Source organism: Sylvia atricapilla, chromosome 9 (genome assembly GCF_009819655.1).
Source record: "Sylvia atricapilla isolate bSylAtr1 chromosome 9, bSylAtr1.pri, whole genome shotgun sequence".
In the NCBI taxonomy this organism is placed as follows: Eukaryota; Metazoa; Chordata; class Aves; order Passeriformes; family Sylviidae; genus Sylvia; species Sylvia atricapilla.
This window is the reverse complement of record NC_089148.1, coordinates 23965655-24107677: the sequence shown is the minus strand read 5'-3', so window position 1 is coordinate 24107677 and position 142023 is coordinate 23965655. Positions and strand designations below refer to the sequence as shown.

Genomic DNA, 142023 nt, shown 5'->3' with positions numbered 1-142023 from the left:
GGCAGTGGGATCCATTCCCTGTGTCCTGTCCCTCCATGTCCTTGTCCAAAACCGGGGACAGTCTCCTGTTTGCAGTGAACGAGGAGCTGAGGAGGGGTGACACATTGATGGGGGCCGTTCCCCAGGGAGGAGCAGGACAACCTGCCCAGAGTGGCTTCAGATGTCATCTCCTGCCACCCTTGTCTGTCCCTTCGGTGCTGATTTCCTTTGTCTCTCCATTGCTGGCTGAACACGTGCCCATGTTCCATTACTGTAATTCTGGAAATCTGTAAAGGCTGTGAACCAAAATCTCTGCAAATATTTGCGTTAATGTTTAATGAATTTGCTTCAGCTGTGTTTACCCTGCTTTGTATTCCCATCCTCCAACACTCAGGCATGAAAGCCTGGCAAATATGACTCAAGGCTAAAGCAGTGTTCAAAACAAGGATTTCCTCCCCAGTTTCACGCCCAGCAGTGTCCCAGCAGTGTCCCAGCAGTGTGCCAGCACTGCTGGTCCCTCCAGTCAAATTAAAAATTCACTGTTCAGGCTTCAGAGGAGTGACCAAGGTCAAAGCCAGGCTAGATGGGACTTGGGGCAAGCTGGTCCAGTAAAAGGCGTCGCTGCCCATGGCAAGGTGTGGAATGAGATGAGATTTAAGATTGAGGATTAGGATTAGCCCAGCATACCGCAGTGAACCGGGGCAGGAGCACCATGACATCTCTCAGGTCACGTCTCCCTGAGGGGCTGCGGGAGTAATTGATGTTTGCAGAGCACTTTGCAGAAGGTAAATTCCTTTGCAGTGTTGGCACCTTCTGCTGGATGAGAGCAGGAGACGCCCTCGGGCCGGGCTCCTCTGATCGTCTGTTCTCCTCATTAAGGGTCACAGCATCTTCCCAACACGGGCAACCCACAAGGGCACTTAATTATATAGATGACATAGTTTGTGTCACAACTAATCAGAGTCGGTGCTACAGAAGGATCTCTTGTGAAGTGAGAGGTTAACGCGTCGTTGGTGTGAATGACAATGTGTGCAGCCATGGAGAGAAAAATCATCAGGAGTGGGTGTTGGACCCTCTCCAGAAATCTGGTTTTCAAGGAGAGAATTAAGCTGAACCAGTGATACTCTCAACTGCAGAAACACAAAAATACGCGTGTTTTTTGTGGATTTGAAGTACAGAACAAAATAAATCCATTGAATTTCAGTTTATTCACAAGTGGTTAAAATCCGTGCCACATCACGATTTTTCCAGCAAGAGGCAATTGGAGTCCTGTTCTTCTGTTGGAGAGCAGTGGGGGCACCTTGCATATTCCTTTTAGTCACACTGACTGGCACCTCACCCCACCGTAATCTGTGTTAAATTAAGATCAATAGGACTTTTTATATGCCTTAAGCTGGGTTCATGCATGAAGGTCATCCATGAATCAGGTTCTAACAGTGCAATAAAGGTCCCAAACTCCCATAAATGTTAAACCATAACCACCTGACCTAAAGCTGCTTTTGAAGGCAAGCAATCCCCATTCTCTATAATAAACATGGTGAAACTAAATAGAAAGGCCCTCCACAACGGGGAGTTTATTCCCATTTACTGTGCAGCTGGATCCAGATAAAATGCTCGTTGGATAATGTAGCCCAGAGGAACACCTGCCCAGCATTCTGCCAGCCTTCACCTGCCCCTGCTCCCATTTCTTTGTACTCTATGGGATACTAAAAAGTTTGATTCATGCTTTCCTACAGTATTCATAGGTATTTTTCTTTAATAGAGGAACTAAAACGTGAGTGGGTTGTGTGTCTTAAGACAGATTCATTGCCAAGTTAACATTAGATGTTATTTTAAAAACTCATAAAACTGACAAGTGGTGTGGCTGGATAAGTCACAATAAAGACATTTTGTTTGCTCTGAATGCCAGGCAGAACTGATGGTTATGATTTCAGACTTACAACAGCAAAGGGGTTGGGATGTCTCATCGTTTGTGCAAAGAGAGGAGAGCAGCAGTTGGTGCTGAGGCCCAGCAGAGGTGGCAGAGGGAAGGAGCTCAGCTCAGCTCTGGGGCTGTCACTGACTGATCCTTGGGAACGGGGGGAGGGAAAAACAGCGAAAGATAAAACTCTCTTCAGACAGCTTGCTGATGGTGAATGAAGACAAAAAATACAATTAGGAGCACAAAGGTACGTGGGAAAGCTCTCTGCTGCCAGCCTCCAAGCGTGTCAGTGCTTTATTTAACCCAAAAAAAGGAAGCAGTGGCAACATTAAAAAGTCGTGTTCTCTGTGACTGCATTCACCTGGGCTGGCCAGGTGAAATGCCATCATTTCCAGGAACTGTCTTTTTTCTCCAGCTGCATCTCCAGAGCAGATGATTTGCCTTTTGGCAGTTTGTGAAGCACAGGGAGAGAAGAACCCTTGTTGTTTTGTGAAAGCAGAGGGGTGAAGAAGCAATGACACAGCAGTCATCCAGGCTCCAGCAAGAAACACTCATTGCAAAATATTTATATTTCTTTTCAAACGAGGACCACACACAACTGGTGCCTTGTGATGGACATGATGACAGGTTTTGGTGCTCTTGGGGACAGGTCCAGAGCCTGTGGGGCAGAACACAATTTCATCAGACATTTTCCTTTGTGTGAAGAAGCCCCTGAGAGCACAGCTTGGTCAATGCTGGGCTTGTGTCACGGGCTCTCCTGCCTGTTTGGGGAACAGAAAGGACTTATGTCTGAGTTAGCAGCCCCAGTCAAACCTGTTCCCAAACAGGATTCCACACGCTCAGAGGCTCCTGGCTAAATGTGGCCTCTCAACTCGCATTTGTCCTGTTCCCATACAAGGAGGAAGTTTTTCAAAATACACATTAAATTTGTCCCTCTGTAGATGTAAAACCAGGAATTATAATAAATCCATGGCTCAGCCTGCTTCTGCAGCACAACCTTTACAAAGTGAATGTAAAGGGCTGTGCTCACAGAGCCTGGTGTGGGCTGAGCTGGGAGCTCAGCCCTCTGACCCTGCTGGCATCAGCAGCTCAGTGACAGGAGCTGTCACAGCCCCAGCCAGGGGACACCACCCTGGCCCCTCCCCAAGCCCCTTTGGAGAAGAGAGCTCCGTGTCCCAGGACAGCAGGGTCCTGCAGGACCCGGTGCCACACACCAGGCTCCTGAGTGACTCTGCCTTCCAGCAAAACACATCCAGCCCTCCTCATAATGTTATCTCCAATGTAATTGTGCACAACCACCTTGCTAACCTCATACTTCTCAGATTAATTCTAGCAGCATCAGCATATTGGCAATTCACTTAACTAATTATTGGATGTGTTTGTTTTCTTTGAAAATATCCCCAGTAATAATTGTTGGCTCTCTTATTATAAAAGATGCCAGAATCTATTTCAATTATTATTAATTTTAGAGTACAAATGACATTTTTAATATCCTCCTGGCTGCTTATTACCACAGGAAATTGCCACGAGAGTCCAGTATCATCCTTTCTGAAACTGATATTCAGATTCTTCTCATTTGTCCCCTGGACTCATCAAGTACTCCCAGAGCAGCAATCACACCTGACCAGTGAAATCATCCTGTCCCATTTTACTGGGCTGCAAGGCAAGGACAAGAGCAAGACTTTTCCATAGGATGAAATTTCTGACCAAGAGTAAAAAGTATTAGAAATAATCTTTAAGGTCCTTTCACTGATTCTTTGCACAGGTTTGCTGTGCCAAGAGCATGAGGCTCATCCATCCCCCATGTCCATCAGGAGGGTCACAGCTGCTCTACAGAGTCCCCAGGGATGGGGTTTTTTTTCCATTAATGCTGAGCTGAATAAATAAATACTGAAAGGGAAAAGGAACTTGGGCCCTACTGTCACAGAGGCCTTTCATAAAGCTGCTGGGAGAAACCCCCATTGCCCCACTGGCCTCTCCTAGCAAACACAAGGCTGGGTAAGGAGAGTAGAAAGTGCCCCCCCCCGAATCCCATTAAAAATTGGGTCTAACAGGTGTTGGTACAGCCAGGGCATCATCTCAGAACAGCAACTAAAATCAGAATCCGCAACGAAATTAAGAATCAATACGCAAAAATAATACACTAGAGAAATGCATTGAAAAGATCCATTTTCAAATGCACTTTTGGTACCTGGGCAGTGCACAGGAGGCCGTCTGTTCTCACTTGGACTGGAACTCTGTCTGTGAACTGGAGTGAAAAGAGTGGAGCTCGATGCCTGTGATGTGCTGGTCATCCCAAATTTCTCACCTCACTGCCCAAATTGCTTTCTAAGGACCCAACCCAGAGGCTGTGGAAATAAACAGGAGTTTTCTGTGCTGTGCAGTGACTTTGGATGGAGCCTGGCCTCTTGCAGGGCCAGTCGCTGAAAGACATCAGTGCATAGGAATTGAGTCATGATTTTATAAACGGGCTATTTTATGAATAATGTTCTCAGGCTGAGCCCCTAAAGCGCAGAAGAGATTGGTTTTATGCAGTTCTAATCATAAAGCCCAGTGTCTCTAATCAGAGAAATGCATTCTCCTTGCCCCACACTGGGAAGGTCAGGTCTCCAGCTCATCCCCTCCCTGCAGCACAGGCTCATTCCAGCCCCACTCCTGATTTATTGCTCCTGCAGTGCCCAGGTTACACTCACCGTGGGCTGTCCACAGGCTGGGACACAGACCTGGGAGGAGGAAGGCTCAGGGCCCATGTGTCTGCTCCACATCCAGCCCTTCTGCAAGGGTGAGGGATGTTCCCATCCCTCTGCAGCACACGGAGCACAGGTGACCCTGCACACACAGCAGTGCTCCGGCTCTCCATGCAAATAACAGATGTTTTATCCATTTTCCACCAATTTTTCCTTAGCCTGATTCTCAAACACAGCCCTGCTTGCAGAGTCCATGGCCAGCTGCTGCACTTCAAAAAGAGTCAAACCACTGTGAGCTGAGCTCAGTAATTAAACATGAGATGGCATTAAAAAGAGAGACTTTAAGCGAAGCTGGCCCAGATTCAGTATCAGAATATGGATTTAAAGCCCAAGAGCAAATCCTGTGTCATCCATGGCCTTGAAGCCATTGAGATACATCTCAGAGCTGCTGCCAAGGTGAGCAGCTTTCCACCCGAACTTTGTCACACCCTTATCTTGGGGGATCTGCTCTGAACTCAGAGACGTTTGTGGCTGTACCTGGCTGCAGCTGCACGTGTTCCTGCAGCTCTGGCAGTGCCAGGCTGGGGCACTCTGAAGGAGCTGCATCAATGCTCACAAACAGCTCCTCTGCCTCCCAAGGGAGTCACATGCATCTGGCAGTCGAGATCAGCTGTGCAGATAAAAAGCTACCAGGGCTCTGTCCCTGGGATGGATTGGCAGCCTTCTATCATGTAATCAGCTTTACAGACCTCAGTCTGATCTGCTCTCCCTTCTCTCCCTGCTTTCCTACTGAACCAAGCTCACGCAGCACTTGCTGGCAGTAACAAGGACCTGTCTGAATCCCTAAGTTATGCACACATGAAATCAAAGACACTGCTCTCAGGTGAATTGGCTTTAATGATGCTCTTCGTTGACATCACCAAGAATGAGACTGCGCCTGCCTGAGCAGCACTGCAGCTGCTGCCAGCAGGGGAAGAAGTAAGGCTGCAGCCAGGGATGTGCTCTTACTGGCCACACCAAGGGCAGGGGAAAGAGCAGAAGGAACATTGCTGTGTTCCATTCCCTCCTTTCTTCAAACTCTTTCATTTCCTTATTTGTCCCGTCTTCTTCCCCCAGGGACCATTCATGGGTGTCTGTTTGCTGCCTTCTCCATTCCTGTCACTATTCCCATCCACGTGGCAGAGAAGTTGAATTGCACATCTTTTCCTAGCTCTGGGGCTCACAGCAGGGGCTTTTTCACACAGTGTGGCTTCCAGAAAAATGTGGCACTTGCTTGGCATCCCTGGGTCACATCCCTGCCTGCAGTGGCCTCGGCAAACCTGGGCACCGTCAGTCCACAACACAAACTGCTCTTCCCCTCTGTGCCATCCTCCTGCAGAACACCCCCGTGCTCTCCCACCTTTCACGTCTCAATTACAGCTCCAATGGAGCAATCCTTAAGGCTGGAAATGACCTCCGAGACCATCAGGGCCAACCAAAACATTTCCTGGTGGGAGAGTGGCTGTGACTGCCTTTGGCTCACCTTGTCACTGCTTCAGAGCTGAGCTCATTTCTGCTCCTCTCCCAGAGAGCAGGGAGGAGGCAAACACAGTGGACAAGTCCTGCTGTACTTATTCTGTCCATAACCGCTCCAGTTTGGTCCCCACGGATCCTCTTGTTCCCTGTCATCTCCTCAGACCGCTCCAGGCCCCGCAGCCACAGGTGGAAGGCAGTGGTGCTGCCTGTGCCCTGCCCCAGAGGGTGGCAGGCAGTGACCACCAGCACCCTGACCCTCCACCACAGCCCTGCTCCAGGCTGCTCCCAGAGCACACTGCTGGGAAAGCTCCAGAGAAGCACATTCCTTCGTGTCCCCCCTGAAACCGCAGCTCCGGGGTAAATGGCTCCTGTCCTGGCAGGATCTGCTCCCCTCCCCTGGCACAGCCTCCTCTGCTGAGACAGTGCTGCGGTGGGAAGTAACAGGAATACCACGGCTCAGTCATCTCAGCCCCCGGCGCCCTGCCAGTGTCCTGTGAGAGCAGCCCGTGCTCTGGGCTGGGCAGGGGCAGCACAGAGCCCAGACCTGCCCCAGGCCTCTCACTGAGGGTTGCTTTTCAGACTGACACATAACACCAGCTGAAGGAACCTGGCATGAAAACTGTTCGTGATGAAAGATGTTTCTATCTCAAAAAACTTCCATAGCCTTGAAAAGTGTGAGAGTTAATTTGCAACCATGTCTGTGCAAGAGGTGACAAAACAGTTAAGTGAGGAAATAATAAAGATATTACCATCCTCTCTCAAGGATCTTCTGTCTCTAATTTAATAGTTTCAAGCTTTTTAAAGCGTTTGCCAGCACAGTTTTCTCACTTTAGCTGGGCACAGCTTGTGACCTCCATCTGAGTCGTGTCAAATCACAAGGCTGGTGAGTGTGTGAATACAAACCTGTTCTCTTTGTCTCAGCCTTGGGGGCCCCGTTTGCTGGAGCAGCCTTGGCACAGGGGCCAGTGGGGCAGGGCAGGGCACGGAGGGACCCCGCAGCTGCCCAGACCTGGCACTTCAGGTCCCACTGGGCTGCAGTGGTGACCCTGCAAAGCCTGGCCTGGCCCAGGGGTGACCCCACACCTGCAGGGCTCCCCAAACACCCACAGCCCCGTGCCCCCCATGCCAGCCCCACCAGGGTCCCCACACCTTGGGGTTTGGCTCAGGATTTGGCAATGATCCCGGTGTCTAGGAACAGCCCAGGCAAGATACAGCCCAGGGGGTTTATCCGTGGCACAGGGGAAAGATGTCCTGATGTAAAAAGGAAAAGGGGGGATCAAGAAGGCAAGAGGAGAAGTTTCACTCATGAAAAACCCAAGGAAATTACAAGAGCATCAATAAATCTCACATTATTCCTATTCAAATAGGACCCAGACCCCCACTGCTGGCTGATTCCACTGTCTGGGATCAGAGACACAGACAAGGAGACAGAAAAGGGCTGTTTTACATCTCCACCTTTATTAGACAAGGAAAATAGCTTCAGATGTAGGTGTTCTTCCACGGGACTGCTGTGCTGATCCAGGACATTCTCTTCATGTCCTTCTGCCCTGACTCAGAAGTTTGAGTAATTCCAGTATTTTACCTTCCTGCAGGACCCTGCTGAGGGTGGCTCTGCACTTCTCACACCTGAGAAGAGCCCTACATGTGTCAAAGGAATGCGTTTGGAGGGAGTTTTCCCTACGAAGGCCGAAGAAGAGAGGACTTTGGAAATAAGCACTTTAGATTCTCATTCCTTAGATCGCCTCGTGCCAGCAGCATCCTGTTTCCAGGGCTGTCAATGAACTGATAGCAAAACTAAACTAAACTAAACTAAACTAAACTAAACTAAACTAAACTCCCGAGCCAAACCTCAGCCCGCCCCACAGGAACCAGAGTGGGCTCTGGTGAATTTGGGGAGCAGGATTCCAGCCCCCTTCACGTTCACATTGTCTCCAATTCTCCACTGTCCCGGCAGAGAGATTGGAACAGCCCAAATTGGTGCCAAGCCCTTAATTGTCCCTTTCCCCGAGAATGAGTGTTTGTGTGCATGAGTCAGAGCTGCTGCCACTCACTACCCCCTCCTCGTGCTGCTAACTGTGAATAAACAGCAACACTTTGATAAAGTTTGCAAAAGCATAATTAGTCCTACAGGCAGAATATTTTCCCATTTCAAATGCTGCTTCCCCAGCTGTACTTTGCAGATTTATGATTTCAAAAGCAGCTGATCGCAGCCTCTACTGCAGCTCAAGATATGAGAGGTTTGGGCTTAATGACATTCAAAACCTTATTAAAATACAAGCAGAGAGAGATGCAGTACATGATCCTCCATTTTCTTTGTTATGTGCGTCTGTCACAATCTAAAGATGTGAGGGGGAAAAAAATCTAATACAAACACAGACTTTATCAGGAATTCTGCTGGGATTCCATAGCATGTAATCCTTTTTTCATGCAGTGCTTTATTTCTGTAATGAGCTAAAACACACTCAAGTGAGCAAGTTCCTCTTTAATACTGCTGAGAAAAGAGAGGGAGAGGAGAGGAGAGGAGAGGAGAGGAGAGGAGAGGAGAGGAGAGGAGAGGAGAGGAGAGGAGAGGAGAGGAGAGGAGAGGAGAGGAGAGGAGAGGAGAGGAGAGGAGAGGAGAGGAGAGGAGAGGAGAGGAGAGGAGAGGAGAGGAGAGGAGAGGAGAGGAGAGGAGAGGAGAGGAGAGGAGAGGAGAGGAGAGGAGAGGAGAGGAGAGGAGAGGAGAGGAGAGGAGAGGAGAGGAGAGGAGAGGAGAGAGAGGAGAGGAGAGGAGAGGAGAGGAGAGGAGAGGAGAGGAGAGGAGAGGAGAGGAGAGGAGAGGAGAGGAGAGGAGAGGAGAGGAGAGGAGAGGAGAGGAGAGGAGAGGAGAGGAGAGGAGAGGAGAGGAGAGGAGAGGAGAGGAGAGGAGACCAGTGCTGACACAGTTCAGTGACACAAGGGTGGAAACTCCCAAGAGCTGGAGCTTTTGTGGCTGTGAGGTCCCGTGATGTCAGTTATAATCAACCCCCTCTTGCAGAAACAGACTACCTCAGTGGGCTCGTTTTCAAACAAATCCAATATTTTGCTGCTTCGCTTGACTTTTAGTTTTATTTCCCAACTGACTTGCCAGTAACAACTCTCCTTGTAGTCAGATTCCTGGGCTTCAGGAGCAGGGCTGCCTCTGCTCAGCCTCTGCTGAAACAGTGAGCAAGTTTTTATTTATTTTACTCCCTTAAAATGTCAAGATTTAATACAGCTTAGCTCAGCTGCTGCAGTGCAAGAGTTCCTGAACTGTTTGCCAAAGGCAGACCTTCTGACAGCCCTGGCCTAAATCCACACACACACACAGAGACTAGATCTTCCCCAGCTAGAGGAAATTTTCCAGCTCCAGTGTGGCTTCTCAGGGGTGATGGTCACTCCTTGGGGTCCAGATGAGCTTCTTCCAGAGCTGGAAGCAGCTTTTTCCCAAGGATGGTGGGATGGAGCTGACACTGGACTAGTTCATAATGTGTACCACTGGAAGAGCCTTCATTTGAATTTTACATCACGTTTACAGTTTCTTTTCTCAGTTGCATGTGAAGAGACATTTATACGAACATTCAGCAGCTTCTTTTAGCAGAGTTGCTGCAGTCTGGGCTATAGTAATTCCCTGTGTCTCATGCCGGGAATTCTCTGCCTGTTCCAGCTCCAGGCGGTGCCTTTGGCTGTGCCCGGGCTGTTTTCACAGGGATGGTGAGCCCTGCGGATGGTGAGCACTGCCCCGGCTCAGCCCGGCTCAGCCCGGCCCGGCGGGTTCTTCCCAGAGCAAACACTGCCCTGTGCTGTCCCGTGTCCCGAGCAGGTTCAGCTCCTGTGGCAGCCGAGGGAAAGAGCAGTTTCCTTTGGACACCGCACCCGTGTCTGCATGTGAACCCTTGTCCCAGGCGCAGGGCAGCACAGAGCTGGGACCGACGGACAGACACGGACGGACAGACGGACAGGGAAAGCTCGTGGTCAGGAAAGTGCTGACGAGCAGAGAGGACGAGACAGAGGAGTGTTCAAACCAAGAGAAGTCTGCAGAAAGCAGAAACCTGGACAGATGTTACACTAAACCCACGCTCCTCTCTCCTCCAGTTCGCAGCCACCTTTTGGCAAAAATTAAATAAAATAACGCGATAAAAATATAACAGACTTGGAATGTGACGGTGCCACACTACCTAATGCCTTTACTTTCTTTCTTTCTTTCTTTTTCCTCCCCTTTTTCTTTTTTCCCGTGACCTCTGCGACGGCCGGGAAGTCTCGGAGCGCCTCTAAGAGCCCCTTGGTATGGAAATTCCTTCCTGGGAGCAGCGAGAGATAAAGAACTTTCCTCCAGACAGAACAAAGGAATGCGCCTTCTCCGGGGCTATCGGAAAGCGATTTGGGGGCGATCAGGCGCAATCTCCTCTGACACGTTTGTTAAACTAACGGGAGGCTCTGCTGCTGCTTTCTGTAGATCGAACACTTCCGAAAGTAAAACGACCGTAAAATAACCAAACATTTAAAAAAGGAAAATGACTGAACATTGTAAAATGCAAAAACAAGCGAGAGCAATAAACCCAAAGACTTCGGGCAGCAGAAGTAACCCAACACGTGCAGGGAGAGGAGGTCTGCAGCTGCCCCTCACACACCGCGCCGGGATTGAGCACCGCAGAGGAGCTGGACGTTCACTTTGATGAAAATGACTTTGTAAATGGCAGCTTATTGAGATATTTATTGGCGGTAATTATTCAAATGAAGGAATGAAGCCGATAAATTTGGTTCTTCAGGAAATTAGCGCTGATTTGCAGCATGAATAAACACAGCAGCCTGTCTCCTGCGCTCAGCGAGGGCACAGCAATAACCGTGCCCAGGAGGGGCCGGGGCCTCACGGGCCGCTCCCGGGAGCGATCCCACCTCAGCGAGAGCAGAACACCGCGTGGGGAGCGTCCGAGCCCTGCGGGCACCCGGGAGCTCAGAGGAAATGACAGTGTATTAGAGATCTGGGAATTCTAGAGAAGGGAACAATGATGGGTCTCTCCTCTGTTCCGCTGCCCAGGGCTGTAATTCCTCCCCAAAGGCAGGAGGCTCCGCGGGGCCCCGTGACCCAGCACGGGCTGTTTGCCCCGAGCGGGGCCGGGGCTGACCCTCAGAACCCAGCCCCAGCCTGGCGCTGGCCCCGTGCCCCTGGGCACCTCCTGGGACAGGGCAGCATCACCAACACATCCTCACAGCAGCCTCCTCCAGCCACAGCACCGCCCTGCGGAAAGGCAAAGTTCACGGTGCTCCTCCTCCAGCCCATGGCCTCTCATCTCCGTGTTTAAGGCCATCTTCCAATTCTGCACACAAGGGAAACGCAACGTCTAAAAGGACAGGGTTGAAGAGAAGCAGATGCAGAAGGGAAGGTCCCGAATCTGTTAATTAAATATCAATATGGTCTAAAATGCAAATATTCTCTTTAGACGTGAACAGATACCAGAGTTTCCAGGCAGAAGAACGTGTGTTATAAGAGTGAATCTATGTTGTAGGAGTAGAAGAGGTTTCAGGTACCTTACCTGATAATAAAATTAAAGGCTTCCAGCCTGAACAGCCCAGGCCCAGGCATGGAGCAAAGCACTGCCTGGTGTCACTGACTAATGGGAGCAGTAACTCCTCGCTGTAGATTCTCATCTGGAAATTTATTCCTCAGTAAATGGTAAGTAAAGATTTTGACTTTGGACTCATCAGTCTGTGATGATCAGCAGCCTTAATCGTGAAGATAAATTTCTGAGCATGTCAAAACATTTATGGGAAAGAACTGAAGAATTAAAAAGCACACAGTGATTCCTTAGGCGCTCAGGCTGAAGTCCAAGCCACTATCCCTACTGTAAGATTTAGTTTCATTTCAGTTTCAATTATAAGATTTTATTCTTGCTATTAATTTACACTGTCATCTGAAATCTAAAGATTTGACTTAGTAAGATTCAATTATGGTGGGAACTAAAAACTCCTCCAGCATTTTCTGTGTTCAGTAATGTTTTTAGAATTAAACAGTGGGCATATTAGCAAATATTATACAAAGATGTAGCAATGTGTCTTTGTATTAAAAAATTAATGATCTTGATTTAGATGAACTTCCACTTGCGTTGCTGACTATTTTGTCTCATCTTCAAATCCCTTTTTGGTTGCTGAAATGGATCTACTCCTGCTGAGCGGTCAGGTTTGTGCTCACCTTGCTGCTGCTGTCTCCTCCCTCACAAGTGGTTTGTAACTACAGCCTCAGCCCTGGGGACATCCCAGTCACTCACAGGAGTCTGAATTATGTGCTCCCGTCCCTTGGAAGCTCAGAAATGAGAGCAGAGACCAGAGACCAGAGACCAGAGACCAGAGCTGTTTCCAAGGGCAGACGTAAAGGAGCTGTAACTCCAGACTCAGCTTCCTGCAGGACCCTGGAACTGAGGTGGGCATTTCCCTGAGCAGCACCAAACCATTCCCCAGGCAGCACCAGGGATCACCTCTGGCTGTCACCTTACTGAGGTAAACCCGTGCCAGGGAGAGAGGGCTGAGCACCGGGATGGAGAGTCTTTGTGGGCGTGGAGGCACCAACCTGGGCACACCCAGACTGGGCTGGAGCCTGCCCCCACCCAGAGCCCTGCAGGGGACCCTCACCCACAGCAGCAGGCTGGGAACAGGGAATGGGCTGGAGATCCACTCTGGGATACTGCTGTGTCAAGGGAATGGGCTGGAATGGAATGAGGATCCACTCTGGGATGCTGGCTGCACCCACCCCACTCAGCAGCTGGACCCTGCAAGCCCAGGGAGCATCTTCACCTTGAGAGCAGAAATTCCTGCCCATGCTGGAGAAGGGAGCATGAGCTGACAGCTCCCATTCCCATCCTTGGATGGGTGCCCAGGGCAGGGCCCAGCCATGGAGCACCAGGAATGGGCTGTGGAGCAAGGCCAGGCAGGGCTGGCCCAGCAGCACACGCTGCCTCCAGCCTGGGTTATAACAAAGTTGTCAGCTCTGTGTTTAAGCCCCTGAAGATGTGATCCTGACAACAGCACAAATAAATTGGGTGCCTGATACACAAACACTCCTGAAAATTTTGTATTTACATGGCAACCAGCTTATTATATTTACATGAACATCTGCTGCAGGTTCCCTAAAATCTTTAAAACAGATGGACATGAAGAAAGAGCTGGTAATTAACAAAGCTATATGTTGATTAAATCAGCATGTGGTTAATTTTAATGATTACTGATCTTTATTGGGGTCCATAAGACTTCTCAGAATCCAATCCTCTCTAGTGTGGATTAGGGGCAGAGCTGCAGGCATTGGGTGTGCTGCAGTGCTGGGCTGCACCGAGGGCTCTGTGTGACACCTCTGGGGGGTCTGGGCCTGACCCTGCTCCCAGCAAAACTGACCAGAGCAGGAAAGGGTGGGCTCCCAGCCAGGGTGGGCTGCTGGGAGCGTCCTGTGTGCCTTGGACATAAACCTTTACAGTGTCAGTTCCTTCCCAAGCAGAGCACCCTGTAAATACCATCTGGGATCCAAAGATTCGGCACATCCATGGAAGGCAGGATGGTCACCAGAGCTCCCACCTCACCACGATGAGACACCACTGAGGGAATGTCGCTGCTGGGGTGACCCCTGAGGGCTGAAACCACGGCATGGCCACTGCTGAGAACAGCCCTGGACTGATCCAGACAGGTACGGAACTGAGCTTGTCCTTTCTGCAAGCATTTTAAAAACAAACAACTTTTAATCCTTCAGAACAAGCCTGTGCACCCCAGCACTGCCTTTCACTGCAGCACACCCAGTGATTTGTGTGCAAAGCTCGCTCCTGCAAAAGTCTGGGAACACAACAGGATTTCACAGAACATTAAATCCTATAGTTTTATCAAAGAGGAAACTCACAAAACCAGCCTAATCTCTTAGCAAGTAGACAACTCTGATTAAAAGGAAAAGGACTTGAAAAAACCTCTAAAATGCTAAACTGAGCCATCACAGATAAGAAATTCTGCCATATGCTACCACATCACTTTGCTGGCAGTCGGCAGTCACAGGGATCAACAAAACATTGTCAGGAATTATTTCAGTTAGCAGGATGATACTGCAGAGATTAGATTAATTAAACCAGTAAATCCCGTGCACGGATCAAAAGCACCCAAGACAGAGAAGGAAAGTGGGTGGGAGCCAGGAAGTGCTGCCGGGAACATCTGCAAAGGTCCCAGCAAGACTGGCAAGGCTCAAGGGCTGAAACGAGGAAATAAATCAAGGGAAGAGACAAAGTCCCAGGTAACTCCAACCTCGGGTCTGATTCCGGCAATAAAGCCCCAGCCTGGAGCAGGACTCCCACCACTCACCTGGGTCCAGCCCATCCCTCTGCACAGCCCCAGAACTGACCCCCAGAGCACCCACAGGCACCCACTGGCGCCCACTGACCCCCAGAGCACCCACAGCATCCATCCTGCACCCACAGCACCCACAGACACCCGTGCTGGGGGAAGGGGTCAGCAGCACAGGGAACCCCTGTCCCACACCTTCCTCCCTGGTAAGGAGTCACCCAAGCTCCCAATCCTTTACAGTATACTTTAAAATGTGTTTTAACACATACTTTGTACAAATTCACTTCAAAATTCAAGGGAGGATGTGCATTGCAGCTCACATTGCACTGTAGCCTCCTGGCACTCGAAAGGAAGGGACACCACATTGGTGACAATCACCAGTGACACCACATTAATGACAATTGCAAGTGACACCTCTTTGGGAAATTAGCAAACCAGCAAGGAAGACAAATGATACAAGTATCATCAGAGGAAATACTCTGTGGACACAGACACCCAAAAAAACCTCCAGAATAAACCTGTAGAACTCATTGCCGGTGGATATTGCTGAGCAAATATTTAACAGGATTGAGAAAAACATGGATATGCAGATTGGTGCCAAGGTTAAACACTTATTTCAGCTGGGGTTTATGGAAGAGGATATAAACCCGTCTGCAATAGCACAGAAACACACTAAGAGCTTTTCCTGTGGATAAAGGTCTCCATGATGATCCATTTCTGTGTATTCCTGTGTCTTCTGAAGCATCTGAGCCTGGCAAATTATAGAAGGAAGAATAACAAAAGGGATGGATTGTCAGTCTGATCTCCTGTATCACTCTCTAAACTTCTGAGTAATAAGATGAGACTTAACAGGGGGAAATGAAACCCATGAAGCAAGGGGGAAAGCACACACTGGACAGGAAATGGAAATGCAGAAAAGCAGTAAAGCTGGAGACCTTGGGGCTGTGCTGGACACTAAATTAGAAATGAAAATGCAATAGAATTTGGCAGTCCAAAAGGTCAATGCAATTTGGAACTCTATGTGCCAGGACTCCCATCACCGAGCGGAGATAGAGCCTATTACCCAGTTTCAGATTTGAGCAGCTTGAATAAGTTTCAAATAAATACCCAAACATTTGGATGCCTAACCAAATCAAGCCTCAAAATCCTTCTGGATTTTGACTTTGATTTCTAACATCTTTATGTTTGGCCTCTTTTCTGGGAATTCAATCTGCTGTTAAAGCAAATCTTTCAAGATAAGCATCTGCAGTTGCCAAGAGACTGTTGTGTTAAGCCGGAGGATGATTTAGCATCTCACAAACTGGGATTTTGGAATTAGAAAAAATTGCTCTGCTCTTAGCAGCAGATACATTTCAATGCCTAAGGAACAGCCGTGGCTTCCCAGAACTTTTGATTTAGTTATTCCCCTCAAACCACTGCTCCTTTCCTTAAACAACACTTTTTTCTGAGGCCCATTACCCAACTGCTGGGAAAGACACACCAATAAACAGAGAAAAGTCTAAACAGACACAAAATAGTCCTTCCGTTTCCAAACACCTTGCAGCGACCTCCCCATCCCCAGAGCTCCATTCGCTCCCACTTCTGGCTCCAGAGCAGGGTGACAGCTCTGCCGGAGAAGTTTCCTGCACAGTTCTTCCTGGGAGGCTCAAGGACCTGACAGGCTGCGTGGGGACTCAGTTTCAGAGCCATCAGCTGACTCTAGGAATAAGCCTTACTGTAAAAATGCCACGTGCATTTAAATATTATGGTGTGGTGAATAGTAAGAATTATTTTGTCTTTGAATATGTACTTGCCATAGTCTCTTTATAACTAAAATTGCATCTTTCAACTGCTCATTGTTGCTTGATGTAACTAAAGCTTCCCTGTCAAGGAAGTTAAAATCGCTTCAGCCCCAACATTCACTCACAATTTTCTTTGAAGAAGGAGGAAATTTATTCAGTTTGACCTTATGATAGAACAGAGCAGGTTTATCCAAACTGGCTGCCAAGCTCGACATGTTTACTTTGGGTGCTCTGAAGTAGCATTAGAAATATTTATTGTAAGTACCAAAAGCTTGGGAAGCTTTGGAACGACTGTTGTTGAGATAAATGCAGGGCTAAAGGCTGGGCATCTTTTGGAGCAGGAGGAGCCCAGGAGGAAGGGACTTCCCACCATCTCCCTGGCACGCTGCAGGATCACATTTTTCCAGGCACTTCACTTCCCTGCTCAGCAGCTGACAGTCACTTAGGAGACGTGATCATCTCTAAAAAGCCCATTCTCTAACACAAGGGGGAAACATTAGAGGTAAAACGCACTGAACACATCGTTCAGAACATCCGAGTCAGGCGGGGACAGCGAAAGGAATCTGCACTTGGAGACAGAGGCTGGCTGAGCCCGGGCAGGGCTGGGGCTGGGGCTGGCAGACCAGCACCGCCTGGACAGAACCTCTCCTGGCTTTTCCCAGCGGCAGGAACCCTGTGGGGATGCTTTTCCCATGCCCCAGCTCTGGAGGAGTGAGGATCAGGTTCCCAAGAACCTCGGAGCCTCCTTGCTGATGCCACAGCTGCGGTGTTTGCTTCCTTTCCCCGTGTTCAAACAAACCCACGGTTGTTTCCCACTGCTCAGCCCCTTTGAATTTCCTGACTGTTCCTTTTGGCCCACGCTGCAGGTTACCGGGGCTGGTTCAGCCAGCCTGGCTCCAGAGGGCTCCAAGTGCTGGCCCAGCTGCAGCTCCTTCCCCTGCTGCTGCTGGGGAGTCAAGGGGCTTCAGGGCACCAAGTTTTCTCAGTTGCTTTCCATGCCAGAGTTCCTTTGCTATCAACTAAATATCAACTACGCTTTTTGACAGCAGCTCCTGCTCTTGACTTCTATTCCCTGGCACTTCATCTTCCAGCCATGCCAATCACATCCTCCTGATCACATTCTAGAGATTCCTGAGATACATGCACATATCATTTTCTCTCCAACAGCTCTGATGGCTTTGCCAGTTAATTAAAATAGAACTTCAAAGGGTTTTTGTAATGGATTATAATATCTTTGGTTTCATGACATCTGTTAAAATTTACAACTAAGGATGTCATTTTTGGTGAAAAACATGTTCTTTTACACCCAGCCCATTTATTTGTGTATTTATTTAGTGACAGAGCATCTCATTTATAAGAAACATGCAAAAGCAATCATTAATCATACTTTTGTCACAAAGCAGCTCCCCAGCAGTTCACTGAAAGCCCACAGACAAGCTGCTGGGGTGTGGGTGTTTGAGAGCAGGCGAGGAGCCTTGCCAAGAGAGCTGATGGAGGCACCTCTCTGTTTCAATGTCTAGCAGGGAGGACACAAAGAGGAAAACAAAGAACCAGCAGAGTAGAGACTGGAGTTATCTGGGAAGGATGCAGCTCCATGGATGGGAAAGAAAAGTAAATCAAAGGCAGGCAGTGAGACCAGGACTCTCAGTGTATCTGAACCTTTCAGGACAAACTCACCAGTGTTTTTCTACCACTGCACAGCTCACAGCCTGTGCACAGCAGCACATCTGTGCATTCCTCCTCAAGACAGAAACCGGTGATCCAGGCACAGCCAGCTCTGTCTGAGTGACCCTGTGCTTGAGGCCATGGTTGTTTTAGTACCCAGATATTGCCCGTCCCCTCCTGCCCCCCAGTGCCCCTGCCTGCTCCATGTGTGTGCCCAGGGTACAGCTGTGCAATCTGCACAAGATTCATTTCAGTGCACAGAGATGCCAGACCCCTCTCTGTGAGTATCAGTGCCTCAAGGAACAATCTCACTTCTTCTGGTTTGTGCAGAGCTCTCAGTTCCACCCACAGCCCCGGGCCCCTGCAGGGCAGGGCCAGGCCAGGCACAGGTGGGCACACGTGGCACTGGGGGCTGGCTCTGCCAGCAACAACCTGCTGGGCACTGCTGACCAACCCCCTTCCATGGCAATTTACTGCTGGTTTACTGCACTTCTATGTTTGAGGTTGTGCTCTGCACACCAATCCCACTCTCCTGTGACCAACCCCACTCCCACAGCAACAGGAACTGGTCCAGTTCTGTGTTTGGGGTTGTTCTCTGCACACCAATCCCATTCTCTGTGGGTGCTGTTCCTCTGTGCCCACCTCTGCAGAGTGTGTCTGCCTCTCACCTGGGCTGGGGACAAATTCTCTCTGGTGTCACCATGCCATGGCCAGCCCCTGCAAGAGACAGGCATGGAGGTCATTACACATCCAAGTGATTCACAGATTAATGTCTTCCCTGAGCATTAAAGAATGCACTCAGTGCCCAGCAGGAACCAGAGGGTTTGCAGCTCAACTGATGAAACTCATCCTCAAAAATCAATGGAAGATGAAAAGCCCAGTGTCCATGAGCAGAAGGCTGAGATGCAGCAAGTCATCTTCACAGGAACAGGAGTATGAGCCCATAATGTGCCATCCTGTATCTGCAGGCTGCTGTGCATGAAGTGTTAACCAACTGCTTTGTGTCTGCACTGTGCTGCAAACTAGAAATTGTCCCCATCAGTCCTTGATTTAAATATAAAAGAGCACAACTATATCCCAATCCTACATTATTTTGATTTGTTTCTTAATGCTGCCTCTGCAATTTAGAGACTCCAGACTCCAAAACATAAATCCCAGCTGCCTTGCAGAGCCGTGCAGAGGGCTGGGTGTCCAAGCAGCAGGACACAGACTGGGTGGCAGATCCTGCTTCTAAGGCTTGTGACCAACAGCAGCAACTCTTTCCAACACCATTGGGACTGTGAGTGAGCACCCCAGAGTGATGAGGAGCAGTCCAAACCTCAGTGGTGGATGGCTATCCCAGCCTTTTTCTCCAGGAAGGGACTTCTTGGCCAGTGCAGGAGACAATGCAGGGAAGGTTGAAGAAAATGTTGTTTCTGGTGGGTTTTGTGGCAAACACTGCAGCAGGATTGCCAAAGGAGCTGTGTCAAAGGACAGCAGCAGAGTCACCTGAGGGCCGTGGGCTGCAGTGAATCATCACTGGAGCACGGCAGACCTTGACCAAGGCTGGCTGAGGCTGGGTGGAGGAAGAAGAGCTCCAGCCACCTTCCTGCCCCGGGTCTAACCCTGCTTTCAGCCACGGAACACAGGTCACACCGTGGGCAGCTGCAATTGCCACTGTTTCCCACAAAAAGCCGAAAATACCCGCTGTGTTACAAGTGAACCTCCAAAAGGCAGTAAAGATTCATGCCAGTGCTGTAAATATGTCCCAAACCTCCCATTTAAATGAGCTGGTTTCAACCTCTCACACTTTGGCTTCTGAACTTTTGTGCTTTTTAATTATGTATCCATGAGAAAACAGCAAAGGCCATCCTAAAAAAAAAAAAAAAGTTTAAAACAGAAAATAGGTTGGATCTCTGCAATTCTGAAGTACAAATATAGACAGTGCCAGATTGCCTGGGCTACCTACACCACCTCCATGCATCACAAAGCTCAGATGGCCTCAAACTAGCCAGATCTAGTGGAAACAGTTATAAAAGCATAACTCCACTTTAGCTACTTTTCACTGAAGTGGCAGGGATATTCACAGCCTCAAAGCCTTTGAGCTAATTGTAGATAAGGGCTCTGTGAGTGAGGACAGGGAGTGATTTGATCAGGAACTTCCCCTGACTATCTCTCCATGCTCCTGCACACAATGCTGCAGACACCAGATATGCCCAGGAGCACGGAGCTGCAGCAGTGCCCTGGAACCTCTCCTATGAAGTGAATTGCAGCATCTTTTGAAGTAAATAAAAGCAGGAATAAAGAGAGCTCCTACAGAAGCAGGGTGGGGGTGCTGGGGTTCCTGAATTAGTTCAGTGGGGTGTTTCTTTATGTGACATCAGCCCAAAGCCAACATCTGGAAACCTGCTGGGAACAAACAGTGCTGAGCGTGGCACAGGGTCACGGTCATAGCCCAGCACGGGCACAGTCACTGGGTCACAGTGACCTCAAAGAGGCCAGTGCTGTCACAGGGGTGTGTGGGGACCCCAGCTCTGCACTGACTCCATCACCATCAGTACAGGGGAGAGCATAGAGCCCAAACTCTGTGCAATTCTCACAGAACTCGCTCGTGTTTGAACTGCCAGGTGGCCCTTGGGGGCATGGTTTAGGGGTGGTTGTGGGGGTGGTGGGGTTTGGTTGGATTAGGTGCCCTCCAAGGTCTTTCCCAACTCTGGAATTCTGTGATTTCACATGACCCAGCATGTACAAAGGCCAGAGAAACAACCGTGGTCACGCTTCACTCTCATCTACATCGTATTCTTCATCCAATACATAACCTCAGACATCCTGTGACCCTCACTCGTTACCAGAGGAGGGATTTAAGTGGTGCTCCAGCTTTTGGGAAGTTATTTGTTACTTCCTCCTTCATGTGCAGTGCACAGAGCCGAGCCCTCCCACAGGAGCTGCTCACAGCTTTCCCAAAGCACCTCTGCAGCACCAAACCAGCTCCTGCAGCAATGAGAATCTCCTGGATGGGGCAGAGACCTTTCTCAGGCATTGCTCCAGGCTGCTGAAATCACCACAGCCTCTGCTGCTCACCCAGCTGCAGGTTACTTTACTTTAAAATTTGCCCCTAAACTTCCAACCTGAAGAAAAATTGCTGCAAATTAAGGGCTTTCATTCAATCATCTTGTAGAATTTGCTTCTCTCACACCTGCCCAGGGCGGTTCATGCGTCCATCAACGCAGAAATGGGTCACTGAGGTGAGAGTCCTCGGTGCACATTCAGTCATTAAGCGCAGTAGCAGATGCAGTGACCCACAAATGTCACACACGAGGTTTGGGGACACTCTCCCCCTGCCCGGTGCCTCTGCAGGCCGGGAGCCGCTTGTGCCACGATGTTCTGCAGCATCAGATCAGCCTTTCTTCTGTCCAGGGCAAAATGTACCCGAACCAAAGGGCATCCGAAGCGGCAATGTCAGATATGACAAGGCAGGCAGCAGCCAGAGCTAACAGCTGAGGACTTCCTGACTTTTTAAGCTGTTCAATTGAACATTTAAAAGGTTTAGTCTCCTCTCAGGTCTCGAAAGCACCCCGGGGCAGGCTTAAGTAACTGCGCCATTAGGCAGCGAGCTGCAAATTGCCTATTAAGTCTGACTGAAACTGTAAAATTGCTTTTCACAATGCAAATTAATGTAAATAAGAACAATTGGTTACACATATCACAGACTATCAGATTGACGACAGATGATGCATACTGGTTTTTCCCCCTGAATTAGCATTGCTTTAAAGTTAAATTTAGTGCGTGTTGAAGAGGTCTGGATGCTCCTATGACAAATTCCACCCGTGCATTACAAATGCACATCGGGATGTATATCCTCCATTACATGAAATATAAACCTCCTCTTAGGCCGGGCAGTGATACTTGCTTTCAAGCCTAATAGAAACACCACGAGGCAAAGCCATTTGCTCAGCAGCACAGTCAGTCACATCTTAACCCCGCTCTGAAGAGCGAGACCATGAATTTGTTATGAAGCCTTTAGGACGGAGGGAGCCAATCTGTGCGTTTCAGAACCATCCAGAGATGATCAAAGCCCCATCTGGAGCCCTTGGGCCCCAGTCAGTCACTGGTGGGAGCAGCTGTGTGCCACAGCTCTCACCATCATCATCATCATCATCGCTGGAAGCGCTGCCTGGGCACTGCATTTTCAGATTTATTTCCCAGAGATGCAACAGAATGTATATCAGAGAGGTAAAGCAGAACGTGAATCAGAAAGATAAATCAGAAAGGTGGATCAGAAAGGTAAATCAGAAAGGTGGATCAGAAAGGTAAATCAGGAAGGTAAATCAGAATGTGAATCAGAAAGGTAAATCAGAAAGGTAAATGGCTCATTCCAGGCTAAATGGAGGCACCACCACAGGCACAACCAGCTCACCTGCTTGAGAAGAGCAAGAGATATTTTCAGTCTCAGCAGCCACTTCTGCACCACAAATTCATCCTTCAGAGAGGCTCCTGACAGCAAGGGGCATCAGCACTGCAGCAGGCAGAGCACTTCCCTTCTCTGGTGGGGGGTGTTCTTATCAGAGGTTTTGCTTATCATTAGTAACATATGTTATCTGAAAATTTACATTCCCATTAGCTACAGAAATAACTGTTGCCAGTTTATTACAGATTCTTGCATAAATCAGATATCCTGATAGCTGCCCGAGGATCCCAGCTCCGCTTGGGGAGGGATGGAGAGCAGGGAATGAGGCACTCACAGCACTCTGTGACCGTGCCTGCCTGCCCTGGAGAGCGGGACAGGGAACCTCGTGGGGAATGACGAGTCTCCTCAGCTCCACACCAGCAGCCGTGGGCTCTCAGGGTGCAAACAGCAGGTGTCAGGAGACCTGAGGGGAGCCAAGGCTGGAACCTCAGCCCAGGTCTCACACGGCCACGGGCCATGAACACCTCAGTGCAGCCAGCTGTGTTTTCAGGCTGTGCCCGTCTCCTTCCTGCCTCCTGTGCTGCTGTGCTCCCAGCAGCATTTTCTTCCCTGTTTCTAGTATTTTAATTGCTGTTTTAAAGAACAGTATTTGGAAAGAGAGTCTGGTACAAGGTGCACAGGTCAAATAAATTCCATGTTTGCTTATCTTCCAGAGGGAAAAAATAATTAGCCACAAGCTGAAGGTGTTTTCTTTCAGCCTCAGGGACCTTTCAGCAGCAGTCAGCTTGCTGCATCTCCCTCTCATTACCATATAGCCAGATATAGATTAATTAGGCAAAAAGAACTTATACCAAATTTGAAAACATTGACCTATATTTTAGGTTGTCTGTCCTGGTGTCCTCAGGGCTCTGTTCAGGTCTTGCTGTGCTTGGCTGTGCTGAATGCATTAGAATCTTTTTGCATCACGTGGCTCACTCTCTGGACATAACATTCAAAGGTCTTAATCCCTGGGTCAGTCAACCCACTTCTCACAGGGTCACTATGTTCTTCCCAATGAAAAATCAATGGCCCAGAAAGTAACAAATGCCTGAATCTGTAGGATTTCTGTAGCCCCAGGTCTCGACTGTGAACTCCTTCAGTCAGGCAATAATTCCAGGGAAGATGTTGCTGTGCTCTGCACCTGAATGTTTCTTTGATAACAGCGCTCAGCACCTGCACTGGAAACCTGCATTACTCAACAACAAGGTATAAAATGAGCCCTGGAAACCACCAAATCTGAATGTTAAAGGGCTGCTCCCCAGGCATCGTGGCATTCCTGTAAATCATTAGTGCAGGACTTCACAACACTGTTACTGCAGACACCGGTATTTATTTATTGGGGTTTGAGATGCTGGAAACAGCATCCCCGTGCACATAAAATCCCAGTGATTTATTTCAATGCATTTTGTAAGCAAATTCTTGACAGATGGAGGAGGCACCAGAAGGGTGACACAAGGGAGTCAGCAGGTGGACAGAGAAGCCAAGAACGGACTGGCACTGATCAGATTATCCACTCCAAATACCTCGAGACAAGCACAATCTGCCCACACAACAGACTGGGGCTGACCAGATAAACAGCAGAAATGTGAGGAGCTGCAGCCCTGCCCGGGTCCACACGCAGCAGACCCGGCTCCTTCCCGGGTCTAGGGCTGCACAAGGCCCCGTGGCTGCCGTTCCCAGGTGCCCAGGATGGGACACCAGGGCTGTGACCCCAGGCTGGTGTGGCCCCCCTGTCCTGGGCACTGCCCTGCCCTTCCCATCCCTTCCCTTCCCTTCCCTTCCCTTCCCTTCCCTTCCCTTCCCTTCCCTTCCCTTCCCTTCCCTTCCCTTCCCTTCCCTTCCCTTCCCTTCCCTTCCCTGCCCAGCCCTGCCCAGCCCTGCCCAGCCCTGCCCAGTCCAGGGGCACAGCCCTCCCCTACCCTGGGCACAGCTTTGCCCGGGGGGCACAGCCCTGCCCCAGCTCTCTGCACCAGTCTGTGCCCACACACGCCTGCTGGGAGGGCTCCCCATCGCTCAGGTGTCCTCACGAAGGCCCCTGCCAGAGCAAAGCCAAACAAAATAATCAGCTGCCACTCACTTGTTACAATAATCCCTGTCATTCTGCTCGAATGGGAAAATGGAGGGTTTGGAAGAATTATAAAGCTAATGACCAGGTGTGCCCGTGTCTGCTCCTGCTCTCTGATGTCACCTGTCCCGTTCAGCCTTGTGCTGACTCCTCCAGCCCCCCACGCCCATGGGCAGCTCCCACCTACCCCGTGCCAGTCCAGGGTTTGTCGGGCCATCATCCCACCAGCATCAGGTGAAGGTGCCCTCCCTCTGGTGTGAGGGGCTGGCCAGGACTCAGGTCTGATCCCTGGAGAGCTGAAGGGTTTGAAAGGTTTGTGACCTGCAGCCTTCCCTTAGAACCACCAGCTGTGGCATGTTCAGATCAGGTTATTCCAAGTACAGCCATGATCACTGTCAGGTCTCCTTCACCATTTTTACTGCCTTATCATCCCATGGCCCTGCTGAAAAAAATAGCTTTCACCTTCCCAGTAACACTGTCTTTAAAACTGAGGGAACCTGTGGCTCCAGACAAGCAGAGCCCTCACTCACACTCCTGATGTACAACCCTTGTCGTGGATGCTGGACTTAGGGAAGAACTCAGCATACAGAAGGCAGAGCAATGCCCTGACTGAGAGACAGAGAGAAAAAAACCTCCCGGTGTTAGCTGTTCAAAATAAAGAGACTCAAAACCTGCAGAAGAAATCAATCCTCTCGTCCTCTGTAACCATCGTAGGTGTTGATGTAACAATTACAAATAGAATCCCATTAAAAACCTGTGGCATGTGTGTCAGTGGTGCCTTTTAACGAGCTCAGCCTGAGGGACAGCCCCTGAGTGCTGTTCCACTCGTTACCTCACGTCCTCACAGATGTCTCCTGACAGGTCCTTCCACAGTTGAACAGATTGTTTATAATGTTCAAGAAGAACAAGAGCTTCGACTGGTGAAACCAAAATCCTAACCAGAACTATGGGTTTGTTCTCATCTGTTATCCTTGAAAATAATGATTTACACAAAACACATTCCCAGAGATTATTATATCCACATTGCACATCTGTAAAAACGCAAGGAGTTTTGCTTACCAACAGAGAGGTAAGAGCTTCACAGATTAAAATGCAACTGAAGCAAGGTTTGGGAACTGCCCACTAAGATCTCAGGGCCAGGTCTCTCAGCCTGACCTGCTGCAGGCTGAGCACCTCCTCTCATTAGGGCTAAACCACTGCTCACATCAATCCTCACGGGCATGGTCTGGACAATGCACTTTGCCCTCCTGTTTTGCAGATTTATTGCCTGCCTGTGGCTCCTTCTCCCACACCTTCTTTTCTCTCTTTGCTTTATTTTTCTCTATTTAGCAGAAAAATTGGCCTCGTCTGCCTAAAATGCAATTTTCAGCCACAAGTTGTTTATTACTTTCAGTGTGACTGTGGCAACATTTTCTGAGTGACAATAGAAATAAATAAATAACGCTTTTCGTGGTGCTGTAAAGACTGATTTTTGCCCTTGGCTGAGCTCTCTACATTCGTTTATTGACTTAATTCTCAGTGATGAAAGCACACATTGGGTCCAGGACATGGCATTAAGACGTGTAAGCTGAGCAGAGCCAAACAGGCACAAAATATTGCTGGTCAAGATTTCCAGAAATGATTGGCTGTTTTGTGCAGCCAGCTTGCAACTTTTTCAGCATGTAATTTCTCAGTATGTTTGTTTGCGTGTTTCTTTTTAAATGGTGGCCCTCAAAACAATTTTTAATTTACAAAAATAAAATTGGCTGCCCTCAGTGCAAGCAGCATTCCCATGAAATAGGAAACTTGAAGTGTTTGTGTTTAACATAAACCAAAGGACAGTCCCAGACATGGCAGAGCTGAGGGACACAAAGGGTCCTTCAGCACCCAGGCCTCGGTGAAAGAGCCCTGGGTGTCCCCAGCACTGCCACCAGTGCTGCTGTGCCAGTCCCAGTGGCAGGAGGGTGCACGAGGAGCCAGATGTGCAGGGACATGTGAAGGATCCCAGTAAGTCAGGGAACACTTGACTCCTGAGATACCTGGGAAAATACACACAGCTCCTACCTGAGAACCAAGGAAGGAGCTGCAAATGTCATTTGTTGTCACCACTGAGGGAAGAATTTGCCAGTCTGGCTTTTCACAGGTGATGGAGTAGGTCACTGGGAGTCTGAAGGGACATGTCCCAGGGACTGTGCCATCAGGGGGTCCCAAAATCCACCCTGGAGATGCAGGGGAAAGCTCTGCCCAAGGACAGAGTGAGCTCTTGCCTCTGATTAAACCAGTTTCACTCCTCAGCAGCTGGTGCCAGGTAATGCAGCAGGAACCCAGCGTTTCCCCTCACTGATTTCTGAGCACACATTCGGTGTCACTGAGTGTTTGGCTGGAGCAGCCCTGCCCAGACAAATCTCTCCGTGTCCAGGTGACACACAGGTGGAGCAGTGCCCTCAGCCTGGTGTCAGGAACACAGCAGAGAACAGCCTGCAGCTGGTGTGGGCTGTGGGGCAGCCAGAGGGCACTTGGGGAAACTCCAGCAGCTCTGCAGGGTCAGCTGCCAGGAGAGAGCTCTTCCTGCCACTGAGCACACAGGAGAGCAGGGAACGCTTGTGGGGGCTGGAATGTGCACCTTTGGGATGAGCACCTTTGGGATGAGAGCCTGTCACCTGCTCCAGCCTTGGAGATGTGTCTGCTGGCAGTGCAGCCAGAGATGCCATTCATTGATTAGAGTTGAACCTGTTAATGGGCACCCCAAGGCACCATATCCTAACAAAAAAGTTTCCCAAAAAAACCCAAAAAAGCCCTGTACACACACAGCTGCAATGTGTTTTAGCTTTTACACAATAACTAAATCCCAGCTCCCAGGATTCAGGATTCAGTATTCTGTATCAGCAATAATGACTAAAACTATTGAAAGTCATTAAAGAACTTGCTAATCAGTCTCTTAATTGAGGCTATCTGTTTTGCTTTACACAGAGACAAATTAAGCAGGTTAAAGCAGCTCCCAGCAAACATCTGTTGAAGCAATTCAAAATTAATGACAAATAAAACAGAGTTCCTCTTGTGGTTGATTTTTCTCCCAACTGTACCCATAAACACGCTGTCATGACTTGTCAATTCAAAACAATTCTGCAGCACATTCCCATCCCCTCACAACATCTGGGAATCACAAAATCGTTTAGGTTGGAAAAGCCCTACCAGACCATCCCCCAGCACTGTCAAGGCCACCACTAACCCACACACACACGGCTTTTAATGCCTCCTGGACGGGGACTCAGGCCTGCCCTGGGCTGGACAGCATTTCCATGCAGGAATTTCCCCCAAATCCACCCTGAGCCTCCCCTGGCCCAACCTGAGGCCATTCCCTCTGCTCCTGTCCCTGTTCCCTGGGAGCAGATCCCAAATCCCCCCGGCTGTCCCCTCCTGGCAGGGAGCTGTGCAGAGCCACAAGGTCCCCCCTCGGGTCAGGGCTGGGGAGAGACCTCAGGGTGTGGAACCCTAAAGCACAGCAGCTGGGGAGCTGTGTCCCAGTGCCACCAGTGCCACTAGGGCCACCAATGCCACCAGGGCCACCAGTGCCGTGCTCCTTCTCCCCAGGGGATCCTTCCCTCTCCAGCCCAGTGCTGCACAGGTGTGCCATGCTGCACAGGTGAGTCATGCTACACAGGTGTGCCATACTGCACAGATGTGTCATGCTGCACAGGTGTGCCATGCTGCACAGCTGTACATTGCTGCACAGGTGAGTCATGCTGCACAGGTGTGCCATACTGCACAGGTGTGCATTGCTGCAGGAGGCTCGGCAGCCCCATGCACAGGCAGCAGCACTCAGGCAGCACTCAGTTGCGAGCTGGAGAGCAGCAGCCAAAGATTTTTCCGAAGGAAAGGCAGTAAAATGGCAGTGCCAGGCCCAGCACAAGCCCAGGGAGCCGCGGGCGCTGCTCAGACACTAACTGGCCCTGGGGAGTGGCTGCAGCTCGCCGTGTGGGCACACCATGGGCCGCTTGGGGCAAAGCTCGGTCAGCGCGGCGGGGCCCGGCCCTCAGCTGCCCCGGGCCCACTCGGCTCCCTGCAGCCCCCTGCCCCTCAGGCAGCTCCGCACGTAGTGGCCCAGAGCCTCCTTGGCACTGACAGACGGCTTGTCACGGAGCTGGGTTTGTCCCCGAGGAGCTGCAGAGAGCTCTGCCCGCGGAGCCGGCTCGTGACAAACAGCCCGCAGTGTCCATTTGCTCGCTCGCTGATTGCTTTGCTCATGGACACCTTCGCTGCCCGTACCTGCCCTGCCGTGGTACGACACGAGTCCCTCAGGCCCCGGGCGGCAGCTCCCCTGACAGCGGGCACCGGGCACCAGGATCTGAGGGAGCAGCTCCTCTGACAGCGGGCACCAGGCCCCAGGATCTGAGGGAGCAGCTCCTCTGACAGCGGGCACCGGGCACCAGGATCTGAGGGAGCAGCTCCTCTGACAGCGGGCACCGGGCACCAGGATCTGAGGCCTCGTGCTCCTCTGACAGCGGGCACCGGGCACCAGGATCTGAGGCCTCGTGCTCCTCTGACAGCGGGCACCGGGCACCAGGATCTGAGGCCTCGTGCTCCTCTGACAGCGGGCACCGGGCACCAGGATCTGAGGCCTCGTGCTCCTCTGACAGCGGGCACCGGGCACCAGGATCTGAGGCAGCAGCTCCCCTGACAGCGGGCACCAGGATCTGAGGGAGCAGCTCCTCTGACAGCGGGCACCGGGCACCAGGATCTGAGGGAGCAGCTCCTCTGACAGCGGGCACCGGGCACCAGGATCTGAGGGAGCAGCTCCCCTGACAGCGGGCACCGGGCAGGCCCCAGGGTCTGAGGCAGCAGCTCCTCTGTCCGGCAGATGTTCCCCAGCCCAGCAGGGTCTCCCCCAGCCGGCCCTGGCCGTGGCAGCTCCCCTTCCCCAGCAGCAGTGCCATTCTCCCAGCTCCAGGCGGCTGTGGCTGGGGCCGTGGCTGAGCCTCCGGCCAGGGATGGGGGATTCCGCCGGGAATTCACTCCTCTTGACAAGCCCAGCTTCTGAGGGTGTTTGGGTAAAACCCCTGTCTGTAACTGCCCATAACTCCTCAGATGGATTTTCAATCTACATCGATGCCCAGCTTAAACAGAAGTTGATGAAAACATTTATATTAGTAAGAGTGAACATATTTCCAGAAAGAGCAAGACTTGGGAAAATCCCAGTGAGCACGTGGTCGCAGCTCCAGGAGCCCGTCACCTTTTACATTGTGTATGTCAGTGACAAAACTGTCTGCTGTCCTCATCACACTGGTACAAACCCCCAGATAAAACTCCACAGATGATGAGGGAAGAGATGCATTGGAAGCCGACTGGTTTCAGTGACCACCGGCCAGTGGGGCTGGAAGGTCACTGAGGTCAGCAGGCTGCCAGCCCAGAGCCCATCCAGAGCAGTGGGGTGTGAGCAGCCAGAGCTCCCCTCGGCCACACGAGGTGTCCACACTGTGCACAGGCTGCTAAACTGTGACTCTTGTGCTTGGTAATTGCTGAAACGAGGTCATTCAAATCCCCTGAATTCAAATTAAGGAACTCTGGCGTTTACATTTTAACAACAGTTTTCCCCCTCCCTTGCATGTTTTACATGTGCAGATGGTTCTGACACATGCTGCCCAACGCTTTTTTGTGGATGTAGGGTTTGGGGTTGTTTTTCTTTGCCTTTGCAAACCAGAAAGCTGCTCTAGGAAACCTAATGCTTGAATTGTCTGTTCTCCAGCTTCATGGAGCTGGTGCCAAGTTCCCAAGCAAGAGCCATCAGGAAGCTTTCAACCGCAACGCTCAAGGCAGAGCTTTTACATGTGAAGTGGAACAGAAATGCCGGTGCTGCCCCAGCCCGGCAGCGAGGGGCGAGGCTGTGGCACAGCTGGCAGCAGTGGCACCACCTCACTGCTCAGCAGGGCTGTGGGCAGGGGCAGCAGTGGGAAGCCTGAGCTGCAGCAGAACAGCAGCAAGGTGAGGAGAGCTGTCCTGGGGAGCACTCTCAGAGCCCCTCTGACTGCACAGCCGTGCCTGAAGCAGCAGCAGGGCCACTGGGGACAGCAGCAGGGCCACTGGGGACAGCAGCTGGCCCAGCCCCACCCCAGGGCTGCTGCTCAGACTGGGGGTTTCCCGTCAGAGACCTGAAATGGAAGGAGCTGCTGCTACCGCCTCCAAACCAGAAAGCACTGCCTTCAGTTACTGTCTCACCTCAACAAACAGCAGTCCACAAGAGGGGGGTTCCCCAAAGTAGCCTCAGCCCTTCGCAGCCACATCAGGAAAGTCCCCAGCAGACTCCTACAGGCTCACCCTGGTGCTCAAACCACGAGCTGAGCTCACCCTGCTTTTCCTGGGAGGAGAGAGGGTGACCCCGGGAAACAGGAGTTTATCCCAGTTCTCCCACTGCGCTGGAGGTGGCTCAGAACCTGTCACTGGTGTCTGCGTGATGCTGGGGTGACAGTGACCAAGGGCACAGGCGATCGAGGTGTGGCTTCCTGCAGGGACAGGCTGAGCAAACGCTGGATTCTGCTGCAAAGTGCTCTGAGCACCCAAAGCTCGGGCTGAAAACAGCCCAGGAGGGTGTTCTGGGGGCACCACTCACAGACAGGAGCCCAGGCAAGAGGGAGGGAAACACTTTTTCCTTCTCTTTTCTTCTACCACCAGCAGAGTGCCAGACTGAATTCATGCTGTGGTTGTGTCCTCTCCTCCTCCTCTCCCAGGTGCCAGCAGATGATTTCCTGCATCAAACACGTCTCAGGCACATCCCAGCCTGGCTGCACAGCTGAGACACCCCATTTCTTACAGCAGGAACCTGCTTGGGCATGGCAAATGGGGCTAAATAGGAAGACAAAAACACTTAAATGGTAGAAATTCCCTGGCTGGACTCTCTGCTGGATCTTATTACAGCCTCCATATCTGGAGAGTTCAGTATTATCATATTTTATAGAATATTGGATAAAGGTGACAACAGGAGAAACAGTGAGGAAAATTACAATAACCTCAGGGAAAAAAAAAAAAAAAAAAAAAAAAAAAAAAAAAAAAAAAAAAAAAAAAAAAAGATTACTGATCATAAAATTGAGACAGTTACAGATTTAAAATGAAAGTTTGGTCTATTCTCATGTTCTCCACTCTCACAGATCCCAAACAGAGTCTCTATTTGATTATCTGGAATATTTGATTGTTAGGTTTTCCAGAAGAAAAGATGAAAAGTCTTAGCTTCAAGTTTATCCACAACAAATTCTTTTACCTTCCCAGTGCAAGTGCTCAAAATGGAAACAGCCTGGCTGGGCAGGTCCCAGCACCACACAGCAATCACTCTGCCTCCCACAGAATGGTGAGAGGGCTTTTGCTCCTTGAGCCACCATGATGTGTCTGTAACCACGACTTCTGAGGGCTAAAAAAAGTTAATTAGAGCTTCTGAAACAATGAGACGTCCATTTTTTCAAATATGATTCATCCTGCGTCTGCACAAGGCTCCTGAGGGTCATTTTCATAGTAAATTAATCTCTGTAATATCAGGCTGGAGTTATCAGCAGTGACACCATGGCCACGGTGGTGGCAGCAGCAGTGGCCGTGCTCAGAGGCGTGGGGGTGACGGTCCTGAGTCTGACAACACAAAAAATGAGCTGAAAATCAAAATGGCTCCAATGGCACCAAGGACAACAGAGGCTTTGTCAGCCCCTGGACACGTCTCTGGACACAAGCTCTGTTCCCTCATCCTTCCATCTGGAAGGAAAGGGAATAACATCCCTGGGATGTCCTGCAGCGCTCCAGAGGAGACGAGGACAAAATCCCTGACCCCTGCTGCTCCAGCTGTGGAGACAGGAGCTGCAGTGATGCTGCTGGAACCTTCCATGGGGAGAGAGATGGGGGGTGCCTGACTGGCCAGCCCTGGACACACAGTGACCACCTGCCCTGGGCACACAGTGACCAGCTCCCTGCCCTGGGCACACAGTGACCACCTGCCCTGGGCACACAGTGACCACCTGCCCTGCCCTGGACACACAGTGACCACCTGCCCTGGGCACACAGTGACCACCTGCCCTGGGCACACAGTCACCACCTGCCCTGCCCTGGACACACAGTGACCACCTGCCCTGGGCACACAGTGACCACCTGCCCTGCCCTGGACACACAGTGACCAGCTCTCTGCTCTTCCTTCACTCAGCCGCCGAGGAGACAGCCCCTGGTGCTCCTGAGTTAACACCATTCCTTTGGCTTGCCTTCCAGCACCGAGCATTGCAGCTGGAGGCCCTGAGCTGTGCTCAAAAGGGAGGTTTGAGCAGTCACAACGTGCACTGGGAGCTGGGTAAATAAAACATAGCAAGTAGCTGTTCTAATGCCTCAACAGCCCTTGCCTCAGAGACCACCAGCTCCTTTATGGAGCTCTGAGCCATTCCCTGAACACACCTTGGAAGGAAATTCGTCTGCTGCGTTCTTGCAAGTAAGTCAGATAATAGTTCATATTTTTCTTGGCAAGATGAACTTCATAACTGGGTCCTAGCAAATACACTCTGGGATTTATACCCTCATTTCATATGCCATCGAAATTCTACAATATTTGACCAAATTTTTCGTTTTTGGCAAGCACTCTTGCCAGGAAGTTCATTAGCCAAGATTTGCAAAACTAGAGGAAAAAAATCAATGTTAGCACAGGCAGAGCAAATTAATTTGCTGATTAATGCCGAGATTGCTGGTATTTTCTTTAGCCCAAATTGCCACTGGTAATACACAGGATGTGGCAACTGCTGACAGCTTAAAAACCAGATTAAACCCTTGAGGCTAAATGAGCTGTGCTTTTGGTGTGCAGGGGTTGCAGGTGAAGCAGCACAGAAGGAAGCAGAATGGCCAGTCCTCCTTCCAGCCAGTATCCAGGGCCAGGCTGGACGGGGCTCAGAGCAACTCAGTGCAATGGGAGGTGTTCCTGCCCACGGCAGGGGGTGAAATGAGCTGAGATTTAATGTCCCTTCCTGTCCAAACCAGTGAGGGATTCTATCATTCATGAACCAGAGACATCCAGGCAGTTGTGCCAACAGCCCTCCGAGGGTGACCACGCACTCAGGGCCACCTCAAGCATTCACCATTCGGGAGGCAGACACCCACCAGAGCCCAAGAGCAGCCCCACCACCCTCCTCCTGTAATTACAAAACAAACTATGCAACAAAATAAATGAGGTTGGTAATTTGTTATCGTTCTGCTGCTGCAGCAGCACGCTGAGGGTTGTAAATTAGGTGCTGTATTAAAAATGACAGAATGTCTGTGAGTTCTGCACAGAGAGGGGGATTTTACTGAGGTGTTTCTGCATCTCAGCATTTGCAAACAGCAGTAGCATAAAGGGAAACAGCACCACAGAAACACTGAGAGGCCACGATGCTGCTTAATAATGCACGAGAACAGAAATCAGAGAGGGAGTGACTGTGTGGGTGCAGTGTGTGTTGGAGCAAGGTCCTGACAGTGGCAGCAAGGCAGGAAGATGAAGTGAGGTGCCAGGCAGTGGGCAGACAGCAGAGGATGGTGGGCACTGGGCATCCTGAGAAAGCCACATCCCCACAGGGATCCCTCCTGAGCTCCACTGCTGCCCCTGCAGGAGCAAGTTTGAGCCATCCTCAAACGGGTGCATCACCTCTCTGAATGGCCTCTGTCACCCTGTGGGGTGACAAGGAGCCCATAAACAGCCAGATTTAGCCAGAGCCATCACCTGAGCAGGGCCCTGGGGAGCAGAGCACCCAGTGGGTGCCAAGGGCAGAAGAAGCACAGCAAAAGGGAGCACAGGGACAAAATGCTGGCAGGTCAGGATGATGCTGGGACTGCAGAGCAGTGCAGCCCGAGCAATCCAATGAGCCTGGCAAGCAATTGTCTGAAACACACAGAGCAGCAGCTCAGACACTGCTTGTTAATGAAGCTTTGCATTTCTAAAGGGCTTCACTGGGTGACCACACACTCTGAGGCAGGATTCCCTCCCTCGCTCGCTCTGCTCTGCCGAGCACACGGCCCTGTGTGTGTGACTGAGCTCCTCATTTGGCACACACCCTGGGCAATGGCAGTGTGTGTGCTGAGAGGACAACCTGCCGATTGCTCAGTCTCCATGTGCATTATCGTGGCATGTGGAGCACTCACACATCCGCAGCCCACGGAAAACCCTCTTTGCTTTAGACTCACACATTCTGCAAAGCAAAGGAATTACTATAGAGAGGGCTTCCCCCCCATTTGTTAGCAGGTTCAATTACTGGGTCACTTAACCTGTTTTGATGTTCATCTCCTTCTTGCTCCACATGAAAGCTTTATTGCCAGCACTACAGTCACATAAATACAAGCTAAAGCCCGAGACTGCTGAAGAGTTTTGGTTTCAGGGAGGAGCACAGCAAGAGTTACTGAGTGGGAGGGAAGCCAGCCTGCACCATGCTGTGGGTGGATTCATCCCCAGTGCCATTGCAGGGGACAAATTAACTCCTGGGTTTAATAAAAGGGGAAAGTTTTGGGTTAGCTCTCCTGATGTCAGCAGGACACAGCGAGGCTTAGCGTGGCCCCTGTCCCCTGGCATGCACAGACAGCTTGGTAAGAGAGTCTCTCTTTGTATTTGCCTCTATCAGTCACACATATCCAAAGTGTTCGGTAGAAAATGTGGCCACAACTGATTTCTTTCCAGGAACCCAAGAGAAGCTTTCAGGCACTCTGTGCTGTTTCCTCAGCAGGAAGCAAGGCTGCATTGAAGGCACCCAGTGCCCCATTGAAGGCGCCCAGTGCCCCATTGAAGGCGCCCAGTGCCCCAGCCCTGCAGCCACAGCACGGCTGACAAACCCCTGTGGGTACCAGAGTCACCAGGCAGCCCCTGCCCGCCCTGCTGGGGCCCACAGGCTTTGTGGTCAGGTGCAGAAATTACACACATCAGACCTCAGCCGCTCTCTGACCACACTGTTATGGAAAGGCCGCTACAGCTTGGTCATATACAAAAAAATGTGTGTGAAAACTTCAGGAAACTCATCAAAGTCGCACCAGAATTTCAATCTGACTCTGTGACTTTCATGCTGTTCCTTGATTCTCTTTTAAACTTCATTCTTCCAAAGATTTAAACAGGTGTTTAATAAAGTGCCCTCAAGGGAAGCAGTGAGGAGGGAACTGAGAGGCAGAACTAATTTTGGCCACGTGAAGCACAGCTGGCACACACGGCATGGCTCAGGTGTGTCATGTCACCACGGGTGCAGGAGCCCTGCCAGGGCACAGCAGCATGAGCCCCAGCCCTAGGGACAGGCCTGGGACATCCCTGGGACAGCTCCCAGGGATGCTCTGGGCAAGGATGTGCTCCAGGGGCTGCCTCAGCTGAAACGCAGCCCTCACAAAATACATGAAAACTTTTTCCTGAATGTGAAAGGGACATCTATTTAATGAGACACAGAGATGCCATCATGATTTAGTAGAAAAATTCATATAAAATCAAAATTTTCAGTAGACTTACTCAATCACACTCTGTGTTTACACATGTAGAAGAGAAAGATCTACGTATTTGTTCAACACTTCACTTTTCAAAGAGTAATATAGTAAGTGAATTGATAAGTAGTGAAAGCATTAACTGTCATATAAAGATTATTACTCTGGTGCTTGATCACACAATTAAATTTAATGTTTGTTTCTCTGTCTCTGTGTAAGATGATGAGATTTCCCTTGTGAATATCTAAGCAGTGACTGATAACATGAGGACAACTGCTCTGGGTGGCCAATGCAATTCATTAGTAACCGTGCATGTCATTAAAACTAAATTTTGCAATTACCTTAAGTGACCTCAAACGCTAAGCAAGAAGGTAATGTTTAGGTGTGATTTCAATAAACACTCACAGAACTATCCCCAAACCAGGTTACCCATTAAGGAAAAAAAAAAAAATCAGAACTAATTTGAATAATACTGCTGTGTAAAGCTGCATTCACTTTTTGTTGTGTGTTCTGTGATGGACTGCAATAAAGGTGTGATTACATCCAGAGATGAATTTATAGTTCTCATATCTGGATAACACAGCCAGCAACGCATTAATAACAACTGAGGATCAATCAAAACCAGAAATGCTTTCTGGAAAAGGGGTAATTGAGAAACAGAAAACGAGACACCTACAGCAAATGGTTCTTGAGAGAGAGACATTATTTCTGAAATATGTTGACTATTATCTAATTAAATAGAGGAAAACATCCCTGTGGCTGGAGTCCCAGCACCCAGCCTGGCAGTGACTGTGCAGCAGTGCTCATCAGGCAGAGGAGCCGTGGTGTGTTGGAGCAGCATGTGTGTGTTCCGGGGGACCTCAGGGACTCAGGGACATCCACCCCTGGGAGTGTCCCAGCCGAGCTCAGGGACATCCACCCCTGGGAGTGTCCCAGCCGAGCTCAGGGACTCAGGGACATGCACCGCGGGAGGCACCGGGCACCTCTCAGAGGGGCACGGCTGTCAGCTGTATCACCAACCAGGCCATTTAGCACAGATCGTTTCTCACTCACCTTGGAATGTGTGGAGCACATCACCCGCTGTGTCTCGGGTTACTTGTCCACCCTCAGCGCTGTCTCAGGTGACTGGATGAAGCCATCAGTCCCCAGTGATGACAGCAATGACCACCCTGTCCCCTGTTTCACAGGCTGTGTTCCACCACAAAAGCTCTGTGACAGCCTGACTGCAGCCCAGGCTAATGAGGAATGAGGCAGGCCGTAACCGTAGGAAGAAGCTGATCCAATCCAAGTCAGGTCAGCTGTAATTGTGCTGTGTGAATGACCAGCCTTGTCCTCCCAGCAAAGTCGGGTTCTGTGGTGCTGTCCCACACACCTGGCTCTCAGGGCTGCTGCCACATCCCACAGACACCTGGTGTGACACTATTCCTATCTGCTTTTCCAGCCCAAGCTCTTCCTTTCACCACTGCATCCTCGTGCACCCAGGCCTCGGAGCAGCAAACCACCACTGCAGAGACAGCTCAGCACTGCCACGCTCATCCAATCCATGGAATGATTCCTTGATCACCTGAATTGTTGGTGATCCAAACTCATTTCAGGTCCCCAGGAGATTCAGTTCATCAAGGTGGTGCAATATGTGATCTACAAGATGTGACTGGTGCTGTTAAATTGACTACAAGATAATTAGATGCTAATGTCACCATTGTGTCAAGACGACAAGAATGTCACCCCCTACCACATCCATGTAATTTCTGAGTGACTGCAATGTCACCTTGGAGGTAACATGCTGAACAGGCACCATGGTCACAGCAGGGGTGGAACTGTCTCACCCACCACAGCACAAAGCCTGCACCAAGGGTGAGCACATAAATTCTGGCATCAAACATGTCAATTAACATCCCCCTAAAGAATGAGGACACAACCTGAGGTATTCTTCTACACTGCCTCTTTAATGCCAAATGCACAGAGAAATACAGAATCACTGGTTTGGGTTGAAAGGAGCCTTGAAGTTCATCCAGTTTCACCCCCTGCCATGGCAGGGACACTTCCCACCGTTCCCAGGCTGCTCCAAGCCCCAGTGTCCAACCTGGCCTTGGGCACTGCCAGGGATCCAGGGGCAGCCACAGCTTTTCTTGGCAGCTTGTGCTTTCTGAGCTCTCTCCTGGGCCAGACACCTGGATTTTTTGCAGGGTGGGTTTGGGTGAGAGCTGCCTCTGGGGAGCCCCATCTCCTCACACCTGCGGGTCTCCCCACCCGCTGCAGCCACAGGACCCCAACACCAGCCCCTGCCCAGTGGGGAGAGCCCAGACAGCAAGAAACACCTGGTGTGACCAGGAGAGGCTGCTCACAAGGAATTCCACTCTGTCAGCAAGGACTTCACATGGACAATTCCATCTCTGACTCCTCAGTGAAGCAGCTGCAGTAAAAGGCTGCAACAAAAGATCTCAATGGCCTTTGCAGCATCTGGACCAAGACCAGCTCCCATCCCATGTGATCTAATGAGAGGGTAAATGAGAGTTCAGCACCCACCATGCGTCCACACCTTCTGCTTTTGTGAGGTCCAATATGCAGAAACTGTTCTCTTCTCTGGCACAAACCTGAAGTCATTTTAATCTCCGCTGGATCTTATCAGCCGCGATGTACCCATCAGCTCTTTGACACAGAAATCAAAGAAAACACTCGAAATAAAAGTAGACAGACATAATATGAGAGAGGAAAGGGTTATCTGTACAATATTATGGACTTTAAATGCACAAATATATTCCAGAATCCTTTTCTTTTCTTTATTTTTAATAATTTTTTTTACAGACAAATGTCCTGTTCAGAATAAAGATCATCAGGAGGAGCCCCACGTCCTACAGCAAATCCATTTATACCTCCCCTGACCTTGAATTTAGCTGGGGAGTCATTATTTGCCTTGGTGTTTTAATGATACTCTGAAAAGTTTGTCAATTAAGGACATGTAGAAGGGATATGGACACTGAGAAGTGCACACAATCTCTGTCTAACAGATCCATTTTCCTGTGGTTTGTGAGATCTGGGCACGTGCATCACCCCCACCTCCCCTCTAACACCTCCAGCCCCTGTCCAACACCTCCAGCCCCTGTCCAACACCTCCAGCTCCCCTCCAACACCTCCAGCTCCCCTCCAACACCTCCAGCTCCTACCCAACACCTCCAGCTCCCCTCCAGCACCTCCAGCCCCTGTCCAACACCTCCAGCCCCTGTCCAACACCCCCAGCTCCCCTCCAACACCCCCAGCTCCCCTCCAACACCTCCAGCCCCTATCCAACACCCCCAGCCCCTGTCCAACACCCCCAGCTCCCCTCCAACACCCCCAGCTCCCCTCCAACACCTCCAGCTCCCCTCCAACACCCCTGGCTCCCAGGGACGTGGTCTGTGCCCACAAACACCATTTATCCATGCATGTGTCCAGTTAGGTACATAATTACCACTTTATATTCCCTCTCAGCTGGAGCTTTTGAGTGCTGGGCATGTTCAGAGGCTTGACACTAAAACATGCAGAGCAGTGCATTAAGGCATCAAAAAGGGTAACATAAAAGTCATTGCCATGGCTACATGACAACTTATTTTGCAGTATAATATGTTCTATGAAATATGTATGATCCTATTCAATATATATCATTTGTTTTCAGCATTTCATTTCTGATAATAGCCTTTTAATTATAATCATGATCTTTTAATGATTGTAATAATTAGACTCTTATAAATCAACAAGTTTTATGTTAAATATGCTGAAATCCTTTAAAAATATTTATTTTTCTCTGCACTTTAGAAAGTGCTTTGCTCTTTTGCAGTATCTGGAATCTCTTTAGAGCCGCATTAAAAAGTCTTCCGGGAGCCTCACTTCCTTCCCTGGCTGCCAAAGGCTCCTCATGTCTTCTTCTTCCTTTAAGGATGTGATAAAGACAAAAAAAAAAAAAAATATCAAGGACACATTTTTTTGCATCTAAGATGTAATTGATAATATTCTTCATCTTTTTACCAACCAGAAACCATTACAGGACTAAATCCTGGTGATGAACTTGTAAACCAGGGTCTCAGAACAGCAACACAACACTGAAAGTGTTCCACACCCAACAGCTGCAGGCACCACTGGCTCCTGGATGTCCATACAACCAACAATTGCTCTTTGCAGATTTTGCTTTTCTCCTTTCAGAGCAAATATCAGGCAGCTCTGTAGTCTATAAATTCCCCATTCTTCAAAACTCCACATCTTTCAGTCTTTCTTGGTAAAAAATATTGAGAGCTGTCAGTAAGGTCATGCATCCAGAAGGGAAACTCATGGTTCATTCCAACTTGCAGTGCCCCAGATCACACAGGGAGTTTAATTACACATCTAACAGTTACTTGCCCATTTTGACACAGCTTTGTTAGACTTTTACTAAAGACAGGGATGGAAAAAGAGAAAATTATTTGTAATTCTCTCTACTTTTTTTGACTTCTAAAGGGAAAGCTAAATGCTGTGGAAATGTTCCCACATGTCTGCCCACTGACACAGACCTGACCCATCTCCTCTGTTGGTCACACAAGAGTCAAGATTAATTGTTTTTCAAATAAATGGGAAATACAGCAAGAAGTTTGAAATGCACAGCACTTTGCCTTGTGCCTGCCCTCCTGCCCTGCACACCCTCATCAGCAAGAGGACCAGGAGACAGAAGGACAATTCAGCCTGGCCCAAAGCCAGCACATGTGGTCAATATATGTTCTAACATTTTCAATTATGAAAAACTCAGTTCAAGCAATAATTACAGCCGATCTCCTCCATACAGTAGTAATGGAAGGAGAACGTTGTCACAACTGCCCATGGCAACAACTTGAACAAAAATGGGTTAGAGAGGAAAAAACATAATTAGGGTGAGACACACATGCCTGACTCTGAAAGGAAGAAAGACAGTTTGTGCCTAATGCATTGAACTTCTGGAGAAATTTCTGCAGAAGGGTTCAGTGAGCCCCAGGCTTACCTGTCCCACACAGGGCACAGCACACAGGCTCCAGTGGAGTTGTCTCCTTGGTCGACCAGGAGCACTGGCCACTCCCAAAAGAAGAAGAAAACCTCTCTTCTTTCCCTGATTCCTTCCCTGCCTTTGAAAAAAAAATTCCCAAAAGACATCTGTGCAACCAATAGACAATAATGTATTTATAACAAATAAGTGCAACGGAAACAAAAGCAATGTACTAAAGGGAAAAAAAGTGCAGTATTGAAAAGAGAAAGTGCTGGGAATGAACAGAAAATAAGAATATTGATACTGCTGCCAGGAGCAGTACAAAATAATCATTCCTGTCTTCCTGCATCAGCATCATTGTTCAGGGAGCACACCTGGAGAATGCAAAGCCAGTTTTTGCTACAAGCCCTCATTTCCACACAAGTACAAAGCTACAGGGTCAGACCTCAGTGGGTGCCAGGAGCCAGCCCTGCTCAGGGACCCCCAGTGGGGCCAAGGGGACTCCTGGGGCTGAGCCACTGCCCAGCTGAACCCAGCACGAGGCCACCACCCGCACCATGGCACCCAAGGGGAGAGCCTCAGGTGGCTTACAGAGCAAAGAACAAACACTTACAAACAAAAAACCACCACCAAAGCCCCCCCAAAACCCCTAAACATTTCTCAGATACATTTGCTATCAGGGAACTTGGATCAAATCCTATTAATCCTACTAAAAGTATCATCACGTTTAGAGTAAAGCCTGGGATACAGGACCTCGTGTCCCTGTAGGAACAAACCACCCCACACCCCTGTCTCCCTCTTTCATGTCTAGGCCCCAAAAACACCCACTACAGTCAGAAACAGAGACTTCCTCCCCCTCACTGAACACTCCACTGCAGTCTTTCTACTGAACTCCTCCACTCTGCTTCTCACCACACATTTCTCAAAGAATGATTTACACTAGGAGTAATAGTTATTATCAAAAATAGAAACTTGTGCACAAGATTGTAAGGATAATACACTTGGCTTCTGCAAGCATTTCCTCCACACTTTTTGAAGATTTTACTGCGGTTGGGGTTGGGCTGGTTTTTACAAGAAGACTGAATGTATGGTGCCATCTCCTGGACAGTATAACCTAGACCAGAAGTTAAGCGTTTTTCTGAAAAAACTCGGAGAGGCAGGAGACGGATTTTACTTCCCTACAGTTCACAGAATCACAGAGGCTCGGGTTGGGAAAGACCTTAAAGCTCATCCACCCCATTCTACTGCCATGGCAGGGACACCTCCCACTGTCCCAGGGACACCTCCCACTGTCCCAGGCTGCTCCAAGCCCAGTGTCCAGCCTGGCCTTGGGCACTGCCAGGCATCCAGGGGCAGCCACAGCTGCTCTGGGCACCCTGTGCCAGGGCCTGCCCACCCTGCCAGGGAACAATTTGTCCCTAAACTCCAATCTAAATCTCTCCTCTTTAGTTTAAAACCATTCCCCCTTGTCCTATCACTGTCTGCCATGTAAAAAGTCTCTGTCCCCCTTGTCCTCAGTTCCTTCAGGCCCTGCCAGGGGCTCGGAGCTCTCCCTGGAGCTTCTCCTCTCCAGGTGATCACCCCCAGCTCTCCGCTCCAGAGGGGCTCCAGATGTTGGGGCATCTCCACGGCCTCCCCTGGACTCTCCAGCAGCTCCACTTTCTGTGCTGGGGGTCCCCAAGCTGGGCACAGAGCTGCAGCAGCCCTGCAGTGCCGGGAAGGGGCCAGCCTGCCCAGGCCAGCAGCCAACCCATGATATGACAGCACAGCTCAGCTTCAGACTCTTTATATATAGCGAGAGCGAGACTTCTTTTCTGGGCTATTAAAATTTATTTCTAGCAGGTCTCAATGTCTGTTTAATTCAAACATACTGCCCCTTGGGACTCATTAGCAGTTTAACAAACTGTCCGGGTACAAATACACAGCAGATAAAAAGACAGATTCTTAAAATATTGTGTGTGTGTGTCTGCAAAAATAATCCGGGTGAATGATGAAGGGTGTCAGGGAAGTGCTCAACCACATCAAACATTGAAAACATTCCTGAGATGGGCTGTTTAAATATTAAATAAATACCCTTAACTTCTACAAATGTCAAACAGGAGAAATGATGGAATGCTATTTTTCCTAATCTGTTTCCCACTGTAATTATGGACTCTATACTCCAGCTAAAAAGATCATTTATCTTCTGCTAAACATTTCAATTGCTTTGTCTCCAATAAATTGCAGATATTACCTTTGACAGGTAACTAAGCCTAGTATAGACACAGCTGATGTGCCTAGAAAATACTTAACGTTTTTCTTACTTATGACTTTAATAAAATGTTTATAAAATATTTCATCTTTATTTTTGTGAAAGCTTTTTTACCAAATTATGTATACCTAAAAAAAAGTTCTTCTACCCAGAAAGACTAATTTTAGGGAGGGAAAGGTTATTCACAGGCAAATGTTCTGAATTGCATCCTCTTTTTTTATAATACCACCAGTGTAACAATACATATGCTCATATACAGTAGTATACAAATAACAATAGGTGTGTTTTTCCATGAGCTGACCTGGCCACCGGCATACAGTGGGGACATTTCCACTGTGACACGGATACACAGATAATTTATGCAAAAATAAACCCAAACCGTAAGTAACTGCATGTGTGAGAACAGGGAACCTAATCAAGTAGAGACAGCACTAATGAGCATTGGCAGGCAGGAGCAGGAGCTGTGCCAGGCCTGGGGATGGAGGGGAGGACTCAGCCATGGGAACAGAGCAGGGCCACGCTCTGCAGATCCCACAGCGCCCACAGGATCAGAGAGGCTGGAACCTCTATACCTCCAGGATCATCGAGCCCGACTGATCCCCACCTTGTCCCCAGCCCAGAGCCCTCAGTGTCACCTCCAGCCCTGCCCTGGACACCTCCAGGGATGGGGACCCCAAACCTCCCTGGGCACTGCCAAGGCCTGAGCCCCCTTTCCATGGAGAAATTCCTCCTGCATGGCACAACCCAGCAGCACACTTGGTTATTTTTGCCACCTGAACCATGTTAGGCATTTCCTCCCATTTTATGCAGCATTTAAAATGTAGTTCTAATAAAAAGGACCTGTAAGAGCACAGATTTACAGCACCTACCAACACATTTAATTCACCTTGAAATAGCAGGTATTTACTGTTCTGGGTGGGATTATAGGAAATCTGAGCTAAATCAGAGACTTTAGTAGCTCAGTTTTTGTTGCTATCTAAGCCAGGCAAAGCTGAGCAGCAGCTCTGGTGTTACAGGTCCATCACTGCTGGGAACAAGTAGTTTCTCATTGTGCCTCTGCAAGAGCTTAGATTACAAAAATGACATCAAATCTCAGCACCTCCATAAATATTCAGAGCCTGAGCATTTTCCGTCTGAGGTGTTGGAAGGACTTGGGCTCTTCCACTAGCAGCATAGGTCACTGCTGCTCACACCACAGGGTGGGAAACCTCTTCCTGACCCAGTTTGATGGGATTTGATGGAATAAGTGTGCTCAGAAAAAAATGCCTGTTTTGTTTACGTTATTTGAGAGTAATGCAGTTTTATTACTGCATGACTCTAGTACAGCAGCGGGTGAAGGGACACCTGTTTAGTGATAAATTCAGCTTGGATTGTGTCCTGTGTAATCACAACACAAGCGAGGTGCCAGCGCTGTGGGGGCTGTGTTGCATGTGCACTGCGAAACCTGGAGCAGGGGACATCCTGGGGATGCTAGGGACATCCTGGGGATGTCAGCTCCTCAAAACCACAAAGATACTGCACAGCCCCACAAACATGGGGGCCCTGGAGAATCCGGGCTCTGAGCAGGAAAAAAAGACCCCCAGGAAAGCCAGGACTGCGGGGCAGCATTGCTGTTAGCAATGAAATGTCAGCACAGAAGAGCAGAGGTGTAGTTCCGATTGAAGAGACCATCGTCCTTACCGGAGTGAGTGCAGAGCACAAGGAAGGATCAAACGGGTCTTTGTGGTGTGCATTGCTCTGATCAGGACTGTTATCTCCTGCATCACAGCCTCACACTGAGAAAGAACAGTGAAGTTTATTTATTTTTTTTTCTACAATTTTCTCTGTCAGTGGTTTACAATAATGAAAAACTATGGATTTATCGTACATTTTTTTTTAATTTCGGTTTTTTTTTTTTCCTCAGTAGCTCCTGTTGTGCTTTTACGGCTACTTTTTATTGTAAGATTTGTGTATAATGAGATCTTATCACGGCAAAGCCTTCTTTCATCCCCCTCTGATTGCATTCGGTATCTGTAATCTCAGCAAAGCCTGAATACAAACGGAACCCGCAGATCAAAACCCACAATATCCGCAGGCAAGGTACCGCAGAGGGAAAAACCTTAAGCTGGAAAAGCCTTGAGCTGAGCGGCTCCCGTCGCTTTCAGAGAGAAGAGGCGCTGCCGCAGGTCCCGCCGCCCGGCTCCCGGGCCGCTGCAGCGCTCGGTGCGCCCCCGCGGGGCGGGAGCGGGTGGGCGACGGCAACGGGCCGCTGCAGGAGGGCTTCGGACCCTGCTCCTCGCTGGATTACAACCCGGCCACCTCTCTCCACCCCACTGGGTGCACCGAGGTGTCCCCGAGCCGCGTCCTCACGGAACCCAGCAGAACCGCCCGGAACCCGGCAGAACCTCCCGGAACCCGGCAGAACCTCCCGGAACCCGGCAGAGCCGCCCGGAACCCGGCAGAGCCGCTCGGAACCCGGCAGAAGCTCCCGGAGCCCGGCAGGGCCGCCCGGAGCCCGGCAGGACCGCTCGGAGCCCGGCAGAGCCGCTCGGAGCCCGGCAGAGCCGCTCGGAGCCCGGCAGGACCGCTCGGAGCCCGGCAGAGCCGCTCCCGCCCCGCCGGCAGTTCCGGGCCCGGCGCTGGGCCGGCCATGGGGAAGCGCAGCGCGGCGCGGCGGCAGGACACGGCCCGGCGACTGCAGCGATTCGCGGCGCTGCGAGGTGCGGCGGGGCCGGGCCGGGCCTGCGGGGGCCGAGCGGGGCCGTGTCCGTGGGGACTGAGCGGGGCCGGGGCCGTGTCCGTGGGGACTGAGCGGGGCCGTGTCCGTGAGGGGCCGAGCGGGGCCGTGTCCGTGAGGGGCTGAGCGGGGCCGTGTCCGTGGGGACTGAACGGGGCCGTGTCCGTGAGGGGATGAGCGGGGCCGTGTCCGTGAGGGGCTGAGCGGGGCCGTGTCCGTGGGGGCTGAGCGGGGCCGTGTCCGTGGGGACTGAGCGGGGCCGTGTCCGTGGGGGCCCAGCAGGGCCAAACCATGTCCGTGGGGGCTGAGCGGGGCCGTGCCCGGCAGGCCCGGCAGTCCATGTGGTCTGAGCAGGGCCGCTCCCCGCAGGCACGGCCGCCCGGCCCGGAGAGCTGTGGGACGCGGTGGTGCTGACGGCGGCGGACGCGGCGCAGGCGGGCGCGTTCCGGGAGCAGCTGGAGGAGAAGCTGCGGCGGGGGCGGCTGCCCGGGGCCGTGCGGTACCTGGTGTGCGCCGACCCGCCGGGCCCCAGGATCGGTGCGTGCGGCGGGGCCGGGCTCGGGGCGGGACAGCGGGCGGCGGGAGCGCTCGGGGGGCCCGGGGAGCAGCGGTACCGCTCCTGAGAGCGGGTCCTGCGGCTATGGGAGATAGCACTGACTCCTGTGGTGTGTATTCGTGCTTACCTTGAGCTGGTTATTTAAACAGTTCGGTTGTGTTTTAGTACACTACCCGGCAGTGATGTAAAACGGACCTCGCTGCTCATAATACCGTCTTGTAATTCTTAACACCTGTAGGTTTTGATGTACAAAGTAAGAAATCTTAATATTATCTGCAGTGTAGAGTAATGTAGAGGCTAATTCTCAGGAATCTGGCAGTTTTGAGCTGTAGGAGCGCATAAAAGATCCCAAACAATTTCCTCAGTTTCCAAATCTTCCTTATTTCCAGATTGTAAATATCAGAAGTACTTCTGAACACTGCCTTGAATCCATCAGTAGGCTTTTGTGTGACTTGTTTCTTGCAGGAGCTGGTCTTTGTTGGCTGAATTATGGCCTATTTAATTGATTAAATGCTTCAAATGATGGACTGTGCAGAGGTGACTGGGAGGGGAAATCACAGAGTTTTCCTTAGAGCAGACAGTCTGCTCAGGACGCCATCCCCTCAGAGAGCGCAGATTTCCAGAGGGACTGTGTATGATCTTATCAACCATGATACAGTAGAAACACTGTCCCATCTCTGTGGCTGGGCACCAGTACACCTCACCTGGCAGAACAGGTGTTACCTGAGCTCTTCTCACAGGTACTAAAATCTTTTTTCTTTAGGAAATGGTGGATCAACTCTTCATGCTCTTCGGTGCTTGGAAGAGCAGTATGGTGATCAGTGGACTTCCTTCACTGTGCTGCTGATCCATTCTGGTAAATTCCGTTTTATATGTTTTGCTCTAAAATAATACCTTTTCTTTTTTTTTTTCTTCCTTAAAAGAACAAAATGGCAGAGGAGGCAGAGTTCCAAAATACAGTTCCTTGAGAAAAGTAACCTGTGTGTCTGAGGGCTGAAGTTGCTCAGTCAGTGAGAAAGATGTGATTCACACATGTGATTTAAGTTTCTGCCTTGAAACATCCGTTTAAGGAACACAACCCTCCCTTGGGGGACCTTGGGCTCCTCATACCTCTGGGTAGGCTGAATACTTGCCTTCTTATCCACTGAGTCGGGCCACTTCCAGATGTGGAAGAACATCAGTTCTGCAGAGAAAGAAACTAAGTGATAACAAGTGTTGTGACCAAACCTCTGCCTTTTTGACTCTTCCCTGACTTAAAATTCCCATGAGAAATGTGAGGGTTCTCCTCCAAGCAAAAAGCAGGTATTGTTTGCTTTTGTCACTTCAGCGACAGATAGCTCTGGAAGAGAAAGTTAACAAAATCAATCACAGTTTTAATATCAGCTGTATAAGGCAGGCTGGGTTTTGGACATGAGGTCAGATCTGCTTTGGGTATCTGTAAAATAGCTGCCTAGTTTAGTTTTCTGCTCACTTACAGTGTCTCTGTGTAACTCAGAGTCTTTTTCCAGGTGGTTACAGCCAGCGTTTGCCAAATGCGAGTGCCCTGGGCAAGATCTTCACCGCGCTGCCCTTGGGGGATCCCGTGCTCCAGATGCTGGAGCTGAAACTGGCCATGTACATCGACTTCCCGCGCCACATGAAGCCAGGGGTGCTTGTCACGTGCTCAGATGACATCGAGCTGTACAGCACTGGGCTCACAGAACCCATCACCTTTGATAAACCCGGGTTCACCGCCTTGGCTCACCCCTCGGATGTGGCTGTGGGGACCACGCACGGGGTGTTTGTGTTAGATCCATCCAGCTTTTCTGGGAAAGGAGGGCTGGAGTATGGGTCATGCTATCGTTTCCTGCACAAGCCTGACGTGGAGACCATGCAGCAGAGTGGTGCAGTGTGTGTGAGGGAGCGTTGCCCTCAGCTCAGCTGCCCTGGGAGCCACGGAGACTCGGGCACGGCCTCAGAGTGTGTGTACACAGACAGCGTGTTCTACATTGACCACAGCACTGCCAAGCAGCTGCTGGGCTTCTATAAGCAGATGGGCACTCTTAGCTGTGAAATAGATGCCTATGGTGACTTTCTCCAGGCCCTGGGCCCTGGAGCTACTCCAGATTACACCAGAAACACAAGTAATGTCTCCAGGGAGGGCTCAGGGTTGGTGGGAGTGCGGCAGCAGCTGTACTCCCTCCTGCAAGGCACCCCTCTAAATGTCATAGTCCTCAACAACTCCCAGTTCTACCACATCGGGACTACTCAGGAGTATCTGTTTCATTTTACTGCTGAGAGCAAACTGAGATTTGAGCTTGCCTTGCAGCCTGTGGCTTTCAGCATCTTCCCTGGCACAGCCAAGGCCTTGGGTCAGTCGAGCATCATCCAGAGCATCCTCGAGCCCGGGTGTGTGATAGGGCCTGGCTCTGTCATTGAGTACTCCAGAATTGGGCCCGAGGTCTCTGTAGGGAAAGGCAGCATTGTTAGTGGGTGCTGTATCAATTTCAGTGTAGACATCCCCTCCAACTGCTTCCTGAGTTCAGTAAGCGTGAGAGTTGCTGGTGGAGTGGAGTATGTCACCATGGTGTTCGGGGTGGGTGATGACTTGAAAAGGAGCGTGAAATCGCTGTCGGATTTACACTCCCTCCAGTTTTTTGGAGCCAGCTTACCAGAATGCCTTGACCTCTGGAGAATTGAGGCTTCAGACCAGCTCTTCTCCAATGAGGACACACTTTTGGGGCTGTGGACCGCACGGATTTTCCCTGTTTGTTCTACCCTGAGTGAATCAGTCAGGATGTCACTGAACATGCTGAATTCTGTGCAGCACAAGTCAGCTTTCAAACTGAGTGGCATTCAGCTTCTGTCTGTTGAAGAAATGCTCACGCACAAAGATGTGGAGGACATGCTGAAGTTTAGGAAGCAAATTTACGATGAAATCTGCCTACAAAGACAAAAAGAGAAGTCTGATTTTAGAATGAACAGTACTTGAACAGATCTCCTGTTTTCATTTGTGGATGATTGATTACTTCAACCAGGTTGTAAGAATCCTAAGGGAAAAGTACACAGATCTCTTCTCTGATCTCATTGAAGCAGAAATAAAGAAATTGCCTAACATTAATAAAGCAGCAAATGCAGATAAACTGTTCTTTTGATTAAAGTAGGGAAATATTTCAGATCTGAAAACACTAATTGGTGACTTTTTGTGGGTTGTGTGTTATGTCTTGTAGTTTTTGTCGATAAGGATATGATACAGAAAAGAAATTGTCTATTTGGCTGAAAACTGCTTTAAAAGCTTTTAAAGGATAGAATATTAGCTCCAGCAACGTGGAATAATACAACAACTTTTATTTCTCTCTTTTCATGCTGCCATTTTGCAATACATTTTCAGCTAGAGGTAAAATTATTAAAAGTGCTTTTAATTCAAAACATCTTGTCTTAGGCATTAGTAAATCATTCCCTTCTGTTTTGTAAATTTTTTATCTTTTCCTTATTTTCATCAGAAGGAAAAATTGACATGAGCGAATATTCTTCTCCTTGTGACTTGTAGTACTGGAGTCAACACCTGCCACAGGACATCTGGTTGACTTTTTTTACTGGTAGTTGTTGGGAGCTGACTGTGTGATGGAGAAGCTGCCAGCTCTTTGTTACCCACAGATTGACTGATGTGTGCCATGCAAAAAGCAGAATTTTGTGTTTCTGTGGACTCTTTGGGTCCTTGTCATGGTGGTTCATCTTCCTGTGGGGCAGAGCAGACACCAGAGAGGTTCACTGTGAGTGGCCCCACAGTACTTATCTTCAGAGAAACTCTCCTCCCCTTCTCCCCCTTCTGCAAATAAAGTTAATAAAGTCCTCCTGTTTCTAGTTTAGATGCCCAAGCTCCAGATAGATGAATCTTCTATTTTTGAGAGGGTGCTGTGCAGTCTATCAGAGTGATTTGTCTGTAAACATGATGCATCTTTTTCTCTTGAATGTCTCTGCGGGTTTTCATGTTTTATTTAATGTTTCATGATGACAGTGTTTATCTCCCTGCTGACTGAATTCCCAAATGGCACCTTTTTTATACCACCTACGATGCAGCAGAATAGCATCCCCTGAGCATTACCCACCCTTCTTTAAGCTGCACTAGGTTTCTTCTTCATTAATAAACCTTCCAAGAAGAAACACAAAGAAGCTAAACACGAAGATTGGGAATCGCTGGAGTTGACTTCAAAGGAATAAGAATTTCTGAGCAAACAGAAGGTCTAAAAGTCAGTATGAAATATTAGTTAAACAATGGAAGCAGCAGGTTTGGAACACTCAAGTCCAAGGTAAACACTTTAAGTCACAAAGTGAAAGTAGTCAATACAGCATGGAGTATTGTTTATATATCATCCTGTTTGCATGATTCATTCATTTACTGTTACACCAAAGATGTTAGGAGAAACGTGTTTGACAGAGACTTTGGATCTTGAGTTGGAGACCAAACTTTGCTTGGCACAGATTTTCCTGAGGGTTGCTGTGCTGCCAGGCGAGTTCTCCGAGTGTTTGGTAACAGTCAAATGCATCCTTTTAACATGGTCATCCACTTTAACTGTTGCAATTGCATTTGTGCAGAATCCCCTGGGCACCAGGTATTGATTTCATTGGTGAAAGCAAACTGGATAAAAATAGGAAGTGGATTTGTTTCTGGCACGTAAGTATTGGGAAAAGAGAATGAGGAAAAGCAGTGATGGAACAACTTGTGGAAAAGATGATGGTAGGTTGGGCCAGCAGCAGCTGCTGTGGTTTAGGGAGCAGTGTGAATTCCAGGACAGAAAACAAGGAATGTCATCCTGGTGGTAGCCATGGACTAGCGCAGGTAGACCCCAGGTCAGGTTTTGAGGCAAAGGTTTTAATGAAGAAAAATCTGTTGTAATGGAATAAGCATAGATTTACCAGATAAGAAACATTGCACTGCTTTAAATCTGTGTGACACCCAGTGCTTTCCTCTCACTCTGGACATTTTGAGAAGGCAGATTTTGGTCAGTTTTAGCCCTGGGTAACATCAGCAGGTTTAATGGATTTACTCTACAGGTATGGGAATATCTGGTGGTGTACCATTCTTCATTTTCAAATGCAATCAAGTTGAATGTGAAACATCATGAAGAACATTACAATATATATTTTTAGAGAGCTATATTAATTCTTTTCCCATATGGAGGGATTTAAAAGCCACATGGATGTGACACTTGGAGACAGAGGTTGGTGGTGGCCTTGGCAGTGCTGGGGGAATGGTTGGACTCAATGGTGTAGGAGGGCTTTTTCAATCCAAATGCTTTTTTGATCCTACAGTTCTCTGTACTGCAGCTATTTATGAAGTGTGTACATTTTTAGCCATAACAAATTGCAGTCCTTACAGCGAGGGTCATGTTACAGTGTGAGTATATCTTATTAAAATGAAAAAGCCTGCAGACCAGACCCCTCCTGACCATAATAATCCAAGGCTGATCATTCCGTGTATGTATTTTATCCATGTTGCATTTACAGCTCCAGGTAATCTTTGTATTCCACGGTCTGCTGTTAGTGTAGATGACCACAGTATTCTACTGCAGCCAGCTGGGATAAGTGTGTCCCAAGGAAACTGAGAAACCTGTGCAAGGCCAGCCAGTAAAACTTCACAGCAAAGTCAGTAATGGGGGGGTTGCTGGTTTCCAGTACCAGGTTCTTAAAACAAGACCATCACAGCATCCTGGCCATGATTTTCCTGCATGGTGAAGGATGCAGTCATGAGAGTGCCAGGCACACAGGACCTCTGCAGATGGGAATCATGTGCTGAAACCCAGAGTTTGATTTTGGTTGATCTTCACAGGGTTTACCAGATGGGTTCAATGTTCATACACCCTCTAGATAATTGCCTGGCTCCATCTATCCTGAAACGCAATTTGGGCTGGTACAATCTCAAACAAACTCAAGATGAGCTTTTAATGATTTTTTTCATGTCATCTTTCTTTATTTAATTAGTTTTGCTGTGTAGTACAATAATAAGGCTCATAATGAACATGATTACAGTGATTTCCCTGAATGCCATGAGCACGCGCTGTGATCAGCAGAGGTTTAGCCCTGCTGTCTGTGTTACACTGAAACCTGAGAGGGCTTTATTTCAGTGACCTTCGGAGCAGGAAACTGAAATCTGAGAAATCGGGCACTTAACAAAGAGCTCAAGGGAGGGCAGCTGAAATAAAAATGAGCAGCTGAGGGGATTCAGTTCCAGGAGTGGGGAGCTGACAAGAGGAAGTAAGCTCCAAGGCTCAGTCGGATCTGCAGAGCAATGTTTGTGCCTTGTCAGGCTGCTCCTGCTCCAGCTCGGAGCTTCCAGCCTCTCCTCCTTCCCAAACCTCTGATGCGAGGGCTTCAGTTTTTGCTCTCTGCACTTGGGCCCCCGTGCAAACGCCTCTCTAATGTTGTGAGAGCAAAAATAACAGCGCAGTGCTTCTGCTGCTGTTCATGTGCTGCACTGGGGAGCCACTGCAAACACCTGCTCCTTACCAGGGGCACAGGGTTCCTCTGCCGCCTTCTTGAAAACACATAATTTGTTTTAGTGCCCTTTCCATTTCCTGGGGTATGTCTGAATGTCACCAGAACGGCAAACGCTTATGGGAGCATCTTAAAGCTCCTTAAAGTAAATTATAGATGTGGATATATACTAATTGCAGATGTGTTCTGCTTAATTTGGAATAAAGATAATTTAAAAAGACTTGCTTTTGTAAACTCTCCCTGGGAAGGACATTTAAAACCTCAGCTCTCCCAGTTGTTCAGCGACTGGATGTGGGAATCAGCTGCCAGGCTGGTGCCTTTCTGCAGATCACTGGTGGAATATCACAGGGTACATTGTCACCTCAGTTCATACTCTTTGGAAGTAGACCCTTGGATTGATGTGTAAATTCGCACAAGGAAAGGGACAGGCTGTAGCACCAGGAGCTGTCAAGGCACCCAGGTTGTTACAGTGGGATGCAGCACAGGCAGATTTTAGAGACGTGTGTTTTATTAACATCTGCTTGCCTGAAATCCTGCACTGAGATGAGAGCTCACACACTGAACAGCTGCCAAGGTCAACCACCACACTTTAAATACATAAATGTATAAACACATAAGTGTAAGTATTTATGTGTGTATATTTGCATTTCACTTTGAATTAATATTACACTTCCTAAGTGCCGTACGCAGGTGCTCCCAGTGTCACCCTCTGTCAGGGGGCTGGGAGCTGCAATCGTCCCCGGGGCTCTGAGCTGGGACCCCCTGCACCCTGGGGATCCTCACACAACACCTGGGATCCAGCTGCTGAAATTCCCCTTTCTCGACAAAATCGGGAACAAGCTGCCAAATTACCAGTTCCCACGAGTTGTAAGTGTTCAACAGATCGAGGCAAGTGTTGGTGTGGAATGAACAGGAGATTTTTGGGCAGGCTGAGTGGGTGTTCCTGTGACTTTAGCCCAGGGGACAGCACAAGCTGTTTCTCTCCACGCTATTGTTGCATGACATTCCTCTTGGCACAGGGTTTATTTTTAGCCAGAGACTATCACAAGTATTTTTCAGCAGGACTGTCACTGCCCCTGAACAGGGAATCATATTACTGCAAGAACTTTGCTGAAACAAAGAAGATATATTGGACAAATGGGAAATTATAAATCTAGACCAACCCAGACTTGCACGGGTAACTAATGTCACTTTTTTACAGGCAATGTGCCATCCATCCATCGGCAAGGAGCAAATGGTATTTCAGGAGATAACTCATTCCTGCTTTACTCTTGAGTCCAAGGCTCAGGTATTGTTCTTGACTTAGCCCAGATACAGGCTGTGAAAGGAGACAAAAAAGCCAGAAAAGCTACTGAACTGAATTTATTTGGGCAATCGTATAAGATCATAATGACTTTTATACTATGTTGATTTAACTCATACTTCATGAGAAGAACCTTTAAATCTCCAACCTTTTTCTGCTGCATGTCTGTTGAGGAAAAAGAGCTAACAAATGTAACCTGAGCTTTAGGTTTTCTCTTGAATACTATTTAATATTAAAATATTTCTGGTAAGGGTTCATACATACCCACTGTCTCTGAAATTCTTGTGTATTTTTCTGCATTGGCTGCAGCAGGAACAATTTCATAGCTGTAATATTTTAAACTTTAATAGACATATATATGAAATTGTACAATTGATGTTTAAAAATCAAGTGTTTCGGCTACTGGGACATGATGATTTTTGTGCTTTGCAGTGTTTTATCAATTAAGAGTTTTTATTGTAGATGAATGGAAGAAGAAAGTCAGTGAATCCTATGCCACAGTCACGGAGCGCTTGGAGGACGACCTGCAAATCAAGGAAAAGGAGCTGGCCGAGTTAAAGCATGTTTTCAGGTAAAATATTCTGTGGATCTGTTCATCGATTTCTTTCAAATTATTATTTGCTGTAAAACAGTATTTTCAGTTTCAGGTGTTTTATATGGACAGAGTTTCTCATGTAGGAATGTATGTTCCTCATGTCTATTTTTGGGAATATGTCATCACAGTGCTGGGCAGAACCCCACAGCAGAGCACCAAAATTAGTGGCTGCTGATTATTAATGCCAATATTTTACAACACACACCTATATACTTCTGTAAAATAATTACTTCTAGTACAGTGTCTGATTTTGGTGTGCACTTTTCAGTTTTGCTGATGTGTTTCTGCAGCCAGAAACATTGCTGAAGTTTACCAGTGTAAGCAGACACAAAAGTAATGGATTCAAGGTCAGAATTGTCCTGGTTTTCTCAGGACAGCACATGCTCACATGGAGGCTCACCCAACTGGGGACACACCGACGTGTTCATTCCCTGCAGAGCTCCAGTGCAGCCAACTCCCAGCTCACAGACTGGAAATGAGCTGAGAAAAGTATTGATTTTTTTTTTTTTTTTATTGTAACCTTGTTAAATATCTTTAATGGTTGCTCCTCCCTCAGGGTGGGTTTACAGTTACACAAATCCGTGTTCTGCAAAATCAGGGTCATGGGTGGGCTGGTACTGAATGGAAAATCCCAAACTTCTGTGGGCAGGCCAAAATCGAGATTCTCCAAAGAAATATTAACTGTAGGTGTATTCAGTTTCCAATAAATGTAATTACTTAGAGTGTTTGATGGATCAGTCACAAATCATTCTGTGCTGGAGGAAACTCGCCAGGCTCCATGACAAAAAGATGTCCAAATATTGTGTCATTTAACAACCTGTAAGCAAGCACAGTGATCACTGTCCCCAAGATCTCATTTGGGGAGTATACACTCACTTTTTGACAGGCTTTTCCTGGTTATTATTTTCATTTAGCAAGACGGCCCCTGCTCTATGCATGTTCTACTCACCATTTTCAGATCAATACACACATTTTAAAAATACTTCTTAGTTATTATTGCATTAATACGGAAGCTGAGTTTGTATGGATTGTTTATATTTTTAAAGAGTTTTTCCTCTTCTCCTAGTTTAGATAAATTTAGAAAGTATATATTGTGATTGCATAGCAGGAATTCTCAGAAAACAATAAATCTGGACCGCTGAACTTTATAGCAGTAAAGTAATTCTAGATTTACAGACTGTAAACTGGAAATCAATTCAGCCTCATGTCTCAAAAAAATTACATTGAGATTTCTCTTTTAAATGTTTCCCACGTGCAAGAAGCTCTGCTGAAAGATGAAGGAAGTAACCATCTGTAAAATGCCTTTTTCAGCTCCGACGAAGCCTTCTGCAAAGTGAACCTGAATTACCGCACGGAGAGCGGGCTGTCGCTGCTGCACCTGTGCTGCGTGTGTGGGGGTAGGTGTGGGGACAGGGGCACCCCTGGGACAGCCACTGACCTGTTCTGGCTGCCAGCAGGACTGGACCTGCAGGGAACCCCTGGGACAGGGGACAGTCAGTGACATGTTGTGGCTGCCAGCAGGACTGGACCTGCAGGGAACCCCTGGGACAGGGGAGAGTCAGTGACATGTTGTGGGTGCCAGCAGGACAGTACCTGCAGGGAACCCCTGGGACAGTCACTGACCTGTTGTGGCTGCCAGCAGGACTCTGCTTCCAGGGAATTTCTCGGCTGGAGGAGCACTGCCAGCCCCACTCTAACCTGCACTGCCAGAGGGATGAAGCGAGTTACACAGAACCTCACAAGAGCTGATTCCTCAGTCTGAGAGAGTTCTGCTTGGTGATGCAGCATGATTTACTTCAGGTTTTCAGCTCATCCAGAGTTGCTGCTGTGTGCAGCTGTTAATCCAAATTCACCACAGGGCATTTCTGGCTCCACATTTCTGGATTCTGTCCATGGCTCAGGCTCCAGGACAGGGACCTTGTTGTAGCATCACTTTGCTATACTCACACCACCACCTTTTCTACTGTAATGAAAATATCTGTATTTTATTTCACATTGATTAAAAGAAGAATAACTGAAATGCTTTAGTGACAAACATCAGCTGATGGGGCTTTTCCAGACAGCAGATCAGAATACACAAGGGAAGAGGGCAACATGTGTTCTGGGATGCTCATAAAAACATACTAATGGAGGGATTTTCCACTTGGATCCACACAGCTGCTCTGTTATCCACACCAAGTCATTAGTTCATGCACTTGCTTTGCTCTCATTTTACCATTTTCAGCAGAAATTGGCTGAGAGAGGCAAAGAGACTTTTACCCTGAGGTTTCAGCTCTGCAAAGCACTCACTAATGGCATGCAGAAATGATTTTATCAACCGTAGTTAGATGTTCACCATGAGGAACAATCTGATCCTGCACACTGAAAAATGAGTGGATCTTACTTGTCATTTTTGAGTGCAAGATCCTATCCAAAGGTGACATCAATACATGGGAACATCAGAGCAGTTGGGATTGCTGAGAGGAAGTTTAAGAAAACACATTCTAATTACTAGTCCTATGAACACTTGGAGGAGGGCAAAGAGCTACTAGATCTGACATTGTCCTTGGTTACTGTCCAAGCATTCAGAAGGCAGATGAATATATTGAATTTATGTCTTTATTCCTTGTGCATCAAAAAGGACAGAGCAAAGCTATTTGCCTGGACCACATAAATGGGCCCACATCAGCACTCCTCAAAATGAGCATCCTTGTAAGGATGTCCTGTGTGGGGAGAGCAGTGCTCTGGTTCTGGCATGGCAAAGGAGATCAGTGACTGAGGAACCAGAGGTTCCAGAAGCACCTTCTGGTTCGTGGAGCTCTCTGCAGCATGGTCTGGACGTTAAAGGAGGAGTTTGCTTCTCTAGAGGCTCAGCTACCCTCACCAAATCCTCATTAAAGTGTGAACAATGAGCTGGTACATGGCCAGACCCACAACTAATCTGGCCAACGAGATATTCCCATCAACCTCATTTCCACATTTCAAAAGATATATTTTATTACTTCCCTCAGGTCACCAGTTGAGATATCTATCTCTCTGCTTTCGAACTCACACAGGAGCTTCTTACCTCATCTGCATGTTTTTTCCTGACTTTTTTCCTTTACCTTTACCTCTAAAGGCAACAAATCACACATCAGAACTCTCATGCTGAAAGGGCTGCGCCCATCCAGACTAACGAGAAATGGATTTACAGCTCTGCACTTGGCAGCTTACAAGGTAAATTATTTTAAGTAGAATTGATGACAGGAAATCAGAAGTGAGCAACTGATTTGTCTGAACTGTCTAGATGAGCTCTGTAGTCATTATTTTGGGTGCAAATATAAATTTCACATTTGTGGTGCATAGGAAAAGAGCCCATGCAGAGGAATCACAGCACGTGCCTGTGTAGTGTCATCCATGGGGTAGACTATTGCTTTGGAATTACCCATGGAGACATCCAGTTTCCAGCTCAAGACAAAAGAGTTGTTCGGTGCCACCGTAAAATCAGGACACAGACTTTTTTACCATCCAGGGTTCAGTAGAGCAGAAGAGAAGCAGGTCTGGTGCCGGGGACAGTTTCCGCAGCCTCTGGTGGCACTGTGAGCCCCAGGGCCAGTCCCTCTCTGTCGCAGCCCAGGGCCCGAGATGGGGCTGCTCCCCACAGCCGTGGGGCCGTGTCTCAGCACTGAGGGGGTCCAATCCGTGTTCTCAGGACAACGTGGAGCTGCTGACAGCGCTGCTGCATGGCGGGGCTGACATCCAGCAGGTCGGGTACGGGGCACTGACAGCGCTGCACGTCGCCACCATCGCCGGCCACCACCAGGTCGGTCTGTCTGTCTGTCTGTCTGTCTGCCTGTCTGTCTGTCCTTGGCTGAAACAGGGGAGGGCTCATAGTGGTAGGTCATTCTGGTTTACGTTGATGTATTTCAAAACAAAATTCGGAACTGGTTAAGTACAGCTGGATTTTAGTATTTTTTCCTGCATTTTGGGGAAATCGTATCTGTGCATGTATTTTTACACTGAACAAATATGCACAAAGGACACAGATCAAAGGTTGGATTTGATAGGTCTTGGAGGTCTTTTCCAACCTTGATGATTCTTGGATTCTGATAGATCTGTGCAGAACGATGGTGGAGCTGTTACCCTGAGCCCTGACTCTGGGATGGTCTCATTCACACGTATTTAATGTCTCTTCTGTGGACAGTACAAAGTGGCCTTCTCTGAGCACTCTGGGTTTTCAAGTAATATCTAAAACATCTTTTGCTGTAAATGCCAAAGGCAGACCTGCCCTTGCTCCCATGCCCTGAGCTGCTGCTGAGGTTATGGGCAAGTTATGGTGCTCACAACCCAACAAGGATGGGTCTATTGACTAGTAAGAAATAAACTGTTGGTAGTATTGAAAGGTTCCTTATTTTTTCTTGGGAATGATGAGCTCTGTTTCAGAAGCATCTCCATAAATGGAGTGGGACTCCACATAACTCATTTGGTTCATCTGCTGCTCTGGGAGCCAAGGATTTATAGTCCAAGCTCTTGCCTTCCTTCTTTACATAGCTGTGAAATTTTCAGTCAGCTTCGAAGTTCCTCTGCCAGATAAAGTAGCTTGTTTTGCCCAGAATTTCATTAATATTTATGGAAACATGGAATAATTTTTTCAACCCCCCCTTATAGGGATGAGCCTTTATTCCTTGCCCTTTTCCAAAACACAAAGTCTTTATGTCTGTCTCATGGGGTTTTTTGTTGGCTCCTAACTTTTAGAGTGGCTTAATTAATTGTCTTTGAAGTGAACATTGTTGACTCAAGTGTTCAAAAAACTTCTGAAAAACCTTTCGTAAGGGAATTTTAAGAAAAATTGCGAAGTTAAACTATTGTGCAAGTTGTCTAAAGTATTGCTTTGAGATAACATTTGGTTGTACAAGGAGAAGGGAAGCATTAGCCCCAGTTGCTCTGCAGGCTGTGATCCCCTCTGGGATGCTGCTGGCTGCCTCTGACCAGCCCACCCAGCTGCTTTCTCTGCAGCCTGGGAATGTCCCCTGGGTTACAAGCTTCACCTTCACTGTCTGTCTCCTGAGGATAAAAATCTCTCTGTTTTTCATCTTAGTTTCTGAAGTATTTCTATCCTTGCTTGTCCCTCCAGCAAAGCCTCCTACTTGTGATGCCTCTGACAGCTTTCAGTGCTTTCTAAGACTCCTTTTTTCTTTCCTAGAAAGATATCTTGTCTGAGAGACTATCAAGCCTGTCTCTGTACCCCTCTCATCATTTACACTTGAGTGGAGTTTGCTTAGTACAGCACACAAAATTCTATTTATCAGGAGATCACAAAGCAGCAAGCACAGCTGCCATTGCTACAGCCTGCAAAATGTGTCAAAATCCATCCAGTTTTATGTTCATCAGGGACAGATCCAGATCACTCAACACAGTTTTTTCATCATGAAGATCCACCTTGAAAGCCTCTAGATGAATCTAAACTTTGAGTTCCAGCTCCCAAGGAGTTTAAGGAGAATTGGAGTTATGGTCACGTCCCTGAATGTGTTACTGCCTCACAGTTCATGGCTAAATTAAAATCAGGCTGATCCAAAGACATTTCAGTCACATTGGTGTAAAAGCTACAGGCCCAAACATCTCTTTTCAGAGACAACAGCCACAGCTTCAGTTTTATCATGGTAGTGTGCTGAAAAATGTCTTAGACAAATCATTTGAAAGCCACCAAACCATTAAATCCCTGGCTGGCTCTGTGTTCCCACCTCTGGCCCACCAAGATATTGAAAATTGCCCAGACATGGGAAACACAGTGGAGGGAATCAGTTGTGTTAACTAAATAATAGAGTGTGGTTTTTATTTTTGTCTGAGCATGTTCCCACCCATGCAGTGAGTGCCTGATGCTGAGCTGTCCTTTGGCTGATAGCAGAGCCAACAGCTTCTCCAGAGATCTCTTCTCTCAGAGATCTTTCTGAAGATTTTTATTATGTAGTGAAATGCTTTTTTTGCGATTGGCAGTGAAAGGATCCACAGCAAAAGGATGCCAAGCCACGTGACATTTAGCAAGGGAAATTGTGGCTGTACATTAGGGGGTGAGGGCATCACAGTGAGAGTGACACAGCACTGAGAGCATTCCAGGAGGGTGCAGAACCTCCACCCATGGCAACAATCAGACTTGGCCCCACAGTGCTGCCTCCAGGAGAAATCATAGCTGATGTCACAGAAAAATGGTTAAAACTAATGGGAAATGGGCACATTCACATATATCAGGGCACAGACTTGATACAGAAAACATCTTCAGGCCATCCTATGAAAAAAGAATAATTGAAATTGTGTAAAGAACCAATCCCTGTGAGCTGATGTTGCTTGGAAGAGTTTGTGTTCTCTGAGCCCTGGAGAGTTGCATAACTGAACTGAGTGTCCTTGCTCTGCACATTTGCCATGATTTGGGATCTCAGCTGAGAGCAGGTGACAGACAGAGAGCATCACCCCAGCTGGCATGGGCTGGCATCCTCCAGGGCTCTCCGTGGGCAGGCACTGGGCAGGAGCTGCCACTGCCCCATCCTGCTCAGCCCTGCACTCCCACCCCTGCCCTGTGCTGCCTCAGGGTCCAGTGTCACCAGGTGGACACGGGAAGAGGGACACTCACACCATCCAGTTGTGAGAACGAGAAAGAAAGAAGTTTATTTTTGGGATCTCAACTTATACAGTCTCTGGAGTTTGATCAGGGATTGGGGGATGAGGTTAACACCTCTCTGACCCCACTGGCCAACCTAGAAGTCCATCAATTTTCTCCTTCCCCCTGGAAAGGAATGCCTGACTTACAAAACATCACTCTTCATTTATATTATAATGCCTGAGAAAGCTCCAGTAGGAAATGTAAACATCAGAAGGCTGAAAAATCAAGGCAATAGTCAAATATTCTTCACCATCACAGCATTGAAAAGTCTGCACCCACCAGACTGATGTGCAGAGCTCCTGAAGGAGCCCCTAGCCCAGGCCCTTCGTGTGCCCAAAGACTCCCTGGAACTTCAGCAGGACGAGCAGCCCTCAGTGTAGAATCCAAAGTGGTTTCATTCATTCTGGCAGCTGTGCAGCAAGGCAGTTCTTGGGAGTTTGCAGCTTTCCAGAAACACACGGTGCTCCTGAAGGACCAAAAAAAAAGTAGAAGTTTGAAAGAAAACACTTAGGGTTATTTATTGAAGCCAAAGAGCTCTTATCTTCTGAAATACAAAGAAATCTTTCCTTGTTTGAGGATTTACCTTCGCACATTTGAATTTAAAAGGATCTTTCATTTTGTGTGGCTTTTTCACTTCTAAAAACTCCGATATGTTTACAGTTCTTTGTTCATAATGGCTAAAAGAAAATTAAAGGTTGTTCTGAGAATATGCAGACAGCCGTTTCTGCGCCTCATACTTCATAAATTAGGGTTTTTTTAGTGGCATACTGGTTTTCAGGCTCGTTTATAAAGCATCAGTGACATTCAGTGTTCAGTTCAAGTACTGTAAGTTAATCACTTTCACATGCTGTACACAGCTCTGCACCTTTACAACTCCTTTGTTTGGGGCCGTTTGCCTCTTTTTGAACTGGAGGCGTGAGGTTTTTTACCTGTTTCACCAGCTGAGCAGATATAATATATGTCTGGTGCTCTGAAGTGGCATGTCCCGCTGTTCTCCTGGCAGGCTGTGGATATCCTGCTGCAGCACGGGGCCTATGTGAACGTGCAGGACGCCGTATTCTTCACCCCGCTGCACATCGCTGCCTACTGCGGCCACGAGCAGGTAACTGGGACTTCCACACCGCTCCTTGGGGCACCTGGGTGCTCCTCAGATGTGCTGCTGGGCCGTTCAGATGGGGCAGTGTCACAGCTGTGTGACAGGCTGTCCTGGTGCTCCAGCCAAACTGGTGTGAGTAAGATTATCAAAGCTCTCAGGGATCTGTCAAGGTCACTGAGAAAACAACAGGATCAAAAATAAGAACAGAGAGCCTGAGAAAATGTCTGCAAAAAATGTAAACTCTGGATAGGGGAAGCACAAGGTGAGGATGGACACTGACCAGCTGGATGTCCTGGAGGATGGGCCTGCCTCAGGAACCCAAAGAAGCTCAGCCAACCCAGAGGTGTAAGCCAGGTGGACAGCAGACATAGAATCGGTATCTGCCATGTAATGTGAACAATAAACAGCTTCTGTTGGAATCATATTGGTTCTGTTATTCAGTGGCCCATTTCCCCCCTGTGTTCAGACAAACGGGGCTGGTGTCCCTTCACCAGAGAGAATGTTTATCAGAATGAATGTGCGCTTGCTTTTGAGAATTTTAATACTTTTATGGGCATGTAACTTAAGAATTAGTTTTCTATTGAATCCCTTCTCCCTGTTTTAACTTTACAGAGGTGCACACATATAGTGTTACCCAATGCAATACTGTATCTGGTTTTCTCGAAGTTTTATTTTCATGTGGTATTTTAATTAACCTCAATTAAATATTTAGGTAACCCACCTCTTACTGAAGTTTGGAGCCGATGTGAACGCCAGTGGAGAAGTTGGGGACAGACCTCTCCATCTGGCTGCTGCCAAAGGCTTTCTCAACATCACAAAGCTTTTGATGGAAGAGGGAAGCAAAGCTGATGGTAAGAAGAGATATTTAAAAATCATCTTTAACGTGTTTTCTAGAGGGAGTCTTAGCTTCCTAACACATACTCCTTGTATGTGTGTCTGTGTGTCATCTTCGGACAACTGAAACAAGAAAGCAGCAATTGGAGAGTTTCCTTGGTGAAGTATGCTGGTTTGTCATCTCACGTTGGCTCTATTTTCAGTAATAAGGAAGAGTCAAAAAACGGGCAGAAAACAAAATTAAGATTAATATTCAGAGGTGGCTCATTATTTATGCCAGGCATGGGATTGATCCAGGCAGGGAACATGTGGCCGTGTGGTGGAGATCTGTGGTCAAAGTGACTCAAATGCACAGAGAACTGGTGAATGGGCTACAGGAGAAGGGGGTTAGGTCAGAATTATGCAGCAAGTAATTTAAAATAATTCACATGGAGGTCAAAATTCCACAGAAATGGGGATATTTTAGCACATGATTTGTGATGCTGCACAGGCTTCCCGCTCTTCACTGTGAGCCATTTTCTGTCTGAGAAATTGCCTGTGTGAGGACTTGATAGGCTGGACAGGTACGAAAGTCTCTGAGCACATTTTGGGCTTTTTGGGAGTTCTTTATCCAGGTGGCCTCACAGTGATGTCCCTGGGGCTGGGACATTGCACTTCATTGCTTATACTCTGCATGAATATAATATTTAAAGTGTTTTCTGCTGTGACTTTTGTCAGTGTGCGGCTGGTGGTTCTGCTGGTTCTTCCTCTTGCTCTGCTCCCTCTGCTTTTGCTGTTTCAGTAACACTGAAGGCACAAAGTGTGCCACCCTCCAGCCTGACTCAGGTGTGCCACAGGTGTGCCCATAGCACAGAGGCACACTAATGTCACAACTCAGAGGTCACATCTCAGGCATGTTGTGATTATCAGTGCAGAGATTCTTACCTGTACCTGAAAGGAGCCTTAAAGAAAGGTGGAGAGAGAGCAAGGGCCTGGAGCGCCAGGACAAGGGGAATGGCTTCACACTGACAGAGCGTGGGGTTAGATTAGACACCAGGAAATATTCTCCCCTGGCAGGGTGGGCAGGGCTGGCACAGCTGCCCAGAGCAGCTGGGGCTGCCCCTGGAGCCCTGGAAGTGTCCCAAGCCAGGCTGGACATTGGGCTTGGAGCAGCCTGGGACAGTGGGAGGTGTCCCTGCACACAGAGAGGGACCTTAAAGATCAGAGCCCCTTCCAACCCAGGCCATTCTATGATTCTGTGAAATACTGAGCAAATTTCAATTTTTAAAAATTTAATTTCTTATCCTCAGAGTAAGAGATTGAAATGTTTTTTGAGAAGTAACAGCACATTGCTTGGAAATGTACTGCTCTTTAATACATCAATTTACCATGTTCTTTGTGGGTCCTGCCTGCAATCACACATCCTCCTCATGCAGAGAAAAGGCATGGAGGGGAGCAGCATGGTCAGGTCTGTGTGTGCTGTTTTCAGTAGTGAGCTCAGGGTGTTTCAGCCTCCGTGTGTGTGCACCGAGCTGATAGAACCGTAACAAAGGAGGGGAAAAAGACACGTTCTCTCATCAGGACAAGGCAGTGGGAGGCTTGCTCTCTGTTAGAGAGTTTATTCCAAAAGGAAAGAATCTGGGGCACCATTTCAGGTCCTTTTCTTTAAACTCAGAATCTTCAGCACAGGAAAAAAAAAAAAAAAAAAAAAAAAAAAAAAAAAAAAAAAAAAAAAAAAAAAAAAAAAGAGAGCCTGGAAGCGGGAAGCCTTTTGCTCTTAAAGCAGCACACTTTGAAACTTGCTGTAAATGCAGCAGCAGAGGAAAAGTCTTTAGTACCCAGGAATGAAAGGAACTGGGAAAAGAATGTGAATAAATCTGTCACTGCTCAGTGCAGACCAGTAATTGGGGTCACAGACTTGAGCTGTTTCTTTTAAGATGATGTGAGTTAGTCAGCCCAAAGCCACAGCAATTGTCCCGTGAGCAGGCAGCATCCCTGGCATGGATGTGCCCCATAACAGCTGCCAGTCTCCCACATTCCCATCTGCAGATGCCCCAGGGACACTCTGTGCAACTGCCCTTGGAGTATTTTGCTGCTGCTGGTAGATGCCAGCAGTTCTGTGCTGCCTGGACGTTCCCAGTTGAAGTTGTTATTATCTTATTTTTGCTTCAAAACTGCTTTTTTAAAGTGTCATTTGTAACTCACAATTCCTTCATGGAAAGCTTAGTCAAAAGACTCAGTAAGTTTGCAGCTGGAAGAAAGCAGTCATGCCCCAAGTTCAGAAAATCACCTTGACAGTGCCCTGCAGATGGCACAGAGCCATGAGCATTTGATGCACAAAAGATCACAGAAATTTCAAATGTAAACAAATACATCCACAAATATTTTTTTCCAGGAGGTTTCAAGATGCATAGACACAGCACATAAAATTCTATTAAATATCTGAAACAATCCCAGGCACACTGTGTTAAGGATAAAATCTTCTCTGTGGTCTCTTTCTGGGTAACTGGCAGTGAATGCTCAGGACAACGAGGATCATGTGCCTCTGCACTTCTGCTCTCGATTTGGGCACCATGATATTGTGAAGTTCTTACTGCAGAGCAGCTTTGAAGTGCAGCCCCATGTGGTGAATATCTATGGAGACACTCCTCTGCACCTGTGAGTGCCCCCGAGCAGCTGCTGGGCAGGTTTGGGGCTCTGGGGAGGCTTTGAGGCTTGGGTTTGCTGACACCTCTGTACTGGCTTCCTCCTAGTGCCTGTTACAATGGGAAGTTTGAAGTTGTCAAGGAAATAATCCAGCTCTCAGGAACAGAAAGTCTCGCTAAAGAAAATATCTTCAGTGAAACAGCTTTCCACAGGTGAGGGGTTCAAACACCATCCTCAGCAGGGCTCCATTTACACGTGTGTGCAGCACAACACCCAAAATCACAAAAGTCTGCCCAGCAGCCAGGTGAGGGGCAGAGCGAGCAGGGAGCTGCGCAGGGAGAGTGAGTTTGTGTCATGGGATACATGACAGGGCATGAAGCAAGAGGCAGACCCAGGCTGTGAAAATCAGGGTCACCAGCACCTGGTTCCTCTCCTTGCCCAGTTTGGGAGCTGAGGTCAGAGCTTGTTCACCTGGAGGTCTGCTGGAGCCAGGTACTGTGGATGAGAAACCAGGTGGGAGAACACGGTGTGGTTGGCAAGCTGGAATTTTGTGAAGGGCTATTTAAGAGGCATTTTGCAACACAGGCTGTTTGCACAATGGTGCAAAATTCAGTGATTCAGCAATAATTAGAATGTTACTGAAACGATAAAAAAATTAATATGCTCTGGTGGATTAAACATGTATTTGCACATTTCTAATGATCCTTTCTTACTGCATTTTTATCTGTGTAATTCTTTGTAAATTTTTGGCTACCCAAAGTACTTCTTCTATGGACTGTAGCACTCACCACTCCCTTTACATCTGCAGTGCTTGCACCTATGGAAAGAACATAGAACTTGTCAAGTTTCTTCTTGACCAGAACGTTGTAAGCATCAATCATCAGGGGAGAGATGGGCACACAGGTAACATCAGCACACTCACTGTGTATGAGGTATATACAGTGAGTAGAAAGCCACACACCATCAGGATTTCCAGGGTAATTCCAGCACCCAAGTACCTTTTAGACAAAGCACTTTTCCTGCAATATTTTTACAGGAGACATAGAAGTGATAAGATTTCAGTGAGGATGCATCAGGCTCATTAGGGTGTATATGAGTAACAAAACCTAGTGCAAACTGCTCCTCCCACACTGAAGCTTCTAAATAGTGTTAGAAATTATTTTGCTAGGAGATTGACTTCTGGAATGTAGTGTCTGAGGGGCTGCACACCTTTCTGTCCCCACTACACACAGCTGCCTTTGTCTCCACTTGCTTTTTCTCACACACAGAGTCGTGAAATGTGGTGTGCAGGTGGCAGAGTAAATGGTGGCACATTGTGCAGAGGCAATAGATTGCTTCTTGCAGCCTGTATGTTTAATTTTCACTTCTTGCCTCAGGTATTTTTTTGACAACATATTTATGTATCTATGGAGGAGCTCAATTTGCACGTTACAGTGTTGCTGCAGTCCTGCTGCCATGTTCTGACGGCTGTGCTCCCACACTTCTCTGATGTTCCAGGATTGCACTGCGCTTGCTACCACGGCCACATTCGCCTTGTGCAGTTCCTGCTGGATAACGGAGCTGACATGAATCTTGTAGCTTGTGATCCCAGCAGGTCCAGTGGAGAAAAGGATGAGCAGACCTGCTTGATGTGGGCTTATGAGAAAGGTATTTCCATTTTCTAGTTTCTGCTACAAACCCCACAGGAGCTCTGCAGGAAGGAGAGCAGCATGGGAGGGAGATAAGGCTGCAAAACCACCAGCCAGTGCCTGCAGGCAGAGCTCCCACCATCCCACCCCAGGGAATGGCACAGAGGGTTACAAACCCCTGCCCTTCAGTTTGTCCTCTCAGATCTCTGTTAAATACCAGTTTAATACAGCACAGACTCAAAAAGAGGAGTGTTTCTGTGCTGCTAAAACAGGAGACATGCAGCCAGTGCAGCAAGGGCTGTTCTCCTCTGGCATGCACATGGGTTCTCATTTTATTGCTGAGCATTGTGAAGAACCATAGATCAGTCAGTAATCCTGAATTCTTGCAAATATGGACCCAAGTGAGGCATCTCCCCTGGTTCCTGTTCTACTGTCCTGCATATGCAGGCAGCAGCTCCCACCTTGTTCCTGAGTCTGTAGCTTCTGGGACATTCCCCTGCAGTGCCTTTTATTGTGAGAGTGACTGTAATATATTAAAACTATGAGTTTGCAAGGCTTCTCAAAACCTGATTATTGGCAAAATAATACATATGAAATTACTGAAGGAAAGCTCACCTTGGAAAGGTTCAGGAAAGAATTTTCAATGCTGCCAGGCAGTTTTGTGCATCAACCACCTGAGCAGGAGGCCCCACTGCCAGCTGGTGCCTCGCAAGGGACAGGGGCAAGTGCAGATTCCATCTGCAGCAATAGGTGTACAAACCTCTCTGCGTTAGGACTACAAAAAGAATGTTCACAGGCACTGGTTTTCCCTGTCAGGCCCACTGAGGACTATTGGCAGCTTCCATTGCAGGATTTCTGCTGCAGGGTTTTCCTTTGCCACAATCTTGCATTTTAGGAGTAGGTGGACTCATGAAAACAACATGCTTGTTTATAGTGGCTGAAATTTCCCATATTTCTACAATTAAGAATCCCAGTAGGTCTAGATTAGCATCACCATGTCTTTGCGTATTTTATAGACATGTTTTACTTTATTTTTTTTAATCCCGATTTTGTATAAATACATTAAAAAAAAAAAAAGGTCTTTTGAGTTACCTGTAAATCCTTGTATTTCCTCTTTCTTTGCTAGGTCACGATGCAATCGTGACTCTCCTGAAGCATTACAAGAGACCTCAGGACGAATCCCCCTGCAATGAATACTCTCAGCCTGGAGGAGGTATGGGCTAAGCAATCATTGTATTCAAAGGGCCTGATCCAAAGACTGCTGAAATCTCTGGAAGTGCTCCACCCATGTCAGATAGCTTTGAGTCAGTTCTGTCTGGCACAAATAAAATCATTGTCATGGGCCTCACCATTTTGTGGCCATACACAGATTCCTTTTGAAGCTGCAGCCAGACAACACCCCACTCTGCTATCCCCTGTACAGTGAGGAAAATGATCTGTAGCCCGAGCCAGCTCCCATCAATGTGTTGGTGTGTTTAATCTGAACCCTCACCCTTCATTATTTAATTCCTTCTGGCATCACTGACTCATTAATTGATCAGCACCATCACTTAGGTTGTGGTTGAACTCCATCATTTCCCTCTGTTCTTTATTTCAGACGGTTCCTACGTGTCTGTGCCATCCCCTCTAGGGAAGATTAAAAGCATGACAAAAGGTATTTGCAATGGCAAGGGAAAACATGAACTTTCCTTTTACCCAGTGTGTTTGTCACCCTACACAGGATTCATTAGTCCTGGACTTTTTATGTACATTGTTCCATTTCCCTGGGCTAATTTTAACAAACAATATACTTGGTTTTGTTGCTCAGTATAATGACAATTTCTGTATTTGCCTTGTTTTCATTCACTTTAAAAAATATGTTTCTTTTTATTTCTGTGAGAAAAGGCTGGGATGTAAAATAGCACTAATGAAATACCCACTTCTGTGTGAATACAAATAAATATCATTTAAATCACACTGTGAAATGCCTGAATTATAAGAAAAATTCTGTCAAACAATAATTTGTATTAGTCTGAAGCAAATACAGCTGAAACATTCAGATAAATATTGTAAGGTATTTTAAGGTATTTCCTCTTCTTTTTTTTTTTTTTTTTTTTTTTTTTTTTTTTTTTTTTTTGTGGTACTTTCAATTTTCCACTTTAAATGCTCACTCTGGATATAACCAAATCCTTGCATCTTTTACATAGCAGCATCAAAATGCTCTGTTTAGAAATATTCTAAAAAGCTTTATAGTCATTAACTAAAAAGATCAACAAGACATTTCACTACTAAATTCAGTTGCAAAGTTCAGATTCCACATGTCACCAAGAGGCTCTGGAATAGCCTCATTAGCTCAGCAATGAGCACTGGCTACACAGAAGGAAGGAATTAATCCTCCTTGGAAGGAATTCTGTGCTGCCATCCCACAGCACGGGCAGGGTCTGGGAATGAGGGACAGTGCTCATGGCTGAGGTGCAAAAGCCAGGAGTGCCCAGGGCAGCCTTGGCACTGCAGGATGTGTCTGTCACTGGGTTTGCTGGAGCAGGGAGCAGGACCAGCACTCAATTGACAGGGAAAAATCAGCTTTCTCTGTGCAAGAATTCTGAAGTTCAGTGCTGTTGTGGCTGGTGCTGCCCTGGCCCACGTTTCACGGTGGGATGGTGTTTGTCTTGCAGAAAAGGCTGATGTCCTGCTCCTCCGGGCTGGGTTGCCTTCACATTTCCACCTCCAGCTCTCTGAGATCGAGTTCCACGAGATTATCGGCTCAGGTACCAGAACTGAAGTGCATTCACTTCACATGTTTGATGTTCACAACAAGCATGTCTGAGCTTATTTGTTTTGCACTGTTTCAGGGTCTTTTGGAAAAGTCTATAAGGGGCGATGCAGAAATAAAATCGTTGCCATCAAACGGTAAGTCTTTCAGCCTTTGTCAGTGCCCTAGTCTGCAGTGTTTCAGAAGCTCGTATTTCATGGTACCTTTGCCTTCTGCTTGCCCTCCTGTGCGCTGTAAGTTACCGAGCCAACACCTACTGCTCCAAGTCAGACGTGGACATGTTCTGCCGTGAGGTCTCCATCCTGTGCCGCCTGAACCACCCCTGTGTCATCCAGTTCGTGGGAGCCTGCCTGGATGACCCCAGCCAGTTTGCCATTGTCACCCAGTACATCTCCGGGGGATCGCTCTTCTCCCTGCTCCACGAGCAGAAGAGGTATTGCCCTCACCCACCTGCTCACAGAATGTGGAAGAATTGAGGGAATCTATGCTGATGTAAATACTCATTTCAGCAGAGAACAGCAGTGAAAGGGACACACTAGAAAATATGGAGCTTTGGTTCAGTTTATTGGGTTACAAGGTAAATTAATAAGTTACTAACAAGTTGTTATTGGCATTATTTTACAGTATATAGATATACTTTACGTAGATTATGTATGTAAAACAATTTAAACATTCCATGATTTACAGATAAGAACGATTTTCAACTGTCTATTAACTTCAAGTAATCTTTTATTTTTTTACAAAATACAGAATTCTTGATCTGCAGTCTAAATTAATCATTGCTGTAGATGTGGCCAAAGGCATGGAGTACCTCCACAACCTCACACAGCCCATCATACATCGGGATTTGAACAGGTCAGTCTCTATCTTTAACCTAAAAATTCAGGCAATGTGAAAGCTCAAAGCCACAGGGACACCCTGCAGTCTCCTGCAACCCCAGTGTCTCATTAGCACTCAATTTAAAATAATCTCAGAGGTTTTATAAAAACTTGTTTATAAAAACAAGTCACAATTGCTGAACTGTGATTGTCCTTGAAGGCTGCAGTCGCTGCCAGTGTTAACCTGCATCTGTTTGTTTTTCTGAATCCGTGTTTTCCAATGCTCAGTTTCAGCCTAACACCTGCTGTCAAAGAGCACTTGGTCACCTTTGCTTTGTCTCTTTTACTGTAAATATTTCCCCACAGTCGCTGAGTTTGGTGTCTCTCGGTTTGCTTGGCTCCTTTGGTACAGCCAATATCAGCTCTGATTGCTCCCCTCTGGGAGCTGAGATCCTGCACGGGGCTGAGACTCCTCCATCTCTTTGGTGGTATCCCAGTGGGAGCACTGGGGCCCTGGTATCTGCAGGGAAAAGCCTCTTCTTTGTGTTCTAGCTGTAGAGAGAAAAACAAAAGCCTGTTCTTTCTGTCCTAGCCATGGAGGGAAAAGATGTTCTTTCTGTTCTAGCCATGAAGGGAAAAGATGTTCTTTCTGTTCTAGCTATGGAAACTGTCTTGTGCATATTTCAGCAACAGGGGATGAAATACCTGAGCTGCCCTGATTGCAGGATTGGAGATGAAAATGATCCTTTTTCTAAAGCCAGAACATGGTCCTGAGCTCTGTCAGCCCTTGAGAGCGACAGGCAGGCTGGAATGGCATCCTGCACTGTCCTCTGAGCCTCCTCCACATCCCTGCATCCCTGCCCAGGCCTTAGGCCACACACCTGTGTTCTTCCAAGGGAGAGCCCTGCTCTTGAGGCAGTGGCACGAGCCAGGAGCCCTGTGCCTGACTCTGCAGCCTGTGGAGCTGCTCCAGGGCAGCCAAGGCTCAGACCTCACAGGGCAGCTCCATGCCTTGGTGACCATCAGAAGAACAGTTCTGCACTGAAGGATTTTAAATCACGATTTCCACAAAAGAAAACCCAAACCAGCATCTATCCAGAGAGCTGGAGAGCCTCACAGAACTCACACAGAAGGTATTTGTGAGGGTCAGAAAATAATGTGCTCTGGGGTTGGTTGGTGCCATTGATGTGTGCTGCTGAGAGAGCTCAACCTCTGAAAGTTTAGGGCAACAGCAGGAGTCATGTTTGCAGCATGAGTCCCAGCCAACCCACAGGCACAATTACCAGATGAAAATCTTTGCAACAGCTTAAGAGAAAGACTAAGAGTAAAATTCCGTGTTAAGTTTTGCCAGTGGCTTCACAGGAGCCTCGTAGTTTTTACCTTAAATTTTCACATAATTCATAACCACCTTTGTGAGTTCTGAAATCTAATGCACTGCACATAATGCATTAAATAAACCTGCAATATAGATTGACAGAAGAGAGAAGAAAGTTAATCTTTCGTGTCTCTACCCTGGAAAAGGGGTTATCCTTCCATTTGAAGAATAATTGGCAGTTTTATTTTGCTTTTCACTTCTGACAGCCATCAGAAATGGTGACATGCATCAACTTATTACTACTTACACCATGGTGAGGGATGGCAGCCACCATGATTATAGCACTTTAATAAAAGAGACACCATTTTAGTATCCATTTAATTTAAGCCACAGCAGCTGAACATGGCTGGAGGAAGCCTTTGAGCGAGTGACCTCCTTTTGATGACTCTAACTATCTGTGAACACTTCTGAGAGCTGCTTGGTGAGGGAGATGAAAGGGAGGATGGCAGCCTGGTGGTAATGGGGATGGAGCCTGCGACTCCTCTTTGTTGAAATGTCCCCTGTGAAATCTTAAAATATCCATGGCTTTTCATTACACCCACAGCATGTGAAAGGCAGAAGGATCTTTTAATGGCCCAAGTCCCTAGGAAAGGGACATGCTGAGCCTGTCACTTGCCATGGGAGAGAGAAGCCTCCGTGCCTGGCATACCCCAGAGCTGTGTCCTGTCTCAAAGCCAGGATGATTGCACACTCCTCGTTGTTGCCTCGTTTTCTTCCTTCATGGAGAGAACAATGCCTGCTCTCACTGCTGCAATCCCTGTGTGACCTTGGCAGAAGACAATTAATTTCTGATTCTGCTGGACTCAGTATTAGTCTTCTGCCAGTTCAGTTAAGCTTGGATTTTTCTTGCTGTATTTCTCAAAACACAAGCTTAAGAATACCTGTTTCATCTGAGGTTTTCAAATTTTCAGGTGCCCCTGAGGCAATAACAGCATTTTTAAGATGTGCACTTTCCAAGCCTTGTTTCTGTGGGGTGTATTTTTTACTTGAAAAATCAGTAACTGTAGTGCTCCCTGGAGGTACCAGACTGACCAAACCCTCCCAGAGCCTGCTGTTTGCCCATCAATGCACTCAGCACCAAGATGAACATTTCAGCACTGTGTTGGGAGATCTTGGGCCAGGGGAGGTTCAGGTTGGGCATCAGGGAGAATTTCTTCACTGAAAGGGTGGTCAGGGATTGGAAGAGGCTGCCCAGGGCAGTGGTGGAGCTGTCCAAGGAACAACTGGACATGGCACTCAGTGCTCTGGGCTGGGGACAAGCTGGGGATTGGTCACAGGTTGGACTCTGTGATCTTGGAGGTCTTGGAGGCTTCTTTTCCAGTCTCAGAGATTCTGTGATTCTATGAAAGGCTGATGCATGCCGTGAAGAGAAGGGGAATTTCAATTGATTTCTCTGCTTCTCCACAAAAACTGTCAGCCGAGGTCTTGATTATGTCTTGACTTGTCAGGTTGGATTTATTCAAGTCCACACAATCCTGGAATAAATTGAAGTTGAAACTAGGGCTCAGTGCAGTTTATTCACATTGAGACATGGTGATAATTTTTGTCCCTACTGACAGAGGCCAAATTTGAGTAAAGGCCACAGAAAAGTCTGTAGCTTTTTATGGCTTGTACCTACACCCAGCCTGGGGCACAGCCTTCAGGAGTCTCTCCAGTTCAGCCTCGTGTTTGATTCATATCTTCATTTGGCATACGGTGTGGGTCTCAAAACAATTCCACATGTCATACTAAAATCACGTCAATATTTTGATGGAAGGTACATATGAGAGCTAAAATCAGATCAAATATAAATCAAGAGAGTCATGGTTACATTTTTATGATTAAATTTATCTTCCCAAGGATTTGGTTTAGGTGAAGGTGGAAATATTGGAGACATGTGATTTGTAGGATTCCTGCTTGGGAGAGCTTAAATTTTTTCTGTCCTAGAGCTGTTATATGGTAAAATTTGTGTTCCTCACTTGACTGTTCTTGTTTGTATCTGCAGCTCTAATACGAGCAAGTTGTGCTTTTTGTTGAGACCATCAATATTACTTCCATTTTCCCTCCTCACGTAAACTCTTTTTCATTTCAGTTTTTCATACACTTCTCACTCTTCTGAATTTTCTTGCCTCAGTCAGCATTTGATAAATATCCTGAGAGCTTTGTTGTGTCCACATCCCTGCACATTTGTGTTGTGATTTGCTCAGCCCTTCCACAGCCCCGTGCCATGAAGCTGCAGTGACTGGGGCAGGGAAACCAGAGGATCTACAAGTGACCTGCTTGTGACCTAGCCAAAGCAGCTTGTGGCTCTTTCCCCAAGTCTCCATTTTGTTTCTGTGTTTTTGTTGCTGAGTTCTAAAAGTCTCTCCCTGGATTTGTTGCACTCAAATCAGTCAGAGGTGGGTTTCCCCTCTCAGGGGTAACATGTACTTTTAACCATAAATATGAGAAGTACCTATAGACATTTAGCTACCCAAGGAGGTGATTTGAACTCAAATGTTTAGCTATTACCCAAAAACTGTAACGTTTTCACCATTTTTAATACGCCACCAAACAATTACCTATAGTTTGTTTTTTCCCCAGTCACAATATTCTCCTGTATGAGGATGGTCACGCCGTAGTTGCTGATTTTGGAGGTAAGGAGTTTTTATGAAACACATATAAATTAACCCCAAATTCTCTAAAACTAAACATGTGCTTACTGAGATTGTCCTGTGGAGTTGTACCTCATGTAGGACTTTTGTACAGGAAGGTGTGTGTCTGTATTGGTATTTTTTCTTGCTCTGTTTCAGAATCTCGATTTCTGCAATCCCTGGATGAAGACAACATGACAAAACAACCTGGGGTTTGTTTCTTGTTTTGTACTCATGATTAATATCAAACAGACAGGCAAACACAGTTTAGGAGAAGACATTGGAAATACGTTTGTTGGAAAAGAGGGACTGGTGTAGTATTTAATGTCTCTCAGTGTTTCTCTGTCTTAATTTTATTTTTCCCTCTGTCTTTAATAGCAGAGATGAGGGAATATTTGACATCTGCAACAGAAAACAATGCTTTATAAGGCTGTCTTTGGAGCTCTATTGCTCCAATTCCTTACTAAAGAGTTATTCTTAATCCATTCTTCCCCACTCACATGCTGTTGGCAGGTGGTTTCTTTTTCTAACAGGGAATTAGTTACTCAGCACTAGTTCCTTAATTTCACAGTTCTTTTCTTCACAATAGCCATTGCTCACAGTCAGATTTACAAGCCAGTTGTTATCTTGGTGGGTTTGAGCCCAGATGCGTCCTGTGTGCCACTCCACAGCTGGGAATGTTCACATCATCCCAACTGTTCACGTGGGGTGGGATGGCTGATGGATGGGATGGAGTGGGCAGTGCCAGAGGATGGGTGGTGCCACCCCAGGCCTTGGCAGCCAGCTCTTTAACCCTCTGTAGTGGCACTCACTGTGTGGGTGGAGAGTAAGAAGCACAAGGACTCTAAAAACCCACCCTGAACCCGTCACCCCAGGGAGAGACGGGTCACTTGTGAAGCAGCCTCAGAACTGGGGGTCTGCAGGAAGCAGCAGGACCCAAAAAGAACAGGCCCCAGTCCAGTGCAACTGTTGTCAGCTTTTACTTTTGCCAGCTGAAGCAGTAGTTAATTCCCATTATATGGTAGATATGTATATATCTCTCACACCATATGATGTTGTCTCCAGACCTCGAGCAGGGGGGTTCTATCTTTGTTCTCACCCTGCTGTGATGTTTAAAGCCAGCCCAGCCTGGCTCTGTGGAACTGAGACCAAGCTAAAGCATAACATGTCATGCACAGTGACACACTGACCAGATCTTGCAAGCCAGGTGAAAGTTCTTCCTGGCAGATTACCAATTATTTCATGGAGTGTTGGAGGCAGGGACTAAGGAGACAAAGGAAAACAAAGAAATACAGGAATGGGTGGTCATGTGAGGAAGCCAACAGTGCTGATGTGTGGTTGCTGTGTCCTGGGGGCAGAACCTGCGCTGGATGGCCCCTGAGGTGTTCACCCAGTGCACAAGGTACACCATCAAAGCCGATGTCTTCAGCTACGCCCTGTGCCTCTGGGAGCTCTTGACTGGGGAAATTCCATTTGCTCACCTGAAACCAGGTAATTAATACTTCATGAATTAATGAATTAATGAACTCAAGGAATTAATACTTTAAATTCTTCTAAACTTGAGAAGTAGCTAGGCTGTGTAATTTTAAGCAATGTCTTGCTGAAGTGTGTTATTAAGTGCTGACAGTGCATTTGGTGGAAAGCACAGAACTCTCCTGTCTAGGTCTAGGATTAGGAACAAGACACTCCACTTGCAGGGTGTCTTGTCTCTCAAGTGATTGTTGGGATTGCAAAGCCATTCCTTGGTACATCTCCTTGGTGTGCCTCAGGACAGCATCCACAACTGGGAGAGGAAGGGGGATGAGCAAAGCAGAGCAACATTTCCAGGGCTGCACTTTGCACTCCTGAGATTGTGAGCCCTGCATGTCTGACAAGAGTTGTTAGAGGTCAGGAGTGCTGTAGGACGTGGCCAGAGGCAGCACAGGTGAGGAGGGAGGGTTCAGCCCCCTCTGCCAGTGAGACCCTCACTGCTGTCTGACCTGTGAGCAGAGGTGGGCCTGTGGTGATGGGCACATCAGTCTGCCCTTGGTCTGATGGCAAAAGCCTCCTTTAGCCTCCAGCCTCCAGCCAACCTCCTCTATTCATTGGCTGGATGGCTCAGCAGGAGGTTCCCATCCATACCTGCTGGGTGTCTTGGCAGTGGGTAGGGGTGTTCCTGGGATCAGGGTGGCTGGGTGCTGATGGATGTTCCTGGTTCCTGTGGGTATTGACGGGTGTTCCTGGGGTTGTTGTTCTTGGGTGCTGACAGATGTCTCAGTGGTGGGTGGGGTGTTCCTGGGCACTGACGGGTGTTCCTGGGTGCTGACGGGTGTTCCTGGGTGCTGGCAGGTGTCCCTGTGGGTGCTGACAGGTGTTCCTGGGTGCTGGCAGGTCCCTGTGGGTGCTGACGGTGTCTGTCTGTCTGTGTGTCCCATGCAGCAGCAGCAGCAGCTGACATGGCATACCACCACATCCGCCCACCCATCGGCTACTCCATCCCCAAGCCCATCTCTGCCCTGCTGATGAGGGGCTGGAACGCCTGTCCTGAGGTGAGTGGCCCTGGCAGAGGGGAAATGGGCCCACTGTTCTGCCTGACACCCCTAAACTCACATTGTCCATGGGAAGGGTCACTGCAGACTGCCCCCAGGAAGATAATGGGGTGTGTCAGGAAATACAGGAGAGTTGGGGAACTCAGGAAAGTAAATTAACATTTAGCCTCTCAACAAAACTTAATTAATCGCGTAATGCTGATGATGACTTGAGCTGTTACAGAATGAGTAGAAAATTCCTTGCTGCTCTCAGATTTTTTTAAGGAATGGCAAATGACAGAATGTAGCACACATTCATTTTAAATTTATTAATCAGCTGTCATATTAAAGTGCTGACTAAAGCAAGCACTGAGGTAGGCAAGCACCCTGTGTCTTGTCAGCATTCCCACACCATTCAGCCCCTGTAAGGAGAAACCATTTCTTCAAAGTCTCAGCACAGTTTGTTACCCATCAGTGTGACTGCAATGCCACTCCATCTTGCCAGTGTTTTAGAGCTTCAGGACAGAACTATGAAACAATTGATGGTTCAATCAGCCCATGGATGGCCACAACTTTGCACAAGATGTGAACAAAAACTTGTCAAAACTATTTTTATTAAAGGTTTTTTGCTACTGTTCTTTATTAGGCTCTATTTTGCTTTACTGAAAGTGTTTTGCTACCATTTGTTATGGAAAAAAATGGTGAGTTTTGGGGCTCAGTGAGTGTTCACAGGTCAAAGTTCTCCACAAGGTCTCCTCAGTTTAATGAAAAAATAGGCAGAAAATTGAGTATACCTGTAGGGGTTTCACTGGATGGTCATGAAATGCCTCCAAATTAGTAAATATATCCTTTTATTTGTCTTTAATTTCATTCAAGGCTCATCCCAGCTGAAAACTAGCTCCCGTGTGCCATGTCCCTGTTTCTATTTATCAAGTACTTGAACATCTGTTTCCCAGAAACTTTTGACAGCAGCTGTTTCTAAAGGCAAACTGGTGATTAGAAGATTAGCAACATCTCCTGAGAAACATTTTTCATTGGCTAATTGGATTTGTGAGCTTTAATTAGAGCCAGAGAATTTGCCAGAAGGCCTAGGGCTGAGCTCAGTAGAGAAGTAAACATTTAGTTTTATTAAGTGCAGCTCTCCTGGACAGGGGAGGGAGGAGGATGGACATAGAGGCAGGTTGGCCAGGAACTTGTCCACTGCTCATCTCTGCTGCTGCTGTGTCTGAACTCCTCTCCACGGGCAAAGAGAAGGTCAACCTAGAGAGCAGAGCCAATCATTTATTGATAGTATTTTTATGATCCAGTCATCATTAGCTCAAATCTAATTGTTATGGAAGACGAGATGAATTGCAGTTACAGCTCGTGTGTGCACATGTCTTCATGTTGTAGCTCAGCACTGAACTTGCCGATTCCATCAGATCCCCAAACGGCCTGACACTGACACCTCTGCCACTGAGTTCCGAGGGGAAATGACGGGGACTGTGGCTCATCCCTTCCCTGTGTGTCAATCCAACCACATCAGACCTGCCCCCTTCCTTTTTTAACCCGGCCCTGCTTTTCCTGTTGTGTTCGCAGGGGAGACCGGAGTTCTCAGAAGTTGTCACGAAGTTAGAGGAGTGTCTGTGCAATATTGAGGTGAGGCCCCGGCTCCCGGCAGGGGAGATCCGTGCGTGTGCGAGCAGCCGGGAGTGCCGGTGGGGACGGGGACAGCATCCCCAGCTGAGGACACGGGTGGCTTTGGAGCTGCTGCAAAAGCCAGAGGAAAAGTGGGGTACAACTTATGAGAGACAGATGTGAAAGGCCTTGGAGATATAATATAATACCTCTATTATTTTTAATGCAGTTAATGTCTCCAGCGTCCAGCAACAGCAGCGGGTCGCTGTCGCCCTCCTCGTCCTCGGACTGCCTGGCCAGGGCCGGCCCCGGGCGCAGCCATGTGGCCGCGCTGCGCACCCGCTTCGAGCTGGAGTACGCGCTGAACGCCCGAGCCTTCGCCCAGGGGTGCGTGCGGCTCCCCGGGCCCGCTGGGGACAGGAGGGGACCGGCCCACAGCACCCGTGCCACCGCCGTGCCCATCCCAGAGCCCCGGCTGCCGGCGGGAGGGCGGCGGGGAAGGTCAAAGTGCCCTTACTGGGAAGGGAAGGGACACGGGGACAGACAGACAGACAGAAGCCAGAGCCTTCCAGCAGGTACAGAGGCAGGAGACAGCTGTGTGAGGAAGGGCCTCACAGAGGTCTGTGGGAGTCAGCATTGCTGGGACTGTTCCTGCCAGGGTCCATCCTAAAAGCTGAGTGTCACTCATTTCACAGCTACAGAACAGTAATGGTTTTTAAGGCAGGGAGACACGTGCGCTCTATATTATTTTACGGTTCAGTAAATATCTGAGGTATTACACCCTTCCTCTGGGAGAAGTGATTTCAAGGGCAAACATAGCAACTCTCATCTCGAGGATCAGGGATGAGCCACGTGTTGGCAGGACAATGGGCTTGGTCTGTGACTGGAAGATAATTCAACAAATCTTCCTTTCCTGAGAAATGAATTTGCAAGAACCTTTTAGCAGTGGCACATAAAGTACATGTCAATGACCCTGGATTGATGCCTGGAGTCATTTCCAAGATGGCAATCCAGAGACAGTTGTGAAGCCCCAAACTTGGGGGTATTTGAGGACAGTTATCTGAGAAGGGTAGCTGACTGCAGTACACCTGGGGGTCGTGGTCTCACTCCATGACTTATTCTTGCTTTTTGTTTACTCACCTGCTGTGGTCGGGCCCCAGGCTGATGTCTCATGGGACGGTCCTTTCCTTCCACTCTGGAAAGAAAGTTCCCATGGTCTGGAGATGTGCCATCAGCCTTACCTAAACTGACAGCTCCTGTTTAAATTGCAGCACTGTGCAGCCCCACTCTCAGGGCCTGTCCCTGGATGACATGAGAAGGAATTTCCAGTACCCCGCCGTGGACAAGAACGGTGAGGTGCTCAGAGGCTGCCGAGCTCAGGGAGCATGGCAGGTTGTTGTGCTGGCTCTGCAGGGCAGGAGCACTCTGAGCCAGCAGTACCCTCCCTCCTCTGGCCCTGCAGGGTACGTGTCAGACCCCCTGAGCACCATGAGGTTCCACTCCTGCGGCGGTGGCAGCTTTGAGGACAGCAGCTGAGGGAGGGAGCAGCCACCTGCCCCAGCTCGGCCATCGACCTCCCCACGGGCCCCGAGGGTCACACTGACATCCTGGAGTGAACAGCTGAGTGCTGGTGACAAACGTCCCTGCCCTGCGTTCTGCCTTTGCATCTCCCTCGGCTGACCACCCTGTGCTCTGCAGCAGCAACTCTGACCACAGGGCATTAAAAAAGAGAATAGAGGCAGGGCAGCAGAAGTTGAACTCTTCCTCTAGAAGCAATTACAGAGTTAATCACACTGTTATTTTCTGGGGTCTTTTTTCGAAATAACAAAGTTTATCTGTAATACTGTACGTGTGGCCCAGGCAGAGCTGCCTTTCTGGCTGAGCAGGAATCAGTATTTCCCATTGATGGCAGAGTTCTGTGATGTTAGTGAGTATGTTGTTTTCCTGCAGCCGTGATCCCTGAAGCAGGTCTGCAATGACAGACATGAACTGTGACTGCATGGTGGGCTCTCACAATGCTTCTGACACTCCTGCCATTACTTAGTAGTGCTGAAGCAATAAAAATGGGGAAGATTCACTAAGCAAAGCTGAGAGGTCATTTTCCATTTGTTCTGTTTCTTTTGCTGAAAAGCTGAATGGGGAGAAGCTGTTACAGCTCTCCCACCACTGTCCCTGGTACCAGTTACCACTGCTCCACTGGGCTCTTGTCTCAGGTGCAGTTCCATTTACACCAGCAACTGCTGGGACAATAGAACTGTCAGAATAAATACACAGGAAAGCCTGGGATGAGGCTCACAAGGAGACCCTGTCTGCAATCTCCTGGCCCAGGAAGTCATGAGATTTCCATGGAAGGGGCTGAAGAAGAGGAACTATAAAGCTCCACAACAAAACAACATCCAGATTTGTCCACAGGTGGAGGAAATCTGTTGTGTTCTTTCTGGAAGTACGAGCATGGCTGGCAGTTTGCATGCTGTGAGGGAAGAGGGGCAGAGCAGAAGGGAGAAGCTGCATCTGGGATGCTGATGAAAATTGCCTACCTGACCCTAATTGGCCAGATGATGATCTGCTCCACATGGCCGAGCTACAGAGGCACTGGCAGGGAGTAGGGCTGATGAATCTCTGTGGGCAGAGATTAGGTCTCATTCCTGGCTCTTTGCATTGGCCATAAACACCAATGGTGCAGAAAGGATGGATCTATTGTCATATCTGAAAAATCTCCAGCACCGATTCTTTTTCAGCAGGAATTTTTTTCTTGCAAATATCTCTGCATTCTGTCTTCTTCCCTTGTTTAAAGTAACTGTGCAGTGACTCTGAATTTAGTGACTGGGCCTGAAAACCAGAAACTAAACTGGATTAGAGAAACAAAAGTGGAGCAAGGAAGCCGACCTCGTGTATTAATACCTCTGTGTGTACCTCTCTGATACCTAAGCTGCTGGTGTCACTCCTGAGCACCTTGTCAGAACATGACAGAGGGGAACACATGGAAACAGCAACAAAATATCAGAATGCAAAACCTTTTTCATTTAAAAGCTCTTTACAAAGACAAGTGCTTGCAAATAATTTTGATACTAATTAAAATTACTGGTTCCTTGAAGGAAACAACGTCTTATTTAATTGCTCTCTCCAGAAGAAAATCAGGTTCAGGGGGAAAACATGTTTCATAGGAGTGATCAGTTAGTAAAACAAACAAAACCTCTGAAACATGTAAATGAGTAGGACATGTTCCAAAGCAGTGTGTGGGACTGCAAGTAGTCTGTGCTGTTCCCAGAGAAGCCCCAACACACCGAAATATTTACCAAGAATGAGATGCTAAGAGGGTTCCTACTCTGCTTTGGAGACCTGCCAATGCCTGGCAGCTGTAGTGATATTTTAAATTGTTTAACATATCAGCAATAGATGATCTAGATTAAAACAATCTGGTGTCCAACCAGACAAGGGTTTGGACAGCAGCCAGAAGTGAGCCCAGCATCCCTGCAGCAGGTCCCCACAATCCCCAGCATGGCACAGCACAGGAGTGCTGGCAGAGAATGGCACAGGACAGCCAGGACAGCACAGGTCAGCCAGGACAGGCAGGACAGCACAGGACAGCTGGGGCAGCACAGGACAGCACAGATTGGCACGGGACAGCCAGGACATGCAGGACAGACAGAACAGCCAGGACAGAATAGCTGGGACAGCACAGGTCCGCACAGGACATGCAGGACAGCCAGGATAGAACAGGACAGAACAGCTGGGACTGCACAGGACAGCACAGGACAGAACAGGATGGCCAGGACAACCAAGGAGAGCACAGAACAGCCAGGACAGAGCAGCTGGCACAGCACAGAAAGGCTGCTCCAGACGCTCAGCCCCAACAGGCAGGCAGAGGGGTCAGTCATGTCTGGTTTGTGCAACTGAGCCCCAAAACCACTCAGGCAATTCCCAGCCAGGAAACCCACCTTGCAGCCCTGGTTTCAGACAGATGGATGAGCTGCCTGTGCTGTCCACTGCCAGCATCCTCGGTGGTGTCTGTGAGTCACCATTCACCATCTCTGCCAGCAATGCCAGGCCTTGTTGCCCATTTCCAGGAGCTGGACTTTGAACTTTTCCCATCCTGTGTCTGCAGTGCACAGCTGGCATGGTTTTAAACTGATGAAATTAATCTCTTCAGCTGTGGAATGTCACCAAGTTCCAGCTGTGTGAGACACATCTGAGACACAACCATCAGGAGCCAGTGACAGGCAACTGAAATACCTGACACTTCAGGGAGTTAAAAATGAGCCAAGAAAGCGTTTTGCCAGCGGCTACACTGTTGGATAGTTAGCTTTGCTCACATATGCTCACTTTAATAATTAGTCTTTTTTTTTTTTTTTTTTTTTTTTTTTTTTTTTTTTTTTTTTTGCTGCACGTCTTGTTTTTTCCCTGAGTGCAGCCTACTTTTCACTTTGAAGTTAATTACTAATTAGCACCATGTAGGAGAGCAGAAAGGACCATGGGAAGCTTTCCAAACCTATACAATTATCCATTTCCATGATTTTGCTTATTACCAAACTTCTGCCTGCTCAAATGACAGGGACACTAATGTTTTGGAAGTCCACATATGTGATCCTAACCACAGGATTCTTTCCCCCAGCTGTTACCACCACACACATAAGTGTCACTTACAAGTATTTCAAGAATGTTAAATAATGAACTGTCAGCAGTGCAGTTCATTGCAGTCACACTATTCTGTTCATCAAGGCCTTCTCTCATGCCCTGGGTCTCCTGCAGCCCCGAGGGGCTCCCAGGGAATCTCTGCAAAGGCAAATCCCTGCACCTCTCTCTGTCTTTGCTCACCTGTAACCCTGGAATTGTCACCCATGTGTCCCAACACCCAGGTGTGGCCACCCCCACAGCCCCAGGCATGAGCTGTAGAGATGGACCTGCACAAGGTACAAACACTCTAGTGGCACAAATACTCAGCCTAACATCAGTCAGCCCACTGGCAAGCACAGACAGACACTGAAGCTCAGGCCCTGCTGCACTGGCAGGGGTTATTCCTACAGTTAAAGCACTGGCACAAATTGAAGGAGCTGCACAGACTGGTACAGGTATTTAATAGACCTGAGTGAACTAGGTATGGGTATGGTCACAGAAAACACAAACTCTGAGACAGTCCTCAGCACAAACATGTGCAGACTGAATGTACAAATGCAAACATCTCTAGTACAGGAATGTCTCTAGGAGCAAACACACAGCAACCACTTGATGACATTTGAGTTTCCAATTCTATGTATATTGATCTGAAGTGACTCACAGCACCAATCCACCCAAAATCCACTCATTCCAGTGTCTTTTCCCTACTCGAAAATGCAGTTACAGTCCCCCAGTGTGCAGAGCCTTGGGCAGCAGAGATGGGCAGCCAGCACCAGGCTGAGACAACTCTAACCCCCCTGGCAGCCTCAGCTAAGATTCCATTCCACCCTCCTGGGTGACTCCAGCAAGAGCAGAAGGCCAGGCTTTATGCATTTACAGATACTTGTTAGAATTGTTCTGATTTGACAACTTTCAACATTTCCACGTGCCAAGAATGCCCTAAAGCGTGGCCAGCAGCGAGCCCGGATCCCCGAGGAGAGGCAGGCCCCAGGGCTCCTGGCACAGCGGGCACTGTGCATGCAGGAGGGCTCCCCTCCCCTGACATGGGGTGGGGAAGATCCCAGGATAAAAGCCTTGCCCAACTGCAGGAGCAAGGGGTGCCTGGGCGCCGAGGGGAAGTTCACTCACTCCAGTATTTCTCCGGTTTTCGAGAAAAACAAGCCAGACAGCTGTGGAACAATCCTTGTGATTACTGTCTTCACCCTTCCAAAGGAGTGCTGGCCCAGCTTTCCCGGGCTGGCAAACACGAGCTGGTTTCTGTTGTCTGCTGCACGCTGAGGAGCTGCTCCAGTGAAACGTGACGGGTGGTTGTGGTACCCACAGAGTAAACAGAGCAGTGACAGCCAGCCGGCACAAAGCCACGGCCAGCCGAGTGCATGTTGCAGGACACAACACGGAGGAGCTGCAGAAAAAGCTCAGAGCAGAGTTTCTTCCCCATCCTGAGGCTGTTCTGAGGACATGATGGGTGGGTCTGGGTTTGCACCGTCCTACAAAACAGCGACCAAACATCACAGAAAACGTGCTGAACTCGGAGCTACTGAGGTTCTGCTGTGACATTTCCTCCGAGGAGAGGCCAGGGAAGCCGAGTGCTCCCAGGGCTCACCCAGCGCCACCAGAACTGCGACATGCTGGGTAGGGCGAGCTGCTCCGCCCGGCCGGAGGGGAGGGAGAGCGGAGGGGCCGTGAGAATTAGTGCCACAGCAAAGAGATGTATTTGCACGGGCTTTTGGGAGCAGGAAACAATGCACACTCTGCCACTCAAAAGGATTTATCACCCCTTGACCCAGGCACCATCAGCAGACGTGTAAGGAACGGATAGATAAGGAATGGGCCGAGGTGGTGCATGCTCTGTCTGTGACAGGAATCAGTCTGGGGGCTACTGGGGCGGGGACTGACCCACGCCGGACTCACCTGCCGTGCCCTGCGGCCCCTCTCGCCCCCATCAGTGGCTGCCAGGACACCTGGGCTCGCTCTGACGGCACCGTCCTTGTTCTGCTCCCCGGCTGCAGCGGCGCTCCCTGCACTCTCCCACACATCCCTCACCTCGCTCTCCCTCGTGTTTTCACAGGGGCTCGGCCGTTCCGCCTCGGGTTTCACTCCTGCCTGCTCCATCCCGCCCCTGCCCCGCGCTGTCCCTGCCTCTGGGTGCCGGGTGCCCAGGCACAGCCCCTCGCCTGCTGCGGACCCTCTCGCCCTCAGTTCCACTCGCCCATCCCCACGGGCAGGGGTGCTCGGGGAGGTTTCTGCAGTCGGCTCTTTCCCCAGTGATGTTCTAAGCACCTCTCCGTGCCGCGGGGACCCGAGCACCGCGCCCGACTCCCGCTGCGCCTCGTCCCTGCGCCCGGCCCCCGCCGGCATCGCACCCCTTCCCTCGCAGCCTGCTGCTGCCTCCTGGTTCTCCGCTCGCCCACCAGCCGCAGGTCCATCGCTCACCCCTTCCCCTTCCCTCCCAGACTGCCCGACCGCCCGGGCTGTCACCTCCTGTGCCACTGCCGGTCCTGTCCCGCTTTGTGCCCCCAGCTCTGCTCCTGTCAGCGCCTCCAGTGCCATCGCCCCTGGGCCCTCCCCGGCCACGGCCGGACCTCCGGGCACTGCCCCGGACACTACCGGCCCTCTGGACACTGTGTCGGACACTGCCGGCCCCCCGGACACTGCCAGCCCCCCGGGCAGCGCTCCCGGCCCGGCCTGGCCGCCCAGCACAGCGATGGCCACCAGCCCCGGCTCCCCTGGCCGGGCTCGGCACAGCTCCGCCTCGCCCAGCACCCCGTCCCCGGGACACCTTCCCTTCCCTCTCCCTTCTCCACAGCCCAGCCACCCCTGTGTCCCAGCTGCCGGCTCCTCTGAGCCTGCTGCTCTCCCTGCGGCCTCCTCTTCACCTCCCGAGCCCGCTCCGGCCGCCTCTGCAGACCATCCCACCACCTCTCCCTTGGTTTTTCCCCTCACTGCTCTCTCTGTCTCTGCTTTGCCGCCCTCAGACACCGGGTTTCCACTCCAAAGTGCTTCTGCTGCACGCTCCTCCTCCTGTGCTGCCGGCGTCTCCTCCACCTGTACTGACCCTCCAGCGACAGGATCCCCCCGAGCAGCCCCCAGTGCCCCTAACCCTGGTGCCACTTCCAGGACAGGACCCTTGCCAGGCTCCACAGACTCTTCCATCGTGTCCTCCACCCTCCGGAGAGCGTTCCCTCCCACCTCCCATGCACGAGCACTCTCAAGTTCTGCCGCTCCTGCGACAGCTTTCCCCATCTCCATCCACTCTTCCCTTGACGCTTTCAGCTGGGAAATCTCACTTGGCTTTACAAACCCTTCCCCTCGAGGCATTGCTTCTCCTGTTTCCATATCCCCTAGTGCTTTCCGGAGAGCCCTAGGCTTTCCCATAGCCTCTTGCCCTTCAGAGATGCCTTTTTCAACAGCCTCTTCCCCTTCAGGGCCGACAGCTCTGGCAATCCCATCTGCTGCCCTGTCAGCCTCCTCCACAGCCTCCTCTCCCTGTGACACAGCACCCACCGCAGGGTCCTTCCCTGCAGACCCTCCCTGCCCTGGGGACTGCCCTGCCTCGGACACTGCCTCGCCCACCTCCTCCTCTGCTGGCGGCCCTGCTGCTCCTTTCAGGCCTTCCTCTGCAGCCTCCTCCTCCTCAGCGATGCCCCCAGGTCCCTCCTGCCCCCAGGGCACGGCTCTGTCTGCCTCCCACCCTGGCAGTGCCCCAGCTGGCCCCTGTCCCCCAGCTGCTGCCTTTCCCCGTGCCACCTCTCTCTCCACGCCCTCCACCAGCACCTCCTGCTCCCCAGGTGCCACCTGTGTGCCCAGCTCCGCTGCCTCCGCTGTCCCCTTTCCTCTGGGATGTTCCTCGGCTGTGGATTCCTCCAGCGCAGCCCCCGTGCCCGCCTGGGGCAGGGAATGCCCTGCCCGTGCAGCTCCCGCTCCGTTCTCTCTGCCGCCCGCCGCTCCCTCAGCGGCACCGTCCTGCTCCAGGGCGTGTCCCTGCCCTGTCCCCTGCCCTGTTCCCTCCTGCCCTGTCCCCTCCTGCCCTGTCCCCTGCCCTGTCCCCTGCCCTGTTCCCTCCTGCCCTGTCCCCTGCCCTGTTCCTTGCCCTGTCCCCTGTCCTTCTCGTACTGCTCTTCCTGCTGCCTCCTGCCCTTCAAGGCTTCTCTTCCCTTCTGCCAGGGAGCTTCCATCCGGAGCTGTTAGGAAATAACCGGACATTGGTTTACTCAGCACCATGTCAGTGTGACACGCTTTACAGGGTTAGGGCTAAAGGTGCCATTTCTGCCCTGCAATGAGGAACATCAGCCTGGGCACCCAAAGAGAACTTGCTGTGCTGCTGTGTCTTTAGTAAGAGCATTAATTATACATAACTACAGATGCCAGCTAGTCATCACTTGATTTTTTACAAGTTAGGAAAGAAAAAAGCACAAGGAGACTTTGATAGCCAAAGGAAAGGGCAAACACTTCTGTTAAAGTACTTCAGGTGAGCAATTTAACCCTTGTCCTGACTGACAGCAAATCTTACCTCCACTGGCATCATGCTCTGTATTAGCTGCATTCTTTTCTTCCTCATTGGCACACAGATCACCAGGCTCAGGGTCAGAATTCACAGGATGATCATTTCCAGTTGCTTTTGCTATTTCCTCCTGGACTGGTTTGCAATCTTCAAAAACTATCACAAAGAAAACAGGAAGCAAGAAAGAGAAACCATTAAAGAGCAAAAGGGGAATAGAAGCCATCAGCCATCTCAGCTTTAATATGGTTTAAAATCCATTTTTGGACAACTCCTCACACTTGAAAGAGAGAACCATGGAGCCAGTGTTACATTCTGACTGGACACTGAGCTCACAGCAGCTCCAGTGAGTCCCTGAGCAGCACACGCATGAGCACAAAGGCAAATGCAGCAGCACAGGCATGCAGAGCCATGCAGAGGGACTGTACTCACCACCCCCTTCCTCACACCAAGGAGACTCTTCCTTTCCATCCCCCACGTTCAGTGCCCTGCCTTCCCAAGGCACTGGAGGGCATTTCTCCTCCTCATTCGTGTTACTTTCTCCCGACTCAATCTGTTTGAATTCCCCAGTAACTTTAAGATTGTGATGCTGCATTGCCATTATGTTTTCATGAAAAATTCTAGTATCTTCTCTTGCTGTTAGAGCTTCTGGTTCTGCCTTTTCTGCTTCATCTATTCCTTTCTTTTCCAGTGCAGAAGTCTCCTGGTTCTCCTCCATTCTGAGCAGTTTCTTCTCCCCATTCTCATTTCCATAGTGTGCATGTGCTGCACTGTCAGATGTACTTTGGATATTGCAGTCCTCTTTGCCATTCACATTGTCTGTCATCGTGTCAGCTTGAGGGTCAGTCTCAGTGCTGCCCTGAGCACTCATGGCTGAGAGAGAGTCTGCAGGCCTCCTCTCTGAAAATAGCAAACTTAATTTAGTATTTGTCACTACACTCCTGCATTCACCGGGCACTCACAAAGGGGCACAATCCCATCCAACACCACTCTCTGAACTACACCAACTCAGGATACTGTGACAAATTCCGGGAAGTGTAAATAGAAGAACATTGCCCAGATGTATGAAGTGTTTAAAGCCATTTAAAGTAGAGGGGTTTTTTTGATCATCAGAAGGTGTAAGGGGTCACAGATCCCCATTTGTGAGAGGCTGCTGACATGCAGGGTTGTCCTGCCAGGGTTCTCAGAGCCAGCCTGCTGCCAGGCTCCATTTCCATCTCAGCACCTAAACAGCCCAGAAAGGCTCATGCTCCCACTGCCAGGGGACTGCCTGCACTTCAGTGGCAGAATTAATAACACATAAACCAGCTGTCTTTTATCATCAGTCTTTTATCAGTAGGAAGGGCACAGGATTCCCTGTGCAGGCTCAACATACATACTGGGCACACACCAACTGTAAAACATCAGGTCAGCTTCTCCAAGCCTTGTTATGAACAAAACTAACCTTGTTGATCATCTTCAGAGTCCCTGCCATCAGAATATCCATCACTTTCATCTTTCATACTGTCTGAAGCCTGCAGTACCTTCTGGGATGAGGTTTCACTCTCCTTTCCATAGTCTAAATTATGGGTTTTATCATCAGAGGATGACTCTGACACTCCATTCATTTGATCACCAGTCTGTCCCTCTTCATCAATTTCTTCATCTGGTTCAAAATCATCATCATATTCTGAAATAGAAGAATTGTAGTGTGAGATGGGAAACAGAATTCACAATTAATAAAGTTCTTTTTAAGCAGATAGAAGTCAACATCATTAATCTCCTTTTGCCCTTGATTTTGCTCAGTCTTTTTTAAAGCCATGAGAGAATCGAAGACCACAAATAGGAATTGTAAGAGCATATTATCGTAAAAAGGATTGTGTCCTTCATAGAGTAGCAAAAATGCAGCAAAACTACAACTATGATTAATATATTAAAATAAACAAAATTACCAGCCATGGAAAGAACTAGAAAAATTTGGAGCTGGGAAAATTCAGAAATTAAATGTAAGAATCTCTTATTACAGGAGAAAAACTGGTTGTGATGAAAAAAATTACAAACAATTGAGAAAGCTGGAGAAAGGTAACATATTGTAGCACAAAGTAGGATAAATGTGTATTGACATGGTTAAATAGTGAAGAAGTGTCTTATAAACTTAATGAATTTAATGAACTCCAGCCAAAGGGCACTGCAGAGCTCTGTTATCACACTCCTCCAATGTGCTCCTCCAGGGCCCAGGGGAAAAGCCAGTACGAGCAAAGCCTGCACAGAATTAGCACTCTTACATCCACACTCTGGACTCCAGCCTGACAAGCTGTGACACCTGAGAGGTCACAGAGGCAGCTGAGCTGGAAGGGATCCACCAGGATCCTCGAGTCACAGCACTTTGCTTGGCTCTGCAGGTGAAGACCCTCTTCATGCAGGTGCATTAGAGAAGACTCCCCTTCCCCACCAAAGCTGTTCTGGGCACATCCCAGCCCCAGAACAGTGATGTCGGTGGTTCCCACCCAAAATCCAGACCCTGCACTGCTCCCTGCACACACAGGGAGCACACCTGCACCATGCAGGCCAGCTGTCCCTGCTGCCACACCAGCTGTCCCTCGTGCCCATCATTCCTCACTTTGCACATTTAACTGCTGCCCTCCTTTCCTTCCTTCAGGGCTTTTAACACACTGAAGTGACAGAACATCAAGGACAGAAATGAAAAGTTCCTGATGCAGAACCAGTTAGGCAAACAAACAATTACCAAGACAATGAGAACTAAGGGAATAAGGAGATTTATTTTCCTGTATTAAAAATCAATTGCAGTGTTAGCAGTGAGGTCTCTTTAGGTAACTGTCAGAAGGGCAGTTCCTCCTGAAGGAAAAATGCTTCATTAATCCCAAACACACATCCGGAGGGATTAATAAGTGCCAGAGGAGCAGCAACACCGCAGAACTGTGAAAGCAAAAATAGGAATAGGAAGTAGGAATTAAAATCTCTCTGTGAATGTGATGTGATACATCACATACACCACATCTTCTCCCATTTCTCACCCCCTGCTCATGTTTGGGAATACTGTACCACTATAACTGGTGTCTGTCTCACTCTCCTCCTCCTCCTGACTAGATTGGTCTTCCATTTCCTCTTCGCTGGACTCCTCCAGAGTGTCCAGTGTTTCCTCCACAGTTTCTGCACTTGTTTCAGGACAGGGTACAATGACTGACCCTGAGTCTTCTGTTGATTTCTGCTCAGTGCTGTCACATGGGTCACAGTGCAGAGCCTGTCCCCAGCAACACACATGCTTGTGACAGCAGCTAGGCCTCCTCTTCTTGGGAGGAGACAGCTTTTTGTCCAGTCCCATCGCAGCAATGCACCTGTAAAACAACACAAATTGGGAAGAATCGCATTTTTCTCCCTTTGAGCCATGGAGGGCAGCAGACAGAGGGAGTTCAGCTCATCGTTAGTAGTGGAACTAAGCACCCATCTGTCTCTGCACTGCCACCATGACCCCCAAGGAGAGGCACCCTGAAATCCCACAGGTGCAGTTCTTCCCTGAAGGACAGTAGTGCTGCCTACACTTACAGGCAACTGACATACAAACAGAACCAAAATTATTACAAGTGCCCATTAATTTGAATCTGCACCAAGCATTGGCTGTGAAGACAGAACCACAGAGAAAGGCCCATGAGCTGTGAGTCAGAGGAGTTCTGGATCCAGATCTGCTGTAACTCCCAGCAGTGTGATAACTGAGTTTGTGAGTTCCTGAGGGTTCCTGAACTTATCTGCTGGGTCTGAGAACTGTGGGGGAAGAAGAAGGTTGAAAGCTAATAATTTTCTGTTTCTGTTTACCTATCTAAAAGAAACCCAAGAAGATGGAAAGCAAAGCGTTTTGAATGAGTTGTTGAGACTGCTCCTCTTGTATGAAATGGAGTGCTATGCTCTCTTCTCTCTCTCTCTCTCTCTCTCTCTCTCACAGTCAGAGCAGGCAGAAATGCTGGATCTTGGCCAGCAGAAAGCTCCCAGAGCAAGGATTACACAGGAATCACTGCAGCATCACCTCATTGTGAGCCAAAGCCCTGACCCACAAGGGAAAATCAATGGGACTTTTACTGGGAACCAGTGGGCATTCAATGTATGTCATAGAGCAGAAAACAAACCCAAGTGCACTTGGCCTAAAGGGATGTGAAAAGAGTTGTCATTTATGGGGAAAATCAGGTTAATGGAGATAGGGTTTAGATAAGGTCAGCTGGATTGATGAGAGGCAGGAAAAGAGAGATATCACTAAGAGTAAGAGGGAAAGGGGGTTGGAAAGGGGAAGTAACTTAGGAATTAATTAATCAGTTTTTGGATACTATATTAAATTCAGATAATTCACTTCAAATCTTTCTAGAAATCACAAAAAGCTGAGATTTGGGCATTTCCTAAGATCTATAGCTACTATATCCATTCTGAATTCAGATGCTTTTCACTCCTTTGAACATGCATTTACATAAATCATGCTCATTGTTAGACTGGAGCAAAAACCATGGTACAATAAACTGGCTTTTTTTTTTTTTTTCCTTAGAATTCAGTCCTTATCTGAAGGAACAGAGTACCCCTCTGTGGAAAGTCCCTTGTTCCAATTGATTGCTACTCTTTTAAAAATTATTTATTAAAAGAACATAAAAGATTTTAAATTATTCTCATGTCCATAAGTTCACTTGTATGGCCTGAATTAAAAATTACACAAAATTAATATTTTATGAAAATTAAAGCCTCTTGGCAGAATCTCAACTGTTGGTCACAGCAGTGACTTTTGGCCAAGTCCAAGACCTTCCTGCACATGTTTAGTTTCTGAATCATGGCAAATATTCAGTGCTGCCGTATTCTGACGCCAGGGGGTATCACAACAGAACCTCACTTCAGAGGCAGAGCTGTTTAGAAATCAATTATCACAAAAAAGCCTCTGGAAACCACAGCTAACTGAGCAGCACACTCAGCATTTATTTCACATGTACCCCACCCCGGAGCCAGTGCCCCCGCTCCAACACAAGCACTCTCCCCAGGCTGTGCACACACCACCGGGAGGATGAGGAGCCACGGGGCCCTGGGCTGTGGGACCTGACAGTGACCTCCTGTGGGACCTGACAGTGACCTCCCTCCTGCACCTCCCACGGGCACTGAGGAACAGGGCAGGCTCCACAGAGCTGCGTGCACATGAGAGATGAGAGAAGAGAAGCTAGAAACCCTCTCCAGAGGGAGTCCCAGTGAGCAAAGTGTACTTTCTCCACACCTGTAGCAAGGAGGAGCTCCGGTGACGTGGAGAACCCTGAAGTAGCTGTTTGTGCCTCGCAGCTGGGAGCACCTCTGATATCTGTACTCACAGCAAGAGCTCAGCCTCTCAACCTGCAGCCCGTTGAGATAAAAGGTGAGGCTGAACGGGAAGCCCAGGTGCCTCTTGGAGATGAACTGGAAGGTATCTGCAATCACAGAAAGAAAGGGTTCAAAGAAAAATATTACACTTCACAGTCAGCCTGCTGCAGCTGCTGTATCTCAGCTGCACCACCACAGCACCCAGCCCTCTGTGGACGGGGGTTCTCAGCTCTGCTCAAGAGCTGCTTAAACTCTCCCCCTCCACACACAGAGCCCTGGCTCTCAGCAGCCTCAGAGTCCAGGTGGGACAGCAAGGAAAAGTGTCACACTGTCAGTTTGGCCACTCTCTGCTACAGCAGGACAAAGGCCAGAGCCCCTCAGCCATTTCCTGTGTCTGGTTTCCCAGAACAAAATCCATCTTTTATTGGTGATGGAATTGCACTCACAGAAAAAGAGATGGGAACTGGGCTCCCACTGTATACTTCTTCTGGAATAACATTCACTGATGTATTTTAGCAATGCAGATGACCCCTTTTTAAGGACAGTTTATTGCTGCAACTTCTCTATTAACTATATATCTCTATAGGAAATTAAACAAAGCCACAAATATTTTGTTAAATCAATTCTCCAAAGTCTTCTACCATCATTGTAAAAGTAACTGTAACCTCACTTTCAATCATGGGACAGTAGCTCCAGATTTAATGTGGAGGCAGATGGTATAAACATCCCTGGATGTACATATCTCGACCAAGCTGCGCTGAAATCATCCTGATGTCAGGGCAAAGTTTTAGCAAAAACAATGTTGCCAGAATCAATAGGAACTCTCTGACACCCTCCTTACCTCCTTCCAGCAGCTCGCCTTTGTAGACACAGATGTTCTCTGTTCCACAGTGCTGCTGATAGACTCTGATTTCATCCTTGTACTCTCGGTGGGACACGTGCTTACTCTTCCCTCGGTAGACCATGGTGACAAAGGCGTTGCTGCATAATGGGGACTTGGGGTACCCCCTAGTATTCTGCAGCAGAAAATGCACAGAAATGCCTTCAGCTTCAAGCTCCAACAAGGGGTGAGAACAAAGCTCACACGTGTGCAGCATGCACTTGAGACCTCCCAGCTTTTAAGTGCTGAGCTGATAAAATTGGGAAGTGTCTGTAACATGCAGAGGGCCTGGGATATATTTCCAACTGAAGACCCAATGCATTGAATAGCCCTAAATTGCAGGGACCAAGTTTAATGACCCACATCATTCCTCCCAAGTCTTGGGTTTCCCTCAACTTTATTTACAGGAGTTAAAACTGGCTGGAGACAGTAACTGATGCAGTTCACAAACCCCTGAGATTCTAGTGCCAGAGACAGGATCAGATTGATTGAATTTGGAAGGCTTTGAATAACAGTTGCTGTAGGTTGTTGTTCAGCACCTTTTTTCACCCCAACTGATGAAAAACACCAAATGTTTTAGTTTACAGAGACATGCACAGCAATGACATATTTTAACAGTCAGACGTTTTCTTCATACAAACTAGGCACGCCCATCTTCCAGCCCGAGGCAAACACCCCAGCGAGGGATGGAACCCAGCCGTACACGCACAGACAGGACTCACCCTGACCAGCACTTGCTCATTGAAGCCGGTGGTGGGGTAGAAGCGGGTCGCTGTGGAAGGCTCCGGCCGCAGCATCAGCGCCCGCCGGCGCCTCCTGCGCGTCCGCGGCGGCGGAGCCGGCACCAGGCAGCGCTTGATGACGGGCAGGCGGTACGGGGACACGCCGGCCATGTAATCCAGCAGCCTCAACTCCTTCCTCTCCCCCTGGAAAAGCATTTTAACCAAGTGGCACAGCTTCTGCAAAAACAGCTCCCGAATGAATGGGACCGGGCACGGTCTGACTGCTTGGTACATTGAGCAACACGCGTCCTTCTGAAACAGCTCCTTAACTCAGGGCCTGAAACTTCGCTCAGTGAAATATTTCTGGGCTAAAGCCCTTTCTTTTCATTTGCAAGGCAACATTCATATGGCTTGAAAATGTTATCCTTAGAGATATAGACAGCCTTGCACAGCAAGCCCTGGCTGCAGCCCTCATCTCAGACAGAGCCCTGCACAGACCTGCAGTGCTCCCTTACAGCTGGAAAACACATCCTCAGAGCAGCCAACAATGCTTGGCACCAGTTATACAAGATGGGCTTCAAAATGCTGCTTCCTATTCTGAACAGAGATTCAGTCCTCTTGCAGAATGAAACAGCCCCTAAGAGTGAGACATCACTAGAGAACAAGTTCTGTAGATGCTGCATGCTGTGGCTCTGAGTTCTGCATCATGTTCTCAGAGCTGACATCTGATTTAGCTGTTTTGTCAGTTGTGAGCACTAAGGAAACCATTAAATCACCCATACTTTGAGTAGACACAAACAGGACCAACCAGCAAATTCTTGAAGAAAGAATCATGACCATCCTGATGCCCAGCAAATACAGATCAGAAGGGAGTTATTTACACAGTGTCTGCCAGCCACTGGCAGCAGGTCACAGTCACACTCCAAAACCCTCTCACCCCATGGAGCACATGTCACAAAACAAATTACATTATGTTTTTCTAGAACAGAAGACGAGTCTAAATATCACTTGAAAGTAACTGCGAATCGATCAAGACCACATTTAACTCTCCTTCTCCCAGCCCAGTAGCATGATTTTATACTACAAAAGATAAGTCACCACATTTTTACTCACTGTGATTAAGAACTAGGCATTAGACCAGTAAGACAGTGTCTTGAAAATGGAGGGGAAGTGAAAAAGGACAATTTAAATAAAAGTTGATGCCATTCGAAAGGGATGTTCCCTGTTGAATAGAGTTCTGGGAACTACAGTACTTAAACAATATTATCAAACTGTCCCCAAAATATATTATTTTCAGAAGGAAGTACAGCCTCACCCCACGGGCAAAGTGCTGATCATGTTCCAGTGCATGGCACTTCTGTTTGGAAGCCTTTGGTACAGACCTTGCTGCAGCCCAGCTGGGAAGGGGCTGGAGGTGAGGGAGCTGCTGCATATTTCCTGGAGCTGTGTTTGGTCGCAAGGAACTCTACAAAAGAGAAAGAAAACAACAACAGAATCTCAGTATATAGATTCCAGTGCATGCAGAGCAGCACCGCAAAGAAAAATAATAGCACTGATGAAGATATCTGGAAGTGATGAGTGATTTCAGGTACCTACAGGACATGACATTTAGTAGTCTGCCTCCAAAGAGCCACTTTAGGCACCTCTAATTGACCATCCAAAACAACTCTTGGCCATAAATACAAGGGTTTCTACTGTCCCTTCACCACCCAGCCTTGGAGCAAACACCATGAACTCACAGAAACTGTACCACTTTGCTATGGACTCCAGCACATGGACCAGAGAGAGTGCACAACAAAAAAATACCTATTTTTGTTCAATATTCAGCTTTTTTCCTGACTTTTATTTCACATTTTCCTTGTATGCCCTTCAGAATGCCAAGTTAAAACGTTAACACCTGTTTCACTGAGGTTCACTCACCACCTTAGCGGGGGCATGCTCCCTGGTTCGGTGCTGATGAGGATAATGTCCACAACAACAATCAGCTCCATATCCACGTGCTCTCTAAATGAAGAGAAGGTCATTCAGGACTCAAAAGTTTCTCTTCAATCTGCACTAATTATCATTATTGATATAGAGAACCAGTTAAAACTGAGCTAGATATTTGACCTTTGAGTATAGGCTTTAGTACCGCTTTACTTCAAAAGTATAATAACATTCCTCCTTTGCTGTTAACAAAGAGCAAAAGCCAGAGCTCCTAGACCACAGTCCTCTGGAATGAGCTACAGTCCGATTCCAGACTGTTTTCTTAAAGACCCCCACCATTTTCAGGGCTTTACAGTGTGTGTAACCTTGTCTATAGTCCCTGTTGCTACTGACAATGTTCAACACACTGATACCTGCCTACCTGAGGTTGTGAGGCAGCTAAAAGGGAAAGACTAAAGCAAGTTTATCAGAGAGCAAAGTTTTGGGGTTTTTTCCTAGGTTCTGAAGTGCCATTCCTGCAACACTAGCTTCTAGAGATTCCTCTTTAACAGAGCTCGGCAAACAGGGAATCAGCCTCAAGTGATCAAGGCTCTAATCTAGAATGATCCAGGCAGTGAATGCTCTTTACTAGAGCCCATGTGCACACTTCCAGCTGTCTGTGCTTCTACGAGAGCCCACAGAGCCATTGATGGAACTCACCCAGTGTGAGTGACAAGCTCGTTCTCCAGCCGCCAAAGGACAGAGCTCGTGGTGGCACCTTGGAGCCAGTGGTGGATGTGGGCAGTGCATATGGACGATTTCTCCCCCTGATCTTACGTGCTCCCCCTGAAAGAAAAGGAATTTGGGTCTCTGAGGCACTGAATTCAAACACAGTGATTGTCTCATTACGTCTGTCTTTCACTGGACAGCTGTGACAATCAGCTGGCCTGGACCCAGTGGAACAGCTGGTTAAAGAAGGAAAGGAAATCATGGGAGAATATGAGGGACAAGCAAAAAGACTTGTCTCCACCTCTGATTCATTGTCCTGCAGCTCTCTCCAGCTGCTGTCCTGCCAGATTCAATTCATATCTGTTCCTCTGTATCTCACAATTCTTTGTTTGTTTGAAGGTCTCTTTCTTTTTAAAATCTGAGTGCACCTGCCACTTCCCTGGTGTGAGGGCAGCCTCTCCCCACCCTCTCTTCTCCCCACTCGGTGCTGGGATGGCTGCCCCACTGGAAACAGGCAGCTCTGTCACCCTCCCTTGCTCAGCCATCTGCCTTTCTCCTTTCCTTTCAGACCAGCGACTCGGATGAATTCACTGAACAGATGAGATGAGAATTAAATTACATGGCTGGCTCCAGCCAGGCTCCTGCATCCCAGCACAGCACACACAGATCAGGTATCTGCAGGCCCCTTACTGAAGGAAGCACTTCTGGTTTATGTTCCAAAATTATCCAAGCCCAAGGTCCCTTGACAAGTGCCAAAAGCGCTGCTTCCAAGGGGTGACTTCTACCACAGAAGTTCCATTGCCTTTGCAATTTCCATAGTGACCAGAGTCTTTCAGGAAAATCTCCTCCTCTCTTTGCTCCGTGACTTGCTTATAGACGTATTATTTACGATTTAACAGATGTGACATTGTTTACCAGCTGCTCAATGAAGCAGGCACCTGCTCAAGGCACTCTCCTCAAAGCATTCAGGTTCCTAATACAGAAATAAAATGCTGAGCATGTTTCTGACAAAATGAGGATGACTTTTCCCATATGAATTCAGGTGACTGCATGGGCAGAACCGTTGAGTTCTATGGGATTTCCATGACTGTAACTACAGAATCACATTCAGCCTACATGACACCTAAATGAAGACTCCTAAAACCTCTTCCATAACTCACATGCCATTTCTGCACAAATCCTGTGGAGAGGCAAACAACCAAACACATGAGCTCTGTGCTCATCAGCAGTCAAAAACAGAGAGGGCTAGAATTACTAGGAGGAGAATGTATCTTGAATTATTCATTCTGTTATGGTTCCCCATTTCAAAACAGAAATAGTAGAATGAGTAAAGGTTAAAAAAAAAAATAGCAACAGTAATGAGAAGCCTGGAATGGCCCAGGCAAGAAAAATTCAGACTGAGGACCTTCAGCTTAGAAATCTGGAAGGAACGTCAAGAATGTATGTAAAACCACAGATGCCTTGGAAAAAGAGAACCTTTAATAACTTTTGTCATACCAAGAACAAAGGAACATCAAACAGACATATCTGACAGCACATACATTTATTACTATGCAGAAATGCAAGGACATACCCTTTCATGCAACTCATGATTAAATCACCCAACCAAGAACACTGCAGAAGTAGAAGAATAACTAGATTCAGAAGGAATTAAATGCATAAATGGAAGCTCCTGAGCTTCTGGACAAAGGACAAAGGAGAGGTAACTGGGGCAGGACCATCCTCTACTTGCCTGTTTCTTGTACTTTTCTGTGTCAGAGACTGAGCATTTGTCTCAATGAATCATTGGTCAGGCTTATGGTTATTACTCAACACAAGCAAAACTGCCAGGTCCCATTAGCACCCAGCAGTGTTCAAGCCTTACCTCGGCTGGGTGCATCCTCCCATTCCTCATGGAACAGTCAAGCCTCCTTTTTACCTCCCGCTGGTGATGACGCTATCAATACAAGAGGAAGAGAAATCCCATTACTGGGCACTGTGAGATGTCACTGTGTGCAGGAGCTCTTGCTTCTGTCCTGCTTGCCCCATGCCTTCTCCCTGACCACTTCTCTAATTGAGCCCTGTAATGAAACTGCAGAGGTTTGAAGCCATTTGCATTTTACCTGCATATATTCACATAGCCAAGGGAACAACAGAGCACTGGTAAAGTTGGTAAAGTTGTAGGAACCAACTCCATTCCTGGTATCCCCCAGGAAGGAGCCCAGAATTTGTACTCAGAAAATATATACAAACCTGTTCAGACTGGTTTGTTTCTATCAGGAAACAAGCTTTTTTTTTAAGCCAACTAGCCCTGTGAATATCATCTCATAATCTGAGAGCTGTCAAAAAGCAATAAGGAAGCCAGGACAGTGCCTGCTCTCACAATAGCATGGTTTGACAATGAGAGGCCCCATGGAGGTTTCTTGTGGTCAAGCAGAAGGACTGTCCTGCAGGAAAGAGCCTTCCAGGGGAGCATGAGGGCACAGATGGAGAACAGTCCAGTCCAGGTGAGCAGCCCTTGGCTGTCAGTGAGGAAACACCTCACTCACACATCCTCAGTAAGGGCATACCTCCATGTCAAGGATCTTGTGAGATATGGCATTAGCCAGACACTCCAGGACGTGTCTCTGGTGGTCCTTCCTCATGGCATTGAGACGGTATTCTTTCTCAGGTATTATCCTTCCACTCCTGGAGATCTGCCATACACAAACACAACGTTACTGAAGAGGAGATGAAATAAAATGTGTTTTGAAACAGTACCATTTCCCAGAAGACCACTTCCTCCTCCTGGTTTCCACCTCTGCCCCTGTCACAGTGCTGGAAGTCACCTTCCAACACTGTATTATCTTTGACCCCATGAGCTCCATCAGGCAAATGGAAGGAGCAGCAGCCACATTTCTGATAGCCTTGGGCTCAGCCTTACCCTTCATAGGCCACTGCCCAAAGGGATGGAAAGGATTAAACATTTGCCTCCCTACTGCACCTGCCTGTGCAAGAGAGTCACACCCAGGAGTGCATCAGTGTTTTTAACAAACTGTTCAGCATATTCACCTTTATAAAATCCTTAGGTTTTCCATTAAACACTTTCGAAAAATAACACTGAAGCTATTTAAGCAAGTCAAAGATGCTTACATTTCACAGTGTAAAAACCCTGAGTGAATCAATATGATGCTGTATATCTGCAAAGTGAAACACTTCACAGAGGGAAACTCCAATGAGCAAAATTAAATATGGAAAAAAGCATAAAAACATTCTGAATTGAATGTAGAATTGAAGGAAACTTTTCAGTCTCACCAGTCCTGATTTCTGAAGGTGTCTTCTTATCCTGGCATTGCTGAAATATCCAACCAGGTGTTTGTCTGTTAGACTGTTATAGGTTTCAAGAAGTCTGCAATAAAAAAAATGGAGGTGTTTATAATTCCTTTGACTGACAAACTATTACAGTTTAAGTTAAACAGAGCTACCCAGTAGTTTGCTACACAAATGCTGCCTTAGTAAATCATCTTGGATTAGGTCAGATAAATGTCCATTAGATTATGTAAAAGCAATATCTCGTGGCCTCCTGGAAATTCATATCAGTGACTTGTCCCTAAGGCCAAGAGCTGAGTGTGGAGCAGCACTGCCACCACCACAGCATGGGACCTGACAGCTCCTCCACCAGCAGCTCCCACAGCAGCTCCTGGGTGATCAGCCCTGGCCATGGGCAGGACAGGGAGGCTGGATTCCAGCTGCACAGACACAGCTCCCTGGCCACTCTGCCATGGCAGGGACACCTTCCACTATCCCACGTTTCTCCCAGCCCCATCCAACCTGCCCTTGACCACTTCCATGGATGGGGCAGCCACAGCTGCTCTGGGCAGCCTGTGCCAGGGCCTCACTACAATCATCTGTTACCAAAGACCAGAGCTTCAAAAACTGAACCTCAGATGTGAAAGTTGAACACAAAACCTGAAGCATCCATAATCAGCAGTTCTATTTTCCAACTATTCTTAGCACAGCCATATGTTACTTCACTCTCAGGAAAACAGGACAAATAGAGGAGTCAGTGACACTAGGATGCAGTTTGTAATACTCTAAATCCTTTCACATTTGTACCGTTTTCACACTCAGGTATATGTTGCAGGATATGTCCAGCCTGACCTCTCCGGGCAGGATGTGCTTTAGTTACACAGGAGACTGATCTCTTTTGTTTTCTTTGGCTGCAGATTTAAATGCACTGTGCCTCTATTACATCCCTTTCAGCTGGATAATTCAGTTAATATGTCTATTGCTATGCTGATCTGCCACACAGAAAAGCATATTCAGGGCAAGAAAGGACAAATTTTTTGAAGTAAAGAGATCATGGATTTACAGGAATTTTATGTTTGGTTTTATAATAACCTCAAAGGTAGCTGCCAACAATAAATTAAACTTTAAACAAACAATGTAGGCTACCCTTTTATGCCTGTTAGTTAAACCCTGGTATGATTGCAACTGTTCCATGTTACTTTTTTATCCAGAGTTTGCATTTAAAACTATCAGATTCCACCAATTTTGCTAATTACCCATTTATGGTATCACTTGGCAACTGCATGTTGAGGCAGAGAAGAAACTCAATCCAACTTCTTTTCATTCACTTCCTTCCATCTAAGATATCCTGGACTAATCAAAACTAGTTAGATAAAGATATTCTATAACTGGTCAAAATGCAGCTCCCACCTGAACACAGCAATGTGGCAATTTCTGTTTCACCAAAGTCTCAAAACATGTATTTTCTCATTTAAATTATGAACAGGCTGGCCCTCAAAAATGTTGAAATAAATTCAAAGTTCAAAAGGGTATTAGAGGAAATAAGAAAACATGTTGGGCCTGAATCAAAAGCCATTAAATCAGTGGAAAGAATGCAAGACCACCAGGCCCACCAGGGTCTGGCTGTGCCGTGCTGCCCACACAAACATCAACTATAAAACCTCTGCAACAGGCAGAAGTGCAGAACTGACAAAATCCACGTTAAGAAAAAAACACAGCAAACTGTGAAAAACCCATTACTGTGTCACAGTAATCACATCCCTTTTCTGAGTGTTCCTGGGACTCCTTTTCCTCTGCCTGTTTATCCTATTCATTCTTCTCTCTAAAAATGCTGAGGTTTTACTAGAATAGCAGACAGTTTTCCTGGCACAGAACCTAAACTGAATGATCTGTAGATTCCCGGAGTAGGTCTGAAGCTCTTCTCAAGATGAGTGTCATGTTTGTTTCTCTGGCATTGCAGCCAGTGACAACATGCCACTCTTAGATGAGTAATTTTATATTTGAGGTTATTTGGAATTCTATGATGCTGTGGTCATTGACACTATTATTTATTAGCAGTATATTTGTTCTCAGCTGGCAGCTTACCCAAAGCACTACACTCAGAGCCAGAGCTGTGCATCATGGTAAATTTTAAGACCACTCTCACTCATTTGGAAGGATACAAAGCCACAGTAGGCATCCTATGGGTTTTGTAAAGCAAATCTTCACAGTTAATATTTCACAGTGCAGTTAAATCAGTGATCACCAGATAAATGATGCCAGAGAGCACCAAGGCTTCAGTTATTAATTGGCAGAGTCACAGGGGACCACGGTGCCTGTGCTCTACCTGGCACCTGTCTCCCATTCCCCCCCGGAGGAAAGTTAAAGCCTCACAACCAGACACGGAACTGGGAGCCGAAGGACTGTTCTGCTGATTTCTTGTGCGGCCCAGGAGCAAGTTCTACCACGGCTTTCCTTACTCAGATCATTGCCCACTGTACCAGGATGTGCCAAATTTTGTCACAGAGACCTGCGGAGATTCTCTGTTCCTCCCTGTTCGTCTGTGACATCAGCTCGGGCAGCCGGATTCCCTGAGCTCAGACGCTGCGGTGCGCCGGCAGGCGGGTAACCAGGGCATCGTCAGCGCGGCCCGCGGCCGCCTTCCGCGGCTCCATCCCCCCGCGCCGAGGGAGGCCCTTCCCGAACGGACACCTCGGGCTCCCCGGGCTGTCTCAGGGCAGGTCGGGCCCCCCGAGTCCCCTGAGCCCCCCGAGTCCCCTGAGCCCCCGAGTCCCCGAGTCCCCTGAACCCCCCGAGCCCCCGAGCCCCCCGGCCCAGGGAGGGCTGCAGGGAGCGCCGCTGCTGGCCCCGGGCCTGTCCCCGTCCCCGCGGGGCTGAAAGGCCGGCACGGAGCGGACCCCGGGCCCCCCACACTCACCGCGGCTGCGGGGCGCTCATGGCAGCGGCGGCGGCACGGCCCTGCCCGGCCCCGGCACCGGAGCCGCGTCCCCGGCGTCGCCAGGAGACGGAGGAGGGACGGAGCGGAGGGAGGCAGGAGGGACGGAGAGAGGACGGGAGGAGCCGGCGCTCCGCCCGCCGCCCCCGCGGAGACACAGAATCACAGAACCTCACAATGTCGTGGTTGGAAGGCGCCTCTGGGGAGTCCAAGCCCCTGCCAAGGCAGGGTTACCTAGAACAGGTGACACAGGACGCATACAGGTGGGTTTGGATTGTCTCCAGAGGGGGAAACTCCGCACCCTCCCCAGGCAGCTCTTTCAGAGGTCCGACACCCTCCACGGAAAGTTCTTCCTCATGTTGCGGCGGGACTTCTTGTGCTTTAGTTCATGGCCATTGCTCCTCATCCTGCCGCTGGGCACCGCTGAGCAGAGCCTGGCACCATTCTCTGACATCCCTGGGAGATATTTGTTCGGTCCCCTCTCGGCTGTCTCATTTCCACACTCACCACGCCCAGCTTGGGCAGTCTCTCGGCGTTGGAGAGATAATTCGGAAGCAGACACCTCAGCATCTTCGCGACCCTCTGCTGGAGCCGCTCCAGCAGCATCTTGTCTGTCCTGTATTGAGGAGCCCAGACCTGGCCCCAGGACTCCAACTGAGCGGCGCTGGCGTGGGGCTGCGGGACACTGGTGCTGCAGCAACGCCGGGCTGGGAGGGGAAGGGAAAAAATAATGGAAAGATAGAAAAAGGAAAAGAAGAAAGGAAAAGGAAAAACGGGGTGCGGGGCAAATATAAGGAAAAAAATTAAAAAGAAAATAATGTTAAAAATAGAAGCATGGAGAAGGCATTTTCATACGAAACAGACCCAGGAACTCAAAAATATATCATGAGGTGACAGGATGCACTTCCGATATCAATCCTGATTTCCATCTCTCAGTCCAGATGACAAGAAGCACCAAAGTGTGCATTGGCAATGATTTACTGAAATAAAGGAGTTAGAACCTTCCATGCTCGTTTTTCCCTTCATCCTGCAGTTCTTGTGTGCCCCAGCTGAAGTACAAACTCACAGGGTATTGCTTTCAGGGGCCACAGAGTGACTGATCTGAGCAGAGATCCCTGCAGTGAGGAAGAGCAGGGACAACCTTCCCTGCTGGTGCATCTGTTCCAAAATGTTAGACTTCACCATCCTCAAGTATTCTGTGGCATTATCCACCCACACTCAATATTGATCTGCTTTCTGTAAAGGGAGCAATTATTAAGGACATCAATTTTCTCTTGATGTTTTATCTTCCCAACTCTGTAATTAAAGTCTCAAACTAACTTATTGTATCATCCTGCAGCACAGGAAGAAGTCAGGAACAATGGACACAGACACAGGACAATTACAATAGAGAGGCAATTACACTTCTAATGACTAGAAAATGTAGGCAGCGTTTATTTGGGGCACAATGAGATTAACCAAGAGCAGCTGCTTTTCGGAACAATCCACTCTTTTCTGTTTTAGAAACACATAGAACAGTTTCCAGAACTTTGCATTGTGCACAACTCCTCACTTCGAGCCCCTAAACTTCTCCTGCAGATGCCAAAGTCAGAACAAATAAAAGACCACTTTCAACCCTTCCAACCACCCATGGCAGCACCAAGTAAGCTGCAACTGGGAACCACTGCCTCCATAATCCCATCCAGTCAAACCAGGAGAAGATTCTTAACAAACTGACAGAATTATTCTGCCAAATTCAATGGTCTCTGGCCCTCATCTCTTCCTCCATCCTTTTCTGCACTGCCAAGAGGCAGCATGTCCCAAAAAGAGCCGAACCAAGGAGTCTTCAGGATGGCACATTCTCTGGATGGGTGCCTTGCACAAATCAGACACATCTCAGTCCTACCTCATTAGTTCTATTCCCACTGCTTCTTCCAAAATTAAAAAGATCCTTTATGCAATGCATTGGAAATTGACAGAAGAATAAACGTTATATGATATTCCCAACAAGTCAGTCCCAGGTTTGCTGTGCCATTCTGCCAGGTCAGCCGGCAGAGAGCAGCGACAATCAGGTACCACAGAACTGCTCTGACACCTTCTGGTGACAAACTCCATTACAGCCACGGCCCTTGAGACAGCGACGATGAGGACAGACCAGAGACTTGCTCAGAATTTCTCCTCTAAACACCATCCACAGTGCAGTGGCAGCACTGAGCAAGAAAGCAGCCACTGCAAACCATCAGCCTCTCAATCATGTCATAGACCCCTACTAAATTAAGACTGAATTACAAATAATTTAATATTTGAACACAGAATATAGAGAAAAGGTATATACTTTGATATGCACATCTTCTCCACAATCACATCCATTGTTAACCATTACTTTTAACCTCTGTTTAGCACTTTAATATAACAGATGTTTGACTTTCTCTAGCAGCGTTGTCAAGAGGAATAGAGGTTCCCAACATGGCACCACTGCTCAGGCCACATTCTGCTTGAGACAAGAGGAACAGTCAGCACCTTTCACCTGGATAATCAGCTGAGACAATACCTACACACATCCCTTAATTCTTCACATGAAAAGCACAGCTCCCTACTCCTCTGGGAAGTGCTCCAAACAAGGAAATCAGCTTCATTCCCCTAGGGCAGCCTGGAGGGAGGAAGGACTGCACTGGCACTTGGCAGACAGGCTTCCTGCCTTCCCACAGCTGAGCTGGCCTCATCCTTCTCTTCCCAAGCAGTTTTATGAAAACACTCACTGAAACACTAAATTGAAATCATTAACTCTAGAAACATTCCATCTTACCTGGCAACATCATCTGTTGTGCAATGGATTTAAGGTTTATGAGAACAAGACACAATGAAATGACCCCGCTGTAATGGCAAAGTGACCCCACACAGACACCTGCACACAAGCCCCAGTGCTGAGGCTGTGCCCTGCCCACTCCAGTGGATGGAGCTCAGGAATTTCACAGGACCTCTCCATGCCACAAAAGCCATGCAGCCTCTGCTCCCCATGCAGCCAGGGGTCCAGGAGGCTTTAATAAAGGTTATAGGAAGAACTGAAATCTTCAAACCAGCCATTTGCCATCAAGGAATCAGCTCCTTCAGTCATGCTCATCAGCTCCCAAGAGGCAAATCCCAGCATGCAGCTCCAGAGAGACAGTCCCTATGGTGAGCCAGGACATTGTCACCTCAGCCCTAGAAGCACAACAAGTAGAAGTACCTCTGCTCCAAACAGTTTATGTTTGAGAGATTCTGCCCGTCTTTTGAGCTGGAAAGTGAACTATTTTGCCAGTAAAAGCTTTTATTTCAAGTAAATTATGTGACAAAATTCAAGTACAAATTTTGTGGCTAAAATAATTTACAGTTCTAATTAATACACGTAGTGAATTATTTAATTTTGTGCATCTGTAAAAAGCAGCTTCATTCTGTGTTACCTAAAGTGGCCTCATTCTGCCTTCACATGGACCATACCAAACCCTACCATCCCCTGCAGCACAAAGCACATCAGCAGAGAAAATGTATTCTTTCTACATCGATAAAAAAAGCCACCAAAATTACTTTACAGTAAATGCAACTCTGCTCATTACAAAAAGAAAATGTTAACAAATTAATCCAATTGAGCATTTTCTGCTACTGTCAAACATGATCAAAGGTATGTTTATAACATACTTTCAGTGAGCCATGTAAGTAAAGGTGCAGTTAGAACAGCTACAGAATAAACGGGAAAAGGTGCTCCTTTATAGAAGTAGCACCATCTTCCCTCGGGCACCATTGCTACAAATAATGTCTTCATGAGCCTTGGCTACTTTCTCCAGGGGATATTCCAAGCCCACAACAGGTTTCAGCCAGCCAGCTTCAATGCCATCAAGGACTGCTGTGGCACATTCATGCCTTTCCTCCTGCATGGAACAAACACAGTGTTTATGACAAAGTCTTTGTATTTTAGAATAGTATTGATAATTTATGCAAGAATTAAAGCAAATTCCACAACGTGAAAATATGTTACGATGTTCTGAGATTGAATCAAAACATAAAGGAATGAACTAACAGGCTGATTACAGTGAAAAGTATTCTTTCATTCCTACAAATAATTTTAACTGTCAATAGAGGGGTGCTGGAAGAAGCCAATAAAGCACACTTTAAAATAGAAATGTTTCTTACCTCAGTTGCAAGAAACAGACTCACTCCAATTATGCTGGACTCTTTGCTCATTGTGTCTCTTGGGTTTATCTCAATCCGTCCTCTGCAGCCCACAACCTGCCCAGAGGAGCCCAAAGCGTCGAGTCAGAGCTCTTCAGTGTGATGCTGAATGCACAAAACCAGTGACAAAGGCACCCATCACCACCCCCGTGCCCAGGGACACAGACAATGACTGTCACCCTCCTGTCCCAGGACACAAACACTCACTGTCACCCTCCCTGCACAGGACACAGACACTCACTGTCACCCTGCCTGCACAGGACACAAACACTCACCATCACCCTCCCTGCACAGGACAGCAGCTGCAGGTCAGTGTCCAGGTTGACATTGGAGAGCATTTCTATGATGATATCGACTCCCCCTGGCCCTGTGCATGCCTGGACAGGACACAGGATGTTGTCTTAGCCCTTGGGTACCACCATTTGTTTTACACTATAGAAAGTATCCATTCCACAGCTTATCGTTCAAATTTTCAGCACAGCCTTTGTACTGCAGCTGACAGCTAATGAGCTGAATTGCAGCACATTTTGGTGTGCTAACTTGTGATGTGATCCCATACTGCAATTTGCTGAATGTAAGAAATTCTAAATGCCACTGCCTGAGGCTCTTCCAGCCTGAGAAAGTTTTTCCTTGAGTAGAAATGAAAAAGGCAAAACACTACTGCTCCTACATAAATCTACTCTAAAGTCCTCTGCAAACAACTGCTCACATTTTGTTAAGAACAACAAAACCTGCATTCCTGAGCCCAGACACATGCCTACCTTAATTCTCTCAGTGTAATCCGGGTCTCTGTGGTTAAAGGCTTGGTGAGCACCGTTTCTCAGGATCACATTCATGCCCTCCTCAGTTCCTGCTGTACCCAAAACCTTCAAACCACAAGCCCTGGCAATCTGACATGCTGCTAGTCCCACCTGAGGGGAGAAAAAAAACCCAAAAAACAAAAAACAAAACAAAACAAAACAAAACAAAACCAAAAACAAAAAAAAAAAAAAAAAAAAAAAGAGAGAGAGAAAATTATTTTACCTCTTTCTTAGAATTTTAAATATTCTACCAGTGACTTGGAACTTCCCCATTTAAAAAGCTAGTCTGGTAATGGTATTTTTAGCCAAAAATTTGGATCTAAAAGAAAGCCAAATACTCTTTAAAAAAGAAAAGATATTTACAGAGGCATGGTCATTTTTGAGTTTTTTTAATAGCTATCAGCATTTGACATACATCAACATAGAATGCTGAGTATCTGTCAAAGCTGGGACATATTTTTTCCTACAAATCCAAGGAAATTCTTCTCTTCACAGAATCACCTGCTATTAGTACCAGCATTATACATTGCTAAGAAAATCTGCAGGTACAAATTTTATTAACACTACTTCTTTAGAAAGTAAATTCTCAGTGTCTCCTACCAGCCTTGTACTCCAATAAGAATAGACACACTACATTTAGTTTATGAAAATTTTAAAAAATGGTTACAATGCTAAATGCCATTCTACTATCTCAGAATAAGATATGAATTCACCTTTTTTGTGTCTAACAAATAATTAAGGAAACTTGCCTGTTCACAGCAGTTGTTTGGTGCATCACCAGAAACTGAGCAAGGGCAGAGTGTGGGATAAACCAGAATATTGAGTCATAGTGATCTAAAATAAGTTTGTCATGAAAACCCAAAGAAAACTAGAAGTGGAATTTCATGTAGTATTCATTCACAGGTTTATATATTCCAGTACTCTTCCTTGTGCAGCCAGCTGTTGGCTCATGGGTAAAAACATCCCAGAAATGCACAATCGCCCTGAACTAGTGACTTATTCTCAGAGGACTGAGAGCAACTTGAACATATTGGAAAATTAGAACTTTCTGCTCTCAGTGATAAAACTTCCAGACCAGCTACCACCTGCAGCAAACATCTATTCCCTGTGTGATCCTCTGACTGGGGATCTCACACCAGCACTCCTGCAGCCTCACAGTTATTGGGAATAACAGGGTAAAAACTTAATCTGCTAATCTGTGGATATAGATATGACCATAACTCACATCCTAGGAAGAAGCAGGTGCAAGGACAGAGCACAGTGTTCTCCACCACTTGCCTCCTTGGCATACTTACCCCTCCACTAGCACCATGAACCAGCACACTTTCCCCTGCCTTGGCACAGCCTCTAAGGGAAGAACACAAGAGAGATTGGCACTGTGATTGCAGCACATACTGACATCAAATCTCATTGTTCACTCAGCATTGATTCCAATTTATGTTCCAATAATATTCCAATTTATACCATAAGCCTTGTATACAGATACCATAAGCCTTTCTGGGAGAACAAGGAGGCAAAAAAAATCTTGTAATTGATGACTTGAAGCAACATGCAGCCAGCAGCCAGTGAGAGCCAGGTACTGAGCCTCAGTTCAGGACTTTGGCCTCACAGGAGAGCACTGGTTCTGCTCCACAGCACCCTTCTGCTCACTGAGCAAATGATAACCACTGCTCCTCTTCTTCCCCAGCCAAAACACCAGTGAGTGCTGAAAGGGAGCCACACGTTTTATTCCATGAAACCTTTTCAGGGAGGTTCTCTCAAGAAAAAAGACTTAACAGGAAAACACAGTCACAAGCTTCTAGGTAACAATTGCCTGACAATTCCATCAGTGTAACATTTTTAAACATTTCCCACTCATCAACCAGCCCATTTTACAGGACAGTGAAAATATGAACTTTGGTATTGTAAACACCACAGATTAAAGTGTACAAACACGGATTTGGTGCCTTACTTCTGGAAAAGGGCCCTGTAGGCAGTGAAGTAGGGCACTCCAATGGCTGCTCCCTGCCTGAAATCCAGTTTGTCTGCCAAAGGAAAGACCCTGTTGGCTGCAGCAACTGCATACTCTGCATATCCTCCAGAAAGTGTTTCAAGGGTGAAAACTCTGTCACCTTTCTAGAATGGAGGGAGACAACACAGAGAAATCAATAATTTCCTTTACTGTTTCTTTAATAAACATCAAGGAGAAATTTACAGAGGTTTAGGCTATTGTTAACAGCTCCCCTACCAAAAATAATCAGTTTTATTTGTAGAAGAACTTTTTATAAATACTGATACATACCATCCATGTGACACAAATCGTATAATTTCTTATACCTAAATCTAATTATCATAATTATAACCTCACCCTGCAATGTAACACACAAACCTACTGCCTCATTAATATGAACTTTAATGAACTTAGACTGAAGTCAGAAATTCCACCCACAGATTTCACATGCCAAACCTCAAAAGCTTTTACAAACACAAAAGAAACATTTCTAAATTATTTAAATGTGGGAATATGTATCTTCTTAATATACCCTAAGCCATGTCTCTCTCACTCAAGCCAAAAGCATCACAATTGTCAGAGGAAGCAAAAAGTCCCACATAGCAGATACAGCAAACTGCTAAGAAAATAAGAACAAAGATGATTCTTCTCTCTTGATAACCCAATCTCTCAGGCCTCCCAAAATTGTTACATAAATTCCAAATCAGGAAATTCCAACCCAATTTTACCTACAATTTTTATGTGTGTTTTTTGGACCAAATCTCTAATGATTTAAATGGGAAAACCAATTTAAAAACTAAATTGATGTCTTTTATCAAATTGATATTTGCCTTCTCCTCTCCCACTGAGAAATCCAAGTAAAATTACTAGACAGGAGCAATACAGTATTTGAACAGTTTTGGCAACAAATAACAGAATTTATGGAGCTTTAAAAGTAAGCAATTTCCATTTCTCAAATACTTTACAGAAAAAAAATCAGTTTTGCCTGAAATTAGATTCCCTAGCAAGAAGCATCCAATCTCAACTTCTTGTGCAATGCCAGAACAATAGCTCCAAACCCCCACTTTTGTACACCACATATCAGTGCTTTAAGCAGACAGACTGCAGTGGAGTCTGCAGGTTCTGAGACTCTGAACTTGGGGAGAGCACAGCACTCCTCACAGTCCCACCAGCAGCCTGGATTGCCAGGGAGCCCCCGTGTGCTTTTACAGGCCCGTGCAGGGGACTCCCCCCTTGAACAGATTACCTGATTATAAGTAACAAAACCAGGTAGAGTAGCACAGCAATCAGGCAAAGAGGACCCATTAAACAACAGTGAATTATACCCCAGTGTGGGAATACCTTGAATGCAGTCACGTGTTCCCCAACACTTTCAATCACCCCAGCCACATCCGAGCCAGGAGTGTAGGGTAAAGCTGGTTTCCTGGCATAAGTCCCAGAACGAATATATGTCTCCACAGGATTTACCCCACAGGCATGGACTTTAATTAATACCTAAAAGAAAAGACACTTCTTCAGCAATAACTAAAAAGACTTAGCCCTTGAATTCACAGCAGGGCATTGTAGCATTTTTATTGAATTCTCAAACAGCCTCGGTTACAATCCAGCAGCAAACCAAAGCTAATTTCATTAAGTCATTATGTGGAATACATAGGCCACTGCAGAGTAAAGAGGCCACATTTGTTAAGCATGGTATCTCGAGTAGTACCAACACACTGATCAAAACTCACGTACTCCTGGTGTAGGGTTCAGGGTTGTATCCCTCATTGTGTCTTGCAGGCACCTGTTAACATTCACTACCACTATTTCCCTTCACAGATATATACCTGGTTTTCTTTTGGAACAGGAACTAACACATCTGACTGGAGTTTAAGCACTTCAGGGCCACCAAATTCGAACACTCGGACCGCTCTCATCACATTCCTGGTGGCTGCCATGACGAGCAGAGGATCTGGTAAAAGAGACAACGAGATCCCTGGTACCTGTTCAGGTCACGGGGAGCTGAGCCACCAAGATATCCCTGCGGACACCGCCGGGAACACGGCACACACCGCGGGGCCGAAGTGCGGATCGATCCCGCGGTAATGAACCCAGCCAGGGGGAGGGGAGGGAGCGGGGGCAAGGGAAGGCCCCGAGCTGCTCTGGGGCTCCTCGCTCCGAGCACCTGCCGGATCCCGAGGATGAGGAGGGCGGGAAACACAGCCCGAGCCCCGCGGCCAGCGGGGGACAGCGCCCGGTGACAGAGTTCGAGGCCGGGCCCGGCACGATGGAGACTCGGCACGACGGACATCCACCGACCCCGCCCACTAACACACCTACACCGCCTGGCCCCGCCCACTGATACATATGCGCCTCCAGGCCCCGCCCACTAGCACACCCGCACCACCAGGCCCCGCCCACTGGTGCCTATGCGTCTCAGGCCACGCCCACTAACACACCCACACCACCAGGCCCCGCCCATTGGTACATATGCGTCTCAGGCCACGCCCACTAACACACCCGCGCCGCCTGGTCAAGCCCATGCCGCCGGGCCACGCCCACTAATACATATGCGCCTTTAGGCCCCGCCCACAAATACACCCGCCCACTGATACATATGCGCCGTTTGGTCACGCCCAAGCCGCCAGGCCACGCCCACTAAAGCACCCGCACCACCAGGCCACGCCTACTACCATACCCGCGCCGCCAGACCCCGCCCCTTGAGCCTCCTCATAGTCAGGCCGTGCCCCGGAAGCGCTCTATTGCCATCAAGCCCCGCCCCTTCGAGCCGCCCCTGTAGCCGTGGGCGCCTGAGGCTAGGCAGTGCCCGCCGTGGCTGTGGAGCCCGGTACGGATAGCACAGAGCCGCCTCCTTCCCGTCCCGTCCCGTTCCCCCGGAGGAGCGCCGGGAAGCCCCGCGCCCGCCGCCTACCTGCGGAACGCCGTTGCCCCCGCGGCGGAGCGCAGACCCGGGCGGGAAGAACGCGAACGGGGGAGGACCCGGGCGGGGCCGTACCACCACTCGCCCTGCCCCACCGCTCGGCCGGGTGGGGAGATTTGTCCCTCGTGCGCCGCCGTCCCCCCGCGATGGCGGCGTTCGCGCGGCGCAAGGCGCAGCGGCTCGCGTTGCCAGACCCCAGCCGCAAGCGCGCGCTGGACGCGCGGGCCGCGGAGCTCGTGCGGCTCCTGAACGCGCGCGAGCGCTTCTGCACCACGAGCTCGTGCGACGGGAGGGTCACCGTGACGGTAGGTCCGGGCAGGGACCGGGACCGGGACCGGGACCGGGAGGGTCACCGTGGCGGTAGGTCCGGGCAGGGACCGGGACCGGGACCGGGACCGGGAGGGTCACCGTGGCGGTAGGTCCGGGCAGGGACCGGGACCGGGACCCGGGTTGGGCGTCCTGGGGAATGGTTGCCGGGATGCCGGTGTGGAGGTTCCGCCCGTCCCGGGGATTTTGCCGGCACGGGGCTGAGGTCCCGTAGCTCCCGGTGTTGCCGGTGCTCCGTGTCCATACCCCGGTTCTCCAGTCGGTGGCGGGGGCACCAAGGCGCTGCTGCCGAAGCCGGGCTGGGCACACGGCGAACGGGCTGTTATTTAAATGGGACGCGCTTTATTTCCAAGGACCGTTCTTGTATCAGCAGCAGATTAAACCTCAGAGAGCTGTGGAGCCGCTCTAATGGTTTCTGCCCACCACTAGGACACGGACGGCACGGGGATCCAGAAGAAGAACTGCACGTGGCTCCTGGTGACACACAACCCGTGTGTGAAAGGCGATGTGGTGAGGGCACAGTGTGATACAGCCTTTAGATATGTTCAGGGACATGCTCCTGCTGTCATGGAAAACACATCGTGTCCAAGGGTTTTTATTCCTTCTTCTGAGATGAATTGATATTCTACTCTCAAAATTAACTTTTGCTTAGATGTGTTGCTTAATAAATTTTTCAGACCCGTTTTAAAATAATGCTTTTAAACTCAATATCAGATTATCTGCATAGCTATAATGCAGCTGATAGTCCAGAAACATATGTAATTTCTTACTGTCTGGAGTCATGCTTAAAACTCTTGAGTAAAAAAAACTCTTGAGCCTGGCTTGCTGAGCAAGCAGACAGTGGTGTACCCATCTGAAAGTGGTGTAATGGGCAAGTTCTTATACTGCATTGTTAACTTTGTGTCAGTAAATCCTGTGAAATTAAAAACGTCTGTAGTGCAAGGTTTTTAATTTTTAGTATGTTTTCAAAATAATCCATGCTTTGCATATATTGCTTTGTCTCACAAAAGTAGCAGTTGCAAGGTCAATATTTTCTCACTCGATTTGTAGTTCACTTTACCATACATATACATTCTCACACACACACAAAAGTCTCCTCCAGAATATTTGTTTCCATTAGTATTTGTTCCAGCAAATCAAAGCTTGCTCAAAATTTCTGTCAGAAAATTTCAGGCCAAGGAGGATGTAGTGGGGTATTGTTAACTCTTATAAGAGGAAATGCTCTGATTTTTATATAAATATTTTGGTAATTTTGTATAAATATTTTCCAGATGACAGCACTAGAGAAAGCCACTGGTGATGTTGTGTTCAAGTTTGAACCATTTGTTCTTCACGTGCTGTGTCGGGAGCTGCAGGATGCACAGCTGCTGGTAAAACCACGTCAAATACAGTGTGGCATTGTTGTTCTGTTACATTCCTGCCTGCAAAAATAAAAGTATTGGCTCCTGGGTAAGCAGTTGCACTTAGAAACAGTCCCAGATGTTCTCTGTGTTTATTAATTAGAATAGTAAAATAAGCTGATGAGAAAACACAGCTTTAAACTTGGTGAGGGTTTTACTGTACTTAGAAGGAAAAATGACTCACCTGCAATTCAGCCTTCGAGCTGAAGCAGACTGCAGCATGAAACACTACCTGAGGGGCCTGGGCTGCTCTCACTGGCAGAAAGGGATGGATTTTAGATAGTACTTTGCTGCCAGCCAGGCCATTTGGCTCCATTTTCACTGCATTGAGTGATGCCTCTGCCTTCTGCTGTCCCAGAAGGGCTGCAGGGAGCACTGTGTGCTGTACCTGTTTTGTCTTTAGCACAGAGGAGCTGAGGAGCCCGTGGGCTGCAGTGCACTCGTGTCTGTACACGAGTGGCACCACTGTGGAGTTCCAGCTCACTGAGATAAAACAGTTCACTCCCTAGACAGACATTACATCCCTTCTGCACTGGTGCATTCAGGCAACCAGGATCCACCATGGGCCTCTGAAAACCACCCACCATTTGTGGGTTTGAGCTTAAAAAGTATTTTAATATAACTATTTTTGAGTAAGTCTGGGTAGAGGATTTGAATAAGTTATTTTGCAGAACTGAGATTGTATGTTGCATTGCAACCCATCCATAGATATTTTTTTGCTGTGAAAGTGTACAAGACCTGTTTAAGCATTTATTTTTTTCTGCAGCATTCAGTGGCTATTGACTCTGGATTCAGGAACTCTGGTATTACAGTTGGCAGAGGAGGAAAAATTACAATGGTAAGGACTCTACTACTGGAAGGGATGTAACAAAGTCATGTTGTTACGTGTACCTTGACTTCTGTATGATCCAAGACTTGACTGGTGCTTAGGAGGTGTCACAGGGCATGCTACAGCAAAGAAATAGCTCACTGCACTAGGTGACAGCAACCTAAGTAATGGTATGGATAAGCAGGATGGATAATACTATAATGGACTCCCTACATTGTTTAAATAAACTTCATAAACTAAAAAACTTTATCCCAGGTAAATCATGTTGTGTTTTCAGGCTGTGCGGAGCACTCACTGCTTAGAAGTTCCATTGAGCCACAAAGGGAGATTGATGGTCTCTGAAGAATATATTGAATTTCTGGTACATGTAGCCAATCAGAAAATGGAAGAAAACATAAGGAGGATTGAAAGGTTTGTAAGAATACATCAGTTCTGTTCATGACATCTAATTTTTTCTTCAATATTAAGTAAAACATTAGTAACCACTTTTCTCCCCTTGCATGTTTTGATTACATTCTAAAAGCATTAGTTTCTCAGAGTAATTTGCAGATCCTGAGCAAATCTATGAAAACAGTTAACTACAGAATTGTTTCTGCCTAGATTCCACAAAGGCTTGGAGCTGGCTCTGGAAACTGCTGACCCTGCAGACGCCGTGTTTCCCCAGGGGCCAGAGAAGGGCCACTCCGTGTATGTGCACAGAAGAAAGAGACGGACTGCTCAGGAACAGGCGCATCCCAGCAGGGAGCTGGGAGCCCAGGATGAGACTGAAAACAGTCTTGATCTGTTTGCTGAAATCACGATCTAGACTAAGACATTTGAAAGCAAATGGTGAACTGAAAGATGATTGTAATGCTCTTTCTAAGAGGTTTATATACTCCTGTGCTCCAGGTAGTAATGTCTCATGGACATTGAGCAGAAAAAAAGGTAATTAATGGAACAGGGAGCAGGTGTAGCTACAGGACACAGAGAACAAAGCCGTAGAATGTTTTGGGAGTTTTTTAAGTGTACTGTTGAATTAACAATGTGGTACTCCATCAGTTGTCCCAGGGATAACTGGTTTGCTGCAGCCTTTCTGTGGCAGCATTTCACTTCCAGCTTCCCTTCAGGGAAGGGAAGAGGTGCTGGGGACAAGCACTGAAGACTGAAGACCATCTACTCGTGAGACAGCCAAGACATGAGGTGGAAATGCCATAGACACCTCCCAAAGTAGCACCATGTGCTTGCTCACAGAGGAGGTAGTTGTTGCTTGTGGATTTTGTAGGAGGCTATTTCAGAATAGTCTGAACCCTGGTCTGCATCTGGCATTTCTTAAGATGTCTGGTGCTGGTCTGTTGGCTGTGGCCCAAGGGACTGACAACACCAGCACCGACCACAGGTAGTGCCCACAGACTCTGTAACAGCATTACAGTGTTTACATTCTGAGAAATACAGTTTGCCAGGAACTGATGTGTGCTGTGATCCCACATTCCTCTGAAAAAGATGAAAAATTCAGGAAGACTTCTTGGCATCTTAACAGAAAAATGTTACCCTAACTGTTGGTATCTTGGTACTTTATTCCAGTCATCTCCAATGGTTGAAGACTGTTGGGAACCTCATACTAAAACTAAACAAGACCCTACAACAAGAAAAATAAACAAAGATCAGGGAAACATGTTACTTCAGTATGTAGAACATTTTTTGCAAGGTTTTTCTGGGTTTTCTCACACTCCCTCCAAGGTTGAAAAGGGTGATGGTGGGGTGTTTTCACCACCCTGATGCTGTTCTGGGACCAGCAATGCCTTCCTCCATTCCCCTCTGCCCTTATACCAGGGATCATCACACCTTGCCTCACCTCACCCGAGTTCCACCAGCTCGTTTTGAGGTTCATTTTGTTGGGCTGTTTTATTTCCAGCTGCTGTATGGGATTCTGTTGGGCTGTAAATGTGCAGAGCCATTGGGAAGAGCATCCAGAGGCAGCACCCCTGAAAAGGGGATTCTGGGGGTTGTGGCTGAAAGGAAATTCACCAATAAGCAGCAAGACTCCTAAAACTGAAATCTTTACCATTTGTAAGTGTGTTTAGCCACTTAATTAATCTAAAAGGTATTTTTGTACTTGCCCTCACTGTGTTAAATTTTTTTTAATTACAGTTTCACTCCCTGTGCACTCAGTTGTTTCAGGGGAGGCAAATGGGTTCCTTCACTCCAGGAATTGACTGTCATTTCTTACCCCATAATATTTCACATCCACACCAGGCAACTACTCAAATCAGCACTGCAGCATTCCAGCTGGTTGTGCCACAGGTTCTGAGCCAGTTGTGCTCCCCAGCACATCCATGCACTTGGGTACAAAGTCACTTGACTTCACTGGGATAATTCTGTACATGCAAATCACAGATGTCAGGAGCACAAGTGTTCGCTTGAAACTGCTTCTTCCTCTGAAATTCAGGTACTTAAATTGCTTTACAAGAGCATGGGTGTAATGGCTGCAGAGTGCAGTGAAATCAGTGTTTTCATGTGGGGTTAAACCTCTCCAGAGCAGGGCAGCTTTGCACCTCTCAGCCTCCACTCCTGCCAAGGCTTTACTTGAATTTAACCAGGTCTCAATTTAACTTTATTTATAATCAGTCTCAAGTTTTTTAAATTTATCATATTAAATGTATCATGCACTGGAGGCTTAGCAGATCTTCAGTACTTTTGTTTGCTGAAAATACACAATTATTTTGCAATATATTGTCAATTTGATTTTACATAGTGGGATATTATGAGAGATGTTTCACTTCTGATCTACTCATAGTTGGAACTACCCCAGGGGAACATGCTGGGTGTTTTGTGAGAGAGAAATTTGTATCTAAAAAATTACATAGATGCCTAAATTCCCTGATCTGCTCACTTCATATCTTCATACCAGGAGAAAATAAAGGCAGTAAGAATTGCTGTCAAACGTGCTGTGCCAGCAGTGGTGACAGCAGGCAGCTACCTGGGATCAAGGTCAGAGAATCCTCAGCTTTTTTTTTTTTTTTTTTAATCAGAGAATGACTCCCAAATTCAGTATAAAGATTACATGAAATATCTTATTCTGCTTTCTGGATGCAGTTTATTTATGGTACCTGAGCAGATACGCTATTTTGGTAATTTTATACTGGAGGGGAAAAGGCATATTTTCATTTTCTGCAGGATCCCAAGAACAGAGAAATCTTTTTCTCAGAATCAAGTTTCATAGTTGTGATTGTGATTTTTGCTGAGTAATTCTGACAACTCAGAGCCCTGTTGTTGGGTGCTTGACCCAGCTGGCAGAGGACGCCTGCTCTACCCCATGCGGGGCTCTCCCCCATCCTGAACCCCTCGGCTCTACCCCTGTCCGAACTACCCGGCTTTCTCCCATCCCGAACCGCCCGGCTTTCTCCCATTCCCGCACCGCCCGGCTTTCTCCCATTCCCGCACAGCCCGGCTTTCTCCCATCCCGCACAGCCCGCCTTTCTCCCATCCCGCACCGCCCGGCTTTCTCCCATCCCGCACCGCCCGGCTTTCTCCCATCCCGCACAGCCCGCCTTTCTCCCATCCCGCACCGCCCGGCTTTCTCCCATTCCCGCACCGCCCGGCTTTCTCCCATCCCGAACAGCCCGGCTTTCTCCCATCCCGCACAGCCCGGCTTTCTCCCATTCCCGCACCGCCCGGCTTTCTCCCATCCCGCACAGCCCGGCTTTCTCCCATCCCGCACCGCCCGGCTTTCTCCCATTCCCGCACCGCCCGGCTTTCTCCCATCCCGCACCGCCCGGCTTTCTCCCATCCCGCACCGCCCGGCTTTCTCCCATCCCGAACAGCCCGGCTTTCTCCCATCCCGCACAGCCCGGCTTTCTCCCATCCCGCACCGCCCGGCTTTCTCCCATCCCGCACAGCCCGGCTTTCTCCCATCCCGCACCGCCCGGCTTTCTCCCATCCCGCACAGCCCGGCTTTCTTCCGCACCGGACGATGCTGCGCGGGCAGACTCCGGTGCTCGGCACATCCCCTCGGTGGCCGGTGACAGCTGCCTCTGTCTCGGGGATTCGGGCAGAGGTGGAAGGTGCCGGCACGACCCGCGCTAAAGGCGGGTGAGAATTCGTACAGACACCGGGGTTCCCTCCGTGTGTAACAGAACACGATTTTCCGTTTCGCTAAAAAAGGACCTAATAAGTTCTGTTTTATCGTATTTCAATACTGCACGGGGAGCGCCTGCCCTGCTCCGCCGGTCCCTCCTTGACTTCATGTCCCGGTGGGTGCCTGGAGGCGGCGGGACCGAGGGGCATCGGGACCCGGGGCCGGGGGGTTGGGGGCTGGGGGGTTCGGGGACAGTGAGTTCGGGACCGGGGGTTCAGGGACAGTGAGTTCGGGACCGGGGGTTTCGGGGCCGCCGAGCTCGCCCAGCGCCCCTGCGGGGAGAAATCAGCGCTTGTGCCTCTCCCCGCTCACGCTCCGGCTGATAATAGGAGAAATTTGAACTTCCGAAATACCCAACAGCTGGCAAGGAAAGCTTGTTTTCCTTGGGATGATCAGCAATTCTCTGCTAATGGAGATAAAAATGCTCCCGTCATTTCCCAACTGCTCGTCCCGACAGATTCGGCATCCATGTTACATGGACAGCACTGCTCTTCATAATCTGTTCTTCTGAATATTTTTGCATAACATAGCTAACAAAAAATCAAGGAATATTTACAAAGGAAACACAGAGTTTGTGCATATAATCCACTCTTTTTTTCTGTTATTTTGCATCCCTTGATGTCTTGTTTGAGAGTTTTCTTCGATTGCATTTAGCCTGAGCCTTGTTTTGTTTTCTCTCAGTGGAAACATCTTGAAAATACTGCAGAGAGGGTGATGGGGAAGTTAAATCTACTAGGATTTTACTTAGAGCTCTGTGCAGGGTCTACTTGTTTTTCCTGCAATATATTGACCTCGTAGTGACATACTGGATCCAGGGACACACCAGGTCTGGAAAACACGCAGGAATGCTGTGGGTAGTTATATATGGGATCAGAATTTGGCCCAAAATGTACAGTATTAAAAATGACCATTTTCCTTTCATTCCTATTACCTAGATATGAAAGTTCCAATTCAAGAATGTGTTTTCACATCCACAGCACTCTGGGGTAATATTAAATGAACTCTGTTTAATAAAACACATTCCAAGTTGCTATTTTGATTGAAGCATTATACTTCTTGTATTGCTGTAAGTAGTTCAGATTTCACTGGGTCATTGAAAATTTTTGAATCAGTCTCTTTTCAAATCATATTTAAAATACAGACATAAATAACTGTGACACAGATCCCTTCACAGCATAAACCAGGAGTAAGGGACTCAGTGCTGCACAGCTGGTGCTGCAGTTACCTCCCAAGATAGGAGGAAATTTTGTCATTCTCCAAACACACTGATCATACCTTTCACAAAACATCTTTCATCCAGGGAGACAATGGCATCCCATTTTGTCCTTGAATCATTGAAATAAGAGGTATTTTGATCACAAATGTCTGCTATTATCAAAACACTATCATGATTTCCACAGGATTAGAATAGATAACCCAGGTGAAGCTGTGCAAAGGTCTCCCGCAGCACAGGTCCTCCCTTGTTGTTTTTTTTTTTTTTTTTCTGTATTAAGTTTTATCTGTTTTTAAACACTCTATCATTGAGAACACCAGTACCTGGCAAAGTCCCTAGTTCTGTCCAGGGCAGCTGGTGGCCCTCAGAGGTGATAGCCAGAAGGAGCATCGTCCAAGTCCTCTGTTAGGATGTTTTCTCCCTAGAAAACCCTACAATCACAGAATTGCTTTGGTTGGAATAGCCTCTAAGATCAACTCTGATGTGCATGTGAGAATCACAACAGACTTGCAGAAGATGCTGGAAAAAATATTCACTGAAATATTTACAGATGCAGTTCTCCCTACTTGAACCAGGAAACAAAGGCAGTAAATGCAGCTCAGGTACCAGGGTTCCATGGTACTTCCCATCAGGATAACCTAAGGGTTAAATGTCAATGTCCCTCTGCCCACTCCAGACAGTCCAGGCAGGATTGGGACAGCAGAGCACCAGCTCCACCCAACTGGGTGGCCCCTGACCAGGGGTGGGAAGCACCCCACATCACCCATCTTGCTGCACCAGCACCCCACATCACCCATCCACCTGCATGGGTGATCCTCTTCCTTTCCTTTGGGAAGTTCCTACTGCAGAAGGTTTCCCACTCCAGGGAACCCACACAGAGCCCCTGGGCTGGGAACAATGCTCAGTGCACCACTGATCCCTGCGTGAATTCCTGGGCACCACACAGCAGCGAAGGGAAGAGCCATTTCACCTCTCTGTGCTTCATGTAAACTTCTACATGTCAGAGTCCCACAGTCAAAGGATCTCTCCAGACTTTTCTTTCTTACATATTTCCACTGTACATCACTTCCAGTGTGAGATCAAGGAGAAAAGGGGTGGTGGAAGTAGGAGAGCGGTAGCAGGAAAAAAATGTCTGACAAACAGCAACAGCTCCCCAACACCCCTTTAAAGTAATGACGATTTACCAAATGGTTGGGAAGTTGTTATAATTCCTTTTCCAAATTATTACTCGCCCTTTAGATTAGAAATGAGGCCAGGGTTAGCAATCAGCCATAAATGGTAGGATTTCTGAAGTAGAAGCACTTGTCTGATTGTGAAGTGGAGGCCATTATTGCCTTGATTGAGTCTTTTTTTTTTTTTTTTCTGGGTTGTTTTTTTTTTTTTTAAGCTTGCTTGATTTGTGGCTGAGAGCACACATTCACCACAGTACTGGGAGCAATCAGTCTTCCCTGCTCTTTTTTGCTCAGTGATTTAGGGTCCACTACTTTGGCACAGCTGCCACCTTTTAGCCTCCATCAAGCAGAGATATTTTTAAGTGAACTGCATTTTGTGTTTGTCGTTTATTCTCCCATTGCCTTCCTCATGTGTCCCTTTTTTTTTTTTTTTTTTTCCCTCCTTTTTTTTTTTTTTTTTTCTTTGGGTTCTTTTGATGGGGAGACGGTGGGAGGGATAGAGGGATAGATGTCTGTGAAAATATTGTGTGAACTTTACTTCCAAGAATGAAGTTGAAAGAAGGCAGATGAAGCTGGCTGGTTGTCATCTGGCTCCATGTACATATCAGATCTGCAGTTATGTGAAAAATAGGGCTGAAGTAATTTGTTCAAGAGCTGAAGTAAGCCAGAAGCACTGATGGGTGCTGGAGTTGAGTTTAGTTTACCTGAAACTCAGAGCTTAGCCAAGAATTTGTATTTATACCATTTATTTCCAGAAATTATCTTTTTTTTGCTAGCATATTGTATTTTAGAGCTCCTCCCAAGCTCTAGAGGTGTGAAGCACAGCTGAGGGGGCTGGTGCCTGGCAGACCCCAGGGCTCAGCCCGGCCCCCAGCCCGTACCTGGAGGCAGCAGTGGTGCCTGTGCAGAAAAGGCAGCAGAGCCCCACCAGGGCCACCCTGCTGCAGGCCAGGCACAGAACCACCAGCAGCACTTTGGGCTCAGCAGCCCATCAGCACATCTGCAGGAAGCCACAAGCATCAGCCTCATGCCTTTAATTGCTAGTGCTCTGTAATAGCTGAGTTTTGCCTCATAGCCCATTTGCAGGCAGGAACTCTGTGTCAGCTAACTCAGTAAAACACACTTCCACGGGCCACTGGCATGTCCCTACCACCATGGGGAATGGAAAAGCACCAAATCCCCAACTCCAGTGGTGTGATAGGTCCTGGGAGCACAGGGACCAGGCTGTGCCAGGTAATGCAACGTAAATTGTTGCAACATATACCATGTAATGTGATATGATGCTGCATTAGAAGGCTAGTGCTAAAAAAAAACAGGCAGTGAAAAAATAATAAAACCGATGTTTCCTGCTTCTGGAAACTGCAAATGCAGCAGAACAGGTATTTAGTGCATGTCTGTAACTCACCTGTTCCTCAGACATGATTTTCAAAGTGTCAGTTTGGAGGGGCTGGTGCCTCATTAACATCAGCCACACCACCAGTTCATCTGGGTGGGACACAGAAGAAATTGCTCCCAGAGGTTGTGTCTCTTTCTAAGAACAGCCCATTTGGAGCCAGAGAGGGGATGGGTGACAAAACCATCCCTGAGGGGAAACTGGGGACAGAGGCATCAATGGTCACAGGGCCAACCTTCCCCTGTCTTTGCAACATTCCGCCAGGGTGTATCTGCTCACCTGACAAGAACCTTCCGTCAACTGAAAAAATGTTATACTTCGAACAATCCTTAGTTAAAGTTTCAGCTCAATTGAAATCTTGGGGTAGATGCTGTGGGTATTTGTGTAAAACAATTATCTAGTATTTTTCCAGGGATTTCATTTTTCCATATTTATATTTTAGGAGAGGTTCTGTTAAAAAGAACCACTGGAAAAGGTTGGCCAGTTGCTGTTCCCCATCAGCCCACCCAGAGACCTCCCTAGCTGGAGTTTGTCTGCTCTGAGGAGTTTGCCAGTGGGGTGACTTGTCAGAGCCACACATCTTATGCATTGGCCAGTTTTATGCATTGAGGGCTGCTGCTCTGCAAGGACTATGGGAGCAAAAGGAAATGGTCCATTTTTCACGTGTACCCCTTTTCCAAGATTTTTCCCCTCCTTTTCCTTGTGTCAGGCTGCTGTGGTTCCAGTCACCGCAGCGGTTGGCCAGTACAGGACAGGCACAATTCTCTCGGTCAGCCACAAGGTCCAGCTCCAGGAAGGAAAGCGTGTCTCACTTCCTCCCCGCAGCCTGAAGCTGAGCACGTTTGGAGTGCAGCGGTTCAGAGCTGTCACTTCCCATTATCAGCTCCATCTCCGGCAGCCCCCGGAGCAGAGGCTGCGCTGCAGGGTGGCAGCCTGTCACCGGGCCTTCCAGGGAGAGGGATAACCATCTTGGTACAAACTTGACATCTATAAATTGATTACATAAGTGGGCAGTGGTGGTCCTTTCAAGTATGTTCCTTTTGTTTCAGTTTTACAGTAAAATTACCAGCAGCAGTTTACAATTAAGGGAAATAATAATAACTGCATATGCTTTCATCTGCACATACAATTACAATAAACTGCTTGCTTTAATAGGATTGTGAAAAATCTATGTTTGACCCCTACAAAAAAGTAAACATTCTTGTTCTGGATACTATATCATTATCACAACAAAGGGAAACTCCTGAAATCTGATGATTTAAACATCTGGAGAATGTTAATCACTTCAAAATGACGGATGTTTTTTATTTCAGCTTTTGACAGACACACTCCTTTCATAGATAGATGATTATTTACATAAATTACATCACCAATGTGGAAAAAAAATCCAAAATAACTTCAAAGGATAAAGAGCTTAATTCAAAGGAGGGCTTTTACATTTCTCCTGTTGTAGAACACAGAAGAAGTAGAACTATTTGCCAAGGGAAAATGAAATGCCACCATTTTAAACATTTTGCAGTTTGGCTGTTGGCTTTTCCCCTCTGTGCCTGGGCTGCGGAGGTGCACTTTGGAGGAGGCTGAGGTGCAGGAAGAGCACTGCAGGGGTGGCCCTGCCCCTCCCCAGGTAACAGGGCATGCTGTGGATGGCCAGGCAGCCGAGGGGTGCTCAACTTCTCAACTACCTCTGCAAAGGCTCTGAAAAGGTTTTGGTGCCACTCTGACCAGTGCCTGCAGCTTCCACTGCTCTCTTACCATCAATTCCATACAATATAAAGCCACTGACTTCAGCAGAACTGCTCCTCACCAAGTCGGATTTGTTTGGTTTTACATGTATAAGTAAAATAAATAATGTTAAATACATAACAAAAATAAAGTATGTTCTGTATAACGTAACATGTTCTATTTACCATAATGTGTTCTATTATAACATACAGATCTACAAAGAGCAGCACCAAGGTACTCATCAAGAGTGGGATTATGGGATCTGCATCCAGTCCTTCAGACCTGTGCCTCAATGTCACTCATCAGGAAGCAAATTCAGCATCCTCCCCCCTGCCGTTGTGGATGATGAGAACAGGCTCAGCTGCAAGCTTTCAGCTCCCAGCTACTTGTAAGACAACAATTTCCAGGAAGGTTGCAGGAATGAGTGAGAGGAACGTGCAGGAGCATCTCGCTGTGTGACATCTGCAGAGACCCAGGAGCCCTTTGGGGTCACTCTGCGTTTACCAGGCGCTCTGAAAGGCTGCCACACACTCTGTGCAGAGCCAAGAGGATCCCCGTGCTATCTGATCCACAGCCAGTGCTCCAGCTGAATTCCCTCGGCTCCAGAAAGGCTGGGATGGGCACAGTGCAGCAGGACTCTGCTGGAGAGGCTCTGGGCTGTGCCCACCACGCTGGGGCAGACCCGGCACAATTTAACTGGTCCACTACAATTTCCTCCTGCACGCTGAGCTGATCCCACACTGACCTCAGCCAATTTGTCTTCTTTCTGGCAGAAATGTCATCCAAAAGGAAGTTATTAAGTCAAGGAGGTAATTCTGCAAGAGCAGTCCACTGTATAAACAGAACTTGACCCAGGGTAATTTGTTTCTAGTCCCGCACAAAGGTATGATCAATACATTTTGGGATCTAAATATGCCAGTGAAGGCCAAAATGTTAAGAATTTTAGACAATACTTGTAAGGAGCTTTCTGTAGGACTAGAAACTGAGAAACAAGTGTAAAACAGCCTTTAGAATCTGAAGAGATTTGGTATCTGTATTTAGGAGAATAAACATCTGCAGACAGTAGAGTTTTGCGAGACAGTAGAGGCCTGAAATTTTGCTAACCAAAACTCTTATTTAATTCCCTACCTAATGTGTTAAACTACATTGATGTCCCCTCACTTAACAACACTACAAAGGGGACCATTTGCTGTCTTTATTTTTTACCAACCTAAAAACTGCATAAAAATCTTTCTTAAAAGGAGGCAAAGAGTGAAAAAAAATACAAATTCCTGCTCTCCAATGTAGAACAATGTAGAAAAAAATTGAAATGCAGTCAGAGGCCTGTCTTCCTTACTAATGTTAAATTAATGGTTTGCTTAGCCTAAAGCAATTTCCAGTTCTTAACACATCCATGAACACAAACCATCAGCTTTTCTGATGCACACACAGACACCCAACAGCTGGTGGGAATCTGCTGCTCTCAGCCCCTGCAGTGGCCTGTCCTGCCCAGGCACAGCCCCTGGGTCCCAGCCAGGACCCTCCACCCTGGGCAGGATGGTAGCCACAGGTCCCCTCTGACATGCCATGGGCTGGGCACCCTTCTAGGCTGATTCTAGGAAGGAGCCCAGGGGTGTGAAAGCAAGAAAATCACCAAGCTGAGTCTGCAAAGAGCAGGTGGGAACAGCCCCTGATTTGGGGCAGGTGGGGCCAGTTTTGCAGGGAGAAGACACCTCATGTCTAGTTTTCGGGCAAAACTATAGGCAATGCTGTCACAGTTTCAAGAATCCACAGAGCATAGAGGTCTAATGCCATAGTTCCTACATCATCAAACCCTTTCCTGGTGTGCAAAGGTATGAAATGGTTAATTACATTTGTATTGAGAATGCACATCTTCCCAAGCTATGAAAAGCAGCTCCCTTTCTTGACTGGTATTTACACTTACATTAAATAACTCACTTTCTAGAAATACCAGCATTTGAAGTTTTAGGAAGTTCACAGTATCAAATGTTTCCTTGATGTCTGCACCTGGACCCAGATGAGCTCATTGTATACAGCCACAGCCTCACTCAAATGAACTGCCTGCTCTGTTTGTTTTCACCAGTGAAACATGGACTGATGTCTCCAACACACACAGAATCTGCTTTTTATTCTTGCTCTTGTCACCTAAAAGGGATTTCACAACATATTGTATATTATCAACTTACCTGAAAATTACTTATCCTAACAGGAATAAAAAGAGAACTCAGTTTATTCACTTCTGATCACCATGTTGCTTTTGGGTCCCCCACCACCAGCTAGAAAGGCTTCTTCATATTTTGTGCCAGAGAAGTGAATCTGTTTCTTGGCATTATTTGTACATTCTTCCCTCCTTCCGCATATTTCCACTTGAAATTTCAAATTCTTTTCACAAGGGATTCACTTTGTCTGCTGAAGCCAAAAAAAATCCTGTTTTCTGCCCAGACTTTATTCCTGACACAATGCAATGAGCTGTTGGTCATTTGGGGTCTGCTCCTGCTGGGATGACTCCCATCTCACAGGTGGGTGTGTGGCACAGAGAATTAACCTCACACATCCCACTGCTGACACACCGCACTGGACACAGCCCAGGTAAGGACAAGGCAGGTCCTGGGAACTCTGACTTCAGGGAAAACCTCACATCTTGGCTTCGTGGGTCTGGCTGCAAGAAAACGTTCATATTCTGTGCGAGAAAACATAAGGGAGCAGTGTGGGACACTGAGAACAGAACCCTAGACAGCTTTCTGCTCCCAAAGGAGACCCAGAAAGGTGCCCATCAGAGAGGATCCCATTTGCATCACCCCAATACCTCTCTATGAAATATTATCTATTTTTTATCAGTTTCCCATGGTTTAAACCATTTGAGTGAAGTTGTAGGATTTAAAGTCCTGCCTGCAATGTGAACCAGAGCACCACCTCCAGCCCACCAGATAGTCAGGGCAGTGGTCCTTTCTTGGTTTGTCCTAGAGCTGTTTTCAACCAGTCTTAAACAAGAATTTAGTCCCATGTTTTCTACCACTGAATGTATCAATCATTTGATAAATAATATCTGAAAACAGCTAATAAATGACATGTGAAACCAAGCACATTTCACCTTTTTGTGAAAGTTTGGCTTTGGCACTGCCCAGAGCTGGCAAAGCACGAGACTGCTGGACTCCAAATACTCCAACTCCTCTGGCAGCATCCACAATGTCAGCTGGAAAACAGGTCTCCAAATAGCCAGCAAAGTGTTGAGACAGAGAATAGGTGAAAGCAATGAGCCCTTTGATGATCAATCTGTCACAACATATTTCTGTGGGGAGGTAAACAAACTTCTAACATGACAAGTAGTGGCATGCAATGCCAACTGGAGCTAAGTTGAGCTTAATAAAAGAACTAGAAATCAAAATCGGAGAGGAAAGTGACTCAACAAGACAGTTCAGGATATCAGATGAGCAGCAGCTCAAACTGACTGGTCCACAGGAAGTTAAAACATAAGCAGACACCAATCTTTTCCCACTTCTGTCAATTTTCAAGGGTCTGCAAGGGTTGTCATTGTGGAATTCTCCAACCTTCACAAAATCAAAGAGACCAGTATTCATTCAGAGTTGTTTAGGAGCAGGATGTATAACTACCCCATATTAGCAGTGTTCTGAAGGTTAGAGAAATGGCTTGCACTGTTTTAGAACTGGAACTAATAAAAAACTCGGGGCAGAAATTTCAAGCAGCCTCAAGTGCCAGACATGTTTGTATATATCTCTATAAATCTCTCAGCTGAGGTTGTAATTCGCCTAAGCCAGCACAAGTCTTTCAAGGAAGTCTGTCAATAGCAGACTCATGGCAACCTGGTTCCCTGCTCATCTTCCCTCATCCCTCCTGCCATTTTAATCTAATTAGGGGCTTTTCTAGTGCAGGCATTGAGAGATCCTGGGAGTTCACACTATCCAGTTGTTCACTGCTGTTGAATTTAACTGTTCTGGGAAAGAAGATGAAGGTTTCTTTCCCCTGACTCTGGAGTTATCATCTACCACTGACTGCTGAGGATCCAGGCTGGGTGATCAGAGCACACAGGAACAAACCCTGCTTCCTCAGCACATTTCCAAGAGAAATCTTTGAACTGGGCTTGACTTTTCAGTCATGCACAATTTCTAACGTGTTTTCTGTGGTAAGTGATAAGGTGAAAACTTTTTTAAGATTCAAGAGGCAGAGAGTAAAGCTGAATCAATCAAAGTGGCATATGGAGATATGAAACCTGTTTCCAAAACTGAGCCAAAGAGGAGTGAACACTCTGGCTATGCCCGAATCATGCCAGGCAGCTCTACCCCGTGTAGTAAAGGGGTCTCAGTGCCAAGACACAAATTCTTAGTATTGACAGAAATTAATGGTTGGAAAGAAAGAAAACCACCTTGATGATTGTAATTCTCTGTCTCCACTATCTCCAGTTGACTTATTGGACTTTAATTAAAAACTGAAGCAGTTGTGTGAGCATCCCTCGATTTTGTCCACAGTTTTGTTCACAGTAGCTTCAGAAACATGCTCTAAGGAAACACGGAAAGGACAGGAAAATTGGTTTTCAAAGGGGGCAGCACAAGTGAGATCTGAGCAGAAGCAGAGGGAGTAATTTGAGTTCTACACTCACTCCACAGAAGTAAAACAGCCAAGGCTGTTGACATTGTATGTAATTCAGATATTCAAGTCCCTGTGCACTCTGAGAATGCCCTTAGTAGTTTTCAACAAAAAAAGGTGCCATATTATTAACCTTGGGTAGAAGTTATGTCAAGGAAATCAGTGGCACAGTGCTGTGACCCTGGGAAGAGTAACTACTCCACATTTAAAAAAAAAAAAAGAAAGAGAGGGAGAGCCTGAGAACTCCCCGGGGCTGCTGGAAGCATCATTCCCAACCCCACACCATTTCTCTGGTGCTTGATGCAAGACACAGGGATGGGCAGGACAACTGCCATGGTGAACAGATGCTCAGCTCTTGTGGGGAGAAAAAAAATAATAAAAAACCAAAACTGCCCTTGAGGCTTGAAGGGAACTAAAAATAGACCCTGAGCAGTCCCCAGGCTTATTCAGACCCCTCCCGGAACTCTTCCCTCCCCTGGCAGCACAGTCTGGGGCCTGGACGAGCACCCAAGTGAAAAACCAATCTCCTGCAGAGTTAAATAGCAAAACAACAAGTTGCAAGGGTGAAAATAAAGTCATGAAATATTTTTTTGCAAAGTAAATGTAAAATGAGATGTATGAAAATTAAAAATTACAGGAAATTGAGCACAAGCTCCTGCTTATATAGCTGAATCCCAAGTCCCCTATTTTATTTGGCTGTCACATAAAGTCATGTTATTTTCAGTGAGTTTCATATCAGACATGTCTCAGATTCTGCTTGCAGCTCATATTACCCATCAGTTCTTCATACTATTATCATAATAATTGTTTGGAATTGTCATTACTATTATGTATGCAGAGAATAGAAAATTAAAGTAGCACACAAATCAAATGGGAAAATGCATTTTAAAAGACCAGAATTCAAATCTAAAGTGACAGGCACAACAACACTACCTCTCTGTGGAAAAGATGTGGGTCTTCTTCACAGCTTTGGATGAGGCACTCCAGAAGATTGTTCATCAGTTTGCATTTTAATGCAAGCTTAAAAAATTAAGATTAGAGCTGGATGAAAAGTGCTCAGCCAAATAATTTCAGTTCTATCTGTTTCAGAGCACAAGCCCTTCTGTCCCCTTCCTGCTACCGCAGTGTCAGCCGCAGGCAAAGTGACAGTGGTGTCACCCAGGCAGGGCCGAGGTGTCCTGGGGAGTTTTACACCCTTCTCCAGCTGCAGCACAGCTGGTGAGAAGGCCTGGGGCCTGGCACCTCCTGGCACCTGCTCTGCCAAACCTGGACCTAAAGGTCAAAAAAAGGATTAAGGGCAAAACCAAAGGAGGAAAATTCACAAACAAATATTTCTTTCTTTTCCAAACTTTAGTGATCTTTTGTCTGACAGTAACAAGGACAGTTCTGAATTCTTCTGCTGTATTATCAGCTTAAATACATGTGCCACAGACAATCAGCACCCAAATATGACACACCAAGTTACCAAGTCACAGTCTCGAATCTGGAGCAAGATACGCTTCCAATGAGCTGGAGTCTGGCACGGATGTCAAAACACTTCTGCTTAGGTCAGTCCTCAAACAAATTGAGGAGAGAGGGTGCTTTCCAGCAGGACACTAAGGTTTAGTAATTTGATGGAGAATGTACAATTGGAGCAAACAAAAGTAAACTGCAAGAAGAGTTTCCTGGGTGTATAAATAAACACACATGCTCACATGAGCAGTTTTATGATGACAAGTGCAGCAGGCAATGAGCCATTGCACTCCTCATTCCTGCCATAGGGAGCACTGATACCTCTGGGGATTTAACAAAACAAGCTCCTGATGAAAGTGCAGGTAAAAGAGAGTAAAACCGGTTGGTAATTGTAGTTAAGGCCCCTGACTTCAGAGAATTGATCTCTTTTGCTTTCCAGTAGATTCTCTGTATGACTTCAATATATGTCCCATTTTGCCCAAAGCAAATGACAGTTGCGTTTCTAACATGAGCTTTGGCCTCAGACAGTGACTGGAGGTGCCCAAAGCAGCAGGTGAAGCACCTGCTGAGAACTCACAGCACCAAACACCTTTGCCTCACACATTTCTCTTGCACTGCCCAACGGTCTGTGAAGGTGCTTCCAGAGCAGAGCCTCAGGGAGCTCTCTGTAAGCATCTGAAACTTGTCAAGGGGCTCTCTGAGGCAGGCTGAGCTGTTCCAAAGCCCGCCCAAATTGCAGTCTTGTTCGAGGGCTGTGAGTCCCTGGTGCCAGCAGTGTGCTGGAGCCCTGTGGGTGCCACTGGACACAGACCTGTGCATCTGTGTGCAGAGCCAACCCCAGAGAAACCCCCAGACAGACATGCAAATGGTGGGTTTGAGCTGCTGATACTCAAACCAAACACTGCAATCCATTATTACTCACTGAAATACATTATTACTCACTGCAGATGGAAACAGTGTAAGCTTACACTTTTCACACCACATTTTGATTCAATACCAGCCAAAGACTGGAGCCAAAGTTCTGTCAAGACTCTGTTCTCAGTTTTGATTCCTTGAGAAAGAATCTGAGGGAACAACACGACTAGGACTTCTTTAACCTAATTAAAAACTTATGCCCTCTTACAAATGAATAGGAAAGATATAGACAGTGAAAGGAAATGTCATCAAAATCCCAGGGTTCCAACAGTCACAGGGATGTGAGCAATCCTCTGGTAACCCTATAGCTGCATCAAAAGCAGCCAATGAGCCCCGGGCACTATTGCCAAGATGATTACTCAGTTCCTCTTGGAAGTTTACATCCAGCTTCACGTCTCACGTGCCCCACGCTCCACATTCTGCAACAGGTAAAAGGAAACTAAGCCATGTGTTCCTGCTTTAATTACAAATCCAACCCTTTCAACTCATTCCTGGATGACTTAATCATGCTGGGAGAGTGAGCAAAGCTGACAGGTGAATGTGCATATAAGGAATACACAGTTTTTAATCTAAATCTTTCCTCTGTGCTTGGGGACTGTGGACTCCCACCACGACTGGCAGAAGTGAAACCCTCAGGGACCTCAGGGAAGATGGGTGTGGTTGCAAGGCTCAGATAGAAACTCCCCATCTCTAGCATATTTTCCTTTGTAAAACCCCTAAGCAGTGCAGTCGTGAGCCATTTTTCAGAAAATGAATGGAGGCATACCAAGGGACTGAGTGATTTACCCAAGGCCACACAGATGTCATGCCACAGCAGGGGACTGAATTTTCATGTCCAGAGTCTTTGCCTTCTTTGCCAACCACAAGGGCAATCTCCACTTCAAATCCATGCCCAAAGGCATGTGTCATCCAGCCAGAACCAAGAGAACAGCAGAGGATGGAGTGTTTAAAGTCACTTTCTAGCTGTAACCACTTATGGTTCAGCATGGACTGCCCTCGGGCCCAGCATGGCATCATGGTGAGTGAACAGAGCTCTCTCTGAAGCACGACTGTGGCAAGAAAAGCAAAGGGAGGTTTGACCTTATTCAGGATTTTCCTTCCAACATCCATTACCACATACACCATAACACTCAGTATCAAATTGAGATCTCCTAGCAGACTGATGATGGAACATTCCAGGCCCTTCTCAACCCTTGGGATGATAGCAGATGACTCTGTACTTTACTACTCAGATGAAAGCCCATGGGTTCAGAGGTATTTCATCTCTCTGCAGCATGTCTCAGCTTTTTCTTTACCAAAGATGATTATTCAATAAAAGTTTGTAACTGCAACTTCATATCCACAATATAAATCAGTTTTAACGGCACAGTCTAAGTATGTGAGTGTTCTGGCAACCAATTGAAAACAGATAGGTTCCTGCTCACAGCTCCACGGCAGTGAAAACCATGACAAGCTGAGGAAGGTATGTTCAGAAAGGAGAATCTCACACCAGTGCTCATATGGAAATGATTTTTTTCAAAACTCTGTGGTATTACAAACCCAACCCAATAAACAGCAAGGTCACAGTAGCATTGTTCATCATGGCATCTCCTGTAAAATTCAACTTATTCAGCATTTTTGGCTGTCAAGACCCTGTTTGCTCTTCAGTGTTAAAAGTTAACAGCTGAGCAAGAGTCATCTTCACCACTGTGAATTATTCTCGAACTCAGGAATTAGGCTACACACTCCGAAGTGCTGGAACCTTACCTATAAAATAGCTGCCTAGTACCAACAAGGAACATTGCATACTTGCTACTTATAGTAACAAAAAATAACAACTTCGTTAGTTAGCCCCTGCCAGTGCTTAAGAACTCTTTGGACAAAGCTTTCAGATATATGGTTTAACTTTCCGGTTGCTCTGTGTGGAGTCAGGAGTTGGACTCAAGGGTTCTCATGAGTGTGTTTCAGCTCAGGAAATTCCATGATTCTATGCATGTTGTTGGGCCAAGACCAAAGTACCCGTGACAATATGTTCAGAAGTTATGCAAATGGGTCGGTTTACAGAGGTCTTCTTGAGAATCTCTGTGGGCTGTAGTGGATATGTCTGTGGAAGGAGAAAAAGCCATGATCAAACATACACATTTAACTTAAGGGGTAGGAACAATTGCATAAAAAATTCCTGAGTTAAGGTTAAATTTGGTCCACTTGGAGATTTCATTAGTAAAATGTAGTGATGAGTAAAGTGACCAGAATATAAGATGTCTCTACCCAGTTACCCAGCTGGAGTAAAGGCTGACCAGCTTTGAGTGGCTTGGAGGATCCAGATGCTGGCTGGGTTTCCTGGCAGTCATTGGATGGACAGGCAAGGGGGAACAAGCATTCCTCTGCTCAGGGTACTCTGGCTTCTTGCACAAGGAAAATTTTTCAGCTGTTGCCATGCCAACCATCCTTTTGGCTTTCATGCCCTTATACAAGACACTTTATTTGTTTTCAATTGTTCTTAATCCAGGAGAGGAATCAAACATTAAACACCCACTGAAGTCCCATGGAAGCAGAGAGAAGCTTAGGGAACAGTGCCAAAGCGAGAAGAATTATTTCAGTGGTTTGGGAAACAGTGTTGTGGTTTTACTCTTCCCTCCTTTGCTCTGAGCTGTCTGCTCTCATCCCAGCACCTGGCCACCCTCTGGGCTGGAAAGGCTGTGTGCCACTGCCAGAACAACAGGGCACCAAAACCCAGCTCCCAGTCCTTCACCAGCAGCCCCACAGGTGTCACTTCAGTGCCTCACTGTGCTTTTGTCACAAGCTTCATCAGCCCAGGAAGCCTTGAGTGGAGCTCAGTGACAAGGACCACATACGGCTTTGAAGACGGGGAACACATTATTCCCAGTGAACCTAACTCACAAGAACCATCAAGAGGATAAGAGGAGATGACCTCAAGTTGCACCACGGGCAGTTTAGGCTGGATATTAGGGAAAAGATCTTCATGGAAAGGGTTGTAAAGCCCAGGCACAGCTGCCCAGGGCAGTGGTGGAACCACCATTCCTGGAAGTGTTCCAAAAGCATGTGGCTGTATTACATAAGGACATGGTTTGGTGGTGAGCGTGATGTTGATGCTGTGTTGATGATGGTTGGACTTGATGATCTTTGAGGTTTTTTCCAGCCCTAACAGTTCTATAATTCTGTGATTGGAGATTCTTCTCTGCCATTTGGAAAAAAAAGCATGTTTTTTACTGTATTTTTCATTCAGGCAGCTTATTACAGACCATCACGATGGTGTCACACAGGGAGGGACAACAGGCAGTTCCAGGAGAAAGAGGGCTGCTGTGTCTGGGGAGAAGGAGACAACCAGCTTGGTCTCTAGCAGGAACAGGTAAAGCATTGCTGCTACCAAAAAATCACAGCTGTGACTGAGCAGCAGCCACAAACTGGCTGCAGTAACAGTCAGCCTTTCACAGAGGTGCTTGTGCACCACAGACACAACCAGCAGAATTAGTCTCCTTACATGCCCTGCTGGTTCTGGATATGCATTTTTCTTCCTGAATTGTACTTCTGCCATCCAATTACTTGTTAAATAATTAGCCTAAATTTGGTCAGTGAGTGGTTGTAGCTTTTGGGGGTGAGTGAGGGTTTCTAACAGCTCATTCTTGTCCTCTCACTGACATGCATAATGAAACATGGGCAATGAAAGAGAATAAGCCAGGGACCTACAGCTCTGGGGTGGGCCAGGGCTGAGCATTGTCCAGAGACAAACCCCCACACTGCTGTGGACACTCAGGGATCCATCAGTTCTTCCCCATATGTTGTGGCAAGCAGTTATGTGTCCCACCAAGGAGCTGTGTTCACTGATAAATACCAGATTGCCTCAACATGGCTGTTCTGGGACCTAAGTTTCTCAAAAAAATGCAGCCTTTATTGAAGATAATTACACATTGTTTTCTTTGGTGTGAGTCACTGAACTGCATCATGTTCTGCCTTTGCATTTTGGATGATCAGGATGATGATGCTGGGAAAATACAATATTTTTGATTACCACAGCAAGAGCAAGGGCAAGAAGTTCTGATCTTAAATTTCACAATGCACATCTATTACTACTCCCATATTAACAAAGCAGAGCCCTGAACATGTTCATTTTTTACCCATGCTCCTTGGGAATATTGGAATAGCTATTGTTCTACCCCAGTCCTTAGATACTACAGCTCTGCAGTTTACCAGCTCAAGCCAAATTCATACTGACTTCAGGAAACTATTACAATATTTCAGCCAATTTTCCTCTAGCAAGAAGTAATCACTTGGGACCAGAAAGGATTAAACTCCATCTTCAATGGGGTCTAAGCAGTTTTTTAGGCACTTTTTCAGGAACACCACACTGGAGAAGCCAAGACTCATAGTCAGTCTAGTAAAAGATTTTGCATCACCAATAAAAGCCTTTGGAAGTGAACCAAGACTCTGCTGTCATTTTTGAGTCTGTGGAGCCAAATCTGTGTCACCTGTGCAGCAGTGGTGGCAGGGTTTGCCTCTGGCCACTCAGGGGGAGCAGACACTCTGAATTTGGGGCTCATCCACTTCCCACACAATGGCAGTGCTCCAGGGTTTTAGTTCACATCAGAAATGCTTCTGGCACAGTGATGTAGAGGTGTTATGCCAATGCTGTTGCAGAAATTACTTGGCTTTCTTTTCTATTACAATTGCACGCTAATTCCCATGCAAAAGTGGGCACTGGACTGGAGACACACTAGAGTCCACCTCCCTCCCATCAAGAGCTGCCCAAAAGTCAATTTTTACTTGGTGGAATTTCTATTAATTTCAAGGTTTTGTGCTTATTGCAAAGGTAAAAATCTGCCAATTAAGAATAAAAAAGTGTTAGGCATCAAGCATTATCAATTATCAAATTATCAATATTATTATATTATTTCAGAGGCTCTCCTGAAGCATTTTCTTGCGATCTGTTAATAAATGTTTCATTCCCTGAGAAAAAAAGACTCTTACTTGGGTTGCTAAATATAACTCAGACCTATAAAACCTGTTCAAAACACACTAAAGCCAAAATAATAAAGCAGTAGATTTGATTCCACTTCCATACAGATTTTCTGAAATTTCTGTGGCCTGATCTCTAGCTGATAAAAGAGGACCACAGCCATCTATGTGAGAAGAATCTGCTCCACGGCAGGACAATCAGCTGTATCTAAGAGAAGAGTGAACCTCAGGACTGTTGTTCTGGTTGCAGCACAGGTAACAGCTCTCAGCCCAGGACTCGTGAGCATCTCTGTTCCCAGCTGAGGCCGCTGTCACAGCATCGCTGTGGGAAGCTTCAGTCCTACTTCTTTTGTCTTGCTTGTTTAGATTTCAGAAGGCTTCAGGGCTTAACAAGTCCTTGAAACACTTAGCAATTGCTTTATTCTTTTCTTTCATGTAGTTAGAAAATGGAGACTGAAATGGGGGAAGAACCTTGCAGAAAAATTATATAGTTATTCTTAATGATCATAAAAATAGGAGGATATATAGAAGATTAGATTTCATATGGAAAATTATTAGTTCTCTCTAAAACTTGATTACCTAAACAAAATACATCTCTGTGACAAAGCTTTCCAAAGGAGTGCAACTAGTTTCTACAAGATAAAAATCACAGAAATTTCTCAAAGGATTGGTTTCTAAACCATTTTTATTCTAAACTCCTTTTTATTCCTAATACCTGCAATAAATTATTTTTGCCACTTTCTGAGTTACAGGCTGCCACAAAATGACCAAGATACACTACTGGAATAGAACACTTTAAAGCTTACCATTCTTATGAAGTATTTTGATTACATTATTCAATTGAACTTAAAGATAAAAAAAAAAAAACCCACGAGGGAAATTCTTGTGTGGTTCAAAGCAGTATACTCCTGGTTTCAGCTTTAGTTTTTGTCTTGAGTTAAAGCTATACTCATTAACTTGAAACAATACACTCAAACTTTTAACATATGTGAGTTGAATTCGACTCAATGTCCTGGCAGCATCCCTAGTAAGGTGTTACCCAGTACCTTATTTTGCTTTCACAGATGTACAAAAACTTAGAGCTCCATAGGCAATGCTGGTGCCTCGAAATAGTCCAGATATATTTAAATTTACATTAAAACACAAACACCAGGCTGACACAGCCTTACTAAGGGTGCCCATACCGCCAGCATTTACATCGATACCCCAGAATAAACATTGGGGGGGGGGGGGTCCTTCTGTGATGAAGGAAGGTGCAGAAAGAAAGGACAAATGGGTCATTAGTTACTAAATAAGATGCTGGATTTTCTTGGAGAAAATTTGTCCCTCCATTAGTCAGTAGGAGGGACTTTGGAAGAGCACCCTTCTTACCACCATGTAGTTTGAGTATGAGCTTTGAAGGTCTAAAGGATACGGTGCACAGCCTCTGCAGGGGAGAAGATGAATCCCCACAGTGTAACCTGATGTTCTGGAAACCCCTCTGCCTTTTCAATCCCTAAACCACAAGCCAGGATTACATTCCTGGCTCAGTGTTGCCTTGGTCACACACAGGTCACTGTCAAAGAAGTGCTCACCAGCAGCAGCGCCCAAAACAGTCCCACAGCCCCCTGAATTTAAAGCAGGAGATGATTTCTGAAATGTCGTGGCATCTCACAAAAACAATTAATTGTTGTCAGAATTGGATATTCTGTTCTATTCTCCAAGCCTTGAAAAAGATCTCCAATAGTGTCTTGGTTTGGGAAGACAATAGTTTTGGTGAAAATTCCCTGAAGTGCACGTCTAATGGCAGAGAAATGTCATTTAAACACTGTTAACTGATCACACATCATTTGTGAGAACTCTAGATTAAGTGATAGGGCACTCCTTGATAAATGAAAGCCAGCTTCTGCCAATAACCATAAATATGATTGTGCTAGTGTTCAGTGCAGATCGCAGTAGCTAAAAGGAGGAAAACCAGAAGAAAAGAAGAATCCCCCCAGACTCCCCTGGCAGGGGGACCAGCACCTCCTGCTCCTTTGTCTCTGCTCTCCAGCCAGGGTTCCAGCAGCACAGTGGGCAATTCCACAGCAGCTGGGAGCACACACAGAGCACCTCTGTGCCAGCCTCAGCCCAGGGGCACGGCGCCAGCATCTGAACCTGCACACACAAAACTCTCACTCCAAAATGCTCATTTCAGTTTTCGTTGACATGGCAAAAGCCACAACATAACGCAGCACACTAAGGAAGCCAAAAGAAGTATCTACAGAAAAGATTTCCAAGTTTATTTTGACTCATGGCGAAACTGAAGAAAATCCCAACTCCCACAGAACGAATACCAGGTCCAGAAATAAATTTCTACCTCTGTGCACATGCTGTCTATACTTATATTGCCTGCCAAGTGTTTTTAGAGAAATGTTTATATCAAAAAATGTGCTGATTCATCAACAGTAATTTTGTATGTAGGGGAAAAGGTCAGTTATGAAAAAACTGACAGTTTCAATATCCAATCCAAAATCCAATTTCAAAAGTCTAAATTACAGTTCCAAGTTTTTATTCAGTCTTTTACTATGAAAAATTGATAAATTTTTTCACAAATTTCAAAAATATGAAAAAAAAAGGAAGAAATTCAGACCAAAATATTTTAAACTATTCTAAGCAACCAGTTACAACTGACTCCCTTAATTTTTATACTTTCAATTCTTCCTCACATCTAAATGGTACATGCAGTAATATGGATTGCGGTCTTTAGACTTTGTCATTACCTTTTCCCTGTAGCATCCCCCTAAGTACTACCCATAGATGCCAGAGCTTCCCATCAGCATGATTCCGGCCGGCACACAGGGCTCACTGGGCAGGGAGTCAAGTCCAGCACAGAGGCACACCCGGGAGCGCCAGGTCTGAGCACCTGCTCTGACAAACATCGCCCATTACAGCCTCCCTCAGCCTCTGCTACTGCTCTGTCACAGCGGGGCACGGGGGCAGCCCTCCGACCCCGCCTTTGCCTCTAAAATTCATTTCGGAGCTTCTTTTACTGACCCCGAGTATTCATTTTGTTCACTCACTAACAGCCGCAGGGCAGCGATCATTAATTAATGAACACCGTCTCCTTTCTCCCTCCCCTCTGCCATTGCTCCCCGTCCCGCGGGAGCGCGGCGAGCCGGCCGGGCTGGCAGGGACCCTCTGTGCCCTCTGTGCCCTCCGTGTCCTCGGTGTCCTGTGTGTCCTTTGTCCTCTCTGCCCTCTGTCCTCTCTGCCCTCTGTGTCCTCTGTGCCCTCTGTGTCCTCTGTGTCCTTTGTCCTCTGTGCCCTCTGTGCCCTCTGTGCCCTCTGTGTCCTTTGTCCTCTGTGCCCTCTGTGCCCTCTGTGCCCTCTGTGTCCTCTGTGTCGTTTGTCCTCTGTGTCCTCTGTCCCCTCTGCCTTCTCTGTCCCCTCTGTCCTCGCTGCCCTCTCTGCCCCCTCTGTCCTCTCCCCTCTCTGCCCTCTGTGCCCTCTCTGTCCCCTCTGTCCGCTCTGTCCCCTCTGTCCCCTCTGTCCCCTCTGTCCCCTCTGTCCGCTCTGTCCCCTCTGTCCCCTCTGTCCCCTCTGTCCCCTCTGTCCCTGCAGTGGCCGTGGGGCCCGGCTGAGGCCGGGAGCGGCTCCCCTTCCCCGCGGTGCGGGCCGGGATGAAGGCAGCCGGCCCCGGCGAGGCTGCCCCGGCAGCACAGCCTTTGCTGTCCCTCGGGGCTCAGGGGGACAGGCACCTCTGGGACCTTCATCACAGAGCTGAGCACACACAGTAATCCACAGCTCCATAAAATTACACCGAGGTACTGAACGCTGCGCGCTGTCCTGAGCCAGCAGCAGCAACAACCCAAGGACCGAAGTGTAGACTGGACTGCAGTTCGCTCCTACATTTTATCAAGAACTCCTAATCAAGCTTTCCTGTAGCACCCCACTGAGAGGACACCATGGAGAGTCTAACAGCATTCGCCAAAGTTTCTTTCTACAATTTCATTTTGAGCAAAACAAAAAGTGAAAGTTGCATGGGATATGTGTGGCAGATCTCCGTTTTCGAGGCAATTAAATCCTTCTGCTTTAAAATCCGCAGGTTTTTGTACTCGGCAGAGCAGA

General features: G+C 47.6%; 5 protein-coding genes across 6 annotated transcripts; 3 read left to right on the top strand and 2 right to left on the bottom strand.

The window, feature by feature from the left end:
- The first annotated feature begins 45575 nt into the window (after positions 1 to 45575).
- Positions 45576 to 49689, top strand: FPGT (fucose-1-phosphate guanylyltransferase). Its single transcript, XM_066325298.1, has 4 exons — positions 45576 to 45662; positions 46049 to 46216; positions 46999 to 47091; positions 47744 to 49689. Exons 1-4 carry the CDS (start codon positions 45593 to 45595, stop codon positions 49204 to 49206), a joined length of 1794 nt encoding a protein of 597 aa, XP_066181395.1. The 5' UTR covers positions 45576 to 45592; the 3' UTR covers positions 49207 to 49689.
- Positions 49690 to 53719: 4030 nt separating this feature from the next.
- TNNI3K (TNNI3 interacting kinase) lies at positions 53720 to 81165 on the top strand. The gene is made up of 25 exons (XM_066325299.1): positions 53720 to 53886; positions 54475 to 54583; positions 55919 to 56004; positions 57705 to 57802; positions 58278 to 58388; positions 62224 to 62322; positions 63029 to 63167; positions 65643 to 65787; positions 65883 to 65987; positions 66584 to 66678; positions 67273 to 67422; positions 68530 to 68616; positions 69001 to 69057; positions 70058 to 70150; positions 70235 to 70292; positions 70394 to 70588; positions 70906 to 71010; positions 74911 to 74963; positions 75120 to 75172; positions 76319 to 76451; positions 77379 to 77488; positions 79046 to 79105; positions 79314 to 79471; positions 80338 to 80435; positions 80547 to 81165. The coding sequence occupies exons 1-25, from the start codon at positions 53847 to 53849 to the stop codon at positions 80618 to 80620; spliced, it is 2511 nt and encodes an 836-aa protein (XP_066181396.1). The 5' UTR covers positions 53720 to 53846; the 3' UTR covers positions 80621 to 81165.
- Positions 81166 to 85456: 4291 nt separating this feature from the next.
- Positions 85457 to 104517, bottom strand: ERICH3 (glutamate rich 3). The gene is made up of 17 exons (XM_066325522.1): positions 104455 to 104517; positions 101535 to 101611; positions 101019 to 101112; positions 100295 to 100420; positions 99610 to 99681; positions 97737 to 97862; positions 97032 to 97115; positions 96427 to 96576; positions 95112 to 95315; positions 94351 to 94525; positions 93430 to 93616; positions 91239 to 91531; positions 89641 to 89865; positions 88629 to 89096; positions 88209 to 88355; positions 87812 to 87879; positions 85457 to 87706 (listed from the first exon to the last, which is right to left on the bottom strand). Exons 1-17 carry the CDS (start codon positions 104515 to 104517, stop codon positions 85457 to 85459), a joined length of 4809 nt encoding a protein of 1602 aa, XP_066181619.1.
- Positions 104518 to 107212: 2695 nt separating this feature from the next.
- CRYZ (crystallin zeta) lies at positions 107213 to 113910 on the bottom strand. Its single transcript, XM_066325295.1, has 9 exons — positions 113834 to 113910; positions 112749 to 112873; positions 112264 to 112416; positions 110884 to 111047; positions 110228 to 110279; positions 108894 to 109043; positions 108408 to 108509; positions 108094 to 108189; positions 107213 to 107831 (listed from the first exon to the last, which is right to left on the bottom strand). Exons 2-9 carry the CDS (start codon positions 112857 to 112859, stop codon positions 107670 to 107672), a joined length of 990 nt encoding a protein of 329 aa, XP_066181392.1. The 5' UTR covers positions 112860 to 112873; positions 113834 to 113910; the 3' UTR covers positions 107213 to 107669.
- Positions 113911 to 113979: 69 nt separating this feature from the next.
- Positions 113980 to 118051, top strand: TYW3 (tRNA-yW synthesizing protein 3 homolog). 2 transcript variants are annotated; one of them, XM_066325296.1, is made up of 6 exons: positions 113980 to 114147; positions 114599 to 114679; positions 115441 to 115539; positions 116336 to 116407; positions 116676 to 116809; positions 116999 to 118051. In XM_066325296.1, exons 1-6 carry the CDS (start codon positions 113989 to 113991, stop codon positions 117201 to 117203), a joined length of 750 nt encoding a protein of 249 aa, XP_066181393.1. In that variant the 5' UTR covers positions 113980 to 113988; the 3' UTR covers positions 117204 to 118051. The 2 variants fall into 2 exon arrangements, with proteins under 2 accessions (XP_066181393.1, XP_066181394.1); XM_066325297.1 differs by lacking the exon at positions 114599 to 114679.
- Positions 118052 to 142023: the final 23972 nt, after the last annotated feature.

Coding starts and splice junctions, on each gene's coding strand:
- TYW3 (XM_066325296.1), top strand. CDS start 113,989: ATGGCGGCGTTCGCGCGGCGCAAGGCGCAGCGGCTCGCGTTGCCAGAC. Junction 114,148..114,598: donor ACGGGAGGGTCACCGTGACG/GTAGGTCCGGGC, acceptor GCCCACCACTAG/GACACGGACGGCACGGGGAT. Junction 116,408..116,675: donor GAGGAGGAAAAATTACAATG/GTAAGGACTCTA, acceptor TTGTGTTTTCAG/GCTGTGCGGAGCACTCACTG.
- FPGT (XM_066325298.1), top strand. CDS start 45,593: ATGGGGAAGCGCAGCGCGGCGCGGCGGCAGGACACGGCCCGGCGACTG. Junction 46,217..46,998: donor CCCGCCGGGCCCCAGGATCG/GTGCGTGCGGCG, acceptor TTTTTTCTTTAG/GAAATGGTGGATCAACTCTT. Junction 47,092..47,743: donor TGTGCTGCTGATCCATTCTG/GTAAATTCCGTT, acceptor GTCTTTTTCCAG/GTGGTTACAGCCAGCGTTTG.
- ERICH3 (XM_066325522.1), bottom strand. CDS start 104,517: ATGCTGAGGTGTCTGCTTCCGAATTATCTCTCCAACGCCGAGAGACTG. Junction 89,866..91,238: donor GACAGACACCAGTTATAGTG/GTACAGTATTCC, acceptor CTTCTATTTCAG/AATATGATGATGATTTTGAA. Junction 88,356..88,628: donor TTGGTGTGAGGAAGGGGGTG/GTGAGTACAGTC, acceptor TCTTTGTGATAG/TTTTTGAAGATTGCAAACCA.
- CRYZ (XM_066325295.1), bottom strand. CDS start 112,859: ATGGCAGCCACCAGGAATGTGATGAGAGCGGTCCGAGTGTTCGAATTT. Junction 110,280..110,883: donor TACAGGGCCCTTTTCCAGAA/GTAAGGCACCAA, acceptor TTCTTCCCTTAG/AGGCTGTGCCAAGGCAGGGG. Junction 109,044..110,227: donor TTCATGGTGCTAGTGGAGGG/GTAAGTATGCCA, acceptor TTCTCCCCTCAG/GTGGGACTAGCAGCATGTCA.
- TNNI3K (XM_066325299.1), top strand. CDS start 53,847: ATGGGAAATTATAAATCTAGACCAACCCAGACTTGCACGG. Junction 58,389..62,223: donor CCATCGCCGGCCACCACCAG/GTCGGTCTGTCT, acceptor TTCTCCTGGCAG/GCTGTGGATATCCTGCTGCA. Junction 69,058..70,057: donor GATTAAAAGCATGACAAAAG/GTATTTGCAATG, acceptor TTTGTCTTGCAG/AAAAGGCTGATGTCCTGCTC.